General features: G+C 35.2%; 1 protein-coding gene, 1 long non-coding RNA gene and 1 pseudogene across 2 annotated transcripts; all 3 read right to left on the reverse strand.

Annotated features, from left to right (window-relative positions):
- Positions 1-26,464: 26,464 nt before the first annotated feature.
- LOC112926480 (glucose-6-phosphate isomerase pseudogene) lies at positions 26,465-77,743 on the reverse strand (annotated as a pseudogene).
- An 8,143-nt stretch (positions 77,744-85,886) lies between these two features.
- Positions 85,887-88,400, reverse strand: LOC140599222 (uncharacterized). Its single transcript, XR_012001908.1, has 3 exons — positions 88,210-88,400; positions 87,644-87,765; positions 85,887-86,275 (listed from the first exon to the last, which is right to left on the reverse strand). It is a non-coding gene; the product is annotated as an uncharacterized lncRNA (long non-coding RNA).
- Positions 88,401-126,647: 38,247 nt separating this feature from the next.
- LOC112926457 (small ribosomal subunit protein eS4, X isoform-like) lies at positions 126,648-127,443 on the reverse strand. The gene has a single exon (XM_026007473.2). The coding sequence runs from the start codon at positions 127,441-127,443 to the stop codon at positions 126,652-126,654; it is 792 nt and encodes a 263-aa protein (XP_025863258.1). The 3' UTR covers positions 126,648-126,651.
- Between the last annotated feature and the right edge of the window lie 16,736 nt (positions 127,444-144,179).

A 144,179-nucleotide genomic window follows, 5' to 3' on the forward strand; every position in this document is an offset into this window, starting at 1 on the left:
TTAAATGTCACAGTTGTCACATTGGGTTGTTTGTCTCATTATTTAGTTGAAATGTTCTTTATCAGGCATTTGTATTGTAGATATTTCCTCCTTGTGGTTGCCTTACATTTTCATTATTTTTTAAAAGATTTTATTTATTTATTCAACAGAGAGAGCACAAGCAGGGGGAGCAGCAGAGGGAGAGGGAGAAGCAGCAGGTTCCCTGCTGAGCAGGAAGCCCAATGTAGGGTTCTATTCAGGCCCAGAGGTCATGACGTGAGCCAAGTGCAGAAGCTTAACCAACTGAGCCACCCATGTGCCCCCATTTTCATTATTTTAATGTTGCATTTGAAGCATATTTTAAAAATCAATCCCAAATTATCATTTTTTTCCTTATGATTTGTGCTTCAGGTACTCTTTGAAATATTGTCCTACCATATATCAAAAAGAATTTCTTCTATGTTTCCCTCCATATATTTTATTTGTTACTTCTGAAATTTTCATTTGGTTCTTTTTCTGTTTCTATTTCTCTGCTGAGATTTTCCATTTCTTGACTAAATTTTCTTTCACTGAACACATGTTCTTTAATTTCACTAAGGATGTAGTTAGCCACTTCTAAATTCTTCTCTGCTAATACCTGGTTTCTCTTAGTTTAGGATTTAGTTGATTTTCTTCTGGAATATTGTGTTCCATTTTCTTGTTTCTTGGTATATCATGACCTTTTGGGTTGTATCTTAGACAAGAATATTATATTACATGGATTATTGATTCTGTTATTATCCTCTATGACTATTGTTTCCTTTCTTTTAGTAAATATTTTTCTTGGCTGTATTTAACTTTTACAGTTTGGTTCTTGGGGAACAAATCTGGTCTTGGTTCAGAAGTTAATTCTTCTTGAGTGTATTTTGCATGTGGATAGTTGAGAGATCAGTCACAGTCAAGGGTAGAAAGTTTGAAGACTCCCCTTTCTGTAAAGACTCTTTGTCGTTTATGATTCCACTACTATGTTTGTAATTCCTGGCTTCCTGGCCTGTTTTTTCAAGTTTCTTCAGGCCAGGAAACCTATGGTCTTTTCCAAGTGTACCTCCTGCTGCCCATATGTATGTCTTTCAGACCGTCCTTGAGGCTGCAGGTTGTGGAAACCGTAATCTATCTATATAGCTACTCATATTCCATCCTCCAAGAAAGCTTGCCCTTCCAAACAGGCCTTTTGTTTCTGTCCACACTGCAGAACAATAAAATAGTTTTGTTGTTTTGTTTTGTTTTGTTTTCATTATGTCTGTGTTAGATTCACCGAACTTTTGCAGGGTTAGACAGCCTGGTAGACAGAGAACTCACTCATGATGAGGTACTTTCACCCACTGAAACAGAAGTGATATCACTCTCTCTTTTCTCATTGAATTGTACTAGGTATCTATACATCAAAGTGAATAGAAATGGGAGATGTTATTTGTACTAACGAAGGAAAATTGTGTGAAGGATTTCTTTTTCTGCTATTTTGTCAGATTTCTGATTACACTGATTATCCTGTCCTCAACTGTACCATTTTTCTTCTGTGGATGTAAATTGTCATCATTTTTTTATGAGCCAATCATCATTTTATTTAGAAACTGATAGGATGTGCCTTTAATTTTCTTAAAGTTGTCTTGAAGTCTGAACAATCTTGTAATCATAAAATTATCTGGTGTTATTTGAATTTTTATTATTGTTGATTTTAATAGCAGTTACAATTCAATGTATTTATTCTTCTGAATTTGGTTTTTATAGTCAGAAGTAAGTGCATTTAAATTAACATTGGCAATTTTCACTTTTCTCGTTTTTCACAAAACATGTTTTTAATGATAACAGACATCTTTATTCTCCCTTTCTGTTCCTTTCATTTTCCAGCTGCCATTTTTTTTTCATTTTCCATGTTAAATTGTGTTAATAATTAAAGTTGGACTTTTAATTTTCTTTTCTGGGCATGATTCCATTGTTTTATTTCATGAATACTCATAGTGGTAAATATGGACTAAATATACCTAAAGTCTAAAAATTAAAGTCAGACAAATCCTATCGATCTTGTGCTCTAATTAAACATTGAACTTTGGCAATTTGCTTCCTCCTACTAGCAGCCTGCTATATGTCAGGTGTGTTACAAATTTTCTCTCTGCCTTTTCAACTTTGATGACTCTGTGTTTTGACAGATAACTAAACTGTGTATGTATGTTTTCAGCAAATTATGTACTCTTCATAGGAACCACTAAAAAATTGCCAGTGTTGGGTTATAAAATTATAATTTCTACCTAGAGTAGAAGCACAATTCAACTGTTTAAATAGAGTCAAACCATTTGATTTTATATAAACCTGTTCAAAGTGCTATGAATTATTCCAAATGTATTATCCAGTTTGAACTCACCAAAATGCTTTAAATACTACCATTTGAATATTATAATTGATGTTCTTTCTTTTTAGGTATTAATCACAGCTGAAGTAAGTTTAAATTTGGTTAAAAGTTCATAAAATTATGGGCTGTGATATCTATATTGAACATCAGTGCAGGCCTCCAATGGGGCAGTGAAATACCTAATACCACTGGATATACAGGGGAGATTAATAATCTGACCTAAATTTGAAATAGTTGTAAAGATACATTGTATCTTTGTAATATATGTAATGTAAAGACACATTGTAGTAAGCAGATGATTTCAGTGACAAATCACATATAAAATACAACTTTTAAAAATATTTAGTAAACATCATTTACTGTAGTCTTAATAGCAACATTCTTCCATTATATCCAATGAGCTGAAATATGATCACCAGCCTCAATTTTTTTCTTTCTAATAGACTTTATTTTGTAATAGGCTTTTTATTCATTCTTGATGTTGCATATTCTATGAGTTTCAACAAATGTATACTGACATGTTTCCATCGTAATAGCATACAGAATCTGCTCTAAAAATCCTCTGTGCTCTGCCTTGTTCACCCTTCTTTTTCTCCCCTGGTAACTGCTGATGTTTAACGGTATTCACAGTTTTGCCTCTTCCAGAATGTCATATGCTTGGAATCATGCAGTATGTAGCCTTTCAAGTTGGCTTTTTTCACTCAGTAATATGCATTTAATATTCTTCTATGTCTTTTCACAGCCTGAAAACTCCTTCTTTAGCACTGAATAATATCCATTGTCTGGATATAACACTAGTTATCCATTCACCTATTGAAGGACACCTAGTTTATCCAGGTTTTGGATGAAGGCTAAATAATATAGTTGCTATAAAAATCCTTGTGCGGGTTTTTATATGGACACAAATTTTCAGTGCCTTTGGGTAAATACCAAGGAGCATAATTGCTGGACTGCATGGAAAGACTATGTTGAGAAAACAAACAAACAAACAAAAAGACTATGTTGAGTTCCATGAGAACCAGCCAGTGTTTCAAAGTGGCTGTTCCTTCTTTGTGCTCCTGTCAGAAATGAAAGAGAGTTTCTGTTGTTCCACATCCACACCAGCATTTGCTATTGTCCATGTTCTGGATTTTGGCCATTCTAGTAAGTGTGTAGTGATATGTCATTGTTGTTTTAATTTGCATTTCCCTAATGGCATATGATGTGGAGAATCTTTTCATATGCTTATTTGCCATCTCTATATGTCCTTTGGCGAAGTGTCTGTTAAGGTCTTTGTCTCATTTTTTAATCAATTATTTTGTTTTCTTGTTGAGTTTTAAGAGTTCTTTGTATATTTTGGATAATAGTCTTTATTTAAATGTGTCTTTGAAAATACTTGCCCCTAGTGTGTAGCTTTTATTTTGATATTCTTGACAGCATCTTTCACAGATTAGAAAATTTTAATTTTATTGATAAACCTCAATCTTAAGTAAAAGCATAAGGAAGGTTCAAATGCAACAGTTCAATACAACTTAATAATTTTTTTTTTACCTTTTTTCTATGTGTTGTTTGAGAGTATTATTGCTAGGAGTGAATCCTCAATTCCTTGAACACTATTTTTAGTCTTATAAAATTAACTGGTTCTTTTTGTAATTTCTGGAAATAGGTAAAAAGCATGATATTGGTCAATATCACATATTTATCTTTTAAAAGGCAAATTATTGGGGCACCTAGGTGGCTCAGCGGTTAAGCATCTGCCTTCAGCTCAGGTAGTGTTCCTGGGATCCTATAATGGAGGATAAATAAATAGCAATCTATTGGTATAAATAAAAAGCAATCTATTGGTATACTTTGTATATAATGAAATATACCTATTTTAACTATATAGCTCAATAAATGTTGATATATATATATATTTATGATATACGATATATACATATATATGATTTAATCACCATATCAATATCTAGGTAATTTCCACCATCCCCCAAAATTTCAACTTGTCACTTTAAGTCTCTCTCTCTGACATCCTTTCCCCATTCCCGTCTGCAATAGATAACCATTTATCTAATTTTTGTCAGTAGTAGTCACATCGGCAAAATCATAATATTGTGACTTGTGTCTTGCTACTTTTGCTTAGTACATTTTGAAGACTAATCCATGTTTTTACTTACATGCACTAAATGTTTGTTCCTTTTAGCTATTGAGTAGTTTAAATACACAACAATTTGATTTTCCATGCTTCTTTTCTGTTTAATATAGCTTTTTTTCCTCTCAACTTCCCCATTCCTCCTTGATATCTTAAAGTGAGCATATTTTAAACTTGATTTCTAATATTTCAGAAATTTCAAAAACTCGTATCCAGTTTCTTATACCAAAATATTTGAATTTTTTCTTGACTTTTTTTTTAAAGACTCTATTTATTTGAGAGACAGGCAGAGACAGATCAGGAGCAGTGGGGAGGGGACAGAGGGAGAGGGAGAAGTGGAATCCTCACTGAGCAGAGAGCCCTACAAGATCCTAAGACTCTGCAATTATGACCTGAGCAGAAGGCAGACACTTAACAGACTGAGCCTCCCTGGCGCCCTATACTTGTCTTTTCTAGGTTTTTTACTCCTCCAATAAATGACCAAATGTGTAGACTCCTGAACATGTGTGCTATTTCTCCATACCCACTGATGCAGTTCTAATTTTAACTATCAGTATTTCTTACCTAGGATTTTGTAACTTTGTAAATTGATCTCCTCAAAGATAGTCTTGGGGCCTCCAATCAATTATTTCCCCATTTACTAGTATGTATTTTTAAACAGAAAACCCTTTCTGCTTAAAATCCTTAATTGCTTCTTTCAATTATAAAAGAAAATGAATATCATAAATAAGGCATACATGACTTTTACTTTACCTCAGTAGCCTAGTGGACTTTAATCCTTCTTCAGTAAACTTTAGCTCTAGTATTTTTATTCAGTTCCTTCCTGCCTCAGGGCCTTTGGACAAATTCTCTACCCTCTTCATATGCATAATTCCTACTCACATGTCAAATTTCACCTAAAAATTACTTCATCGGGGAGATCTTTCTTGAGTTTACTGGTTACATGAAAGTCTCTTATTAAAGTTCACATATCATCATGAATCCTACTTTTTCCTATACTGCTGGACCATTTTTCAATTATTCAATTATTAATGCATTTGCTTAAGCTCAAAGTCTTTATATGAGTGCTATTATCTGTAGTGGGAGATGCCACGTTTCTTTCACTGGTTGCTATAATCACAGCACTTAATGAAGTATTCCAGTATTTTAAGTTCTTAACATTTGTTGAATTAACTGAAATGGAAATGAGTCTTTGAAATTCAGTATATCAGTGATCTGGACTGAGAAGTCATGGGAAAAGAGAAAGAAGGCAAGATGTTTAAAGAAATACAGAGGATAAAACTTGTGTAGCTGGAGAAGAAAATGTTTCTTCTGCCTTAAAAAAATATATTTTTAAATTCATTTGTTAGTATGATCAGAGGAGGAGATACTCCAAAGCAGCTCTAACAAAGCACCCCAAAAGTTTTATCCTAATAAAAGTAAATACTCTTTATATGATATCTAAAGAACAACGATATCAATTTTAAATTAGAAAATGATGAGATAATAATTTGTGTCCTAAATACAACATAGACTTTATCCTAGTTTGAACAGTAAAATTAGAGGAGACCTGTACATGGGCTATTTTTGAACTGTAACCCTGATAAGCAGTGTTACCTTGAGAAGCATCTAATTTTTTACTGTGGTACTTATGAGCCAAGTGATGTAGGAAAGTTTTTTAAACCTCTCCCTGCCTCAGTTTCCTGATTTTCTTAAGATAACATTTATTTCATAGCATAGTTATAAGAATCAAATGAGGCAATACGTCATCATTAAGCCTATGCTGTAGGGATTTTTGCATACATGCTTGGGAACACAGAGCTATTAATATTGCTACTGTGTTATTGTAGATGTTCTTATTTCATCACCACTGCCATCATCACTAGAAGAACATTTGGCTAAGGGTAAGGAGATTGTGTCCTTCCTCAATAATAGAAAGGAGAATCCTAGGGCAGATGTATTAACTTCAGCTTCAGCGTATTATCTCAAAAAATGGTATATTCGCCTTGTCAACAGGAAAGGGTTATAGTGAAGCCCAAATGAATAAATGAAATGTGAAGGCTATTCAAACATTATAAATCACTATTGTTAAAATTAGACGATAACTTGGAAGCACTGATTTGAAGCACAGTTCTAATGAGGACAAGTTTATACATTTAATTCCTTTATGGAAAAGTTTAGTTCAGTGGCTCAGAAGGATGTTCCTTACTGGAGACTAGCCAGTGTTCGTATGTTCTTTCTAGATTACAGAGCAGTGGGGATCATTTAAAAATGCATTGTTTGATCAGCCAAGTGTACAACCATTTTGAGCACAGTGTTTTACTTAGAGATCTGAAAATATTGAGTCTTCTTGGCTTGAACGTGTTAATTTGATCACCTACATTATTTTATGTACATTTTCTTGAGTTATCCTATCTGCCCATTCTCAAGTGTTTGTCATTCCACTACTGCTTGGTCATCTTCCTGACTGATACCTTTGAAAATGTGTCAACAGCTACTGTATTTTACATGTTAACATAGTGTTCAACATAGTATAACATTAGATTCCCTGAACATAGAGTTTTTATCTTGTAGAAAAGAAGAAAAGAATTTGGGTTAGTTAAGAATTTAGTCAGTTTCATGCAAAATCTCTTTACTTATTCATGAGAGACAATGTAATATGGTGGAAAAACCTACATTTGAGTACTAGTTCTGTCACAATGATTTTGAAACTCCGAAGAAGTTATCTATTCTTTTAAAGCTTCTGATCTTTTTTACTGTAGTATGGGGATACTAATAGCCACCTGATACATGCTTATTGTGGAAATAAATGAGATATTATGAGGTACTCAAAGAGTGCTGCACAGGAATGAAGACTACTTAGAGAATAAGAGAATGAGTTTCCGTTTTATTTTGGCTCCAAGTTACATGTATACAGAAGAGAATGGTAGACCCAGTTTCAACTTCCCACCCTCATTTATTTACAGAGCAGTTAAATGCAAGCACAATTTGCGGCTTGGTTTTGAGGATAAGGGAGTGATATATCACTTTATTGGACACAGCTGAATCCACAGTGCAGGGAGAGACGAGAGGGTTAATGATCACACGCACAATTTATCTGAATGTAAGCCAGACAGTTGAACTGCTTGATATATGTAAATTAATTTTTGCATAGGGATTATTAGTAGGCATGTGGGGTCTTAGAGTTTGAGTTTACAATTTAAAAGTTATTGGCAGGGCAGCCCTGGTGGCTCAGCGGTTTAGCGCCACCTTCCGCCTAGGGCATGATCCTGGAGACCCAGGATCGAGTCCCACGTCGGGCTCCCTGCATGCAGCCTGCTTCTCCCTCTGCCTGTGCCTGTGCCCCCCCCCCCCCCCGTGTATCTCTAATAAATAAATATGATCTTTGAAAAAAAGTTTAAAAAATAAAAGTTATTGGCAACTTACTGCTTCTAAAAGGGAAGGCTCTAATCATTTTAGAGCAGTACCCCAATTGTGATAAGACCCATGTACTTATCATAGTTATGTACATCAAATTAGGAAATTTCTGCCACTCTATAGATTGACAAATGTCAGGACCAGTACTATAGCTTTTGGAGGATATATTTAAAACTTCATCTGAGGTGATAATTTTACCTCCTGTCCCAGAGGGCTTCTGGGTATCAATACCTACCTACACTGTTCATAAAGCACTTAGAATATACCAGGGACTGTGCTAGGTATGTATCATGAATTTATGCTTTTAAAAACTTATAAGAAATATTATATATTTTTACAGAGGTATAATCTGACACTTAGATAAATTCAGTAATATACCTAAAGTTCATATGGTAAAAAATGATGGAGCCAAAATTTGAGTTCAAGCAAACTTACATGAGATCTCTTTGTCTTGTGCATGGCTAGCAGGGATGGACTCAAAAAGTCTTGAAAGGAAATTCTCCATTAGAGAGAACAGAAAGGGACTGGGATCAACATCAGGACATGACTGTTTCAGGATACATAAATAACAATTTAAATAAATTATGGAACATTGACACATAGTAGAATAGCATACCTACTCTTATACATATGTGTTTGGATCAATACATAAACTACGATCTCAAGAAAAAAAACAAGTTTCGATTTTATGGTGAAATTTCTATAAAGCAATATTTATGTAGCATAGGGCAGCCCGGGTAGCTCAGCGGTCTAGCGCCACCTTCAGTGCAGGGTGTGATCCTGGAGACCTGGGATCGAGTCCCACGTCAGGCTCCCTGCGTGGAGCCTGCTTCTCCCTCTGCCTGTGTCTCTGCCTCTCTCTGTGTGTCTCTCATGAATAAATAAATAAAATCTTTTAAAAAAATATTTATGTAGAATAGAATATTTTTCAAAATCCCTACATGAAATTGATGTGGTTATCTGGATGGAGCAGGGCTGACTAGATAATAGTGATGGGGTAGGGGGCACCAGACAGTTCTCAGATTCTTTTTCATATTTAAAATAAGTAAGGAAAAAAAAAGTGTTCTTAAGATTGAGAGAGGGGATCCCTGGGTGGCGCAGCGGTTTGGCGCCTGCCTTTGGCCCAGGGCACCATCCTGGAGACCCGGGATCGAATCCCACGTCGGGCTCTGGTGCATGGAGCCTGCTTCTCCCTCTGCCTGTGTCTCTGCCTCTCTCTCTCTCTCTCTGTATGACTATCATAAAAATTAAAAAAAAAATAAAATAATATTAAAAAAAAAGATTGAGAGAGCCAAAGTGGTCTACATTTTTTCAAAAAACTTTGTGTTTTATGTCCCAAAGAAGATTAGTAATATAGGTAGGGACAGTATTGATTTATGCATACTGCTATCCCCTTAGTATTCTAGATAATCTCCTGGTTTATTCTATCTTTGTCAACAGAAAGTATGATTAGCATTTAGTTAAGGTATTATTTCTCATCTAGAAATTGAAAATGTGAGTTCTTTAAAAAGGGAAAGGACAGAATGTTCACCTATTTTACTCAAGCAATTTACACTTTCGAAGTGGTGAAGAGGCCAGATTGATAACACTGGACTGGTACATCAAAATAATTAAGCTTTAATCTCCTATTCAAAGACTTCAGCTTAGAGGTCACAAAGAATCAAGAAAACTTTTTTTTCTTTTTAATCAGTCTTGGATGATTAGTGACTTTGTGGAATGATCGTTTTCCAAGTACAGCAATGCAGTGTTAGAGTAAAATAGGGGGAAAAGATTAAGGAGTTTAATTTACTTGGCATGTTATAACTATGTTTATTAAAACACTAAGAATTACAGCAAAACTTTATCATTTGTTAATATTACTTTTGCCTCAATGGGGGTTATATTGAGAAAGCAATATTCTAGACATAAAGGCCACTGCCAAGCCGTATTTTTTAAAAATTTTATACTTTCTTATAAAATAACTCCCCCTGGGTACTTAAAATGAAATCTATTTCTTTGTCAGAATGTAATTCCTCCTCCTCCCTCGATCAGCTTTCCACCTCTGGTTATTATTGCAATGTTGTTCAAATAAAAAGACAGGTTCAGAATACTGATATATGGATCAGCATGCCTTATACCATAAGAAATAGGATAAAAGGGACTGTGTATTATTTCTCAATAAGTGTTTTGTTTGTTTAATGCCACACTTGGGATCCTCCTCCTTATCAGGAAATTAATTGAATTCAGAAAGTATATACAGGGACTGTCCTAAATGTAGAAAATCCATATCAAAAAACACAAACAAAACGAAACCTTCTCCAAAATAAAATTGGAACTTTCATGAAAGAAGTTAATAATTTCAGCTTAGTAGGTCTTATAATTTTTTGCCTGTTTTCTTTTTTTCTTTTATTCTTTTGTACTTTTGCCTGTTTTAGTAGTCAGAGCTGTCTTTTAAGAATCAATAGGTAATCCTTGGTTTCCAAACATAATAATTGACAGAAAGTTGGTTTTGAATAAGGTTGAAATGTGCAAAATAAATACTAAGGAAAATTTAGGAAGGTTTCTAAGCATTTGTCATGACAGTGGTATGTTATTTAGTAATACTTCATAATGGAAATATCTTTTCCATGAGAAAATGGTATCATATTTAGAAAGGATAAGAACTTACTTATCAGGGCCAGAATAATATTTGGTAGCATTTCCTGAGAGTTTAATGAAAAAGTTATACTTAAAAATTTGGACCAAGATGTATGCTATACTTTCAAATAGGAGCTTGTCTTACCAGCCTGCTCTTGAGATCTATGCCCTGTATACTGGAATTCATGTTTTTTCTTTATTGAGAATTTTATGTCATGTACAAAGTCTATGAGACACACATCTTTTAGTGGATTAATTACTTTATTAGAACTTTAGTGTTCCCCAAGTGCCCTTATGGATGACTTTGCAGACTGCAAAGAAGAATGCAGGATAAACTGACAAAAAAGTAAGATGAGGATGTGGGTGTATAAAGAATGTTGCTCAAATTGTCTGTTTGCTTTATGTACAAGACCCATAAATAATTGTGATTTGGGGCCTAACACATCCAGAAATCAACTTTGACGGCATCAGAAGGATTATATAAATATTACTAAACTCACATCATTAAATGAGATCAATTTAATGTATACCATCTGTCATCTTAATACAATTCCTATAAGCATGTTCAAAAATGTAAACACTACATAGTTCATTTTTATTAAAAGACACACACACACACACACGCACACTTTAAAAAATCAGTCATGACTGAGGCAAGTATAAAACTCACCCTATGATACTTTCTCAGGGTTAACCATTTCCCTTTTTAATTCTCTTCATTAATATCTCTAAATAACATAGTTATATTACTGTCTCTTCCCAAAATAAAATATAAACACCTATTGACTCATATTAGTATGCTATTACCACAGCAGTTTTCTTGCTCTCAATTCTATTATTGGCAATGTTTAAAAATTTAAGAAATGTATTTCAAAATATCCCTGTTAATTTTTAATTTTTACTTACACCTTAAATTTACATATAGTAAAATTCTCCTTTTGATATACAATTCTTATATGAGTTTGCCAGATGCATGGAGTTGTATGACTACCGCAATGAACAACTTGTGGGACAATTCCATTACTTGGAATATTCTCTGGTGGTTCCCTTTTGTAGTCACCATTTTTCCCATCCCTAAAACCTCACGTCTGTCATCTTTGCTTATTCTCTATGATTTTTCCTTTTCCAGGATGTCATACAAATGAAATCATGAAGAACAAAGCCTTTGTAGATGGGCTTCTTTGCCTTACTATAGTACACCTGAAATATATACATATTGTTGTCTGTATCAATAATTTATTCCTTTTATTGCTGAGTGATATTGCATTGTATGGATTCACCAGTGTTTTTATCCTTTTATTAGCTAAAGGGCATTTAGGTTGTTTTCATTTTGGGGAGCATATGAATAAACTACTGTAAGCATCCATTTACAGGATTTTTATGAACATGGGTTTTATTTCTTTTGGGTGAATACCTGGGTGGGGGATTATTGAGTCATATAGTACATATTTGTTCACTTTTATAAGAAAATGCTAAACTCTTGACTGTACCATTTTTGCATTGCTACCAGCAGTGTATGAAATTTATGGTTGCTTTGCAAATTTGACAGCACATGTTGCTTTATCAGGTCATTGTTTGCCAATCTGTATCTCTTTATGGTTTTAACTCATATTACACCTAATAACTAGTAATAGTGGACACTTTTTCATGTACTTATTTGCCACTCAAATATTTTCTTTGGTGAAATGTCTTTTCAAATATTTTCCTCATTTTTTTCATTGGGTTGTTTTCTTATTTTTGAATTTTAACAGTTCTTTATATTCTATGGATCCAAGGTCCTTGTGAGAACTCACCTGTGCCAATATATTTTCCTAGTCTGTAGTTTATCTTCAAATTCTTTTAAAGTGTCATTATAGGAAAAAGGGGTTTTAATTTTGAGTAAGTCTAATGTTCAGTACATTCTTTGGGGATCATGCTTTTAATGTGATAAGTAAGAACCCTTAGCCTATGCCAAGGGTCACCAAAATGATCTATATTTTCCTTTAGAAACTTCAGAGTTTTAGATTTTTAATTTAGGGTTATGATCTGTTTGAGTTCATTATTATATAAGATGAGAGATCTGGTCAAACCTTCATTATCTTTATTTGCATATGGATATGCAAATATCCCAGCCTCTTTTGTTAAAAGATTTTTTTCTCCATTGAGTTACCTTTACATATTTGACAAAAATCAGTTGATTATAGTTGTGTGTCTCTATTTGTGGATATTTTATTTTGACTCATTTATTTATTTGTCCTTTCACTGATGCTACACTGTTTTGATTGTTGTAGCTTTATATCAGATAGAATGAGTCTTCCAACTTTGCCCTTCTTTTCAAAACTGTTTGTTATTCTTATTCCTTTCTCATCCCATATGAAGTTTAGAATCATTTTGTCAGTCTTTACAATAATCTTATTGTAGTTTTAGTTTGGATTATATTAGACCTATAGAGCAATTTGAAAAAAAACAAAAATCTTAAGAATCATCTGATATGCGAACATGGTATTGCTCTCTCTTTAAAAAAAAATATTTAAATCCTATTAATTTACATATAATGCATTATTAGTTTCAGAGGTAGAGGTAGTGATTCATCAGTCTTGTATAATACCTAGTGCTCATTTGACATCACATGCCCTCCTTAGTGTCCATCACTCAGTTACCTCATCCCCTCACCCCGCCCCTCCAGCCACGCTCATTTGTTTCCTATGATTAAGGGTCTCTTATAGTTTGTCTCCCTCTCTGATTTTGTCTTAACATAATATCCTCTAGTTCCATCCACATCATTGCAAATAGCAATGATGCTATACATCATATTTCCTTTTTTTTTTAATGGATGAGTAGTATTCCATTATATATACACATACCACATCTTCTTTATCCATTCATCTGTCAGTGGACATCCGGGCTCTTTCCATAATTTGGCTATTGTGGACGTTGCTGCTATAAACATTGTCTCTCTTTTTTATTTAGTTCTCTTTTACTTTTTTATTGATGTCTGGTAGTGTTCAGCATATAATGCCTGTACATATTTTGTTAGATATAAAACTATTTTAGTATTTTCCAGTGCCATTATAAAAGTCACTATTATAATTTTTTTTAAATTTTTTTATTTATTTATGATAGTCACAGAGAGATAGAGAGAGAGGCAGAGACACAGGCAGAGGGAGAAGCAGGCTCCATGCACCGGGAGCCCGACGTGGGATTCGATCCCGGGTCTCCAGGATCGCGCCCTGGGCCAAAGGCAGGCGCCAAACCGCTGCGCCACCCAGGGATCCCCACTATTATAATTTTGACTACTACTTGTTTATTACTAGTATGTAGAAATACAGTTGATTTTTGTGTATTGACCTTGTACCAATGATACTGCTGCATCACTTGTTAGTACCAAGAACTTTCATTACATAGTCTAAAGGATTTACAGCATAAGCAATCATGTTATCTGAGAATAGAGACACTTGAAAAAATTCCTGAGAAAAGCATATTGACAAAGAAACTACAAGTTCACACTGAAAGCCAAGAGCACAGCTGTAAATCTCAAGGCTGCAAAATTGCACAGACAAGGCATAAGGGAGAACAGTAGGAGGTCATACCACTCAATATTTACTTTAGATATGGTCATACAGGATAAGGGAAAAGCAATACTATCTATATAGGATGAATTATGGGTTGTCATGGGGGAAGTTCTTAGGAAGCATAATGAGAGTCTGATCCAGATTTTCCCCACAGTCAGGATAGAAACAAAGCACAATGTCTACCCTAGAGAATTTTATTGAGTTCTGGTCTGTGCTTGCTGTTCTTCCCGTTCATGTTTTCTTTTGTGAATGATAATCTGAAGAGGAGGAACTTCTTAGCGTCACATTTGTTAGCATATATTCTCTTTCATCTTGAACACATAATTATACCCAGAAGACTTCTTGGTTGAAAACCAAAGGAACTGATTGTGGTTAGCTTAAGCTTGAACAGAAGTGTCGAGCAAATATAGCTCATGGAATTAATTTAATGACTAGGTAACTGATAGTCTGAAACACAGAGGAAGCAAAGTGAACCAGACCACTAAAAACACAGCCAGCATCACCAGAATGTGTTGGTTAGAGAGCTGTTACAGCCTTAATTGGATGTTGGTACTGGCCCTGTCACCACTGAACAATGTATATCACTGATGATACTGCCACCACTGGATAATGGGTACTGTATCCCCACCAGTGGCATGACCTGCGGAGTTTTGATTTGTTATTACATTTCTCTAAGGATAACGAAGTAACAAATTCCTGGAATGAAATAAGAGGTTCAGATGCTTGAAGAAGAAAAAGAATAAAAACGGATAAATGTACACTAACTGTTTTAATGTACCTTCTAATCATGGTTCCAATTTTGACTGCTTTCCTTATGAACTGCACTATTGTCATCCTGGAATTCCTTTTATTACTTTTATAGGTTATGCTTCTGTTTAACTGATAGCATATTATACACATTCTTTGGATAAATGTAATGTTTGGGACACATCTTCAAGTATTTTTCATATTATGCATGGCTAATACTGATTTTCTCTGGTTTTCTGTACATTGGTTTCCCCAGATTGTTTCTCCTCTGATGTGAGGGTGACTCAGCATTTCTTTTAATGACTTGAGAACAGCTAGCTTTCCAAAAAACAGCTTTCTATAACCAGGTTCCAGTTTCCTTTTCCTCATACCCATTGTTTTCCTTAAAATTTCTGTTCTTTTTAAAATTCTCTTTTAGAACACTACCACCAAAACAAAGAAAAAAACCCATCCGCTTTCAGCCTCACCTGTCTATTGCTGTATTTTGTTCTGATGTATAAATGCCTGATCAGCTAACCCTCTGAGGGAAGGTGACTAAATTCAGGCACTTATCAGGGGCAGTCTGGTTAGTAGTATATGAAATGCTAATTTGCATTTACAGAAAACATTCCTGATCTAGTGGTTTTTCTGAACCACATTAGAATCTGTGTCACGTGTACATGTTTTAGACTTTATGAATATGTTATTTGCAAATGTTTGAGCAATAAAATAATACAATTATAAAACACCTTCTGTCAGGATGCTCAAAGCACTATGTATATATAATAATTACAACAGTATAAAAATATAATAAGCAATCACCCACTAAGATAAATTTAGGAAGAAAAAGTTTGGAATAGTGTTACATAAATGTAAAGAGGATTAATTGTAAATTCAAAAAAGGACTGCAAACATGATTAAATGCAAAGACAAACACAAATCAAGCTGAACACATTTGTCTTTGGGAAAGGAATTATAAAAATGTTTGGCAGTAAAATGAAACTGCTTATAAGTCATTTCAAAATAATGATACACCCTGGATGATTTTATTGGTTTTATGACTTTAAAGCTGTGACCCAATGCCACGTATGTGCTTTCTTGTAAAGTTATAATCTAATTATGAAGTGACCAAATATTAAAGCGCTGCCGTGAATCTGCTGCTGCCTCCAAATGTTACCTCTGATGTTTAAAACTCTTCTAATGGAAATTGCATGCACTAACTATCAATAGAAAAAGATTAAATACTGTGGTGCAGTGAAGTGAAACAGAGATTGGTTTTTCTCCCTGTTGAGGTTGTGATTGGATTATTATGAACTCAATATTTATTCCAAAAGAAAATTATTTCTTTCTTTAAATATACATTACAATAATTGAATAGGCAGGGTTATTCCTGGAAGTTAAGGGGTGTTTTGAAACCATTAGAAGTACTTGTATATTATATCTTTCCTTCTATCTTAAATATCTTAAATACCTCAATCCCAATTCTGTTGTTATTTTACAAAAAGATAGTACAATGCTCCAGGAGAAAGAAACAGGTTTCTCAACTCCAGAAACTTCTCAGAATGGTTTCTTGTACTTCTGTTTCTATTAGGCTCTTTCGTGTGTGTGTGTGTGTGTGTGTGTGTGTGTGTGTGTGTGTTTGTGCTGCATGTATGTCTGTATGTGTTTGTGTCTGTGTACTGCTTGAGTAACTGATAAAGGAAGAGGGAAATCTAAGATCTGGCTAGCTTACCTAGCTCAATACAATAATTCACTGCCCTTAGGAAGCTGTTTATGCTTCTTCATGATCTCTGTTCCACTGACTCCTCTACTTTCTAGCATCCCTTTCCAGAATACCACACTTTAGTAGTCCACTCAGGTCTCTCTTTAGTTTTCCTCTGGGAAATACCTGTCCATGCTATAAAATGACATCATCTTTCTGTATTTTCCTCTGCATCTCTACAACTCTTATTCCTTAAGTGCACATATTAGTTTTTAAAAATTAAAATTCTGGCTAAACTAAATATGAATGTGAAGAATGACCATATTCTCAGCTTCATGAATAGTACTCTAATAAAAATCTGCTTACATATTCAAATAAATATATATTAGATGATAAAATTTTAGACAAAATGGGCATGGTAGGTGGATTATGGCTTCCAAGATGATTCCATACCTTAATCCCCTGATCCCTAGACTATGAATATGTTATTTACCATGTCAAAAGGAATTTTGTAGATGTAATTAAATTAACTAATTAGTTGAATTTTAAGCAGGGAGATTACCCTGAATTATCCAGGAGCAGGAGCCCAATATCATCACATGATCCCTTAAGAGCAAAAGACAAGGTAAAAAGGGAATTCAGAGAAATTCAAAGAATAAAAAAAATGCAATGGTCCTTTGATTGCTTGAATTTGAAGGAACTAATGTGTCAAGAAAACAGGGATCTCAGTTCCACAACCACAAGAGACTGAATTCTGTCAAAAATCAGTAATCTTAAGGGGCCCCAGATGAGAATTTTAGCCCTGGCAAATACCTTGATACCTTATAACAACTGCCTCATTCATCCCTTTAAAAGTAGTGTGCGTTAAAAATTAACCACTTAGGAAATAAATCAAATAAATCTCCTACCCTTAAAACTTTCTAGAGGAATGGAAGAGATAAAGTACACATTGAATTATATGGAATGGTTGAAAGAGAATATTTTTTTCATAAAGCAGGTATGGATAAATTGCTCTGAGACTTCAGAAAAGTGAACTGTTACTTAAAGTTGGAATATGTTGGAAGGTTTCTTGGAGTAATTGAGATCTAGGCTGAGTTGACTCAAATTTCACCACTTTATTTTGACAAGCAATTGAAAGTGTTAATTTCTACATCATTTGCTCATCCAAGATCAGCTCTAGACTTGACAACTATTCAGTGATTAGGTTTATTATTTTTATTTTTTGCATATATTAGGCTTCTTTTTATGTCCTAAAATGAGATTCTAATGCTATTATCCTTATTAATATGTACATATGTTTAAAATAATATAAAGAGTAGTAAATTTTTGGAGAAAGTAGTGAGGTACATATGGCTATCATTATTATTAACATTTAGTTGATAAAAGAAAATTTTTCAATATATTAGCATTCCAAAATATTTTAAACTAAAAAATACTAACGATAAAGAAAAAGTTACATCGTTAACTGAATAATAATATTAAAGTATAAAACTTTTATTTTATCTGAACTAAATAAGAAAGATCTTTCATATGTCCCTAAGATTTTTTATGGACTAATCTTTTCTCCAAGGGAAGTAGTGCAATACAAAGTATTATTTAGTAACTAGGATTCAGCTGGCTACAACAGTGCTGGGTTGAAAAGGCACACAGAGGAAGACACATTAACAAATTCATGATTTCTATCTCTCCTCCTTTTTTTTTTTTTTTTTTTTTTATAGAGCAGTTTTTCACAACACCTCATGTCCACAACAAGCACAGCCAGGTGAATCTCCTGGATTGTCCCCCTCTGTTTTTAACTCCTACTTTACCTTCTGAGCAAGATAAGTGTAGGTACCTTTGTTTATCTTTCTGAATTTGTCCCTCATGTTTTTATGGGCCTAATTTCATGTTTTAGTTTCCCAACATTTTTCTGGCTGATGTGTTCATTCATTTGTTATATATAGTGATACATCTAAATGGTGAACATTTATTTATGCCAGCTCATTATAGCTAATCTATTTATTTTACAGCATATTCATATACTTTTTCAGAACTTTGTTAGTTTTCTACTTACCTGGAGAGACTAATGAACAAAATCTGAAGACTGATGCTTATGGAACAGAGGGTGTATACTACCCACCTCCATGGCTGCATATTTTCAAATTTTATGGCTCATCTGCTAAAATCTTTCTCAACACAAACCCAGACTGTGCAGCTGTGTACATCATGTGTTCCTGTGATCAGGTGTGCCAAGGATGACTGTGGAGATACCTCTGTTAAGTAAACCTCCTGCTAGAAGAGAAACTGGTAATGTTGACTTGATGTTGACAGGCTGGCTGGCTGGCTTGGGAACCAGATAGTTGAAGATTGTTCCAAAATGTTGTCATTTAAAACATGATGGCTGACAATGTGTTATAAGCTTTAGGAACAGCAGGAGCACTCTCCTATGCTAATAAGTATTAGCAAGCATTGTCCTTTGCAGACTTCAGAAACCCTTAACATGTAGGTTAATCTACTCTGCTAAGATTTTTGTTTTCTTTCTGCTAATGCAGAAAAAAAATTTAATCCAAATCACAGTTTTCTAACCGACATCAGTTACTCCATGTAATAGGGATATATTTGTGTGTTTGCTTTTTTATTTATTCGTTTGTTTAATGTAGAGCTCCCTGGAAGCTATCAGTCATTAGAAAATTGTTGATTTTTGTTTTTTGTTTTTAGTTTAATTTTATGACATGATGTGAGAAATGGCTACCTTGGTTATGCTTGTGATGGCTACACTGAAGTGAAGGGACACTGCCTTACTGCCTTGAGTTGAGAAGAAAATCATTCTCTCTTAGTGTAAATGAGTGATTTATGCCAGTGTCCTCTTTCAATTAAGATCTAATATGAAAAGTAGTGTATATTTTAAATCATTGTCACAGATCAGTACATACTGTTCCATCACTTTGATGTTTAGACATATATTACATATTTGCCTTTCAAAAGAGTTGAGAAGTAATAATGTCTTTTGTTTTGTTTTCTGGGTGTTTCTAGCCTACGATATTAGCACCCTACCTCATATCTCTTGTGCGATGTTGTTTGCTCTGAAGTTCTTAGAAGTTAGAGAGAAATAATGCTTTTCATAAGCAACTAATCATTGTTCAAAGATAACAAACTGACATCAACAAATGGTGAAGTGCTCACCCAGTTGAATAAGGGAAGAAATTAAAAAACATTTTGTATTGGTAATACAAGCAAAGAAATAAATTAGAAAATTAAAATTGATTACTGCCTGGATTCTTAACTTACTCAGATAATCACTGAATTGTTGTGTGACTTTTTGCAACTTTTAAACAGGAGTAATATGTCCTACTTCCAGTCCATATCAGAGACCAATTGTTGTGTGCATTAATGCAATAATTTCTACCAAGACATTTGGTATATGTAAAATGGGCTGAGTGAATACAAGACACTGTTATTGTTTATCATGAAATTGTGACGTGTTTTTTTAAGTTTAATTGTATTCAATTTCTTTTAAATCCATCCTTTCTCATTTTTCTTAAGTTAGTTGCTTGTTGTCTCCTTGACTCAGTGATAGCCTAGTTTCTTCTGCCTGTCAACTCTATTTCTGCTTTTCTACCTAACATCTCTTGTTGAAACAGTCCTCACTCTATAGGAATCAGTGTTGCATCTGGAGGCTTAGAAAAATCTTTGCCTGCAGTTCTAATATTAATGAAGAGCACTTAAAATTTCAGTCATGGCCAACAACATACTCTATAGAAACTTACAATTAAATTTGTATTAATAGAAGCTAATGGTAATTTTTGAAGGTATAATCTCTCTTAAATTTTATTTTGAAAAGCAATTCTAGTGTAATAGCTAAGGCCTGTACTTTCTGCTACGTATTTATCAATTTATGTCTTCTTTGTCTCTTAATACTTTTGACCATAATTCATGTTGACAGGTAGGAAATTTTCCTATTTCAGTGTTTGTTCTTATTGTTTATATGCCTAAAACTGGATGTTACACACTACTTTCAGAGTGGTAACTAGGATTTTGTACGTTGTAATTAGTATAGACAAGTTGAACAATATATTGTTTTCTACATCCATGTATTTTTCCCCTCATTTTGAGAGTTGCCTAGGGGAGATCACAATTCATTATGTATGCTCTTTCAGTGAACAATTAAGAGGTGAATCTCATTTTTTCTTTTAAAAATATTTATTGGAAAAATAAATAAATAAAAATATTTATTGGGGTGCCTGGGCAGCTCAGTCTTTTATGCTTTGGACTCTTAATTTTGGCTCAGGTCATGATCTTAGGGTCATGGGATTGAGCCCCATGATGGGCTCTGTGCTCAGTGTGAAGCCTGCCTAAGATTCTTTCCCTCTTCTCTGCCCCTCCCCGTCCACTTGCATGCTTGCTCTCTTTCTACAAAAAATAAAATAAATAAAATATTTATTAAGTAGTATTTGTGTATCTTCTACATTTGAGGAAATTTTATGATATACAAATTAATATTTATGCTTCATATAAGGGTATGTAATACAGTAACCAGATATCTTGACTGTGGTCCATTTATTCAAAATTGCCTGTCAGTCAGAGTATTAAGGAATTTTATGGGTAATGTGGATTTCTCTTTAGCCTATCCCAGAAAAAAATTATTCACAGGTTTTATAAGCCAAATTTCTCCTGTCTTCTCCTAATTCAGTCTCTTCCCATCATTTGGAAGAGATAAAATCACTGTGGAGGTTCTGATGCTGGCAGTATTACTTTGGGCAGGGGCGGATGGGACAGGTTAATAGGAAATACTCAAATTGCACCTTTGTTCTTCCTCATGAGAGGTTCCTATGTATGTTTTTATTAATTAAAAAAGTTGGCAAGCATATGGCTTGCTAAACCACGTGATATATCAAAAGTCTTATTTTATATAAACATTAAGGGTGATATAATTGCATCATCTTTTTATTATCATTTGTACTCACATGAGCTCTAGCTTTTTAAGGCCTATATATGCTTGCTTAATATATGTGTAATTGGACAAGAATGAAAGAAGCAAAGAATTGAATTACTCAAAGTTATCCAATACTAAAGGGTCTATTCGGAAGCTGGAACAAAGCAGCCTGTTTGAGTTTTCTACCTAAATTTATACATACTAATTTTAACATGGACATAGAATATAATAAATGGCATGCTTCTTTATGATAATAAAGATGACAATGATTCCTTAACCTTGGTAGTTCTAGTATTTGGAAGGTACCTGAGAGTTCATCTATTAGAACCTCATGGCCACTGAAAACTGTGTCTTTACAACATCTTTGGTAGCTTTTTCTTGGCCACTTCTATAAATAGGAAGTTCACTACTAGGGTAATATTTGTCTATCTTATACATTTTCTGTTTGTATTAGACCCAAAATGTAGTGAACAGTGATCTTGCATGCTGCCACTTTTTCTCTTCAGTTCTCTATTGTATAAGTAATTATGGCATAGATCTATAAACTAAGAACCAAGGTAATCTTTTACTGTGTTATTCTCTATTTTGAAGTTGTCTATTTTTCTTGTTTGTTTTACTCTTTTCAGTGTAAAGTTCACTTGGAGAAGATGTAGGTAACTTTATCCTTTCTTCATTTTTCTGAGAAAAGCTAAGCTATGCCCTTTTTTTGTCCTGACTTTTCAAATACTTGTTGACTTCACTTATTTGTTAATATAGTCATTCCAACTTCTGATTTTGTGCTTTGGATGACATGATTTGACTTTGGAAGTTTTAGATTCTCCCTCAGATGGGCCTGTATATTTACTAGTTGTGTAGAGTTACTGTTATTTCTCTTCGCTGTCACATAGGCTTCTATTTGTCATTTTGACCCAGATTTCTACAGTAAACTTCAATCTAAAATGGATTAGTTTACAGTCTGGCAAGAGTGGTTACAGCCATTAAAATATTGTGTGTGAACCTTGTGCATACATCTCAATAGCCAAAGCAGAAGTTACATGAGAAGAGAGCAAAATTAGGAGACCTCATTCTCTGGCATTATTCTAAATATACCCTGTCACTATGTTGTCTTTCATCTACCAATGACAAATTCTTGGTCTCCATAGGCTGCCACACCTAAACCCTCTTAAGTTTTCTCTTCCTGCACAGGTACAGGGATGACAGTAGGTACCAAGTAGTTGAGCCTCAGCCCCATTCTTTCCTTATTATGGGTGACAATGTTTCCTTGTCTGTATTCTTTATTAGCAAGTGACTTCAAGTTAGCTATCACTCCCTAATTTTATTTATTAAAATAACCATAGTTGGGCTGTGGCCTACCCCTCTTCAATTTTTATTTTGAGCATGTAAAATTTTTTCAACCATGTCTGCTACAAAGACTCAAGATAAGAAAGGCCCTGAAAGGGCAGCCCCGGTGGCTCAGCGGTTCAGTGCCGCCTGCAGCCCAGGGCATGATCCTGGAAACTCGGGATCGAGTCCCACGTCGGGCTCCCTATGGAGCCTGCTTCTCTCTCTGCCTCTCTCTCTCTCTCTCCTCTCTATGTATCCTCATGAATAAATAAATAAAATCTTTAAAAAAAAGGCCCAAGATGAGTAAAAACTGCAGCTTTCTCTCTTTTTTCTCCTCAGATTCTGTTTAGCCTTTTGTACATAATTTCTTCTATCATTCTAGTATCTCTTTTTCTCTGTAATAAACCAGTGAATAGAACATTACCCCTTAAACCTGTTCACCTCCCTTATCAGAGGTATCAGCTTGTATTAATAGCACACATTGATGGTACCTACCTTAGGCAAGAAGGACCGATAGTAGTAAATAACTTGAAAGTCAATGGGGTAATAATAATCTCCCTGGTTCCCTACAGGTAACATCAAAACTGTGGTCTTTTATGGCTTTTTCTGGAGCTCCCAGGGAATATTTTTCCCTAAATCTTGTCATAACATCTTACTTGTTCACTTCAACTATTTCCTGGAGGCTCGTTGCCATGCTGTTTTTACTCTGCCCTGGCTATTTTTTCCCCTTCCTAGTAAACTCTGTTTACTTCATATGTCTTAGTGGTTTGTAGCCATTTTCTTAGCTAGTCATTATTAGTCAGAGGTCTTTAATACAGACAGAACACAAAGAGAATACAGACTGATAAATAACTCTTTCTTTGTGCCAAATGAACACTGGATTAAGTTTCTATGTTACCTGGTTGTACCATTTACTATTTCTTATTCTCAAGTAAAAAGAGTTAGTGAAATTGTACAATTTCTAGGTATATGGTATAACGGCAGTGCAAATGCTTTACATTTGCCTGGATAAAACTTGTTGGTTCCATTTATGGACTGTGTGATCAAAGGGCTTAAGTGAATTTTCTCTGTTTCAAAAATGAAAAGTAATATATACATCATAAATAATTTAATTAAGCAGAATAATACTTTTTAAAGATTTTACTTATTTATTTGAGAGAGAAAGAGAGAGCGTGAGCGAGGGGGAGGGGCAGGGGGAGAGGGGCAAGCAGACTCTGGTCTGAGCAGGGAGCCTGACGTGGGGGCTCAATCCCAGGACCCTGGGATCATGAACTGAGCCAAAGGCAGATGCTTAACTGACTGAGCCACCCAGTCACTTCAAGCAGAATAATATTTTTAAAGTATATAATGACTAGCTAAGAGTATACATTTCAGAAATAATAAATAGTATAATTATCCTTATTCTACCCTGTAGCTCAATTTCTGGTTTTCATTTATTCATGCATTTGAGAGTCAGCTATGCCAGCCAGTATGCCAAGTGTTATTCATACAAATCCCTTCCACAGGAGGTTATGTGTATATTTAAATAAAGTAATGGAATATATTGAGGTAGATGCTATTATAGAGGTTATATATTGAAACACATGGAAGTATATACATTTTCTATTTCATGCTATACTGATTAACCATTTCTTGGCTTCTAAAGAATGAATATGATTTATTAAAGCTAGTCTGAGATCAAACATCCTAATGTTGAATATCTACAGCTATCATATTTCATTTCTAGCCATTTATGGTAAAAACTCACACTCTCTTTTCTGTATATTTTGCTTAGCAATTATAAAGTAGTCATATCTAATTTATTCTAGAATATGAAGTAGATATATTTTGGTTTATATTCTGTGACAAATCACATTTTTTAAGTGATTTTTGATGTAGTCATCTGTATTTTGGTTAATGATTTTTTTTACCTTAGAGATTGTTTAAAACAGACCCAAGATTGGTAGGTAACCTTACATGAATTACGACTGATGCGTTGTCTTTGTTTTTGTTCTCCCTCCCTTTTGTAGTGTAATTCATTTTATAGTGGGACATTTATCTATTTTAAAATGTATTTAAAACTACTTTTACCTCCAACTGAATATGCTAAAAACTGTACAGGTATCTTACAAAAAATTCAGTTTCTCTTTTTTTTAAAGTATTAAGTTAAATTCTCCTGCTTTACCTTTTTAAAAATAGACTTTATTTTTTAGAGCAGTTTTATAACACGACACAGCTGAACAGAAAGTACAGTGTTCCATGTAATCTCTGCCTCAACCCCTACTATTACCATTCCTCACCAAAAAAGTACCTTTTTTTTTTTACAACTAATGAGCTACACTGACATATCAAAGTCCATGGTTTACATTGGGGTTCACTCTTGGGTTGTCCATTCTATAGGTATTGGCAAATGTATAATGAGATGTATCTACCATGATGGTGTCATGCAGAATAGTTTCTCTTCCCTAAAAATTCTATGTACTCTGCCTCTTTATCCCTCCTTCTTCTCTAACCTCTGAAAACCACTGGTACTTTTACTTTTTCCATAGTTTTGCCTTTTCCAAAAGGTCATATATTTGGAATCATAGAGTATGCAGCCTTTTCAGTTTGGTTTTTTTTTCATTTACTAATACGTGTTTCAGCCACCTCCACATCTTTTTATGGCTTGATAGCTCATTTGTTTTATTTACTGAATGTTATTCCATCATATGGGTGTACCATAGTTTATTTATCTGTTCACCTACTGAAAGACATTTTGGTTACTTCCAGGTGTTGGCAGTTAGGAATAAAGCTACTGGAAACATCTGTGTGCTTATTATTGTGTGGATATGTTTTCAGTTTATTTCAGTAAATACCAAAGATATTATGGTTCTTTGTGATTGCTGCTTTGTATCGTAAGAACATAATAGCTCTGTCAGAAACTGCAAAACTATCTTCTAAAATGACTCTACCATTTGGCACTCCCACCATCAGTGAATGAGAGTTCCTATTGCTCTACATCTTTTCCAGCATTTGGTGCTGTCAGTGTTTGCAATTTCATCATTCTAATAGGTGTGTAGTGGTATCTCATTGTTTAAATGTGCATTTCCCTGATGACATATGATGTTGAACATATTTTCATATGCTTATTTGTAATTTGTGTATGTTCTTTGGTAATATTCTGTTAAGTTTTTTTGTTTTTGTTGTTCACCCAAAACAGACATAATTTAATGCAATTTTTTATAATTATCCAGTGAATAGAAGTATGCAATTCCTTCAAAGTCACAGAGGTAAAGAGTGGACAAAGGAGAAGTGGTTTGCTTACAGAAGCCAAGTTGCTCTTGTGACTTTGATCATGCCCCACCCCCCTCTACTCTCTTCTCAAGGGACCATCCTCTATTCTGAACCTGCTCACCACTTACAGTCAAGCCTCAATCAAGGCACATCACTCCTACTGGGCACCTAACTCCTGTGTAGAGCACCACTTCTGGAGATAAGAAGACGCTGAGCCTACAACTCTTTTGTGGCATCTTTATTTTTCTATCTGGTACACGAACAAAGTGAACATGGTCAGAAAAATCATCTGCACTAAAACACTTCAGCCAATCATAAAGCAGAGGGCACATGGACATGGATGGCCAGGGGTGGCAATTCCAGACCAGCTTCCCCCAAAGGGCTTATGCTCCAAGCCCACAACCAGAGGGTGCTCTGGGAAAGACTGTGTAGCACATCTCTGGTGAGGAGAGACAAGAAGGACCGATTACAAGCACTGTAGCCAGGCATGTGTCTATTGGCTTCTGACCTCACACTCCTGCTTGATGAAGTTGATTAGCCCATTGGTGGAAGAGTCTTGAGAGGTGACTGGGCTACTGCCATCAAGCTCAGGCTCAGTTTTCCTGGCCAGCTGCTTTCCTAGCTCCATCCCCCACTGGTCAAAGCTGTTGATGTCCCTGATGACACCCTGACCGAAGATCTTGTGCTTGTACGTGGCAATCAAGGCTCCCAGAATGAAAGGTATGAGTTTGGTGAACACAATAGAATACACAATATAGTTGGTGTGGCGATTTCTTTCAAAGACCTGTGTGGCAACAGCTTCTCAAAGTCCTCTGGACTCTTTCCCACAGCCTGCAGCTCCTTCCAGGCCTCCTCTGTCGACTTCCCCTTCATCAGGGCCTCAGTTTGGGCCAAAAAGTTGGCCACGAGGATCTTGTGATACAGACCCTTCCTTATCAGGTGCTGGGTCTGGACTGGGATGAGGAAGTCACAAGGTATCATCATAGTGCCTTGGTGGATGAGCTCGTAGAAGGCATGCTGACCATTGGTCCCTGGCTCCCCCACACAAAGGGGCCCATCTGGTGGTCCACATGAGTGCTGAACTTGGTGATGTACTTCCCATTGGACTCCATGTCACCCTGCTGGAAATAGGCAGCAAAGCGGTACAGATACTGGTCATAGGGCAGCATGGCCTGCATCTCACACCCAAAGCAGTTGATATACCAGATACCCAGCAGAGCCAGCAGGACAGGGGCGTTCTTCTCCAGGGGCCTTGTATGGAAGTGCTGGTCCATCCAGTGAGTCCCTGATAGCATCTGCTGGAAGTTGTCAAATCCCATGTGCAGTGCAATGGAGAGTCCAATGGCTGACCAGAGTGAGTAGCATCCTCCTGCTCAGTTCCAGAACACAAACATGCTTTAAGCTTCAATCCCAAACTTCTTCACTTTGTCGTGTTGGTAGACAGGGCGACAAAGTGCTTCACAACTGCAGAAGGATCCTTGGCAGACAGGAGAAACCACTCCTTCGCTGTCTCCACATTTCTGGTGGTCTCCTGGGTGGTAAAAGGCTTGGAGGCAATGATGAACAGGGAGAACTCAGGGTTCAGGGCGGCCAGGGTTTTGGAAATGTGGGTCCCATTGATGTTGGAGACAAACCCAGACCCAGGGTCCTCCTGAAGAGTATGGCTTAAGGGCTTCAGTCACCCTGGAGGGGCCCCAGATCAGAGCTGCCAACGCCAATGTTAATGCCGTCCGTGATGGCCTTGCCCGAGCACCCCTTCCAGGCACCACTGGCAGAAAGACTTCACCTTCTCCGGGACCCTGTGGACCGTGGGCATCACATCCTTGCCACCCACCAGAATGGGTGTGTCTGACCGGGTCTGCAAGGTCACATGCAGCCCTGCCGGGTCCTCCGTGAAGTTGATCTCGCCCTTGAACACGCGCTCCCGGGCAGCCTCACACCTCTGGGCTCAGCATCACAGGGGTGTGCATCACAGGGTCAGTCCCAGAATATGCCCACTGTTGGTGTTCAGGAGCAAGCCGAAGCGGGTGCAACGTTCCTTGTCCCCCTCGAAAAGGCGGCGCGAGTTGAGGTCAGAGCCCTGCCTGCGATGCCTCTTCTGCAGCTTCTGGAACTGCGGGTTGGGGTGAGCGCAGCCACGGCCAGAGCACGGGGTGCAGGGGCTCCGACCCCCTCGGAAGGCGAAGAGTGGTGGGCAGCACGCGGCTAACCAATTCTGTTAGGATTTTCGACCCATTTTTAAAAATCGGGTTGTTTATTTTCTCATTGTTGAATTTTAAGTGTCCTTTGCATATTTTAGTTCTTTGTCAGATGTATTTTTTGCAAATATTTTTTTTTTCCCCAATGTATGGCTTGTCATCTCATTCTCTTCATTGTGTCTCTCACAGAGCAGAACTTTTTTATTTTATTTTATTTTAATTAAGTCCAATTTATTTCTTACATTACGAATGAGGTTTTAGATGTTGTATCTGAAATGTCATCTCTAAATAAAAGGTCATTTGTATTTTGTCCTACCGACTAGGAGTTTTATAGTTTTTACTTTACATTGAGATCTTTATTATGAAAGGTGTAAAGGTCTGTGTCTGGATTCCTTTTTTCTTTGCATGTGTATCTACTTGTTCCAACACTGCTGAAAAGACAACATTTTCTCCATTGTATTGCTTTTGTTTCTTTATTGAAGAAAAGTATTTTACTTTTAACAGTTTGTTTTTATTTGTTCACTATTTCCAAAATACTACTGTACCCTGCATATGTTTTCTTATAATTTAAATTTAATTTAAGCTTGCTACTACATTAGCAGTAACTAGCCAAATAGAAACAATCCTGCTCTTTAGCTTTCTCTCTCATTCTGGATTCACTCATCATTTAAGTTCAAGATAGCCTCTGCCTAATGGAAGGAGAAGTGCATGAAGAAGCCAACCATGCCTAAAAGGAAAAGATTATTTTTTTAAAGATTTTATTTATTTATTCACAAGAGACACAGAGAGAGGCAGAGACACAGGCCGAAGGAGAAGCAGGCTCTTCTCAGGGAGCCAGATGAGGGACTCGATCCCCAGAATGGGATCACACCCTGAGCCGAAGGCAGACACTCAACCACTGAGCCACCCAGGTGTCCCAAAATATTCTTATTTTTAATGAGGATTCAAATATGGGTTACCATCTTGAAGTAGCTCTTACTATTTCTGAATTGAAACTGTATGCTGTAACCTGAAATGACAATTGGAAGTCCGATAGGTAGGAATGAACTGAGAAATGATGAGCGTTGCTAAGTTTTCATACAATGGTGGTGTGGTGGTGGGGGATGCATTATAAAGTAGCAGTGGTAGGCCAAACATTTGCATTTTGAGATCATCCAATGTGAAATACTTGTTCAACATAGCAGTAGTAAAGTAAATGTAGTAATTTCAATCAAAGTTAATGAAATCAGATAAGATATCAGGAACAGAGAAAGTAACTGAGATAGAATCATTTTCAAGATTGTTAAAAGTAGTGAAATGTGATATGGAACAAAGATTGATCTAGGAATCAATAAACTTAGTAGGTTCTAGAACCAGTTCTCTCTCATGTATAGTTATGTCTCCTTTTATTTAATGTTTTATCATTTCAGCCACACAATGGGGAAAGGATAAGTAGGGTGTTTTTTGTTTTTTATTTTTTAAATCTTCTTCAACTCTAAAATTGTAAGCTGCTAGTACAAGAAAAGTCAGACACCATTTTGGGTTAATCTGGTTCAACTAGGAAGCTTTAGTGAATAAATTAAACACATGTTTACTTAACCTTAAATGCATTCTAATAAAAACATAAACCTTAAGTGGACTGTAAAAGCTGACTTTTCCTACTGTTTAATTTTTCTTTTAAAAATCAGCAGTAAACACACACATAACAGATTGCAATGATTTCAACAGTGTTCTTCTACAAATATATTTTATATTTTGCTTTTATTTTTTGAAATCTAACTCAAATAGTTACAATGAGTGGATTTGAGAATAAATATAGTCATTTTGATTCCATCCCCATCCTAACCTCAATATAGCAAAAAGTAAACTGAGGTCCAGAGAACTTAAATGATTTGTACAGGGTCACACAGCTAATTTATGGCAAAGTCAGAAGAACAAGCTAGATTTCCTGATCCTCAGCCCAGTGACCTCTCCACAATAAGCTTAAAGTCCTTAGCAATTAGCATTACTTCAATAATCCATTGATAAGACATTTAATGTTTTATTTGACAGAAATAAGTTTTGACATCCATTAATTCATTTTATCCTTTCAACATCCCGGCAAGGTTATTATCATTCTCATTTTATATACACACTAACACAGATTAAGTAATATGCCCAAGGTCATATAATTAATAAGGGTTGAAATGTGAATTTGAAACATTACTTTTGCCTGACTCCAGATCCCAACCTCTTTCAAGGTTTCAAGCATTAAAGTTTCCTTTGAGTGTTAGTATTATAATGATTCTGTAGGATAAGTTTGTTAAGTCTTTGGCATTAGTCTTTGTCAGGGTTTAGTAATAAAGACCTTTCAAATTTATGATTATTTTCTAATACTGCTTCATCGTAGGCTTTTGTAAAGTGAGGTTTACATTAGAATATGTGCAATAATATATGTTTTGGGTAAATACATGTTTTCAACTAACCTTGGTATAGTGGATGGCTTTAGAAGTGATTCACTCATTATTTCATCCTCTGAGAAGATTTTTATTATATTTGTATGTACACAACTGCATTTGAGAATTGTACTGATCATCGTTTTACCATATTGAGATGTTCTTAAATGCTGATCCAAGGCCCAATGTGTAACTTTCCCAGGAATCTTAGCATCAACTTTCAGAATAAAAAGTTGTCACTGGAGGTTTCTCAATGCCTATCTACTGCATTTCTGAATTAACAACAAATGCAGATTTGTCTTTGATGGCTCTTTTATAGCTGTATGCAGCTGGAGAAAAACCAACTGCCAAGGGAACTCAATTTTCTTTATCATCAATTTGACATTGGTTAACAGATGGTTTCTGGATACCATGGTAGTCTTCTTAATTTGTCTCTCTATATAGTGCTGCAAATACCCTTGGTTAATTGCTTGATTATTACATTTAATTCTTTGTCAACAATATACCTCATTGTTTTGGAACGTATCTGAAGTTATAAAAGGCAGATATTTGAGTGTTGAACTGCTACCATACCTTTGAAACATAAAACAAAACACCTAAAGGTAGACAAATATGTTAAAATATCCCATCCTAAAATCCAGTGGGCTTTTCCTGAAGTATGCAATTTCTCTGGAATACAGTGGATTCTCAGGAGCTAATTTATATAATAGAAGAAAAGAGATCTATCAAAACATGAAAAAGGAAACAAATACACTTTAAAGTAAAAACATCTTTCCAGTTGAACATTAACCTAAGGTTAACTGCAACAGAAGGCTTATTTGTTTCTATTTGTTTGGGGTTTTTTTTAGAATTTCAGTAAGTCGAATTTAAATATTATACTTTAGAGAGTGAAAAATTGTCTACTATTTCAAAAGATATGTAATAATAAGCTTGCAATTGATTGAATATTTTGACATTCATTTTCTTGACTGCTTTGGAGATCCAAAGAAACAAGCAAACTTTTAAAATACAGACTTTGAGAGAGCTGATTCAACCAGACAATATTGCATATAACATTACACACAACATACTTGTATGTATACAAAAAGGAGAGTTCAATGCATGATAAGAGAATTCATTGACCACTGTAAAATCATCTTACATTTGTCAACTCTGAAAGTGGTATATTAACGGCCCGACCATGTCAATTAAAACAGCTACTAATTTTGGCTTTTAATCTTAGTTATTTTTTTCATTTATTCATTATGAAATGGCAAGGCTGTCTCTAAAAATGATGCAAAATTGTACTTGTACATCTACTTTCACTTATATTTGTACTTTTAACAAAATAAATTACTCTCTAAGCATTTTAAATAGATTCAAAAGATGGACTCAGTGGAATCAGAAAATCCTCAAAATAGTACTTTGCCATTATGAGAAAAGAAAATCTGAACTAATATTGCTAGTAATGAATATTCTATTGAAGTTTATGCTGCCACCTATGGGAAATGAAAATTCTTAGTAATTAATCTAAAATGTAGAAATTACTGTTGCCAATTATAAGAGAAAATTGGAACTTCTAAGTGGATTTTATTACTATCTAACTGTCAAAGGAAAGTCCATTTGGAGAAAGCTGTAAATTCTTCACCTGTTCCCTAAAAAAACCCAGATTTGATTATGTGCCATGGAAATTAAGCTACATAATCCACAAAGCTTATTTCTAAAGAATGTCTTTTTAAATGTCAACGTTGTATATTTGGAATCAATAATTAAAAATAGTGTAAACTGAATTAATTCCATTGTGAAATTTTATGTAAGTGGATTTAATCATACTTCTGTTCATTTTCTTTACATCCATCCTCTTCTTTTCACTTCTGCCCATTTAACATCTACTACCTTATTCAAATTGAGAAGCAAGAAGACTGTTTTTAGCCTCTAGTCTTCTAATATGCTAATGTAGTAGAATGGAAATAGAGAAGCTCCGATTAAGGGAAGTTTTTTGTTTCAATTCACCGTCTAACACTTGATACTTGTATCACATAAGAAAAGGAACTCTTGAGTTCTCATTAGAAAATAGAACTTATGGCACCAGTATTTTATAGGAGTGCCAATAAGAAATATGCAGTATTTTACAATGCTTAACAGAGTGCCTAACACAGAATAGAGTCTCAACAAATACTTGCTTTCTTCCAAAACATACTCTGTCATGTCGACAAAATCTAGAAAAACTGAGACATAGCTCCTCCTGTGACTTTATTTTGATCATAAAGATAATGAGATGTCACTCAGATGACTGTGTTATGTAAGATTCCTTTGCTGGCTTTGAGGTAAACATCCAGATGGCAAGCAACTGAGGAAGGCTTTTAGAAGGTAGAGATAGCTTCCAGACAACAGGCAGCAAGAAGTCAGGGACCTCAGTGTACAATCACAAGGAAATGAATTATTCCATCCATCTGAGTGAGACTAGAAGTGGACTCAATTCTAGTCAGTCTGTCCCCGACATGAGAATCCAGCCCTGGCCATTGTACTAATTACTTTTTTACAGATGACCAGTTAAGATGTACCAGGATTCTTGAACCACAGAAATTGTCAGTTAATAGATGCATGTTTTTTAAGCTGCTAAATTTGTTACACAGCAATAGAAAAACTAACCTAATGACTTTTCTTGGATAAGTTATATTTTCTTTTTTTTCTGTATACCTTTAAAAATGTGAAAATATGATTTATAACACATGTACAATATAAATAATCATCCTTCCCACTTTACACCCCTACATCGCCTTCATCACACTTCCCAGAGGCAACCATAATATACTGTTTCATATTTTCATCTCTGATAAAATGATCTTCCAAGTTCATAAATATATATGGAAATTTAAGAATAATTTCTTTTAAGTTTTTCCTGATATTTATCATTTACAAAAGTAAAATGTTTTATTGGCCCATGGTTTTAAAGGTATTTTAAAGCTAATGCAAGAAACTGTACCATGCTGCATAACATTAAGTCTTAAATTTCATGGTCTATCTATGGGAAGTGAAGTAAAGGGAAGCAATAAGCAAAGCCGATAGAAGACTATTTTTAATAAACCTAGGTTCTTATGCAATATTGCTGCTAACTGGCCATATATCTTCATGGAAAGTACCTCTTCTTTATATAACCTTAATTTAAACATTCCAGAATTCAAATTACATGTTTATACGTACCTTAAGGTTTGTGTGTTTCGTCTTTCATAATGATACCCGGTGATTTGCAAACCTGACTGATCACAAAAATCATACTCCAAGAATTCCATCATCATCATCATCAATCACAACAACAGCAACTACTCACCATCCCTGGATATTCTGATTCTGTGAATTTGGGATACGATTATAAGAGTCTATATGTTACCATATTTTCACAGGCTATTCTAATCCACTTGATTGGAAAACAGTAATTTAGATATTTTATTTGCACACCTATAAACCTATAAGATAGTAGTCTGAAATTCACCGTAAGCTACGTAACAGAAAAAGCAATCATTCTAGTTATGAACTGTATGAAAAAAAACAATTGCAAATAAAACAGTTTTGAAAACATTTATTTAACTTTTATTTATTTATTTTTTTAAGATTCCATCTATTTATTCATAGAGATGGAATGGCAGAGACATAGGCAGAGGGAGAAACAGGCTCCCCGCCTCAGGGAGCCTGATGTGGAACTTGATCCCAGAACTCCAGTATGACACCCTGAGCCGGACACAGACACTCAACAGCTGAGCCACCCAGGCATCCTTTATTTAACTTTTAACCTTTTCTCATTTGTTATATATTTTATTCATTCTTTCTTTGGAGGTTACCTTTGTATCTTTAACAAAGCACAACTTATTGCTCATATCCCGAAATCCTCCTACTTCACTTAGAAGCCCTGTTGCTGGTAAACATGAAAGTTCTTTGGAACCGTCTAAAGTCACCAACCAAAGTTGGATCATGCAGGTAAGTATTTCCAGTCTTCCATTCCTATTTTTGGCTTCATTTTCTCGTTGTTGGATCAAACCTGGGAGGTGACTGCTTCATCTGGTGCCTTGATGTCATTAAATTATTCAGCAGTATCTCTTATTCTAAAGCTGCTTTTGACTTATACTTTGTTAACTTACATCAATTTTTTTCAACAACACATTCTTCAGGCATGTCAAAAAATGCCTTTACTTCGTAATTATTATGGAATTTGTTGACTGAAGCATGACCAGGAGATGAAAATAGTTATGGAGACTGAAGCAATGATACAAAGATCTAGCCTCAAATATAAGAAGATTGTAGCTGCCTCATTCTCATCTTCCCTAATTATTTTAAGTGGGTGGGTAGCTAACTAGCTAGCTACAATTACATAGCATAAAATTCACCCTTTTAAAGAGTATACTAAAGAACTCATGAATTCTTATTAATAGTGTTTTATAATTCTCACCAGTATCTAATTTCAGAATCTTTTTATCACCTAAAAGAAACCCTGTATTTATTAGCACACATTCTCTAATTCTCTCCCCAAGCCTCTGCCCATTAATCTATTTACTATCTCTATGGATTGCCTTGTCTATGGGATTGTGAAAATTTTATGCAAATTAAATCATTCAAATGTGGTGATTTGTGACTGGCTTATTTTCCTTAGGATGTTGTCAAGGTTCATCTATATTATAGTTTGTATCAGTGCCTTATTCCTTTGTTGGCTAAATATTACATTGAATGGATATATCACATTTTGTTTATCTATTTGTTGGTTGATGGACTTTGAGTTGTTTTCATTTTTTGGCCATTATGAATAATGCCACTGTAAGTGGTCATATGCGTGTTTTTTTCCCCTGTATGTTGGGTATATACCTAGCAATGGAATTGCTGGATTATATGGCACATGTATTTCTAACATTTTGAGGAAATGCAAAACAGTTTTCTGAAGTTGATGCACCATTTTTCATTTCCAACAATGTATGAAAATTGTCATTCCTCAGCATCCTTCTTAACACTTGTTTTTGTTCTGTCTAAGGGAAGATGAGTGAAGCGAGTTTTGATTCTGTTGATTTTCTGTATTTTTTCCTATTCCTTAATTTATTTCCTCTATAATTTCTTTTGTTTCCTTTCTTGACCTTGCTTTGGGATTACTTTGCTCATTTTACTAGTTTCTTAATGTGGAAGATTAAGCTGATTAGAAATCTTTCTTATTCATAGGTATCCATAAATGTATTCCTCTCTATGCACAGTTTTAACTGCATTCCTTAAATTTTAGTATATTGTATATTTGTCTTCATACAACTCAAACTATTTACTAATTTCCATTTTAATTTCTTCTTTAACCATTTGGAAGTTTAGGAGTCCTTTATTTAATTTCCAGATATTCGTGAAATTTTCTAATTTGTTTCTGCCTTTTCTAATCAGATTTTATTGTGGTAAAAGAACAGATTTTTCATCATTTCTACCACTTTAACTTTGTATAAGTTATATCATTTCTACCTTTACTGTGACTTGCTGTTTGACCTAATATATGGTCTGTGTTGGTGAATATTGTATGCACTTGAGACGAATGTGTTTTCCTCTGTTTTTAGGTAGAGTGTTTTTATAGATCTGCTTCGTTTACAGTATTCAAGTCTTCTTTTTCCTTGCTACTCTTATGCCTTGTTTTCTTCTATTCAAAGTGGGATATTGAAGTTTCCAGCTATTATTGTTATCTGTTTATCCCTTTATGTATGTCAGGTCTTGCTATATGCATTTTGGGGGCTCTTTTGCTATGTGCATATATGCTTATAATTTTTATGTTTCCCTGATGATTTCACCCTTTTTCATTGCAGAATGTTTTCCTTTTACTCGAGTAACAATTTTGTTCTTAAAATCTGTTAGATATGATATTAATATAGCCACTTCAGCTTTCTTTTAATTATCATTTGCATGGTTTCATGGTTTTACTTTTTTGTTCTTTTATTTTCAAACTCTTTGTGTATACGAATTACCTCTCTTACAGACAGAACAAAGTTGGATCATATTTTTTAATTTCATTCCGCCAATTTCTGCTTTTTAATTGGAGTACATTATTCAACAAGGTAAGATTTAGACCTACCATTTTGCTATTTGTTTTCTATATATCTTATATTTTCTTTAGTCTCTATTTCTTCATTACTGCCTAGATATTTTTCTTGTGTACTATATTAATTTATTTAATGTTTATTATACTATATTTTTGAGATGTATTTTAAAACTGTTGCCCTGAGGATTTTAAAGTAACACCTTAACTTAAAACAATCTAGCTTAGATTAATGTCAATTTAATTTCAATAATATACAAAAACTTTTGTCGAGGAAATGGGTATGAAATTCTTGGTCGACAGCCTATTTCAGCACTTTTAATATATCATCCCTTGTCTTCTGGCTTTCACTGTTCCTGATATTGAATGTGTTTGGGTATGGATAGATTTGAGTTTAACCTATTTGGAATTGACTGAACTTCTCAGATACATGAGTTAATATTCTTCATCAAATTTTGTAAGTTTTCAGTCATTATTTGTTCTAATGTTCCTTCTGCTCCTCTTTTCTCTCCTTCTCAATTACCATTATGCGTACTTTGGTACATTTGAAGGTATCCATTAGTTCTCTGAGATTTGGTTAATTTTGTGCATCCTTTTTTCTTTCTGTTCCTCAAAAATAATTGCAAAATGTCAATTGACCTATTTTCAAGTTGGTTGATTCTTCCTTCTGTGAGCTCAAATCTGCCTTTGGACATTTCCAGTGAATTTTCATTTAGTAATTTTACTTTTCAACTAAAAAATACTACTTGGTACTTTTTGAATTCTTTTTGTTTCAAATGATAATTTTCTATGTAGTGAGATATTATACTTTCCTTTAATTCTTCAGAGAAGGCTTCCTTTAGTTTCTTGGAAATATTTATAATAGCAGGCTTTTAAATTTTGTCTAGTAAGTCCAATACTTGGTTTTCCTGAAGAATGGTTTTATTGACTTCATTAGGTTTCTTCCTTTCTCTTTCTTTTCTTTCTTTCTTTCTTTCTTTCTTTCTTTCTTTCTTTCTTCCTTTCTTTCTTTCTCTTCTTTCTTTCGTTCTTTCTTTCTTTCTTTCTTTCTTTCTTTCTTTCTTCTTCTTTCTTTCCTTTTTGGATATGGGCCATACTTTTTGTTTCTTTGCATGTGTCTCTCTCTCTTGCTCTCTCTCTCTTTTCTTTTCTTTTTTTTTTATAGAAAACTGAACATTTGAAATAACATAATGTGAATGCTCTAGAAAACAGATTCCCATTTATCACCAGGATTTGTTGTTGCTGTCTATATATGCTTTTCCTGGACTAATTCTTCAAAGCCTGCATTCTCTGACATGTGTGGCCACTGAAGTTCCTGCTTCAGTTAACTTTGTGATCAGCTGATAACTGGACAGATATTTCATTAAATGGCTTGAACCTGCAAATCTCCCAAACTTTGTTAGAAGGGCTCTGTGTATGTGATGGGGCATGACTTCAACTCTTGACTTTATAATTATGCATTATTCATTTCCAGCTTGTTTAGATCCTGATGGTCACCTAGAAGTAATAGATAAGGGACTGTCCAGGATTCTGGGGTGTACACACAAACCCAGGAAAGTTTTGGAGTCTATCAAAGTCCCATCTGGGTATCTCATAACATATATTTTCCGTTTTAAATTTTTTTGGCTATCTTCTTATTTGGTACAACTGGTATCATTGTTTCTGGCAGTTTCAAGATTAAATAAATGATACTGGTTGCTTTCAATAAACACCCTGAGATAAAGCTTTTTGCGGGAGAATCTCTAAGTCAGGTCAGATGATAAAAAGCCTCGCAAGAAAGCTGCTGCAGAGCTCAAAAAGTGACAGTTCTCTGGAAATGGGGCTTTTATGGCAGCTCCAAATCTATTCTTTTCCCTTCAGTGACTGTTAGGTTACCGGTTTTTAAAACTACCACAGATTCGGCATTAGGAGAATATGACAGGGCAAGTTAAAGCACCACAAATTCACTCTTCTTACTGAGATTCAGCCATTTTTCTTGAATAAATGCTTCTTGGATTTTGAAAGCTTCTTGTCATTTCCAGAATTCTGAAAAAGTTGATTTTGACAAATTTTTCCTGTGTTGTGATTGCTTTTACAGAGGAACAGTTTTTCAGAGGTCATTAGTCTACCAATTCAGAAAGATGTGTCTTTGTTTAATAACCTAATTCTAAAGTAAAAAATAATACATCTTTCCCCACGTCAGAATTTGAGATCATCACTCAACTTATGTTGATAGGAAAGAACTTGGTAGGTGATTTGGGGTAAGCCTTATTCTCAGAGTTCGGCAGTGGAACAAACCTATTCAGTCACTAGGGTGGTTCAGAAACACTACCATTGCTCTGTGATTTTACAACTCCACAGATTAAAGAATGCCATAGAGGAACTTCATTGAATATTCAAAGTTTATAAATGATAGCTCCAACTGTTCTGGTAGGATTTTTAGGCTCACTATTTTAGAGCTTTAAAATATGGACTTGTGTTTATCTAAATGAATTACATATATCTGTATTTTATTCTCATTACTAATTAGTTTGATTAGTTCTCAGTGTCTATGAGCTCTTCCATTAGACTATAATTTCTTTGAGGGCTGAGCCTTCAGTGTATTCAATTTTTAATACCTCATGTCCTATAAAGTGCCTGGTACTTTTTGTTAATTAATCAATTCAGAAAATATATTAAGAATCTAGTACATACCAATCACTGTGAATTATACTAGGGGTTTAAGATGAAAGTCTACTCTTGAAGACCTCATGTCTCTTATAAATTTAATGAATATTCTTCATTTATCTTATTAACACATTATAATTCTGTAAGTGTTTAATTTTCCTGTATCATACTGAGTAGCATGGATGGCTAGAGAGACTGAGTGAGACCATAAGAGAATACTGAATGTGAGGTATCACAGTATGCTTAATTTGTACATTTACAAAAATGTTTTCATTGCTTAGAGATCCATAAAGAGGCTGGTTCCAAGCATTAAACATTGTTACTACATTCAGCAGAACTGTTCCAGTTAATTTATAAGTTCATCAATAATAATTATTGGACTCTTTTTAATATACGAAATATTATGGACATTTAAATATAAGCAAAGAAAATAATATGCTGAGGAAATGAAATATAAATGAAGAATTATTAAATATAAATTAAGAAAAAATATTTTGGTATCCTTCAAACAATTTGGTTATTAAAAATATCCTGGCCTTATATATAAATTATTGCATTCTGTACTTGAAAGATACAGAAAGCTTCAGGGCATTTTGTATTGACATTATATCTTTTTAACAAGAGTAAAGTAGAGAATATTATATCAGAATTTGCATTCCATGATAATGGGTGTATTCTATATCCCATTTCCACAGATATAAAAAGGAGGTATAGTTGAGTACATGAAACGGATGTCGTTTGAATAAAACACAATGACTAAAAATTGATAATTTTGTTTAAGGATCAAGACTGTCTTCGTCAGCTCAGGCTGCTATATGAAAATGCCATAGACTGGGGGCTTAACACTAGACATTTATTTCTCACAGTTCTAGAGTCTGAAAAGTCCAAGATTAAGCTGCTAACAGATTCAGTTCCTGGTGAGAGTGTTCTTCCTTCTTTAGAGATGACCGCCTTCTTCTTGTATCCTCACATGGCAGAGAGAAAGGGAGCTTTGATCTCATCCTCTTCTTATAAAGAAATTAATTGTGCAGTTCTCTGCCTTTATGAACTCATCTAAATATGATTACATCCCAAAGCCCCATCTCCCAATACCATCATGATGGTATGGGCTTCAACATATGAATTTGAAGGGATACAAACATTCAGTTCATAACAAGGCATAAGAAAAGTGAACATCTAGTTTTATAACTGAACTCAGAAGATAAATCCATGTCAATATTTTACAAGACATTGAGGGAAATAGAAGATACTCAGACAAGCAAATGAAAGACACTGCTTCAGTTATTGAATTTAGTTTCCAGTTTAGTGTCCAGGTGGAAAGATAGAACAATCACAAAACAGAGCATCATATACAGAACACAGTATCAATATTGTGATATTTATGACATTCATCTACTAGAACTCATTTTTGGAGTTTACCATTGATATGTGAAAGGAATCCTTCCTAATTGTTTTACACACACAGAGAGACACACACTCCCTCTCTCCATCTCTGTCTCTCTCTCTGTTAAAAATAAATTTCTCAGGGGATCCCTGGGTGGCTCAAGGGTTTGAGGCACGGTTTGGTCCCTGCTTTTGGCCCAGGGAGTAACCCTGGAATCCTGGGATCAAGTCCCACATCGGGCTCCCTGCATGAAGCCTGCTTTTCCCTCTGCCTGTGTCTCTGCCTCTCTCTCTCTCTGTGTCTCTCATGAATAAATAAATAAAATCTTAAAAAAGAAAAAGAAAAAGAAAGAAAAAAGAAATTTCTCAGCCTACAGGAGAACATATTATTCAAAATGAATTAGCAAATACTTTCCAAATAATTAATATCCTATCAAGGCTAAAGAGTGTTTGCAGTCTAGTTTTATGTAAGTTTTTAATAATTTTTGTTTTTAACTTTACAAAACTGCTTAATTTGACTTTTTATTGCTGTATCATCTTCATGTTCTCTGAATATCATAAGATACAAGACCATATTTGTGTATTGATAAAATATATTTTACCTTTGGTATTCAACATAGACTTTATCGTAGATCTTCCATGGTACCTCTCCATGTATTTATGAGCATGAAACTGGCATAAAGGGTGTTGTTATAAGAACACTTGAAATGTAGACTCACAACAAAATTCCTTCTTCACTAAGTCACTTTGGAGGTAATAGAAAACATAAGTAGAGCAGTTTAAAACCTCACATTTTGTTCATATTAGAATTTGCTTTGATGTAATACCTCTACATTTTTGTTTTTTTATGTAAATGAATACAATCCAGGGTTTGATGATATGCCTCTGGGTTTTCTTGATGCAAATTCATAGAGTATTTAAGATGTTTAAAACCACACTTGTTATGTAACTAATTATTGGGTCCATCTTTTGAAACCAAGTTGGCTGTGAAGTATACAAGTGTCTCCAAATTCTGTCTTTCAACACTGAGAAAATCTGAGGCATGCTGTGAGCACCTTCATGTAACATGATTTCTTTGCAATGAACACTCCAGGATTCTATTAAATAGGAATTGAGGAAAGAGCATTTTGGAGAATTATAGTGAGGGGAAGTTATGGAATTTGATAGTACTACTTGTTAACTGTTCTAGGTGATGAGTGTGAAACTTAATTTGTATTAATCAATGTGAGGTGAAGAGAGCACAAATTAATTTGACATGCAGATTTTGTGCTTTAGTAATGATGCTGAAAGTATTCCTGGCCCACAAAAAAACAGCATATTCACCTTGTAGGTCAGTGGATTATACCATGTCCTGCCTAAGAAGCATTGTGCACATCTTCTTTAAGGCTGAATTGGGTAAAATCGCTAATCTAGTTCTTCTGGTCTTGTTGATAATAAACTGATGAAGCAAACTGACCCCTTGTGCCACAGCCATTATGTTTAAGGACATCATACCACAGTGTGGGTAGGGAAAATAGCATATTTACTCCTGAAATAAACTTTACAAAAAGTACCTGCACCTTACCTAACAATAGTCTTCAAAATAGGTGAAACTACCTTCTGAGTTCTTAGTGAAAACAAAGATATCATTGACTTTTATGATTCTGTTGTCTGCCCGTGATAAAACTGTTGCTTTTCCACCACGAACAGACTGTTACATTAGTAATTATGTGTGTGTGTTTCTGTTAAGAAAACATTGCTGTGAACTGTCTTTCAGAGCTCAGTGTTTTGAAATCTGTACTCACAAAATATTGCAGCTATTTTATTAATGTCTCTGACTCAGTTTTTCTCTTTCAGAAAAATAAAGAGATCTAAAAATAAATTGTGGAAACAGACCTATCTAACATAATGCCTGCTCAGTTAACAGCTATTTACAGTACTAGCCCTTGAATATTTCTGTGCTTTTGACAAAGTCTCCTTTTGTTCTAGTATGATGACTTTTCAGTTTAGAGGCACACTAAATACACTATAAAAAAGTGATACTTTGACATTTTAATTTCGGGTAAAGACATACTCAATAATTTACTCAACAAAACAGTTCCTAGAAAAATTATAGAAAAAATTTGAATTGTGTCCCATGTTTGGATGAACCCAAAATGTTTTCTTTTGTATGCATGCCACTAAAAGGAATGAAGAGATAGCATCTCTTTTACTCTTGTATCTCTTGTGCAAGTGAGCAATTTCCATGTATTTCAAAGTGCTCTTAAGATTGATTAGCTTTAGCTTTTCTTTTTTTTTTTTAAATGTATTAAGTGGAGTTTGAACGCAAGACAGCCATGAGACAGAAAAAGGATGAAAAATTGGTAATGAAAATGGTGCAGTACAAGAATGCACAACCTAAAAAATGATTGTTTCTCATATCTTTTCCTATGATCGTCTTTTTCTTCTCAAGAATAAGAAATGTACAGTACACTACTTATATGTAAAAACTGTATACTTTGGGAAATTGTCTTTTCCTTATATAAACATACATTATTATCAATGGGTTTTTCTGTCAGTGAACATGTCTGTGTATATATGTACACAACTTCTTAAACTTTTTATTTAATGAACTGAGACTTTTAAGAAAGGAATGAGTGAATTTCCATAAGTCACAGAAGAGAATTTTTTATTTCTTTCTATCTAGAGCCATATTTTGATAATATGAAATAGCTTTTATAAAGAATTTGTGAATATACTTGCATCCATGCCTTTTCCACATGGAGTTATTTAGATATATCATTTCTGGTTGGCCAAACAGAAGGTGGAATACAAATTAAACATGTTTTAGATGATACTTTAAGCACCTTTGCTTTTAAAATCAGAATAGTTTAAAAGAGGCTAAAGAGGAAATTTAATTTGAAAATTTGCATCCAGCCATCAAAGTTTGAGCATCACACTTTGATGCTCATACTTTGCCCTCTCAAGCAGAACACTTGTCCTTTCAGTGAAGCAGTCTTTACAAAAGCAGTTAAGACACCCTCTCTGAATATAATAGTTACAAACATGTTGGAAAAGCCAGTAATGCTACACCATGTTCCAATGTGATAACATTAATCAGAGTTTGAATATAGAGAATTCAGGGCGCCCGGGTGGCTCAGTCTGTTAAGCATCTGCCTCGGCTCAAGTCATGATCTTAGGTCCTGGAATCAACCCGCGTCTGGCTTCTTGCTCAATGCGGAGTTTGCTTCCCCTCTCCCACTGCTCCTTCCCTCTGCTCGTGCTCTCTCTCTAAAATAAATAAAATAAAAAAATAAAAATAAAAATATAGATGCAGAATTACCTCTCTTCAGAAGTGTTCTGTGAACTTGTTAGTATGACTAAATATTGACACCCACAGTGTCAGTACCTTATTGGCTCTGTAGTACAAAATTCATCATTATATACAACACACAATTAGTTGGGCCCATTAATAACATAACCATGGTGATTTGCTTCTTGATGAAAATTCTAAGAGATATATTATTAATGCTTAGTAGGCGCAACTGTTTGACTTTTAGAGCTGGTAAGTTATTAAAATCCCTTAGGATCGTTAACGTCTTGGTAAATAACATAAATGCAAAACAGGGGGATATAGATTATACCACAGTGATTTGAGGAGCATTTCATTTTATTTTATTTTTTAAGGGAAGGGACCTGAGGGAGAGAGAGAATCTTAAGCAGGCTCCATGTCCAGTGTGGAGCCAAAGGCTGAGGTCATGACCCAAGCTGAAATCAAGAGTCAGACACTTAACCAGCTGAGTCATCCAAGCACCCCGAGGAGCATTTTAAACTACTAAAATACAATGGGCATTCCCCAGACACAAGGCAACTGTGTATTATTACCTAATTTTAGCTTCACCAATATGTCATAAAGGTGTTTTACCCTTTCTATGAATGAAAAAATGGGAGCTCACAATAATTAAGTTAATTGTACAATATCCCACTACTAATGCATTTGGAGCCAGCACCAAGTCCATTATTTAAAACTTATTCCAGAGGCCTACTTGTAAACTAATATACAGTAGTATATCTTTTAAGAAGGTGATACTGCATTCAACTCTGCCATTGGTGTTTCCCTTGGAATTCTCTCAGGTGAAGGCCTTTTACTTTCTTTTTAAAGATTTTATTTACTTATTTGAAAGAGAGCATGAGCAAGGGGTGGGGAGGACAAAAGGTGGGGGAGAAGCAGACTCAAACCCAGGGCCGTGAGATCATGACCTAAACTGAAGGCAGATGCTTAACCGCCTGAGGCACCCAGTCAACCCAAAGCCCTTTTTACTCTTATAAACCTTTTCATCCAATTAATTGCCCACATCAAGATTTATACTACCTATAAAATATTACTTGTAGCAGTTATTCAGAAATTCAGAAATAATTATTGAATACTCCCAGAGCGCCTGAATGGTGCATGTCAGACTCTTGGTTTTGGCCTAGATTGTGATCTCAGGGTTGTGACACTGAGCTCAGCTAGGAGTCTCCTTAAGACTCCCTCTCCCTCTAATCCATCCCCCCACCCTCCAACTCTAAATAAATAAATAAATAAATAAATAAATAAATAAATAAATAAATAACAAATAAATAAATAAATCTTTAAGGAAAAAAAATTGAGTACTCTTGGTGTGCCACAACCACTTTGGTGGGGATACGTCAGTAAGTGAGATGAACAAGATCCCAGTACTTACATCAGGATTTTTGTTGCCTGGATATTTTCATTTTCACCTGGTCTAATTTCACTTTCTTTCCTCGTAGTTTCTGAAATTCACTATGTCAGCTACTTTCCAACTAATTTTTTAATTTTCTCTATTATTTTTCTTTCTGCTTTGCCTCACTCATATTCAACCTGGGGCTAAGCCTATCAACAACTTTCTAGAGAAGAATTATATATACTGCACTGAGTGAACCTCTATAATCTTTAGTTAGCCTTCAGTGTTCCTCAGCCAACTGTGGGCTTCAGTTTGGCTCTGATCGGCTCCTTTCCTATTCCCATATAGCTACTGAGTAACATTATTGCTGCCCTCATAATCCTTACCCTTACTACTCAAACAACTGATTGTTTCCCTACTTTGCTTAAAAAAAGAGAGAGGTGTAACATAGACTTTCTCAATGGTGTGCTCTAACATCAATCACATTTTCTTTTTATTCCCTTTGTTCTGCAAATTTTAGATGAAGCATTATCTTTCCTTTGAAATACTAATAATGTAGCTCTGTGGCCTTTTTCTTTTCAGGCCCTTCCCCATCCATTAGGCAACCTTTTTTTTTCCTAAGCAAGTACATATACTTGTACCACTCTCCAAAAATAAAGAGTAATGATAATGAAATCCTCAAAATTTAGTCCCCCTTATTCTGGTCTTTTTCCTTCTTCATTTTTCCTTAAAATTAAATGTAACTGGGAGGGGTGTTTGTTGAGTGACCTTAATGCCTGAGGCCCTGGAGTGCTGTAAGCCAGATGCTTCTGTGGTCACTGTAGGGTGGAGTCTGTTAAACTGACCAGAGACTTGTGGCTGTTGGCTAGCACCCACCTCCCCTGGGCAGCACTGCAGGAAAACACAGCAACCCTTACTTTTTGGCTGAACCTTTTACAACCCCACCCCTTCTTCAGATAGCCTACACTTGCATAGTTTGAAACATCTGAAAACTAACTTGGGTATTCCTAAAAATCCAGGCTCATATATTTATAGATAACTACTTTATTTACATTTATGAATACCTATAATGCTGTGTAAAAATGATTACTGTTATGATGCTTTCAGCTGTAGGGTTTTTTTTTTTCATTTTTACAGCTTTACACTCTGAGATCACATGTATCTTCAAATATTGTTTTACTAAATTTCCTAATGATGGAATTTAGGATATCTCCTTTCTCCTTCTTCTCTCTCTCTTCTCTTTGTAATTAAAAAAAAAAAAAAAACCACTGAATTATAAAGGTTTTTATTCATGAACCTTCATAATAAATCCCTACTTTCACTGTACATTTTCATTTGCTTTTTGTTAGTCTGTCTTTTCCCTTCAACTACTTTCAAAATTTGCTGTTGTCTTTGGTTTCTATAGTTATATTATTATTTGTTTAAGTATCTATCTTGCTTGTGTGTTTCTTTCAGATCTAAAAATTCATGATTTTCTTCAATTATGAAAAATTCTTAGCTATTTTTTTCTAAAAATAATTCTTTTATATTAGCCATTTTCTCTCTGAGACCTCTCTTTAGGACTTCTCATTCTGTTTTCATGTTTATTAATTTTACTTTAATTTGGTTACTTTATAATTTTAGGTTGTAGAAAATTTTTTCAGATTTCTCTTTGACCTCATTATTTCAATTTTTTAGTTATCTCCAATCTGCTGTTTCTTTCGACTATTCAGTTTAGAATTTTTAAAGCATCATTTTTAATGTTTAGGTTTTTATTTTGTTTCTTTTGAAATTTCTAAAACTGAAGGGTGAGCTTTCGTAATTTATGAAAAATTATCTTTATTTTAAAAACTGTGATTACTTATTTTCTCCTTTATACTCTATTGGCATCACAGATGGCAGATAGATTTCTGAAACTACTTTCTGTGATTCTCTCTCTCCTTTTTTTGTTAACTACTTTGGAGTTTTCCATCTTGCTTTTCCAGAAACTTCCATTTAAATATTCTACATTACTAATCTTTTTCAGTACCTAAGTACTAATTTTTTTGTACCTCAGACACTTATATGCAAGTGATTTTATATTTTTAGTTTTAAAGTCTATATTTTTTTCATATCTAGAATATTATGGATTTATTGTTCTCTTTGGTCTGCTAGACAAATTATTTACAGTTTCTTTACATTTTTGTTATTATTCTAATGACTGTTTTCTCTGTTAGCTTTTCTGATTATTGAGTGTGGTGCTCCTCTAATAGTTTTTAAAACTTTATATACTCATCTTTGTTTTTGAGTTTTCTTCTAGTTATTTTCTGATGCTTTACTTGTTTTTCGAATATGTCTCAATGGGTCATAGGTAATGGTGATATGAGCTATAATACACCAAAATCTTGACTCCTTTTTTTTTTTTTTTTAAGATTTATTCATTTATTTGAGAGAGAGATGGGGGGTGCAAGAGGGAGAGAATCTTCAGCAGACACGCCACTGAGCATGGAGCCCAAAGCCCAAAAAATCACAACCTAAGTCAAAACCAAGAGTCAGAGGCTTAGCCAACTGAGCCATCCATGGTGGCCCCCAAATTTTGACTTCTAAGATCAGGCCTTATTGCTCTTCCAGAGTCTTGCCAGCGGCCTGTTCATTCAGAGCAAATTATCCTATCTGTTGTTACAGTGTCAAAACCAAGTGTTTCTGTTGCCAGTGCTAGGGACAATGTTCAGAAAGGGATTAACATACTCAGCTCATGGAGCTTTCAAAACTCTGTAGTCTTGTGATAGACTTTGTTTATTGGTATTTCAGGGTTATTACAGATTTTTTATTAAAAATATTGTGTATATTATTGACGCTAGAGATTTAAGACTGTGAGTTACACTTTTGCAATCATTTTGCCATTTAGTCTGTTCTCTTTTTGTGTGTTTTCATCACAGTATTGCTAAGGATAATTAAATAATCCTTTTTTTCTATAAGGTAATTTTCTTCTAATTTCCAAGGCTTATTTTGCTCTTATTTCCTTTCTTTGATCCATGTGACTTTTGAATTCTCCCTCCCCAATTCTTTTTTCGTTTTACTTTTACTTCTGACAATTATTTCTCTCTCTCTACCTCTCTCTTTCTTTCTGATTTCTAGTAATTTTTATTATTTAATTTAATTTTTGACATGTAAAAAGCTGAACATTTTTTTTTAATTTTTTTTTTTTTTATGATAGTCATACAGAGAGAGAGAGAGAGGCAGAGACACAGGCAGAGGGAGAAGCAGGCTCCATGCACCGGGAGCCTGACGTGGGATTCGATCCCAGGTCTCCAGGATCGCGCCCTGGGCCAAAGGCAGGCGCCAAACCGCTGCGCCACCCAGGGATCCCAAAGCTGAACATTTTTAATGTATATAATTCAATATGCTTGATGATAAGCACATACCCATGAAATCATCACCACAATCAAGTCCATAGACATATCCACTAACTCTCAAAGTTTTCTCTTGCCTCTATTATTAGTATTATTTTTTCCTTTGGAAAACACTTAACATAAAGTCTACTCTCTTAGAAAAATTTAAGGATATAAGATATTATTGTTAGCTATAGGCTCTATGTCATATAGATCTTCAGACTTATTTATTTGTGAACTGAAACTTTCCAAATCAAAAGAGGAGGCATAAAAGTGTCTCTTTTTGTACTTTACTTGGTCATATATAGAAAATCCTAAATACTCCACTAAAGAAATCACACTGATTAACAAATTCTCATAAAGTTACAGTATACATCATCATATGAAAATCAGATACATTTTTACATATTATCAATGAACTATCCAAAAAAGGTAAGAAAACAATCTCATTCACTATAGCATCAAAAATAAAATATATAGGAATAAATTTAACCAAGGAAATGAAAGATCTATACATTAAAAGCTATAAAAATGCAATGAAAGAAATTGAAGAAGACACAAATAATTAGTAAGATACCAACTGTGGATGGATTGGAAGAAATAATTTTGGTAAAATGTCCATACTACCTAAAGTAATTTACATATTTAATGTAATCCCTATCAAAATTCCAATGGCGTTTTTCTGGGAGATAGAAAAAGTTATCTTAAAATTCATGTCGTACCACAAAATACCCTGAATAGACAAAGCGATCTTGAACAAGAAAAACAGCTGGAGGCATCACACTTCCTGATTTCAAATTACATAGCAAAGTTATAGTAATGAAAACAGTATGGGTGGTTCAGTCTGTTAAGCATCTGCCTTTGGCTGAGGTCATGATCCCAGGTCATAATCCCAGGTTCCTGGGATGTAGCCCTGTGTCAGACTCCCTGCTCAGTGGGGATCTGCTTCTCTTCTCTCTGCTTCCCCCCCACCCCCCACCATACTCTCACTCTTTCACTTGTGCTCTCTCTCTCATAAATAAATAAAATCTTAAAAAAAGAAAACAGTATGGTATTGACATAAAAGCTGACACATAGATCAATGAAACAGAATAGAAAGCCCAGAAATAAACTGAAACATATATAGTCAACTAACCTCTGACAAGGGCTCCAAAAATACAAAAAAAAAAAAAAAAGGAAAGAATAATTTCTTCAATAGCTTAGTTTGGGAAAACTGTATATCTACTTGCTAAGAACAAAGTTTGACTCAGAACTTTTGCCATGCACAAAACCAATTCAACATGGATTAAAGACTTAAATGTAAGACCTGAAACATAAAACTTCTAGAAGAAAACTGGAAAAAAAGCTCCTTGACATTGATTTTAGCAATGATTTTTGGGTATGGCACTTAAAGTACAAGTAACAAAAGAAAAAAGAAAATGGGACTACATCAAACTTAAAAGCTTCTGCACAACAGAGGAAATACCAAAATAAATAAGCAAGCTTCAAAAGGGGGAAAATATTTGAAAACCATGAATCTGCCAAAGAGTTAATATCTAAAATATATAAGGAACTCCTATAACTCAAGAGCAGGAAAACAACCTGATAAAAATTGGGCTACAGACCTAAATAGACGTTTTGCAAAGAAGGTATGTAGGTGTGCGTATATGCTCAACATCAATAATCGAAATGTAAATCAAGACCAAATTAAGTTATCACTTCACACTTAAGATGGGTATTAAAAAGAAGAAGCAGGAGGATGAGGAAGGGCAGAGGTGGAGAAGGAGGAGAAGTAAAAGAAGTAAAGAAAGTTACAAGTGTGGAGATAATATGAAGCAAAGGGAATGTTGGTCAGTATTGCCATTATGAAAAATAGTATAGAGGTTTCTCCAAAAATTAACACCAATACGACGATCAGCAACCTCATTCCTGGGTATATATATCCAAAGAAAATGAAATTGGGATCCTAAAGAGGTATCTACATTCCCTTGTTCATAGCAACATTATTCACAATAGCCAAAATATGAAAATAATCTAAGTTTCCATCAATAGATAAATGGGTAAAGAAAATGTGGTATATACATATAAGGAAATATTATTCAGTTTATTCGTTTTAAAAGAAGAAAATCCTACCACTTACAACAATGTGAATGGACATTATGCTAAATGAAATAAACTAGAAACAGAGGGCAAACACTGTATGATTTTTTTTTTAAGATTTTATGTATTTATTCATGAGAGACCCAGAGAGAGCAGCAGAGACACAGGCAGAGGGAGAGGCAGGCTCCACACAGGGAGCCCAATGTGGGACTCAATCCTGGGACTCCAGGATGATCTTGCTTTTATGTGGAATCTAAAATGGTCAAATTCATAGAAACAGAGAATAGAATGGTGATTTCTACGGTTTGGGGGAAGGGAGAAATAGGGAGGTGATGGTCAAAGAATACAAAGTACTTAATTTTTTTCTCAGAAGTTTTTCTTACCATTATTTTTCCATGTTAATAAATTATAAAAATCCTCAGTCTTATTTCTTAATTGATCATCATTGTTTTTCACGCTCAGCAAGTACCATGTGATTTGTTCAGTGTATATGGATTACCACTTAAGCCCAGATGTTACTATTATATACCTCCAACTCAGTATATACTCTAGATTACTACCCATTAGCCCTGAGCATTTATTTTAAATATGTGATCACTTAAAACTTTTCCAATTTCTAAACTTTTCTCATTTTAGAATCTACAAATACTTACAACAGCAAAGTAACAGAAGCCAAACAATAAAAACATGTTGTTATTATACTTAATCTCCAAGGAGTTCATGAGATCTGAGTCTTGTCTGTGGATAGAAATGGACTTACTGCATAGGATAGAAAATCTCTGAGTAGTTCTGTTATTCAGTTTCTATAGTGGAAACTGTGCTTATAATAACTCAGGCATAAAACATTGGCATAAAGCCATGGTTATCAGTAACAGATATTACTCTAAATAGCAAAGGCCATGCCGTATTTTGTCCATATTTGTACTTTATCTGAAAGAAACAGTAACTTGGAGATACTGGTGTGAAGTAGGTGGTATTTGCCAGGCATGTTTGTATGTTGGAAATTATGCCTCCTAAATGGTACTGCTTTTTTATCTAAAATATTAATCGCCAATGGCCATATTTTCCTTGCATACAATTTCTGCAACTGGGGAGAATAGGTGGGGTTTTGGGTAGCAGAACATTTGCATTCTTTCTATGAGGGACAATCTCCTTTGATTTCTACATCTCTGTTTTTCTCTTTATTCTCTCATTATAAGCTGTTTTCAGTTTGGGGGGGCATTGAGCTATTCTGGTGCAATGTGTAGTTTGTTTTGTTCAGCAGTTTCTTATCATGCAAAAATGAAATGCCTTTTTTTATCACTCATTTAAATTATTGTTTTCCTCTGGTGATGGATTTTTGCAGCTTCTGTATTTACTTTATTACTTGTGACTGAGGCATGTTTTCATACCGGGAACTGAGCAGAGGTTCACGTTTAGTATTACTTCATCATCATTCAGCACTATGCTCTCAGCCATATCTCTACGCAAAGAAAGAAGCAAGGAGTCTATAGGTTAAATAGTTTCAGTGAAATAACTCCTGCCTTCCTCCTAGCCTCAGCCTGCATTGCAAATGATGTTACACTTTTACAACCTATATTAACATAGTCTATTTCCTGTGTCCTATATTTCACATGGTTATGTTTTTGCCTTGAGCAGAATAGTGAAAGTGATAAAATGACATGAACAATTTTCTTCCCATCCTTTCTTTCCAAACCCAAATATGGATGTAAAATTTTTATGGAATGTCAGACTTATCCCTGAAGATTTAAGTGAGTTGAATAAACTATAGTCAAATATCTCTAAATCTATTGAGGCTCTTACATCACTAAAACAAAACAAAACAAAACAAAAACACGAATATGTACAGATGTGTTCCTAGTAGCTTATTTCTTCTAAATTTTCTGCTTAGTTAATTCCAGTGGACCCAAAGTTACTCATTCATTCATAAAGTTAAATAATTGGAGAGTAGTTTTTTTAAAGCATTTTAAAATTTTTCATTTATTTATTCATGAGAGACACACACAGAGAGGTAGAAACACAGACAGGGAGAAGCAGGCTCCATGTAGGAAGCCTGACGTGGGACTCGATCCCGGGTCTCCAGGATCACACCCCAGGCTGAAGGTGGCACAAAATCACTGAGCCACCTGGGCTGCCCTGGAAAGTAGTTTTAATTGGTTTTAAATCCCAACCTCATTCTTCAGTAGAACCACTTGGAAACTGTTATAGAAAATAAAAATCTATCTTGTCTGTTAAGATTTTTAGAGCAAAGAAGTGCACTTACCTCCTTGTTAATGATCCTACATCGTTCACTGCTTACTGACACTGTTTTCCAAAGCCTAACTAAAATCCGGTTAATAATTTAAATCACTTCTTTTGCCCATTCAGAAGGAAATATAACAATTTAGCAAGTCACAGTGCTTGTCTCTGTAAAGCATGCATATTGAGTCAGACACTGATCTTGCTGTTTATAAAATGTTTTAGCCTTATAGGGGCACCTGGCTGGCTCAATCAATGGAGCATATGACTCTTCATCTCAGGGTTGTATGAGCCCCACTTTGGATGTAGAGATTACTTAAATATAAAATAGAATAAAAAAGTTTCAGCTTTCTAAAAGAGGTAATAAGCTAGGGGATTAAACAACTATGGAAAATACCTAATAACAAAAAAATATTCACATAGTGGTATTATTGTTCAGAGAAATGTTCGGTTTCTTTCATTTGGAGAGATATGGACTCCCTCTTGAGAAGAGCTTAGCTCAAGACATTTTAATATTTGAAGAAAAGTTGTATGAGATCCAGGGCCTTGGGACATATTATTTAAGATTTTAGATGCCAGAAGAAAGAGCTTAAAGTTTATTCTGGCAGGAGAATAGCAAAGGCTTGTTTGGGTGCAAGTTCTGTCTTACAGATTTGGGCTGGCTACAGAAACGTTTCTAAGCCTCAGTTTCTCATCTACAGGATCATGATAATAACATGTAGGTTTCGACATATCTGTGAGAATAAAGTGAGATAGAATGTATAAAGTGTTGACCATAGTTCTTGGCACACAGAAAGTGCTCAGCAAAAAAAAGAAAGCTGATATTGATAATGATGACAATTATAATGCTATTTTATTGGGACAATAGGAAGCCATCAGGAAATTCTGAGCAGTGGAGGGTGATTATAGTCATATTTAAAGAAAATTAATTTAAGTGATATGTAAATGTAAGTAAACAGTGGTGGTCTAGGAAGTAATGAGATTAGTTTTATGAAAAACTAGATATTCTAGTATTTTTTGAAAGGCTCAGTTAAAGGTAGGGGCAGCAATGAAGAATGACTGGGAGGAGACAGTATTAAGTCAAGGAGAAAACTTTTTCATTTTAGATAGAGTGAAGTTTTGTATATTTAATTAGCCTTTAATTCATTTTTTAAGAAATCCTGTTCCTTTTGCTTACTACTTATATTTTACAAAATATTTGGCACCCTAATAACTCTATCCATGTCTCTCTTATGTTCTGCATTAATGCAATTAAAACCTTCATCTCCATCAATTTCCATAAAGCTTTTCAAAAGTTGGCAGGTGGCAAGTAATAATCCTATCAATTGAATAATTGAATTTCACAAAATTTAATTTAGGACACATGTTAAACTATTATATAAATAGATCATTATAAATTATAATTTTACTTTCTTTCCATTTCTTCAAGAAATAGTCATGCTAGCACCTGAATGGCAGGGGAAATTTGTCTGGAAATTTTCTCCAAAAGAGATTAGTATAGACTTTATTGGATTTCAGTAAATTCATTTTATAGCAGTTGAGAATTTGTATTCAGGGATCGAAAGGACCTATGTTCATTTCAGAGACTGTTATTTACTGAATATGTGACCTTGGGCAAATTACCTTTTTATCTAAGTCAGCTTATTTATCTGTAAGTTAGAGGTAATAGAAGTACTCAACTCGTAAGGTTACTGTGAAGATTAAAGAAACTAAAATATATATGTATCATATTGCCTGGTAGATGAAATAATATTATAATGGCTATTATTACCATTAACATTAAGCTTTAAACAATGGTATATAATCTCCATTTGTTGTGCCTGAATTGTTCATGGTCCTTTTTTGCTCCATTTATTTCTATTCTTCACTACTAACCTATAAAGGAATGAGAAATAAACTAGTTTTATGTTATCAAGTTTGTTTCTAAAAGGCTCAACTTTGAGGGCATATGTTACCAGTTGTCAAGATTCAAGATCTGTTGAAGAATTGCTTAGATATCCAGAGTTCATTAATCAAATTTCTTCCATAGCAGCAAGGAAGGGATAGCCTCCAGATAATCTTGGATACTACAATAAAGAAATTTTTAAAACATGAACTCAGCTAATTTTGCATTCAGCTCTTATTCTGTGTCTTGAGGGCAAATATGAAATCATTATTATTGTTCTAAAATATGTTGCTTTTCTTCCTCCTCTGACTACTTAAGTCTTACTACTAGTTTGGTTTCTAGTTAATCTTCTCCCAGGAAATCTTATTTCCAATGTTGTATGCAAATAATCAGAGATATATAAGGCAGGAGGGACCCTCAAACAGATTTGTATCTAAACAGTATCTGACAGATGTCAGAAACTGCATAATTTCCTTTGGTGGTCTGCTGTTGTGCTTATCTTCCCTTATTTTCTGAAAGTTATGTCTATCCTTGATCTCTGGCTGCACTTTAAACTGATTTAATCTGTTCTTTCCACTTTCGAGATCAAGAACATCTGGTTACCATCTCCTCCTTACTTATCCTTTACACATTTGAAAACTATTAATAAATTACCACCAAATTTTCTCTCTTGCAGCTAAATTATTTCAATTTCTTCAATCTTATCGTTACTCAAAAGACCAATTGGCCAACTCTAAAATCATTTTTATGGCTTATGCATCACCTCTTTATTTCTCCAAACTCATTTAAAATTAGAAGCTTTTAAAAAGACGTAGTTTTATAAAAATGATAGTCATCACTGATGAGCAGGTGGAGGAATTATGCTTTCCAGAGTATATGCTCTGGAAAAATTTTAAACTATGACCCAAAATGCTATATATCAGGTCCAGGATAATTTTTTCCAACATGGGCTTTAAAAATACTCTCTACTTCTGTTGCTTTTCTGTCTCTAAATTCCATAAGCTTCAATCCATACATAGTCTACAGAATGAATTCCATACTTAGAGGAAAGACTGTTTTAGTTGGAAATCTAAGATGTTCATATCAATGTATAAGTTTTATAATACTCAATTACAAAGTATAAAGTAGAAAAGAAAAGGCATATACATGTATCAAGAGCAGAGGTATTTATTAGTAAACCTCTCTCTGTTCCCTGATCCCTGAAGTCTCACCTTTAAGATTGTTCATAGAAGCCTATGCTTTATATTTATGGAATTTATCACAGTTTGGAATGTTCTGTTTCTTTGTATGATTAACACCTAGTGTTCTACCACACTCTAAATTTTGTGAGAGCAGGGACCTTGTCTATTTCTCTTGAAATTGTATCTCAGGTGTTTGGCATGTAGTAGACATTCTAGAAATATTTGTGGTTTGCACAAATGAATGATGTGCTATTTGTTGGTTGTACCTGAAGAGATAAGCAGCTGCTACTTCCCTATTAAGTCTTAAATCCCACTTTATTTATTCCATTAAAATATATGATTAAAAGCAAACATTGTCTAGGAGGAGATAATATATCATGCCATTACTGAAAGTAAACATGTTAACTCAAATTTATTGACCCATTCTTAAGAAGAAAGAGAAGACCTATGAAAATGGGAGATAGCAGAGGTCAATTTTGATGAATGGGAGGTGGGTAAAGACTTGAAGAAGACATGATTTTGGGAAATCAGCAGTCCTTTGCTACTTTAGCTGGATTATATAGCAGGAAAACTTAGATAGCCAGATATGTCTTCTGTGAAATGTCTTCTCACTTTGAAGTAAATGGGTCTGGAGAGTTTTAGAGATGGGGAGACACAATAGGGCTGGTGAATACAGGCAAAGTTTGAGTAAAGTAAATACTATGAGAGTGCATAGCTTTTTAGCAAAGAGCCAACATCAGGGCTTTTAAAATAACCCTTCTATAATGATTTATTTGTTATTGCAACTTTACTATGATAAATATGCAAATAAAACATTCTTAATCTGTATCAGTACAGGATCATTCTCTTCACTTTCTAATCATTTACAGGGGGCCTATGCATCCTATCACATTTACTTCTTGTTTCTGTGGGCCAGCAATATTCTTGTAATACAATAGCAGAAGTACACTCTTACTATTTTTTAATATAAGAAATAGTAATAAAAATATTCTAAAAAATCTACTGGGCTCTAGATTCCTGGTCTTTATGCAACTCCAAAGAATTTGCAATATATACAAAATATAAATTCTTGTTAACATTTATAGATTTATATAAAAACATGTAATAAAATATGTCATGGGAATGATGTGTGAAAATGGCATAGTACTGGACTAAGAATTAGAAGCCTGTGCCTTATATTTATGGAATTTATCACAGTTTGGAATGTGTCACTGATGCTTTCTAACATGGAACTCCTCTCTGGCCTTCCCCACGTTTTAGTTCTCAAATCAGGAAACTTGTCTAACAAGTACTTTTTGAAATTTTTCACAGGCTGACAAATGCATAATATTTAATATTCCCTGTCCTTCAACACTGATGTAAAATGGTATCTTGTTCTGGAATGGAGATAGCGCCTCTATTCCCCATTTCTACTTTCAGTGTCCGAACACAGGCTCTCATTACATTTTCCTTGAGACTGCAGCATTGTTCTAGGTCATTCCCCTTCCTCCTTCCATGATTGTCTTTTTTTCCATATCACTGCTGCCAAACTCAGTTTAAATTGCCAAATTGCCTTGTTTAGGAACTTACCATAGTTCATTATTACCTATTACATCCCCATCTTTTCTTTCTTTGAAACTGGACCTATTTGAAGCAGATACTGCATGTTGCTTTTCAAATTCACATTTCTCCCTTCATCCTTCTTCTCCGATACATAAGTATTCCAAAGAAGCCAGCTAAAGATAAAACAGAACATGATTTCCCAGGTCCGTTGTACCTGAAGGTAACCATGTGACATGATTTTGTATAAAAAGAGGGGAGTTTGCTGGAGGCTTTGGGGAGCGGTAGGTTTCATTTTGGCTTCCGTCCGCCTGGAACACAGATAACCCTGCTCACAGTACAGGAATGCAGGGAAAACGATCCATTCTTTGGTTAACCTGCTATAGTCAAGTCTCTGGTATACAACTCAACAGTATAATAAACTAATCCATGCTCCACTGGTTCAGCCTTATTTTTCACTAGCTTCCCCAGCCCATATTTCAGTTTTGCCGTTGGAATTCCCTCCTATCCATTTCTATGTTTTGAGCTATGTACTTCCACCCCTTAGTACGCACTCGGAAAAAAGGTTCTTTCTATTGACATTACCCTTTCCAAACCTCAGACGTTCTTCAAGTCCACTCAAGTCACCTTCTACATGAAGTCTCCTCTCATAAACCAACCAGAGTCTGAATTTCTATAGCACATATGCTTTCCACCACACTGCATTACACTGTTATTCGTCCTATTATTTTGTTCCCTTGTGTTAACACTTTAAATAGAGTACATATTCTTTAAGGGCTGAACTGTTCATAAATCTATTAGAATATATGTCCCTGAAAGGCAGGGCCAAGTTTTACACCCAACTTTATTCATCATCCTCCTCTCCTCTTCATCCATCCACCACTGCTATGCAGCATGAGTACTCAAGAATATCCTTGGGTATGTGTGTGTATATATATATATATATATACATGCAGAGACTTAGGAGACTTTAAATGATTCAGTGATTAATGATTATATTTTATATTTATATTTTTAATCAAGAGCTACATCCTTTAGCAGTCTCCTTTATTAGAGATATTCTCACTCTGAAATGTTTAGCAGATAATTTAAAGCAAGACAAAACCTGTGTGATCAGTTTTCTCCTATCCAACTTATTGTCATTGTATAGGAATTTTGTAAGGCAACATTTATGAAGTTAACAAAAACTTAACCTTGTGTCTAGTTATTGCCAAAAGTCAGGGAAAACATAATGCAAAAGTAATAAATCACATGTTTGTTTATATTTCTATCCTCAATCAATTACATTCAATTACAATCAATTACATAAGGAGGTACTTAGAAAACAAACTTTTGCAGGGTAAAAAAAATTGCAACTTAAAGATTTCCTGACAATCTTAAATCTTTCTAATAAAGAATCTTGCGTATTATTTTAAAACTCTAATCACTCTCTCTCCTAGGTCTGGGTGAACAGATTGTGTTAGTATTATAATCACAGCAGTCATTCTAACATAAAAATCACCAAGGGAAAAATAAAGATATGAATGCAATAGGATTTTTTCACACTCTATAAAGTTTTCCTCTTGTTAAGCTTTAAAGATTTTCTAGTGTTTGCCCATATTAGCACTATTTCTAAAATATCTGACAGTTGTTAGACTGCCTACAATAAATGAAGTAGTACCAAAGATAAGGAATGTGCCTACACTAGCCATTTGAAATGAAGTACTTTGCAGAAAGTGGAATTGCTTTCATTCCAAGGAAGCATTTATAGTCTTTGTAGGCATTTACTGTTTTTATGTGCTTTGTATTATGCAAGTTTGGAATACGTTCTTTCCTTTCAGTCCTCTTAATTTTTTAAAGCACACTCCTGATCCTGTTGAAAGAACATGGTCTGCAGTTCATGGCAGTGCTAACATAAGCTTGCATCCATCACACTACATGAGCCTTACCTGATTTTCTGGTTAATTGCCTGTGAATGCAACTCAGGTGTCTCTTCCCTACATCCACTGTCTTCTTTACCTCACTTTTCATGTTTGTGATGGCTTAGGTCCAAACTACAAAATTTATATTGTTACATTGTTGGCTTGACATTTAAACTTGTATCTTTCACCCAGGGGAGGGGGAGGTCGGGGGTGGGGGAGGTCTGTCGGGTTCTGTAGTGCACCAGGGAAGTATGAGAACTTTTTCCTGGCATAATGTACCAACGCCAGGTAGAGACTATGATGAGAAATTGATCCTTCCCTCCCAGATTTGGCTATCGGTGGCACTTTTGTGGCTACATGGTTTCATGGTCTCTATCGAGACCAGGAGGCCAATCCATCTGGAAGAACCTCATCAGTTTGTATAGCAGCTCTGATTGGTTGAAACACCTTTGCTTTGGAAAACTGAGATGAATAATTCATCTCTATTCCTTCAGATTTTAAATTTTACCTCTTTATAAAGCAATCTACTCCTCCATATATTTAAAAGAGGGAGAGCTTAAATTGCTAGTTTAAGAGTATGAATTTAAGGTATAATCTTTAGGCTAAATTGTCTAAATTTAAAATACTCAAAAGTCCATAAGATTTTACTCCTTACTTTGGCCATTGGTGATGAGTAAGTAAGAGCTTATTAAGAATCTCATAGCAAGGGATACTAAGAGGTCCTTATTGAATTAAAAAGATTTGGGGAAAAAAAATAAAAAATAAAAAGATTTGGGCCATTAAGAAGTTCTAACTATAGAAACTGATTCAAATGCAAGACTACAATCCTTGTTCAGAGAGCAAATACTCCATCCCAGAAAGAGACCTAGTTATTTGATGGGTTACCAAGTCAGGTACTCAAGCATGAGAAGTTGAGATACCAAAAGGGGATTTTTTTTTCTCCATTATGTGCCCAGAGCATAAAGTCAAGGTTGGAAGAGCAGCAACAAGACTTCCATTTTGAAGGGCACCTGGGTGGCTTAGTTGGTTAAGCATCTGCCTTTGGCTCAGGTCATGATCCCAGAGTCCTGGGATGGAGCCCTGCTGAGTGGAGAGTCTGCTTCTTCCTCTCCCTCTGTGCTGCCCTGTTTATGCTCTCTTTCTCTCTGTCAAATAAATAAATAGAAATCTTTAAAAAAAAAAAGACTTCAATTTTGAAATGGAGCTAAATAAATTCATCCATGTATAAACATGACTGATTTGTGATTTTTTTACTTGGGATCAAAGTGATGAGAGATTCAGCAGCTAAAACTAGGTATGTATATATGTGTATTTATGTTCATGTGTGGGAATATTGCACATGTGTAGGCTTTTGAGTACTACTCTCAGTTAAATTTACAACAACATAACTTGCCTGTGACCTCTACTTGATAGAACTGTATCTGGAAGTAACCTTAATTTTTTGAAAATACAAACTATTTGTGTGAAACTCATAAATTTTTCTTGGATTTTTCAGTGTGTATAAATCATGGTTATTATCTCTAAGGTGGTTCTTAAGGTCAAGTTCTGTCAGCAGAACAGCAACAGAGAGAGTGCATGGTGAGTACAGCTGCAATCCTAAAGCCATACAGTCTTAAATGCTTTCTTTTTATACTCTTTGCTGATGACCAATGCTGAGGGAAGGTGTAGCTTTCTTTTATCAGCTTCTATTTGTGTGGCAAACTTTGCTTTCTTATCTTTCCTAATTTACCAGCTACAATGAGTTTAGCTTACTTGCTGATGACTGTACAATTTTCTTACCTCCTATAATGTTATCTGCGATAACAGGGACAATCATGAATATCTTAAAGTGCTTTCTGTAATTTGAAAACAAAAACAAATTCTGTTCATTGGGGGCTTTACCCCTCATCGAACTTTCTTCTACTTTGCTTCTTCTATATCTATGAAGTCTATACAGTGCCATCCATTCACGTTGGTTTAAATTTGTAAAATGTTATTTGTTTTACTTATGAGACTCAGCATTAAACTGAAAACATCTTGAGGGTAAAAAATTAATATACTTGATGTGAATGGGATAAATAAGATTTTATCCACACACCTCGGTGTTTTAACCTCGACCTAATCCCCTCAAAAGGAAGTAAATGGGGCACCTGAGTGACTCAGTGGTTGAGTCCCTCTGGCTCAGGGCATGATCCTGGGGTCCTAGGATAGAGTCCTGCATCAGATTCCCTGCAGGGAGCCTGCTGCTCCCTCTGTCTATGACTCTGCCTCTCTCTCTCTCTCTCATGAATAAATAAAATCTTTATAAAACAAAAAAGAAGAAAATGGTAAGTTCAATTAAAGATTCTAAGGTATGAAAGGTAAAATAAACTAGTGCTATTTTTGTGCCTGACTGTTATTTTATAATCATACTGTCTGTTGCTGAAATATTGGTCAAAAGTCATCTCCTTGGGACAAATCTAAATGCCTTATTTTTTATATCCATGCATAGAACACAGACCTGTGGACTGCAGTTCACAGACCTGCCTGTTGACTTAGACAATATAAATTATCTCTCTAAAAACTAACTAAAAAAATAATGAGTTGTCACTTTTGTTTTTTTAACAAATTAGCAAAATTAAAAAGTTTAATGACACATTTTTTTAAAAAGTAGAGAAAAATAGAAATAGGTACTTCAATATAGTTTTGATAGGGGTATATGCTGCAGTAGTATTTCAAAAAGCAACTCTTATCTATAAAAATTTCTCAGATGTTATGATCCAACAATCCAAAGAAGCTGTTCTACAAAAACAATAGCATGACAAAAATATAGAAAAAAAAATAACAGAATTTGTTGCATTCTTGCTTTTAATAAAAATTGGAACCTGCCTAAATTGACTTCAGTAGGAAAATGGTTGAATAAAGAATACTACACATGTGCAATGTCCTATATCAGTTAAAATGAATGAATCTTTGTTGACACAACAATCTAGAAAGATGTACCGAAAAGTTTTTAGCTTTTAAAAGCATTGAGGAATACAGTTTGGTTCCATTGTGTTAAAGAAAACTTTGGAACAGTGTGTGTGTGTGTGTGTGTGTGTGTGTGTGTGTGTCGATATGCATATATCTGACTTCATTTACAAATATATAAGAAATATAAATTTTGGAGGCCCAGAGAGAAATATTGAATAACATATCAAAAACTTAGAAATGTTTCCTTTGGTGGAGAAACACGAGAGCAAATTTCATTTCTTTCACTTAGGTAGATAATTTTTACTTTTGGAGGCATTTTAGTTGTGTGTATGGGGTGGTATACTTTTAAAGTAATAATAATGATAAATGCTACAGTTTTGTACTTCTTAAAAATGTAGATAAAGACATCTCTCTTTCAATATTTATATGAGTGAAAACATTTATATATGTAAAATGCATGGCATATATTTGGCTTTCAAATTCACAAACTACATTATTATGAGACTGTTGTTCTCAGTTATTGTTATGATGAGGACAATCTTATAATCAGTTTGATGTTTAAACAATTCGCAATCATTAAATACCTACAGAATAGAATTTTTTGGTAATTCTTAAGATGATTACTAGAATCTTCCTTCAATTTCCTTAGGATCTCGGGATTTTATAAAATCTATGATTCTGAGAGTGTGCTGAACCTATACTGGAGCATAATCATGTATCTGTTCTGACCTTTTGACCTCCTGATTCCCACTGGCAACCTTAATATACACTTCTAAGTATGTCTGTCTGTTAACTATTACAAAGACCTTATTGACCTTAGCTATATCCAATTGTAAGAAGTGCTTAGTAAGATTCCAAGGCTCTGTTTTTCTTAAACTTCATCTCTCATACAACCCAAATGCTCACCAAGTAATCACTACATTCATTCAATCAGTTATTCATACAATCATACATTTTGCAATTCATATCTTTATCCCTTCACCAAAGTATCCAGTTGCACCCCTACCCCCATTGATTGCTTTTATTGAATTTATCACAAGTTGTGATTTTTTTGTCTTTTAGAAAAAAATATGTTTACAATTTTTTATCCTCACTTAGAATGTTAGGCTCCATGACTGCTAAGATAACTTCCATTTCATTCACCACTGTTCTCTACGTTTAACCCAGTTCCCGATGTGTGTACAGGTATATATTTGAGTGTGTATGGCTACTTGGATAAATATTGGGCAAACATCTTAATATTTAATTAACTTTTTAATTTATTCATTGAACACATGTTTATTGAGAGATCTGTTTTTCCTGGCCTTATGTTTGATGCTGAAGATCCAAAATTTATATTAGATCCAACTCGGGTAGCCCTCCAAATATGAGTGAAAGGTGAAATCATTGATTTTTATGAAGTCAAAATTGAATATTTCACTGTCTGATCCAACTCATTACTTTTCCCCAGAAGTACTTGAAGTATTCTTTTTATTCTCAACCTGAGATTTAGTAGAGTACTCAAAATGTAGGTTACAATTTTCTTTTGTTTTTGTTTTCTATCACTTATGAATATTACTTAGGAAACAGGGATGCACTAAGTTAAATTTCCTGCTCCAAGTGAAAACATCTATAAAAGGTGTGTAAATAATAAGCACAATTTTTAAAGAGAATATAAGAATTTTTTATTTAAATCTCAAATCAGTTAATTACTTATCTCAAATGCTTATTTTAAGGCTTCAAAAATGAAAGAGGTAACTGTTGGAAGGTGACAAACAGGATTTTTCTTGCTTCTAAACCTTTTTTTCTATAAAATAATAGGCTTATAGAAATCTCTCTTTCTATAATTAGAGAAAAACTGGCTTCTCTCTAGATTAGAGTCACTAGAGCAGTTTAAAAAGAAACCCTCCAAGTCTCACAAATACTTTATGTGGGAGACACATCTTACATAGCCTGGAATTTTTTCTTTCCTTCCAAAGATCCTGAATTGAAAGGGAAATAGATACCTACTGACTAATGCAGGAAAAATACCTTAGGCATACATTTCATGTGATAATTGCTTTTCTTTTGCATTTAGGAACTACAGGCAAAAGTGAGAGAAATGTAGCTGGTTTTATTACCCAGAGGGAAAGCAATCACTATGCTTGTCAGGTCTATGAACATTTCTCCCATCCTGGGAAATCTTTGAAAAAATAAAATCATGTTGGTGGCTATCTTGCAGTGCACTCAATTAAAGCTAAGTTGTTAGATTTTTTCCTAAGAAATGTCAGCTACTACCATTACCGAGTATCTGACCAGGTCACATGGAAAATAAACGTGTTCATGCTATACTATCCGCATTTGTCAGGGACTGAGCTAAAAAGAAATACTGATTAGTATCTCATGGATATTCATTCTGGTTTTACTTGGGGCAAATTACATTCATCCTGCAAACTCTTTGACCACAAACGGTTATCTTTGCTGCTTGATTTGCCTCTAAAATATAACAATGCAGAATTTTATAATTTAAAAGTATAGATCAAATGCAACTGGTTTATGCATAAGCTGGATGAAAATTTGAAGAAATCTGCTTCATCAAGCATTAATAGAAAAAAGATACAATTAGAGACTGACTGTTCTGTTGAGACTATAACTAAACCTCTGATTTTAGTTACTGTGGAGGAGAGAGTGACAGAAAGAGAGAATGAGTGAATAAGATGGTAATTGGGTTTCTCAGATTGTTCTATTTGGAAAATGTCACATTTCAGAGATTCTGCTGCCTTTCTTTCCAGGATAGAAGGTGAGATTCAAGAAAGCTTTTGTGGATATAGAAAGGGCAAATTGCCTCATCAGTCATCCACTCCATCTTCAACTACTCTAATAACTCTCATTCCAGTGCTCAGCTGAGGCACAGACTCAAGGCCAAAGTCTACTTCTGAGATATAGGAAGAGTAGCAGGTATTTTTTAGCCTGGAGAACTTGGGAAAAATTAAAACAAAATCTACTGTTCTAGCCCAATATATATTCTCAGAATGAGTTTGTCCTGATACTTTCTTAATCCAAATCCTCTGCCAGTGCTTGCAAATTCTTTTGTGATTGAGTTATCTCTAATTTAGCCATTTTACCATATGGTATTGTTTCTAGTTATTTCAAAGAGCTATGAAAATTGCCAAAACCATTCAAGGAACATTTCTTATAGGCTACGTAACTTTATCTGCCCTGCCTCTAAATTTTTATCAAAAGGTGGTGACATCACCTGAAAAGGACTACAATTCTAATATTTTCTTTTATAGATTTTGCTAAAGATGTCTATTTGATTCTCAGAGAGATGCAACTATGAATATTCTTTCATAGTTTGTTATTACACTTTTACTTTACTAAGATTTCATCAGCATAGATGGAACTATTCTATCACTATTTTGTCCACTTATGTTTTCAAAGGACTCCCAGCCCAGGGAATTTCCACTATAATTAGTTTTAAATTTTTTCCAACTACATTTGGTTTTTACAGTAATTTTGTATTATCCTGGCTATATTTTCATTTTTTACAATATTTTTCTTAGGTTTCATTTATATGAGAGACACAAGGAGTTTGCACAAGTCATATCCTTGCCATATCTGATTATATTAAACTCACTGCACAGTGGAAGCAGTAGTGACCAACACAGAGCAAAGATGAAAAGAAGGAAAACTTCTTCGTTATTTTCTTCTCTCTCAAGTGAGTAAGTCAATTTGTATTATTTTTGATTTATTATTTGAGATTTTTTTTTACAGCTCCAAATATAAATGCATTTTACGTGGAGTACTTGTTTCATTATGACTGAAAAAGTAAGTTATCTCAGCAAAGTGGTACAGTATCCATGCCAAGAAAATATGAAAATACTGACTCTTCAGCAAGGAACTAACTTAGCAAAGTAGTCTCATAATAAAGGAACATATATAAATTATTAAAAAGGATAGAACTTGCTTATTAGCTCAGGAGTTTGCATTAGAAATATTAAATATAACAAATTCAGGTATCTGGGAAAAAAGGCTCAAGATGAGAAGTGGAACCATTGCTGAGTAAAGGCCAATTTCTTGACAGTGAGGACTGAAATAGTATGAAGTAAACAGCTAAAATGTCCAATTGTGCACCAAATCTTGTGGAACTTTGGATTCAACAGATTAACTACAGACTATGGTGATTTTTAAGGCTTTGCTTATTACTCTCTGCTTATAAATTTCTTTTCATTTTTGAAAAAAAAGAGAGAATTATAGAAATTCAATGTTAAAATTGTACTATGAGCTACCAAGTCTAATACATGTTCATTTTGGAGGTAAACATACCAATACTTCACCTGTGTTTACTTTAATTCTACAAATGTCAAAAAAAAATTCTACAAATGTCAAATATGATTTCAAATATTCTTCAAATATGTTTATTTGTCCATTAAATTATATAATTCTGTTTCAAATTTACAATGCACATACATTTCTAATAATGTAATATTTATTTGTTTTATACTAAAGGCAATCTCCCAGTGTTGCCATTGTCCTTGTTAAATAGGGACGTGACTTCATAAAGGGAAAAAAATGGACAGTATGCATAAGTAACTTGCTTTCTAAGCAGGGAATTGCTAATTTCCAGGTCACACACTGAACCTACATCATTTTTCAGGTAATATTTTATTGGGAAATCATACAAAATGTGTTTTATAGTAGAATTACAGAGATTAAGGCAGAAACCTGTTTAAGTAAACATCTATGCATGCTGCCAGCTTGAAGTAGGGCCATTTGGGGTGAATGACTATATGAAGCAGTAAGAGCTGTAAAGAGTATCTTACAGTTTCACACAGGACTTATTTTGTGGGTTGAGTAGTGCAAAAGAAGAGAAGTTGGTAAGCAAAAGCACCAAAAATGCTTTAGACTATTTTTGTTACTCTTCCGAGTATTCTTTCCAGACTACTATCTTGAAAGAGTTTAAATCTGTATTTCATACCTATATTGAATATACCAAATAAAAGCCTGTGCTATACAGTATAAAGTGAATATGGGTGAAAAAAAGAGATATGATTGAGAAGTCTCCATTTTACTGTAATACAATATCATGGAACTTTCCCTGAAGATTGATGTTTATAGTGAATATAGCTACTCCTTGTCAAGGACCATGGGAAACTGAAATTTTAATTCTGTGGATACCTGCCTACTTCTAAGACCCTCCTCAACTGCCTCAAAGATGTTAGTAATCAACATGGGTTTCTATCATCTGTGTTAAAAGAATCTTTTTTTTTTTTTTTTTGCAAAATTTCTGATTCTTCCCAGCTATACAGTTTCTGGTACTGTGAACTATTTCATTTAACCTGTTCCATTTTTTTAATATCATGTTTTACATAAATTTCTGGTTTATTACCTATGAAAATTATATTGGGGGCAGCCTGGTGGCTCAGCGGTTTAGTGCTGCCTTCAACCCAGGGCCTGATCCTGGAGACCCCGGATCGAGTCCCATGTCAGGCTTCCTGCATGGAGTCTGCTTCTCCCTCTGCCTGTGTCTCTGCCTGTCTCTCTGTTTCTCATGAGTAAATAAATAAAATCTTTAAAACATATATATATAGGTATATAAATAATCAACTGTATGAATTAAGAAGGAAAAGATCACCAGCTTACTCAGGACTTTTTTCTTTGATAGAAACACATGGTTCTGTCCCTGAGCACAGGTAATTGGGCAGATTTATTTTGGGTACTAGTGTTTAGTCCTAGAGTTTAATATGAAAACAAAAAAGAAAAGTGAATCACCATGGGTGATTGGAACAAGAACATAGAAATTGACTTAGTTTATAATGAATGGAAAAACAGAATATCAGTTTAACAACCTCTCATGCCAGTAGGCCAGGGAACATACTTAATTAGAAGAATATGAACTCTACTATCTCCAACATATTTTTAAAAATTTAAGCTGCTTTATTAAAAACATTACTTTCCTGTTTTTCTATGTTTCTGTATGTGGAAAACAAGTGACAATAGACCTACAGACATAACACAAGAATTTAGGGATTCTGGAATGCTACAGTATTTTTGTTTCTAATCTTTCCTACTGAAAAGAACTACTTCTTTTTCTTTTTAATACTGTCACGTGGTAAATTAGTATAAAGAAATGCAAATTAAAGACTTATGCCAACATCACACATTTAAATCCTTTTTAATCTATGTAAAAGCAGACTTTCTTCCCTTTACTTTTAACAAGATTAATTCATAGAAATCTCTATAGGACATTTCTCTTGATTGAGAAAGACTTGTAGCCCTTTAAATATTAGAGCTGTGCCAGAATGTCCATAAATAATTCCTACTCTCCCACAAACTAGAGTGCTAGTAAATGTGCAGACACTGCAGATTTTTACTGTTTCCTCTGCTTGCATTCATATTACAATAAATGAGAATAGATTTCTAATATCCATTTCTATTACATACATTAACTGAAGCTGTGGGGGTAAAATGAAAAATTTGCTAGGATTTGAGACACTGAGAAGGCCCATATGTTTATGTGTGGGCAGAAGAGTCAGTATTTCTGCCATGCGGTTTGGTATTTTTTTTCCTTTTTTTTTTTTTTTTTTTTTTTTTAGAGTAGCTTAAAATGTTCTAGGGTTTGCTAAAGGTTGAAGAGCATTCAAACACCATTCTGTTAGTTTAATTGTAGCCCTTTCTGTTAATAATTTTGGAAGGATGAACCAGTTTCAATTAAAAAGCCTGACTTGAGAGAAAAAATAAGCCAAATTGAAATGTACATGAACAAGTTTAGATTGTGCACTTCTTGGCATTATTTTCTTTCAATGGATAATTAGCATGAAAATGCACTGTAAAATTTAATTATAAAGAAGTTGTCTTTATATCCACAAGTGAAATTAAAATAAATCTGCTATTTAGGATGATATAATTTTTATGAGTGTTGATTTGTCTATGTCTCAATTGATTGATTTACTATGGAGGAGTTTAAAGATGTTTCCACATCATAAACTTTTTGGTGGAATATGTACCTGTATATCCCCATTATTTGGCAATGCACATCATAAATATTTGCCAAAAAAAGGATTAGAAAATCAGTGGCAGAGTTGGAATGTGATCTCTGAAGACTCAAATTAATGGAATTCTGCTAGAGACATAAAAGTTGTTTCCCTGCTGTTCACATCTGTTGCATTCTGGAAAAAAAGAAAATGTTATATGAAGAGCTGTGCTTGCATAGCTGACTCTTCTTGATTTGTGCTGATGATAGCTGAAGCTTCAATCTTGGCATCTTCCACTGCACATTGTCATCAGCAAGGTAGGAACACATCCTTGAATTAAATTAGAATTCAGTGTGAAATCTGATTTGTTTGACAGAAATTCACTTCTAGTCTAATCTGTAGAAATGCAACTGTTTTAAAAGTTACTACAACAATATTTGAAAATATTACCAAAGGTAATCTACCTGCAAAAAAAAAAAAAAGTAATTTTTGAAGTTTCCTCAAAGAGAAAGAAAGCAATCATAAATACCATTCAAAAGTTAAGGCCACAATGAAGGTGAGAAAAAATCCTGGTCACACTCACAAAAGCCTTATTGAAGGGACATAATTAAATGGTTTATGAACCTTGAGTTTATAACAAGTTCTAACTCACACTGTTTTTTCTTATCTCTTTTCCTTCTTCTTTTGCATTTTACAAAGATCTGTGCTGTCTTTTACCTCCCTAGGAATAAACAGAGTATTAGTGTCAGGGATTTCTTTAACAGGATAAGCAGCATAGAAGGAGAAGTTTGGGTAAACTGACAAATTAAGAACAATAATATTCTGTGGAATAGCCAAATTCTCACCTGGAGGTAATGAGAGATCCCTGGCTTTGATAAACAGAAAAGAATAAAATGTAGATGGCAGTTAAAAACTATAGAGATAAGGACACCTGTGTGGCACAGAGGTTGAGCATCTGCCTTTGGTGCAGGGCATGATCCTGGGGTCCTGGGATCAAGTCCCGCATAGGGCTCCCTGCAGGGAGCCTGCTTCTCCCTCAGCCTGTGTCTCTGCCTCTCTCTGCGTGTCTCTCATGAATAAATAAATAAAATCTTTTAAAAAAAGAAACTATAAAAAAAAGAAAAGAAACTATAGAGATAGGTGAGATAATCAATCAATCAATAAAATGTAAAGATAAAGAGATTAAGTGAAGAAGGAAAATATCCAACAAAGATACTAAGAATAAATAACTAAGTAGTAGGATCAGAATCAGTGTTCTAGAAATTATGAAGTGAGAATATAAAGTTAAAGGGAATGGTTACTAGGGTTACATGCCACAAAGAAGTTAGAGTAGAAAGTGGCTATATAATTTGAATATTACCAGCTTATTAGTTAATTATTGGAGAGCAAAGAGCCAGAAAGAGATTTTTAAGATAGAAGTAAACAAACATTAATTAAGCACTAAAAATAGTGAGAGTAACCTCTTAGCAAACTGAACATACAGAGATAAATGTGAGGATGATAGATTGAACCATGGTCCTCCTTAATGTGTCATGCATGGAGCATATTGGGAGGAAAATATGTGAAGGAGGGATTTAAAATCTTGAACCCCAGGGACGCCTGGGTGACTCAGCAGTTGAGCATCTGCCTTTGGCTCAGGGCGTGATCTTGAGGTCCCAGGATGGAGTCCTACATCAGGCTCCCTGCAGGGAGCCTGCTTTTCCCTCTGCATCTGTCTCTGCCTCTCTCTGTGTCTCTCATGAATAAATACATTAAAAAAAAAAAACCCTTGAACTCCAAAAAGGATGTGAAACAAGTTTCTTGTTTCAATGACTTGAAATATCATTGCTGTTTTTATTTTTTATTTTTTTTTAACATTTTATTTATTTATTTATTCATGAGAATACACAAAGAGGAGAGAGAATGGCAGAGACACAGGCAGAGGGAGAAGCAGGCTCCATGCAGGGAGCTTGACGCGGGTCTCTATCCAGGGTCTCCAGGATCACACCCTGGGCTGCAGGCGGCACTAAACTGCTGAGCCACCAGGGCTGCCCTCATTGCTGTTTTTATTCATTTAAGATTATAAATTAGTGGTCTTGGATGAAGACTTGTCTTTATACAAAACACATTTATTTTATTTTTTTAAAAATATTTTATTTATTTATTCATGAGAGACACAGAGAGAGAGAAGCAGAGACACAGGCAAAGGGAGAAGCAGGCTTCATGCAGGAAGCCCCATGTGGGACTAGATCCTGGGACTCCAGGATCCTGCCCTGAGCCTAAGGCAGACACTCAACCACTGAGCTACAGAGGTGTCCCAATACAAAACAAATTTAAAGGTAAGAAGTAGAGTTGTAAGACTGGATACAAAAATAATTCAAGATGGAATCCAGGAAGAATGCTATGCTAAAAAAGTTAATGATAATCCTCAGCAGCATGACAGATGGAAAGTTATGAGAAAAGATAGAAACAGAAGAGTCAAGGAGTAGTATAGATTCCTCACAAATTATACGAAGTTTTCAAATTTTAAAAAGATCTAGATTTTCAATTTCTAATGGAATTATAATGAGGGTTTGTAGTCATGAGAAGGCTGAATGAAACCATGTTGTTAACTTCAGGAAGAAAAGTGTTGGGTCTAAAAGGAAGATGGATGGAGACATTCTCCCGGAGCAGGGCAAGGTGGTGGGGGGCAAAGATTGGGAGCATGTGCCTGGCAAACAGGCCATCCTCAAATCCTTCTACTCTCTTGTAATTTGTTTATTGTTTTTTCCTTTTATTAGTTATACTTCATAGTATGAAGTATCAAATATTTCTACAGATTTATTTTGAAAAACAGCATCCTATTGCAATTCTTTCTCAGCAGCAATTCTATTTTAAATTCTATTTCTTTTAGCTGGTAATTTTGAATATCAACTCAATGTCTCTAGATAATGGCCTTCTATTATTAGTTCTTTTGTTTTTGTTTTTGTTTTAGAGCATTATGTTTTGACTTCCAACTATGGAAAATAAGGACTTAGCTTAGTTTTTATTTTCTTTCCTGTTTTCTCTGCTTTTAAATTTTTCTTCTAGAGTTAATTTTTTTCTTGTTTGGTTTTCATATGTGCATATCTCTAATTCAACCCAGACCTTTGTCAATTGCATATTACCTATGTCATCTTTCAAGACATTTTGATGCCTCAAGCAATCTGTTGCTTTAATCTTTATGAAAAAGTCTTATGTAGAATCATTTGACTTATTACAATCTGGATGGGCTGCCCGCTATCCCTGAGTACAGCTGTCATCCTGGAATCTCTCCTCTACATCATTCTCAGGACACTTTCATCACCCTCTTGTGTCTTGCCTTTCATTCACTTGTACATTAATCATTTATTCATATTTTTTGGCTGTGTGTGTAATTTGTTAGGTACTGTTTTAGGTGCTGGCTGTATACCAAAGTGGGGGGGAGAAATAAAATTCATTACTCTTATTGACTTTATATTACAGTGATACTCAAAAGAGAATTCACTTCAGTAATATTTTCCTCTTCTATATGGGTGCCTGATAAGAAGTATAAGAAAAAATACTCGTAGTGTTCTGTGGAAAAATAAGTGTTTCATTATAATTATAGCTTATCATGCACTATCTAAAAAGCAATCTGAGAAAGTCAACAGAACTTTCTGTAATTTTCCATCTGACTAGTCTTTTCTATAGTTTACTCCACTGTCTAAATAGTGTTTGGGAGGCACTCAAGATGAAATCTCTTTCAAAAACTTTGGGACTCACTTAGTAAGATTCTGCAAAATGTGTTCATGGACTTTTCTAATTTTTACCTCACAAGGAGTTATGTGAACTTTGAGGCCTATGGGGGAAGATATACTTTTTAAAGTTTTTATTAAAATTCCAGGTAGTATATATACAGTGTAATATTAGTTTCAGGTATATGATATAGTGATTCAGCACTTCCATTCAACACCTGGTACTTATCACACAAGTGAACTCCTTAATCTCCATCACCTATTTAACCCATTTCTTCCCACCTACCTCCCCTCTCGTAACCATCAGTTTGTTCTCTATAGTCAAGAATCTGTTTCTTGGTTTGTCTCTGTCTCTTTTCCTCCCTTTTCCCTTTGTTTTGTTTCTTACATTCCATATATGATGAAATCATATGGTATTTGTCTTTCTCTGACCTATTTCACTTAGCATAATACTCTCTAGCTCCATCCATGTCATTACAAAAGGTCTGATTTCATTTTTTTAATGGCTGAGTAATATTCCTTTATTTATACAAACATACACACACACACACACACACACACACACACACACACACCACTACTTCTTTGTTTATCAGTTGAGGGACACTTGAGAGAAACAGGGACACTGTTTCCATAATTCAACTACTGTAGATACTGCTGCTGTAAACATCAGGATGCATGTATCCCTTTGAATTAGTATTTTTGTATTCTTTGGGTAAATACCTACAAGTGCAGTTGTTTAATCTAAGATAGTTGTTTTTGACTTTTTGAGGAATCTCCATACTTTCTTCCAGAGTGTCTACACCAGTTTGCATTCCTATCAACAATGCAAGAGGGTTCTTCTTTCTCCATATCCTTGCCAGCACCTGTTGTTTCTTGTATTGTTGATTTTAGCCATTGTGACAGGTATGAAGTGATAGTTCTTAGTAGTTTTGATTTGAATTTCCCTGATGATGAGTGAATTTGAGCATCATTTCATGTGTTTGTTAGCCATCTGGATGTCTTCCTTGGAAAAATGTCTATTCATGTCTTCTTCCCATTTTTAATAGAGTTATTCATTTTGGGGGTTATTGAGTTTGTATCAGTTCTTTATATATTTTGGATCCTAACCCTTTATGAGATATGTCATTTGCAAATATCTTCTCCTATTCCACAGGTTACCTTTTAGTGTTGTTGTTAAGTATAGACTTCAGTGGCATTAGTTACATTGTGCAGCTTGCCACCATCCATCCCCATACCCTTCATCCTGTAGAACTGAAATGCTAATCCCATTCAACAGTAACTCCCCATTCTCCCCTCTCCCAGACCCTGGCAACCATCATTATACTTTCTAAAATTTTGATTACTCATAAAAGTAGAACCCTACAGTATTTGTCTTTTTCTGACTGGCTTATTTCATTCAGCATCATGTGTTCAAGCTTCTTCCATGTAATATACACCAGTTTTCTTTTTTTAAAGTTGAATACTACATTGTAAGAAAAAAAAGGGGGGGGTGTTGTTTGTTTGTTTCTTTTGCCATGTGATGTACTTCCAGTAGTTTATTTGGCATATGGTGCAAGAAAGTGGTCCAGTTTCATTCTTTTGCATGTTGCTGTCCAGTTTTCCATACACCATTTGTTGAAGAGGCTATCTTTTTCCCATTAGATATTCTTTTCTGTTTTGTCATAGATTAAATGACCATATAATTGTGGGTTCATTTCTGGCTTTTATATATTCTGTTGATCTATATATCTGTTTTTGTGCCAGTACCATATTATTTTGATCGCTACAGCTTGGTAATATGACTTGAAGTCTGGAAATGAGAGGCCTTCAGCTTTCTTTTCTTCTTCAAGGTTGTTTTGGCTATTTGGGGTCTTTTGTGGTTCCATACAAATTGTAGGATTGTTTGTCCTAGCTTTGTGAAAAATACTGTTGGTGTTTTATATTTTGATAGGGACTGCAATAAATGTGTAGATTGCTTTCGATAGTACAGACATTTTAACAATATTTGTTCTCCCAATCCATGAACATGAAATGTTTTTCCATATCTTTGTGTCATCTTCAGTTTCTTTCATCAGTGTTTTATAGTTTTTAGAGGACAGATATTTTACTTCTTTGATTAGGTTTATTCCTAGGTGTCTTATTATTTTTGGTACAATTATAAACATGGTTGATTCCTTAATTTTTCTTTCTGGTGCTTCTTTATTGATGTATAGAAATTAAACGGGTTTCTGTACATGGATTTTGTATCCTGCAACTTTACTGAAAACATTTATCAGTTCTGTTTTTCAGTGGTCTTTCAGGTTTTCTATATGGAGTATCATGTCATCTGCAAATAGTGAGAGTTTTCCTTCTTCCTTGCCAATTTGGATGCCTTTTATTTCATTTTGTTATCTAATACCAAAAGCAGATAATGACTCCACTAAAAAAACAAAAACAAAAACAAAAACTGCAGGCCAAAATTCCTGATGAACATGAATTCAAAAATTCTCAATAAAACACTTGCAAAAACCAAATCCAACAATACATTTAAAAAATCATTCAGTGGGATCCCTGGGTTGGCGCAGTGGTTTGGCGCTTGCCTTTGGCCCAGGGCGCGATCCTGGAGACCCGGGATCGAATCCCACATCAGGATCCCGGTGCATGGAGCCTGCTTCTCCCTCTGCCTATGTCTCTGCCTCTCTCTCTCTCTCTGTGACTATCATAAATAAATAAAAAATTTAAAAAAAATTAAAAAAAATAAAAAATCATTCAGCATGACCAACTGGGATTTATTATTCCTGGGTTACAAGAGTGGTTCAGTAATTTGCAAATCAATCAATGTGATATACCACATTAATAAAAGAAAGGCTAAGAACCTTATGATCACTTCAAAATTAAAAAAAAAAAAATTGACAAAGTACAACATCCCTTCATGGTAAAAACCCTCAATAAAGTAGGTTTAGAGGGAACATATCTTAGCATAATAAAGGCCATATATGAAAAACCCACAGCTACTATCTTCAATGGGAAAAACTGAGACTTCTTCCTTTATGGTCAGGAACAAGACAGAGTGACAGTCCACTCTTACCACTGTTATTTAACCTAGTCCTAGCCACAGCAACCTGGGAACATTAATTTCTTTAAATAGTTTTATTTAAACATTATTACTGAAGTGAGGAAAAAAAAAAAGAAGTCACAGATGAGATAAACAGGGAAGGCAAAACACAAAGAAGCAAAGGTACTATTAATACTGTCTTCTCTCTCAAGTATCCTTGAAATAAAAAACAAACCCCAAAAGCTAGATATAAATTTTGATTAAAGAGAATGGCGGGCAGCCCGGGTGGCTCAGTGGTTTAGCACCACCTTCAGCCCAAGGCGTGATCCTGAAGACCTGGGATCAAGCCCCACATCAGGCTCGCTGCATGGAGCCTGCTTCTCCCTCTGCCTGTGTCTCTGTTTCTCTCTCTCTCTCTCTCTCTGTGTCTCTCATGAATAAATAGATAAAATCTTTTAAAAAAAATAAAGAGAATGGCAATATATTTTACATATTTGGATTTTTTTCCTGAATAAATATATTGAAGTATAATATGTGCATTTGACTCTTTTGTTTCCATGTAGTTTTCAGACTCTTTCTGAGAAAGTGTATTTATAGGTGAATTTTTGGAACTTGATACATATACAGTATCTTTATTTTCCAGACACACAGAATTGATGTTTGGTCATTACAGAATTTTAGGTAGATAATACTTTCTTTCAGAAATCATCCTCACTAGTGTGGTGAGGAGTAATGCTATGTTGATTTCTCATCTTTCACATAAGACTTGTTTTCTCCTGTAGAATCTTTCAGAAGCTTCTCTTTAAAATCCTGTTTCCAGGGAGGCCTCAGTGGTTGAGCACCTGCCTTCGGCTCAGGCCTTGATCCCAGGGCCCTGGGATTGAGTCCCACATTGGGCTCCCTGCATGGAGCCTGCTTCTCCCTCTGCCTATGTCTCTGCCTCTCTCTCTGTGTCTCTCATGAATAAATAAAATATATTTTTAAAAATATCAGTTTTCAGAAATTCCGGAATGATGTTCTCTGGTGTAGCTCTGTCTTCCTTGAACAGAACACTTTGTGGGCACCTTCAGTCTAGACCTTATGTCCTAGAGTTTGGAATAATTATCATTAGGAATGTTAATCACTTATTCCTTCACCTCTTCTCTTTCTCTTCTCCAAAAGCCTAGTTATGTGGTTGTTATTTAGGCCTTTTGAAAAGTCGCCCTAATTTTTGCTCTTTTCTCTCCTACAATACATTTCTTTGTGTATCACAATATCTAGGAGGAATCTTCAGTATTTTTTTCCAGTACTTATTAATAAGTTTTTAGCACTGATACCTAATGTTAGGTTTTTTCCAAAATGAACAGTGGAGAAATAACAAGAAAACAGCACAGCCAGGCAGTAGGTTCGAGGGTGCTTTAATGGGGAGCACTCCCGGGCAAGGTCCCGTGACTCAGAGAGGTGGCCGAGTCAGGGAAGTCGCACCGGGGTCCGGGAGTGTGGGGGTTTTTAAGCCTTATGGGTTCCGGGTCTGGATGCAGGTGGGTCCCTTGCCTACACCTTGACCCTAGGTGATTGGCTGGGGGTGGGGATAGTACAGACGATGGGGGGTGGTCCCTGGCTGGAAAGTCCTGGCTGGAAAGTTTGTTTCCTGTCTAGGCTTTGATTTACTGGAGATGATGTGGTGGTCATGGCTGGTTTGGCGGAAAGATCAGCCATTTTGACGCAATTTGAGATGTCCGCCATTTGGGGAGTCCCTGTCTCTCAGCCAGCCCAACACCTAAATGTGAATTTCCCGAAGTTCCTTTTAAATTCACTGACTGTTTCTTTGCCAAGGAACCCCTTCCTCATTTCAGAACTCCTGTATCTTATCTTATCTTTCTGGTAGATTTTATTTTTATGTTTTCTTTCCTAGGCAATGATTTTTCTCAAAAAATTTTTTTACTTTGTTTTAGTCCACAGCTTTCATATTAGCATCTTTGCAGTCTTTTCAATTATCCTTTGTTGTTTGCTCAGATTTAAAACTGTAGCACTGTAAAGTTTGTGAAAGCACTGAGCATGTGTATGGAAAGTTCAAAAAGGAGCTTTATTTTATATGGAGACATCTAACTGGATATTTTAGTTGACAATGTGCTATCATGGGCTTTATTTTCTTTTCCTTTCTCTCCCTTCTTTCCTCTTACTTTTTCTTTCCCCTTTTCTTTCTCTCTCTCTCTGTCTATCTTATCTCACTGTGTGTGAATGTGTGTGTTTGTGTGTGTGTGTGTGTCTTCTCAGAAGCTACTAAGATTCCTGATAAAAGAGTCTGCAAAAATTTTTTTTCTTAGACAGCAAAGACCTGGCTCATGCTTTGGTAATTCAGGGACCCCAATGAAGAAAGGGTTCATTAGCAACATTTATATGCATGCATGTATTTTTCTTCAGTCTGAAGGATGGTGCCTACTTTGCCTATAATGAGACTCTATTATTACTAATTTACTAATTCTTTTTCACTTTTTCATTCACAAAAATCCAATTGTTTTGCAAAATAAAGAAGGAGAAATCGTCTTGTTGAACATAGCAGAGGAAGAGATTGGATGGAGTATTTCTTGAATAGGTTTTCAGCTAGTCCTTCTTAGTGTAGCTTTCTTGTATTTCACCCCAAACCCAGATCGCCTAGTGACTTTCAGGATTCTTGGGGAAAAAAAAAAAAGAAGTTGGTTCTGAATTGTCCTATTAAAGATTTATGATTCAGGTTTCTTACCAGCATCAGGCATTTCCACTCATTTGTATGCTTTCCTAATTCCACAATTGTGATACTATTGTCTTTTTTTTTCTTTCTTTTCATTTTTGTGGGTTAATGTCTTTAAAAATTCATTTATTTCATTAGACAAAATAGATATGTGTAGACATGTATATTTAATAAACTATCCCCACCTTCATTTCTACTCACCTTCAGCTTTTTTGAAATACATTGGAATGATTATACTAACCAACACTATTACAAAATCTGACGGTATTAATATTCAATATACATTTGCTCAATTAACTAATATATAAAAAATGAATGAATAAAGACTTGACTGTCTTTCTAGTGATATTGATGAGCAAATTAGTAAATGTAATAGTAAATAGAAGCATTTGGGAACATATGTGGACTATTTGCCACTTGCAATTGAAGGTTAAAATTTGAAAGAACATGTATTTATGAGCAGTGAACAGATGGCTGTGGTTATGAAGTTAAAAATAGGATTTTAAAATTCTAATTGTTGAAGACATTGGATCTTACAGTACTCAGAATAATGTAGATAGCAAAACGTTCCTATTTGATCAAAATAATTTAAAGTGAAATATCAGAGGGAATTCTCCAAAAAAACAAACAACAAAACAAAACACACAAAAACTAGATTTTATAAGAGAAGGAGGTATGCCATATTAATAATCATTGTAGAGAGAATGCATAGGAAGTACATATAAAGAAATTAAGCTATTGACATGTGGAACTTCAATAACTGTTCAACTAAAACTACAAATAAAGTGAGGACCTGATATTTTAGTTAGGGTAGGTAGATATGTCCTCATGATTATACCAGAAATTCGATGGAATAGGATTCATAACTGGAATATGGCCATTATTTTAAAGAAACAATTCTAGTCAAAGGAGTTGGACATAAGAAAGTATATAGATGCAAAGTAATCTACAAACCACATGGGGACAGTTGTTTTCACCAAATGATCCATTTATGTACCAATTCTTGCAATTCAAGAAAACCATGTACCCGGTTCTGGGTAATGGATAGTGGGTAGAAGTGATATGTAACATTTTTGAGACAGAATGATGAAAATATGCACCTGATTTTCTGGTTGACACCCAGTGAATTGTGACATTCCAGGTAGTAGAGATCCTGGCCAACCTGGATCCTTGGATGAGTATATAGAACAGAAGACTCTTCCGATTACCAAGCCTACCTGAACACATATCAATGACCAAGAAACAAACTTTCCATGTTGTTTTTAAGCAATTTATATGTTACAGTGCACTAGAACCACCTAATTAAGGTAAGTACATTAGTGATTGTAGTAATGACTATTAGAGAGATGGGAAAGCACAGTTTAGCAAAATTTTAGCAAAAAAGGGTAACATACATGTGAAATGAGAAAATCTTATCCACATTTTAACTGGAAATTTTTATTCAGTTAAAACAAGAAGAATTGATCCTTTTTTTATTTGCCTGGCTGAAAATTCAGTTTAAATATCTGTCTGTCATAGTGATGAACAATTAGTAAAGGGTGATTAGGTCATGAAACTACATTATTGGCACAAAGTGATAATGATTTAAAAATATGAATACAAATTAGCATATACAATTGAATATATAAGCTTAGGGAAATATGTTAAAAATTTTATGAAAATAGTAGACATCACACCATGGATTGAAATAAGAAACAGACTAAAGATTGGCAAATGTTTGTTTTGTTTTATTTTTTTAAAAAAAGAAAAAAATGGGATGCCTGGGTGTCTGGGTGGTTGAGCACCTGCCTTTGGCTCAGGGCCTGATCCCAGGATGCCGGGATTGAGTCCCACATCGGGCTCCCTGCATGGAGCCCGCTTCTCCCTCTGCCTGTGTCTCTGCTTCTCTCTCTCTCTGCACCTCTCATGAATAAATAAATAAAATCTTAAAAAAAAAGAAAATATTAAAATATCAGAAATACAAAAAGGAAAAACAGGCAGCTAAAAACATTACCATTATCCATGTAGATTGCTGTTCTATCAGCTCACATTTTAAAAGAATGAGCTAGAAATATACAAGCAAATTAAGAACACTGACAAATCTCTAAGGATATTGACAATGAGATTAGACTTATAGGTGAATCAAGGGTACCAGAAACAGAGATTTTTAAATTTTGTTTTGATCATAAAAAAGAGAGACATATAGAGTTACGTGTCCAACTCTTGATTTTAGCTCAGGTCATGATCTCAGGGTCCTGATATCAAGCCCTACATCAGACTCTCTGCTCAATGGAGAGTCTGCTTATCCCTCTCCCTCTGCCCCTTTCCCTGCTGGTGTGCATGCCCATTCTCTCTCAAATAAATAAATAAACCTTTAAAAAAAGAGAGAATGAAAGACCTACAACTGAGGCAGTGTTTGCAGAAAACAAAATTAAATAGAACTGTTTTATTTTGCTGCATCAAAGATGGTCTTAAAATTAATATAGTATATCTTGCTTTAATGAGAACAATACACGAGACAGGGGTATGTGAAAAGTCTACCCATGAAGTTTAATTTCATCACGAACATTTCAACATAAACAGCATAACTCTAAATTAATAGAATAGTCTAGGAAATATAGAAAAATCATGGAAAATGGGAATAAGATTAAAAAATAAAGAAAGACTAAGATTGCAGTTTTCAAAACAGTGGATTCTGGAATTATAAACTAAGTATAATGAGCATCTCCAGAAAAAAGAAGGTAAGAAAATGGACTATTAAACACAGGATATTGGAGTAGTCATAAAGGAATATTAGAGTTACTAGAACCAGCACAAATTCAATAATATGGCAAGGCTTGCTGAACTGATTTTACTTATTTATTTACAGTGTATTCAGAATTTTAGAAAAATTTTAATATATTCTCATGTATAGTGGAACAATTCAATACTGATGAATAGACAGGGTCACATGGATTCTGACCTCTTTGCCAAGTACTAGTAAGGGATAGATGTTTATTGTCTCATAAAATTCTACAATTGGCCTCTTCAAAATTGTTATCATGATTTTAATGAAACGTAAAAACCATGTTTATTGAATTTGATAATGACACAGCTCAGAAATCATGCTAATGATCTGAAATACTGGATCTTTATCTGAATAAATTTGGAATGACTGGGGTAAGGCTGAGCAAGAAAAATTCTAAGATTTCTCAGATGACCCAAATTCATATTTACAAATGGAAACATATTGGCCATAGGAATCGGGTTTTATTTCCACTCTCTGTGATCTGAGAAAGCTGTCATCCATCCAATAAATATTTGTAAACTGCCTACTGTGTGCCAGGAACTTAGTCCACTGAAGATCTGTCCAATAATAAACAAGGGCTCTTAAGCCTGGAGAGGGAAGAAAGATAAAAATTTAAAATATTTCAAAGTCTGTAGTTCAGAAAAGAGCTTATACTTTTCTGTTTAGTTCTAAGAGATAAGAACCAATGGCCAAAACCACAAGATATATTAGATATAAAGAAAACTTTCTTTTCATTGATACTTCATTAAAGAGTAGGATGCCTGGTGAGATTAAGGCCCTACCTCTTTTTGATCAAACATTCTTATCTGAGTGAGTGTTGATCTGATATGGAAGATGTTGCTTGAATTTCTCAAAAGATTGTGTCTACTATCCCTCCCAAGACTTGATAGTTACATTATTCTTAGCAGGCAGGTACTAGAATATATGGCATTGGTGCTTTCCATGCTTCAAAAATATTGGTTCATGTCTAGCAGAAAACTGTGGAGACAGAATAATGGTGGATATATGAATTTAAGTAACTTTGGGTTTCAATTACAAAAGCAATAGAGCTGTTGGGAGAAATAAAGCAAGCAGCACATAAGTAACTGAGCTAATGTGAGTTTGCTGCTTGATGAGTTACAGGTAGAGACTGTACCAGGTAGACCTGTCACAAAAGGACACTTTATTTGCAGCAAACAAGATGACAGGAATAACTTTTAAAGCCATGACTCCTCAACTGGGAATGAGTGGGTTTCTTTTATTTAGAGTTAGGATGAATATTCAGAAAGGGAAGCTTTGTCATCACATGTAAAGGTGGGCATAAGGTTGCACAGGCATACTTTGAAAACATGCCTATACTTGCATCCTATGTTATGGTAATGAAGCTTATGCTTTTCCTAGGGTAGAAACTAATATTATAGCGAGGCGCATAAAATGACTTTTCTTTCTGAGGACCCCTAACTCTTCCTGCTTACACAGGAGTATTACAATTAGCATACTTTTATACAACACTGAAGTGTTATTGTCACATTTTGTTATTACTGCAACATGTGCATTTAAAGACAGACACATAAATTAGGCTAAGCTGAAGGTGCAGGGTTTTCAATTTTAATACTGCCTTATGAAAATATGGCATCTGTAAATGAGAGTCTATTGGGACAGGAATAAGTTGCTTGTTTTAGTTAAGGGAGAAATTTGCCATAGGAAGGGAGTTGGATGTATGATTTTGATTCCCTGCTGGATGGAAAAGATGATATCATTAGTATTAAAAACCCATCAACACCCAGCATGTTATTGAGGCTGTGTTTGGAAATGCTAAGTGATACTGACACACAAATGTTTTCAGGGTCATTTGCAGAGAGTGTAGAATCAAAACTAGACACTTTTAGACTTGCTGAACAGAAAAAGGAATTTGAAAAACAAAATAGTTGAGTTTTCAGAGGAAAAGTCCTATTTCAAGGTTACTGTTAGTTAAATGATTGACACTAACTCAACACCTTTCCCCTGGTAAATGACAGGAATTCAGTTGAGTAAATTTTAAAGATCTAATTGGCTTTATGGGAGGATTCATGATTCAGGCATCATCCCCTATAGCAACTAGAAAAGAGCTCCAGAGGGCTATAACAAGGGAAAAGCTTTTAAAGGTGGGACAAGAAAGTCATAAACCACCAAACAAACAAAAGTGATCATTTTGGGCAAGTCCCTTTGGGGGACAAGAGAATCTTCTTAGATTACATTTCTGGGGAAGAGTGAAGCTACAGGTAGGTTAGGTTTTAAGCCCCTTTGGTAACGTGGGTCTAGCACAAGTGACACTGTTTTAGGCCTGTGGTTTTCTTTTTAACACACTCAAACAGCACAGGAGAAAGAAGTCTGTTAGCTGTTTACTCTTTTAAAAATTTAACCAATAGATTCCATGGAAATTCTGGTCTACAAGGTTAGAAAAACCTTACTACTCTAATTCTTATTTCCCGAGTGACCACTATAAGATTAAGGTGAAAAAGAGCAACATTGAGAAAGAAAGCATGGAATATCTGAGTATAAGAATTCTGCTTTAATTAGACAAGTTTATATTTGAAACAGAAAATCCAATGGGAGAATCAATTTACTTTACAACAGTTTATATTATTTTTAAGTTCATACATTTTAATTTTAACTCCTTTACAAAACATGCCAATAGTAATTTAATTAATTCAATCCTAGATCTTTTAAAGGAAAGATTCTTAGATCAATATTTCTGACGCTTTGATTCAATATGTTAAAATCTTACCCTATACTTCTCTTTGCAGTTTTCTAACCCCTAAGCTATAAAGGAGAACAGAATTTGCCATGCCAGATGTATCTCTTTAGCATAAGGATTATTTTGAACTGTTTTTTTTTTTTTTAATAGCAGACAAGAGAGAAGTCCTAAAACCAAGTCAACCTTTTGTAACAAACATTTATATTTATAAGAGAAATCTCCATTTGTAAGGGGTCTTCCTATCTGTTCCAGAAAGAGGAGGATAACTAATCTCTAGAAATTCTTATCAACAGAGAAGGCATGGACTAAAATCTGTAGAACAACCATACCCTTATTTACTGTACTTTGCCTGACAAACTTCCATAACTGACTCCCCTACCTCAAAAATCATTATATGTCTTTAGAGGGAGATGGTATTTAAGGTAATGGCTTGGGTCATTTTGGAAGTTACTCAGTTTTCTTGGGTCTCCCTCATGTAAACTTCTGTTTTGTTTTGTTTTCTCCTGTTAATTTGTATTTTATTATAGGGTGGTCTCATCCACAAACCTAGAAGAATAAAAAGAACATTATTTTTCCTCCCCTACAACTATCTTTAGCTCTCCTTGTTATGCCTCATTCATGAGAAGAATAGGAAGCCTAAATGGAGTACATTTTTGAAACTAACTGCCAGTGCCATTCAGTAGCATACATTACCCAAAAGTACAGAATCTTAACTTCCTTCCTTTTGTTCATTTCTTTGGAGATAACAATTGCAAGTATTTGCCAAGTAATTCAGTAAGTCTTTAAAGTCTGAAACCGGGGGCAGCCTGGGTAGCTCAGTGGTTTAGTGCCACCTTTAGCTCCAGGTCCTAGAGACCTGGAATCAAGTCCCACGTCGGGCTCCCTGCATGGAGCCTGCTTCTCCCTCTGCCTGTGTCTCTGCCTCTCTCTTTCTGTGTCTCTCATGAATAAGTAAAAAATCTTAAAAAAATAAAGTCTGAAACCAGGAATTTATCACTGTACTTAAGTTTCAAGGCATAAATAGTACTTTTTTGACAGCCACAAACTTTACAAATAAAAAGAAAAAAAAGCTCTAAATGCTTAGTAGTAAGTTCAGCAGCTTAGCCTCTCTCTCCTTTTCTTTCCAAGCTAAACCAGTAGAACCCTTGTTGCCATAACACAAGCAGAAGAAAATTAAGTTGCTTTGTTTTTGTTTTGTTTTCATTTGTCTTCCATTGTCTATTAAAGTGGTTTTTGTTGTTGTTTTCTCAATTGTTAATATGCATAGCAATCAACCTGAGATTCTATTATAATGTAGATTTTGAATCAGTAAATCTGGGCCTGAGGCCTGAGATTTTCATTTCTAATTAGCTCTCAGGTGATGGTGATGTTGATCAGCACAAATCACATTTTTGGTAACAAGTGTCTAGGATCTTAATTTCTTTCTTCTTTTGATATTATCCTAACATTATTGTTTGAGTTGTTCTCATTAGAATTTTCTTAGAATGGTCAGTATATCTTGGCATTTCTACATTAGATAGATTTATAATTTTGCAAAAATGACAAATTTCTTTTCTCTTTCTTTTTCTTTCTTTCTTTTTTTCTTTCTTTCTTTCTTTCTTTCTTTCTTTCTTTCTTTCTTTCTTTCTTTCTTTTTTCTTTCTTTTTTTCTTTCCCCTAATTGTGGTATTTATAGAGAGGTAGGGAATATGATGCAATATAATGCAAGATGATGGTTACTATGGATAAACCTGCAAGTGATGTAGTATGAGGGTTGGAGCAAGCTCTGTAATGGAACCAACCAACATGAGTTTACTCCTCGTTGAGTCAGAAATTGCATCATGTTGAGTTGTTGCACAAAGAAAATTATATTTGCAGCAAATGAGATCACAGGGAATGCCTTTGAAAGCTGTGACTCAGGCAGACCTGGTGGCGCAGCGGTTTAGTGCTGCCTTCAACCTGGGGTGTCATCCTGGGGACCCGGGATCGAGTCCCACGTCGGGCTCCCTGCATGGAGCCTGCTTCTCTCTCTGCCTGTGTCTCTGCCTCTCTTTCACTCTAAATAAATAAATAAATAAATAAATAAATCTTAAAAAAAAAAAAGTTGCATCTTAAAAAAAAAAAAAAAAAAAAGCTGTGACTCCCCAAACAAGAGTGAATGGATTCTTTTTATTTAGAGTTATGATGAATATTTAGATAGGGAAAACTTGTCATTATATGTACAGGTGGGTGGGCATAAGGTCACACATCTGTCTTAAGAAAACATGCCTATACACACATTGTACATTATGTAAATGTGGCTTGTGCTCTACATTGGGTAGAGATTTTAGTATTATAATGTAGTAAAGGTAATTGTCAGTCATTCTAGAGGTCACTCCATGGTCCATCTGTGCAGGTGGGAGTCAGGGGTTAAGCTCAAACTGCTCTGGGTGTTCTGGTCCAGTAGGAGGTTTTGCTATGGCTGGAAGGATGGTTTCACTTTGTATTTGCCTGAATTAAAAGATAAGCTGAAAAGAAGAGCATAAGGAAAAAATGTGGGACAAAGGTGGGTGAGTACAAGCAGGTGGGTAGTAAAGGTCAGGTCTTGGAGTTTAGCTGGTGACAGCTCCACAGCAGAGTACAGAAGGGAGACACACTGCTGAGTTTCATCTCTTTCCTTCTGTATTTCTTAATGTAAATAGCTCTGGCTTCCATTCATTGAACACTGTCTGTATTCCAGGTTCTAGTTTAACACTCTTGAAAATATTTGTTTTTAGATTTTTTTTTTAATTTACAAGTTTGTTATCCCTGCATTACAGATAAGGAAACATCATTCATCCCATTTGAAAGATGGGGGGTTAATTAGTCTGTTAAAAGTTAAACACTTCTCAACTCAGTTTCTGAGGCCAGCATTGACCCTAATTTCCAAACCAGTTAAAATAGTACCAAAAAAAATAAAAATAAAAAAAAGAAAGAAAATTACCGACTAATATCTCTCATAAACCTAGGTATAAAAATCATTTGTAAATATTAACAAATCAAATTCAACAATATGAAAAAAGCCCATAACAACCAACTAAAATGTAATCTAGGTATGTAAGACTGGTTCAGCATATGGAGATTGTGGAGGCCGAGAAAATTAAGGCCATTCCACTTTAAGTTCAGCGTTAGCACAAGTAGAGCCATCCCAGGCCCCTGTGAATAAGAGCTGAACTTTATCTTACTTCAGTTACAGGAATAAAACAGTTTACAGCTTAAGGTCCTAGAAAGCCCCATATTAGAATAAGAACAGAGCCCAAGCCAAGGGCAGGAAGCCCCTATTAGAATAAGAATAAGAGCTCAATGCCCTTGAAAGCCCCATATCAGAATGTAAACAGAATTTGAGAAATTCCTCCACCCCTTCTGGAGATCCCCTAGACCAGCCCTTAAAACTAAGCTGAAACCCACCTCAGGGTCCAAGTCCCTGCTCCACTGTGTCAGGTATACTTGGACCCAAGCTCGAGCTTGTAAATAAACCCTCGTGTGTTTGCATCGGGGTCGGCTCCTTGGTGGTTTCTCGGGTTCTCAATCTTGGGCACAAAAGAGATCAGTCAGTGTAATCTACCATATCAGTAGGATAAGGAAGAAAATCTCATAATCATATCAATTGATGCAGAAAAAGTATTTGACAAAAGCTAATACCATTAATGTTAAAAATGATCAAACTAGAAAGGGAGGAAAACTTCCTCAACTTGATAAATATATCTACAAACAAAATTCTACAGCTATCATACTGAAGAAACCCCCCCTGTAAGTAGGATCAGCCCTAATCCAGAGGCAGCCCATCCAGGTGCCTTCCTGAAGTTTTAGCAACAAAAAGCATTCTGTTTAAGAAAACCATTTCCCCCCACACCCTGATTGGAATGTCCCTGAATAGGTTCATGTTGACCTTCTGAGAAATCAACCTGGATGCTATGCGACTCCCGCGGTTCTTTTGTCTTTAAGCGTTTTTTTCTTTTACCTTTAAAAGATACCTGTAATTGGGGATCCCTGGGTGGCACAGCGGTTTGGCGCCTGTCTTTGGCCCAGGGCGCGATCCTGGAGACCCGGGATCAAATCCCACGTCGGGCTCCCGGTGCATGGAGCCTGCTTCTCCCTCTGCCTGTGTCTCTGCCTCTCTCTCTCTCTGTGACTATCATAAATAAATAAAAAAATTTAAAAAAAAAAAAAAAAAAAGATACCTGTAATTGCTAATCGGGGCTCTCTTCCTCTTCGGAGGCGGAGAGCCCGTTTGCGCAAACGTCCAATAAACCCTCTTGCTAATTGCATCTGCCTGTCTGGGGTCTGAGTCTCTGGGGCGTCCACGCTGGCACCCGTGAGCCAGGGTCCAAAAATACTTAATGGTGAAAGACTTACTATCCTTCTAAGATTGTGAAGATTTCAGTCTCACTGCTCTTATTCAACATGGTATTGCAAATTCTAGACTATATAATAAGGCAAAAAGGGGAGGGAAAGGTAATAAAATCACACAGATTGGAAAGGAAAAAATACAACTATCCCTATCTGCACATGATATGATTATCTAGATAGAAAATCTTGATTCTCCTAACAAAACTAGAATAAGTAGGTTCAACAAGATTGCTGAATATAATATCAATACACACACACACACACACACACACACAAATTGTATTTTTTAAAAAAAGTTTTAACTCACAACCCTGAGATCAAGATCTGAGCTGAGATCAAGAGTCACACTTAACAGACTGAGCCAACCCCCCAAAATTTTATTTCTGCATATTAGTAAGGAGCACATAAATCTATATCAAAACTGTACTAGCATTTACAGTTGCTCCAAAGAATATGAAATTCTTAGGTATAAATCCAACAAAACATATACAAGATCTATATGCTGCAGTTTACAAAAAATTGCATCTGTATGATGCAATTTACATCATTTCTTTGATGAAAGAAATAAAAGAAGACTTGAGTAAATGGAAAGATATATCATGCCCATGGATTGGAGGACTCAACATACTTGTTGGGGAGAAAGAATCTACTGTGCCTTTAAAGGCCCTTTTAGCTGGACTAAGAATCAAATTGACATGAGATAGGTTAACAGAAGAAAATAAAATTGAATAGTGTACTTACCAGGAATCTGCGCAACATGGAGTTTCAAAGAGAGTGAAGCAACATGAAGATTATAAGAGCTAAGGAGAGGAGTAGGGTCTAGGATACAAAGAAAGAAAGACCATTAGCAGAAAGGTGGAAGATATTTGGAAAACAAAGATTGCTGTATTATGCAGGTAAGTTTCTTAGGTACAGACAAATCTCTGTCAAAAACTCTCTTCCTGGTACAAGCAGGCAGTGAGGGAAAGATAAAGAGCTTCTCCTGAATCTGCTGGGATTTGATTGCTTTTAACTCAAGTAGTGTTCATGCCACAGTGGCCCAGCTGAGCCCAATTTCCTATGGGGGCAGCCATAGGAAATATAAATTTAATGCGATCCCTATTAAATTCTCAGAGATATCTTTGGCAACATAGATAAACATACTTTAAAATGTATACGTAAAAGAAAAGCTCCTGGAATACTCAAAGCAATTTGGAAAAAGAAAAATGAAGTGGAAGAAATAAGTCTTTCTAGAGTTAATAAGACTTACTCTATGGTTATGATGAGGGAGCAGGGCCAGCTGAGGACAAAGCAGAGCTGATATCCTTCAAACAACCACCACCCAGGGTGGGATATGTGTGACAATCTTCAGGAAGCTTCCAATTTTCTTAGTGTTAATGCCTTGCTAGAGGGAAAAGCTATCTCTAACTTGACAATGACAAGGGCTCCAGTATCTCCTAGGTCCTCCTTAGCATATGAAAATCCTTTTGAAATCTCCGTTTTTGCTTACCTCCCCCAACTCTGCAAGTATATAATCAGCCATGCTTCACAGGCCCAGGGCAGTCACTCTTCCTGCTTTCCTGTCCTGTTCCCATGCTTTAATAAAACCACCTTTTTGCACCAAAGATGTCTCGAGAATTCTTTCTTGGTCTTCGGCTCCAGACCTCACCTGTATTCTAAAACTTCATCAGTTATAGTAGTGATAGTATTATGGCATAGTGAAATAGACATTATAATACCATTATAGAGAAAGTTACACAGATCAATCGAACAGAGTAAAGTAACCAGAAATAGTTCCATATAAGTATATTCAATTGATATTTAACAAAGTTACAAAAGCAATTCAGTGGAGGAAAAACTGTGTTGGAGCAATTTCATATGTAAACGTATTAAAAAAGAGAGAGGAGAGAGAACCTCTACCTAAATCTCACACCTTAATAAAACAATAACTCAAAATAGATAACATTTAATTTAAAATATAAAAGTATAAGATTTTAGGGGAAAAAATAGAAAAATCTTCAAGACCCAGGACTAAGTGAAGATTGTCTAACTTGACACCATAAACACCAATAAAGAAATATTAATAAATTTGGCCTCCTCAAATATAGGATATTTACTGTGTTAATGATCTTGTTAAGAGGAAGAAAAGAAAAAACAGAAATTGGGATAAACTATTTGCAAATTGCATATCCAACAGAGGACTTCTTTTCTAGAATTTATAAAGAACTCTCAAAAGTCAATATTTAAAAAGCAAATAACCCAACTAAAAAAATAGGCAAAGACATAACTATTTCACTGAAGATCTACAGACATCAAATAATTACATGGAAATGTTTTTCAACATTGTTAGTTACTAGGAAAATGCGGTTAAAACCACAGTTTTAATATAAACACTAAAATTAAAAAATAATACTGATAACACCAAATGCAAGTAAGGATGTGGATAAACTGGACCATTCATACATTATTGATGGGAATGTAAAATGATACACGTAGCTACTTTGGAAAATCATTTGGTAGTTTCTTTTAAAACTAAAGATAGTTACTACATAGGACTCAACAGTTGCATTCTTGGGCATTTTTCCCAGAGAAATGAAAACTTATAGTCACAGAAACTTGTACACAAATGTTCATAGCATCTTCATTTGTAAAGGACTGAATTGGGAATTATTCAAATGTCCTTTACTGGGTGAGTGGTTAAACAATCTTTGATATACCCATACCATAGTACACTGATGAGCAGTTAAAAGGAACAAGCTATTGATACACACAACAACTTTGATGAACCACAAAGAAATTGTAAGTGGAAAAAATGTAACCTCAAATCCAGTCTTTATATGTATGTCCATATATATTATACATATAATATATAAAGATTATTGATTTTAAAAATCTAGCCTGCATATGATTCCATTTGTATAATATTCTTAAAGTAATAAAATAATAGAGATGGAGGAAAGATTATTAGTAGGCAGGGCTTATGGATGAAGTAATGGGGGTGGGTTTGGCTATAAAAAGTGATACAAGGGAGCTCTAATTTATGGTAGTGCCGAGATGCTTGGGTAGCTCAGCGGTTAAGTCTGCCTTCAGCTCAGGGCATGATCCTGGAGTCCCAGGATCGAGTTTCACATCGGGCTCCCTGCATGGAGCCTGCTTCTCCCTCTGCCTATGTCTCTGCATCTCTGTGTCTCTCATGAACAAATAAATAAAATCCTTAATAATAATAATTTATAGTAGTGCCTGGTCTGGATTGTGGCAGTGATTACATGAAAATACACATATCATGAAATTGCATAGAAATTCACACACACATATCCACACATAAATTAGTGCATGAATAACTGATAAATTAATTGTACCAATGATAACTGCCTGATTTTGATATTGTGCTTTGCTATCCAAGAGGTCAAAATTAGGGAAGGCTGGATACCTGGTGAACTGGACCTCTCTTTACCTTCCTCATTGACTTTCTGTGAGCCTATAATTATTTCAAAATAAACATCTAAAAAAAATATATCAGTTGTTCAGTTAAAATCCCAACTTAACTTAAAGAACATATTACTGACTTTCTAGCCTTTCCAGAGTAACAGTTCTTATCTCTTGCTCTGTACTATATTCTCCTAACTTCTAACAAGTGACATTCTGGGGGGGTGAAGATAGGAAGACAATACCAGGTTATAAAAGTTAATATCAGGTATAAGAATTCCATGACTCCAGATATATCCTGATCTATTTGGGAAACCCTACCTTATGTGAAGAGTTGGATTTATAACCTCAATAAAACACCTATTTCTCTTTTCTTTCCTATTCTCATTTTCTGTGCTCACTAAAGTCTAAATTGTGTTGAAATAGAATTCTAGGGGAAAACCTTCTACGTAGCTATTTACTATTGTCTTTCTTATGGGTTAGACTCTACCCTTCTGGAAGGCTTTTAAAATACAGCACTATTTTTCTGATTCTGATTTTAAACAATCATTATTGTAAAGACCTTTCTCTGGCTTAGTTTCAGCTATTTTCCATTCTAAAATGTTTAAAGTTAGTTCTTCCTCCCTAAGTGAATTCTTTCCAAATTGCTAGTTCTGTTTTTTTCTTTCCTCCTCTTCTCTCTGTTTTAAGCATATAGAATCACATCTGCTTAACTCAGGGATTGTTGAGATTTCATGGGGATTTGGAGAGTAGGAGGCATCTTGGCATGGAGATCATTATTACTTTTTGATCCGCCTCCAGTAAGCATTCTGACAATTCCTCCCACACCTTCTACTAAAAGTTTTCTCCTCAGGCTAATTGACTGTTAATGGAAGATAAGTAAGGCATTTATACATCCGTATCTCCTCAGTATACATGATTTATGTTGCCCTCTTAAAAAACAAGATTTAAGCAGCAGTCACCTATTTTTTTCTCTGCCACATCAGAAACTGGGTTTGTGTGGTGGATCAGGAGACAGATTTTATTTTCTACTTGAATTCTTTCAGGGCTGATAGTAAACTATTAACATTGAAGGCATAGGGATATAAAAAGGTCAGTTTTTTATGTAACTAATATATATTTTGAAATTTTTGAAAAATATGAAATTTTATTTGAATACAGTCTATGCAACATAAATCTTTTATTTCTTTTCTGTGATAATTTACTTGTGGATTAAAAGTTTGGTAGGTTAGAATTCTATAGGCATAGCATCTGATCTCTGAACTAGCTTTTGACCTCTTAAACACAACAATTTTAAAGTTACAAATTACACCCTTTATTTTTCCAGGCTAAATAAATACAGATAAACTCATTTAATTAGCCTTCTTTCAGACTTGTTATGCAAACAGCTAGTCATTATTGAAAAATGAAGGAGAATCTCTGGAATAGATTGTGTTCTGATTCTATCATTTTCACAATTCTCTCATCAATGGTGATTGAATGGCTCCCCAAGAGAAATACATTCTATGCACAGTTATCTGAGACAGCTGTTTGAAAACAACACTTTATGAAGTACAAATAATTCAGTTAATTCCAGGAAGTAAATCTGTTATCCTGTGAATTCTCTCAAAGCTGATCCTTCTTTTAAGTTATACTGTTATTGTTCAAACATCAATCATCTGTTATAATAATGTGCCCTTCCTACTTTCCCAAAATGCAGGTTGTAATCTTCATTGTCCCCAATTAACTTTCTCAAATGCAGATCCTACTATGCTGCCCTCTTTAAAAATATCTCATTATGTTTCAGCATTGTTGACTATGCCATGGATTGCATCTTCACTTTTGATGGCTCTAAGATTACTTGACAATGTGTGAACTGTATGTGAAATCGGAGTGTAAATAATTGCACTTATTCCTTGAATGAAAATTTTACTTAAAGGTTAGGCAAACTTTTTAAATACAGAATGCTGATTTATTATAGAATAGCATTAAATGCCGTATGAATTTTATAATAAAATATGAAACCTCAAAGAAATGCCATGCTTGTAAAATCAATCTTCTTTGAAATTTGTGTTCAAACTCCATAGTATATAGGTCTCTTAATGCTTAGACACCAACTAACACCATAGCCTGCAACTCCATTCTATTGACATTCTTTTTTTTTTTTTTAATCCTAATTTTATTTTTATTTTATTTTTTTTTAATAATTTTTTTAAACTTTTATTTATTTATGATAGTCACAGAGAGAGAGAGAGAGGCAGAGACATAGGCAGAGGGAGAAGCAGGCTCCATGCACCGGGAGCCTGATGTGGGATTCGATCCCGGGTCTCCAGGATCGCGCCCTGGGCCAAAGGCAGGCGCCAAACCGCTGCGCCACCCAGGGATCCCTCTATTGACATTCTTATGACATACCATTATTCCCAAAACAGCCTATGCTTTTCCTGCACCTCTTAATTTTTTCATGGTGTCCTCTCTGCCTAGAATACGATTTTCCAGTTTCTCTGAATTATTAATGCTATTCACCCTTAAAGTGTACAAACTTATTTGAACAATATAAATTTATTATTCCTTCCTCTACATCTAAAAAAATACTTCACATAAATCTATTCAAGTATACATCATACTGTATTATGCTTATTTATTTGTTACTATTACCAGTTATGAAAGTCTTGAAGTAAAAATATATCTTATTATTATTTTTGTTTCTACAATGTCTTATAATATGGCTATAAATCAAATACTTTGACACTCCTCCCTCCAAAAAGTAAGTTTAGATTCCCTTTCCTTGGGTGTGGATTGTACTTTTTGACTCTCTTCTAACAAATAGAATGTTGTAGAAATTACAGTATAACTTCCAAGGCTAGATCATTATCAATAAAAATACCAGTACCTAGAAGTGGTTCATCATGCTGCCATGACATAGATGTAAAATCTCTTTAGAACCAGACAATGGATAAAACTTGTAGGATATAGAAAAAAAAGTAATAAAGGTTTTTATAACCTTGAAGAAAGTCTACGTAAAAGAATGGTGACAGTTTAGGAAGCTGTGCATAAGGGCTGAAAATAGAGTTATCAATATCTTCGTAGAACCTGGAGGAAAAGGGGTCTTTGGCATAGTAGTAAAAATATAAGCAATAGTGATGCCTAAAAAAACATGGAAAATGGAGAATATACCTAAGGACCTGGGAGACCAAGCTATGCTGTTTTCTGAACTAAATGTTCTTGATATTCATAGTAAAATGTGAGAACAGAGAGATGAACTGACTTAAGTGTTGTTTAACATGAAAGAATGAGGATTTTATTTCTTTGAAAAGTCTCCACTGAGCACCTGGGTGGGTCAATGGTTGAGTGTCTGCCTTTGGTTCAGGTTGTGATCCCAGGGTCCTGGGATGGAGTACCACATCAGGCTCTCTTCAGGGAGCCTACTTCTCTCTCTGCCTATGTCTCTGCCTCTCTCTCCATCTCTCATGAGTGGATGGATAAAATTGTTTAAAAAGAAGAGAAAAGAAATTAAAAAAGAAAAAGAAAAAATTCTCAACCATTTCAGATAGCAAACACTGCTGGTAAAACATGCTATACAGTTTAAATCAAAGTTGGGACTGTAAAATCTTTGCTAAGACTTTATAAAACTCTAAGGTGATGCCTCAGGGTACCATTTAGTAGGGGGGAAGGAGAAGGTCCTCTAAAAATTTTAAGAATATGTCTCACAGATCCTTCAACTTAAATGATAGAGGTGCTAAGAAGCTTAAGGATAATGGCCATTAGCTTAAAAATAAAGTAAAAAAGATATATATTAAAGAGATTTGTCAGTTTGACTTTGGTACATTAAAATCAACAGAAGATCTAAGCAGTTTCAAAATAATTATATTGGTGGAAACAATGCCAGCTTGGAATGAAAGGGACAGTCAAACTAGTGGAGATTTCGCCTTTGGAATTTTGAGCCTCAAATGTTCTAACATGATTGGATAAACTACATACTATGTTGTAAAGCCATTCTAGCAACATGAAGTCCACATTTTGAGGAAGTGGGATCTCCTACTAAAAACCAGTAAGAAACTAATGTCTCTAGTCAATGGGTATATGATTGAGCCAAATTGATAGTGCATCATTTAGTCTTGTCAAATCTTAAACTGACAAGCTCCAGCTAATATCTTGACTCTAACCTCATGAGAGACCCAAAACCAGAACCACCCAGTAAATTACTCTTGTATTTATGAGTCTCAGAAACACTGATATAATAAATATTCGTTCTTGAATGCTATTAAATTTGTGTGAATTTGTTATACAGCAAGAGATAACTAATACAATTTTCTTTTTCATCTACTATAGTTTGGTGTATAGTTATTACTTATCTAATATTTACTGGGAGAGAAAGGCAGAGAAAAGATGAAAACATTGTAGGTGGAATACAAAATAGAAAAGGTGTATTAAGAAATTATGATATTGAAATGACTAAAATTCTGCAATGAAAATTTTGATCATGATATATGTTAAAAGTTGTTTGCCTTTAAATGTAAGGAATTTTTGAATTTACATTGATAAATCAAGACAAAGGTGGCGGGTACTGATATTTATTGACTTTTTCTGCACATCAGATAGGCAGTCTATTATGACCTTCATTAAAATTTGTCATTTAATCTTAGCAAAGATTCTGGAAGTTAGGTATTATCACCAATTTATATATGAGGGAGATGTCTGAAAGATGTGAAATAATGTGTCCATAATGATAAATCCAGTAAGTGCAGAGGCTGAATCTGATCTCACTTCTGTCTGATTCCAATTTTTCTGTTTTTGCTATATTATGAAATATATACTATTAAAAATGTTGAATTATAATAATTCAGACTACTGGTTCTAGAATAGCAGGGGATATTTATTTTTAATGTATCTTTTAAAATATTTTATTTATTTATTCATGAGAGACACACAGAGAAAGGCAGAGACATAAGCAGAGGGAGAAGCTGGCTTCCCATGGGGAGCCTGATGCAGGACTCGATCCTAAGACCCCAGGATCATGCCCTGAGCCAAAGGTAGATGCTCAATCACTGAGTCACCCAGGTGTCCCTTTTCCATGTTTTATTAATTCAAGTTATTTACTAAGAAGCTAAAATTATTTATTAAGGGAATATTTAGTGACATTCCAGACTCAACTATGTTTACTTATATATTATATCCCATTGAGGAGCCTTTTAAAACATATAAGTGAGGGCAGAATATAAGTAGGCCTAGGAATATGTTTTTTGATAATCTCTGCAGAAAACAGAACAGAAAAATTATTCTAGACATTAAATCTACACAATTCTAACTTTCTCTTCAATCTCATGTTAGCTTTTCAACTTTGTTCTCTCCTTTTTTCTTTCTCATGAAAACATTTATTGTCTCTTGAATGTTCAATATTTTAATAATAAATTATTCATATAACTAAGAAGTAGAAGAATTAGGTCATACACTGAATAGAATTCTAAGATCCTTTATTGAAAATAATACTGACTGTTGTCTACAGTGATACTGGAAATAAAGTGTTGAATTGGCTGTAATGCACATGTGAAACAAAGAGAATAATTCATATTAATGCAGGACACAGAAGACATCAGAATAAGTGGGCTCTCACTGTGGATAGTTTGTGAAGACTATAAAATATAAAATATATGCAGGTGCCTGGCCAGCTCAGTCAAGAAAGCATGCAACCATTAGAAATAAAAGTCAGCATGGGCCAATCAGGTGACTTGTTGACCAAAACAGGTCCATCCATATAGAAGAGGTAGGAGACAAAAGAGATGAGATAACCAAGAGCCTTTCAAGCCAGATTAATCTGGCCCAATCCTGTATAGTTTAAATAGATTATGGAATGACACCACTCCCAACAATCTTTGGGAAGCTAGAATTATGAATTGTTTTGACATAATATTAGCATTATTCAGAATAACTCCTATAATAATTATAAAAAATCTCTTAAGTAAAACTTACTTTTACAGACCTAAAGTATAATTTTCCTGGTCTGGTGTTTCTCCTGAACAGTTCTACCCTACATAGTGACTCAGGAATCCAGGTTTCTATGTCATGTGATTTCTTAAAATTTCAGGCCTTAGAGTCTTTTCCTTCCTGATGCATAGATGGATAAAAAGAAATAACATCTTGCGTTGTACGGAAAAGTCAATGGCCAGGCATCCTTATGGCATAAATCATTTCAACTTCTATTCCACCAGACAATCAGAATATCAGAAAGCAGGAAATTAATCAAAAGGTTCAAATAACATAACCACATACATGGGACCTGGGGAAGGTAAGTATGCTCAGGAAGAAGAGGAAACAAAATATTGGTAAACACGAGCAGCCTCAAAGATACCCAAAGGCAATGTTTTAAAGTAGGCAAAGGGGTAGAAGTCTGTAAATGGGAGTTCAGGTAAATGGCGACATTAACATTTCTTCTTTGCCTTAGATTATATTTGAAAATATTTGTATTTATGAGACTCTATAAACTAACAATTTATAGATCAATCTGAAGGTAGAAAATCACCTATTTAAGTTGTAACCACATATCTTTAATAAAAGACTGTTTTTGCTCAATTATTATGTCCTATCCATTTCTTATCTTGCCCTGATAATATTTCTTTTTAAATGTAAAGGTTCTTTGAAATTGACTGTTTTATCTTTCTTGATGAGAGTCTCTTCTACATTCAGTCCTGTAGTATATGGCTCAAAATTTATACCCAGTAAATTTATTTTTCTATATTTCTATATGCTTGCAAAAAAGCTCTAAACAAATGCTGAATTTACCTGTAACATTATGATTTAAGTATCAGTCTCAGAATATTGTTCACATTTGCTCATTCACCCGAAAGCAGGATCATTTTACTGTCTGGATCTTAATCAGTTGGTGAGGTTTTGTTTTGTGTATGTGTGTAAACTTTACAAATTTATTTTACAAGCTCAGAAAGTTCTTCTAGGTCACCTAAGTAATTGCTGATTATGTGATTCTGGCCAGTGGGATTGTGAAAGCATGTTGATAATATCAAAACAAGAAAGATAATCACTTCTATTCCTAGAGCCCTGAGAATGTTACTTTGTCCTCCTCCTGACATTCTCCATGACTAGTCTGACTCCATGGCTTGCACTTGAGCTGCTCTCACCGTGGAGAGAGCCTTGGATTCCCTTAAGTCTAATAAAGTCCAATTAAGGACTGCTAGTTTCTGAGCTGCATACCCTAAGGACACATGTTAATGATGAGTTTAAAATGGTGTCCTATTACAGGCTTATAGAGTGCCAGCCACCTTAGCACTTCATTTTTAAAATGAGTGATAATTGGTAAGACCTTAGCATTCCTATTTAAAAGATAAGGAAGTACAGATTCAGGGAACTTCAGGGACTTCATCAAGGTTACCCAGACAAGCTACACTTACAGCTTCTTAGATTCTGAGCAGATTAAATGATTGAATAACAGAACTAAAATCCATTTCATCATGGCCCACATTTTCCTGTATTTGTGTGAATGTGTGTGTATATACATACATTTGCCTTCATTTTTAAAGATCTGTGCAGAATTTTATGGAATAGAATTCACCAGAATACTAACAAATTTCTTTCTGTACTATGGAAGAGTGCATCCAAGTTTAGGGCCTACTGTTATGATTTGGAAGGAGTATATGTGTGATGATACTACAGTAATTAGGAGGGGCAGTCTTCAAAGAAATGAACCAAAGGATCGTCCAAAAACATCAGAAATTGAAAGCAGACATTACCTCTTTAACACACGTGTGTGTTTGCATGCACATATACAAACCACACACACACCCCGACTCCAAAATAAATCTGCATATAGCATACCTGCTTAAGTGTATAAAAAGTTCTCTAATTTGTATCTATGCCCAGGTTAGCCAAGAAGATGGAGTAGCGTTAGATAAACATAGTTCTTTTTTTTCTTTCTATAAATTTATCTTTTATTGATGTTCAATTTGCCAACATATAGAATAACACCCAGTGCTCATCCCATCAAGGGCCCCCCTCAGTGCCCATCACCCAGTCACTCCCACCTCCCGCTCACCTCCCCTTCCATCACCCCTAGTTCGTTTCCCAGAGTTAGGTGTCTCTCATATTCTGTCTCCCTTTCTGATATTTCACACTCATTTTTTCTCCTTTCCCCTTATTTCCCTTTCACTATTTTTTATATTCCCCAAATGAATGAGACCATATAATGTTTGTCCTTCTCCAATTGACTTATTTCACTCAGCATAATACCCTCCAGTTCCATCCACATAGAAGCAAATGGTGGGTATTTAACACTTCTAATGGCTGAGTAATATTCCATCGTATACATAGACCACATCTTCTTTATCCATCATCTTTCAATGGACACCGAGGCCCCTTCCACAGTTTGGCTATTGTGGACATTGCTGCTAGAAACATCAGGGTGCAGGTGTCCCGGCGTTTCACTGCATCTGTATCTTTGGGGTAAATCCCCAACAGTGCAATTGCTGGGTCGTAGGGTAGGTCTATTTTTAACTCTTTGAGGAACCTCCACACAGTTTTCCAGTGGCTTCACCAGTTCACATTCCCACCAACAGTGCAAGAGGGTTCCCCATTCTCCACATCCTCTCCAACATTTGTGGTTTCCTGTCTTGTTAATTTTCCCCATTCTCACTGGTGTGAGGTGGTATCTCATTGTGGTTTTGATTTGTATTTCCCTGATGGCCAGTGATGCGGAGCATTTTCTCACGTGCAAGTCGGCCATGTCTATGTCTTCCTCTGTGAGATTTCTGTTCATGTCTTTTGCCCATTTCATGATTGGATTATTTGTTTCTTTGCTGTTGAGTTTAATAAGTTCTTTATAGATATTGGACACTAGCCCTTTATCTGATACATCATTTGCAAGTATCTTCTCCCATTCTGTAGGTTGTCTATTAGTTTTGTTGACCGTACCCTTTGCTATGCAAAAGCTTCTTATCTTGATGAAGTCCCAATAATTCATTTTTGCTTTTGTTTCTCTTGCCTTCATGGATGTATCTTGCAAGAAGTTACTGTGGCTGAGTTCAAAAAGGGTGTTGCCTGTGTTCTCCTCTAGGATTTTGAAGGAATCTTGTCTCACATTTAGATCTTTCATCCATTTTGAGTTTATCTTTGTGTATGGTGCAGGAGAGTGGTCTAGTTTCATTCTTCTGCACTTGGATGTCCAATTTTCCCAGCACCATTTATTGACGAGACTGTCTTTTTTCCAGTGGATAGTCTTTCCTGCTTTGTCGAATATTAGTTGACCATAAAGTTGAGGGTCCACTTCTGGATTCTCTATTCTGTTCCATTGATCTATGTGTCTGTTTTTGTGCCAGTACCACACTGTCTTGATGACCACAACTTTGTAGTACAACCTGAAATCTGGCATTGTGATGCCCCCAGCTATGGCTTTCTTTTTTAAAATTCCCCTGGCTATTCGGGGTCTTTTCTGATTCCACACAAATCTTAAAATAATTTGTTCTAACTCTCTGAAGAAAGTCCATGGTATTTTGATAGGGATTGCATTAAATGTGTAAATTGCCCTGGGTAACATTGACATTTTCACAATATTAATTCTGCCAATCCATGAGCATGGGATATTTTTCCATCTCTTTGTGTCTTCCTCAATTTCTTTCAGAAGTGTTCTGTAGTTTTTAGGGTATAGATCCTTTACCTCTTTGGTTAGGTTTATTCCTAGGTATCTTAGGCTTTTGGGTGCAATTGTAAATGGGATTGACTCCTTAATTTCTCTTTCTTCAGTCTCATTGTTAGTGTATAGAAATGCCACTGACTTCTGGGCATTGATTTTGTATCCTGCCATACTGCCAAATTGCTGTATGAGTTCTAGCAATCTTGGGGTGGAGGCTTTTGGGTTTTCTATGTAAAGTATCATGTCATCTGCGAAGAGGGAGAGTATGACTTCTTTTTTGCCAATTTGAATGCCTTTTATTTCTTTTTGTTGTCTGATTGTTGAGGCTAGGACTTCTAGTACTATGTTGAATAGCAGTGGTGAGAGTGGACATCCCTGTCTTGTTCCTGATCTTAGGGGAAAGGCTCCCAGTGCTTCCCCATTAAGAATGATATTTGCTGTGGGCTTTTCATAGATGGCTTTTAAGATGTTGAGGAATGTTCCCTCTATCACTACACTGAAGAGTTTTGGTCAGAAATGGATGCTGTATTTTGTCAAATACTTTCTCTGCATCTATTGAAAGGATCATATGGTTCTTGTTTTTTTCTCTTGCTGATATGATGAATCACATTGATTGTTTTATGAGTGGTGAACCAGCCTTGCATCCCAGGGATAAATCCTACTTGGTCATGATGAATAATCTTCTCAATGTATTGTTACTAGCCTATTGGCTAGTATCTTGTTGAGAATTTTTGCATCCATGTTCATCAGGGATATTGGTCTATAATTCTCCTTTTTGGTGGGGTCTTTGTCTGGTTTTGGAATTAAGGTGATGCTGGCCTCACAGAAGAGTTTGGAAGTACTCCATCTCTTTCTATCTTTCCGAACAGCTTTAGTAGAATAGGTATGGTTTCTTCTTTAAACGTTTGATAGAATTCCTCAGGGAACCCATCTGGCCTTGGACTTTTGTGTCTTGGGAGGTATTTGATGACTGCTCCAATTTCGTCCCTGGTTATTGGCCTGTTCAGGTTTTCTATTTCTTCCAGTTCCAGTTTTGGTAGTTTGTGGTTTTCCAGAAATGCGTCCATTTCTTCTAGATTGACTAATTTATTGGCGAATAGTTGTTCATAATATATTTTAAAATCGTTTGTATTTCCTTGGTGTTGTTAGTGATCTCTCCTTTCTCATTCATGATTTTATTAATTTGTCTTCTCTCTCTTCTTTTTAATAAGGCTGGCTAATGGTTTATCTATCTTATTAATTCTTTCAAAGAACCACCTCCTGATTTTGTTGATCTGTTCCACAGTTCTTCTGGTCTCTATTTCATTGAGTTCTGCTTGGATCTTTATTAACTCTCTTCTTCTGCTGGGTGTAGGATATATTTGCTGTTTTATTCTCCAGCTCCTTTAGGCGTAAGGTGAGCTTTTGAATTTGAGTTCTTTCCAGTTTTTGAATGGCTGCTTGTATTGTGATGTATTTCCCCCTCAGGACTGCTTTTGCTGTATCCCAATGATTTTGAATGGTTGTATCTTCATTATCATTAGTTTCCATGAATCTTTTTAATTCTTCTTTACTTTCCTGGTTGACCCTTTCATCTTTTAGCAGGATGATCCTTAACCTCCATGTATTTGAAATCCTTCCAAACTTCTTCTTGTGATTTAGTTGTAATTTCAAAGCATTATGGTCTGAGAATACACAGGAGATGATCCCAATCTTTTTGTATCGGTGAAGACCTAATTTGTGACCCAGTATGTGGTCTCTTCTGGAGAAAGTTCCATGTTCACTTGAGAAGAATGTGTATTAAGTTGCAATGAATGTATATTCAGTTGCCTTGGGATGTAAAGTTCTGTAGATATCTGTGAAATCCATCTGGTCCAGTGTATTATTTAAAGCTCTTGTTTCTTTGGAGATGTTGTGCTTAGAAAACCTATTGATTGTAGAAAGTGCTACATTGAAGTTACCAAGTATAAGTGTATTATTATGTAAGTATGTCTTAACTTTGGTTATTAATTGATTGATATATTTGATTGATAATTGATTGATATATTTGGCAGCTCCCACATTCAGGGCATATATATTGAGCATTGTTAAGTCCTCTTCTTGGATAGATCCTTTAAGTATGCTATAGTGTCCTTCATCTCTCACCACAGTCTTCGGGATAAACTTTAGTTTTTCTGATATAAGGATGGTTACCCCTGCTTTCTTTTGGGGACTATTTGAATGGTACGTGGTTCTCCAACCTTTTCTTTTCAGGCTGTAGGTGTCCTTATGTCTAAAATGAGTCTCTTGTAGACAGCAAATAGATGGGTCCTGCTTTTTTATCCAGCCTGTATCCCTGTGCCTTTTGATGGGGTCATTAAGCCCATTCACATTCAGAGTTACTATTGAAAGGTATGAGTTTAGTGTCCTCATGATACCTATTCAGTCCCTGTTTTTGTGGATTGTTCCATTGGACTTCCTCTTTATTTTACAGATTCCCACTTACAATTTCTTGCAGAGCTGGTTTGGTGGTCACATATTCTTTCAGTTCCTGCCTATCTTGGAAGCTCTTTATCTCTCCTTCTATTCTGAATGAGAGCCTTGCTGGATAAAGTATTCTTGGCTGCATGTTCTTCTCATTTAGGACCCTGAATATATCCTGCCAGGCCTTTCTGGCCTGCCAGGTCTCTGTGGAGAGGTCTGCTGTTAATATAATATTTCTCCCCATAAAAGTTAGAGATTTCTTGTCTCTTGCTGCTTTAAGGATCTTCTCTTTATCTTTGGAATTTGCAAGCTTCACTATTAAATGTCGAGGTGTTAAGTGGTTTTTATTGATTTTAGGGGGGGATCTCTCTATTTCCTGTATCTGAATGCCTGTTTCCCTTCCCAGTTTAGGAAAGTTTTCAGCTATGATTTGTTCAAATACATATTCTGGACCTCTGTCCCTTTCGGCGCCCTCGGGAACCCCAATTAAACATAGATTTTTCTTTCTGAAGCTGTCATTTCATTCCCTTAATCTATCCTCATGATCTTTTAATTGTTTTTCTCTTATTCCCTCAGTTTCCCTCTTTGTCATCAACTTGTCTCCTATGTCACTCACTCGTTTTTCTACCTCGTTAACCCTGGTCGTTAGGACCTCCAGTTTGGATTGCATCTCATTTAATTGATTTTTAATTTCTGCCTGATTAGATCTAAATTCTGCAGTCATGAAGTCTCTTGATTCCTTTATGCTTTTTTCTAGAGCCAATAGTGCTCCTGAATTGGCTTTCTGACGTTGAATTGCAATACAAATTTTGTAATTCGGTGGGAGAGAGGACTGTTTCTGATTCTTTCTTTTGAGGTGAGGTTTTCCTTCTAGTCATTTTGCTCAGTGCAGAGTGGCCAAAAACAAGTTGTATTGGGAAAAGGAGAAAAAGAGAGAAGAGAAAGAAGAAAAGATAAAGAAAAAGAAAAAAGAAAAGAAAAAAAAAGAGAAGAGAAGAAAAAAAGGGTGGGGGAAGCAAACAGAAATCAAAAAACAAAAAACACGGGAGAGTATCCTCTGATTCTGTAAACTTTAAGTCCCTTGACTTCCCCTGGACCTGGTCCGTCTAGCTGGTCTTCTGGGGGAGGGGCCTGCTGTGCTGATTTTCAGGTGTTAGCACTTGGGGGAGCTGCTCTGCCCCTGCCAGGTGCAGGGCTCAGTGGGGGTTGTTTACCCCGTGAGGCCCCAGGAGGAACAACCACAGTGGGGGGCCAGATCTGCAGCCTTGGAGTCAGCCCCCGCAGTAGCTCCGGGGCTCTCCGTCTGCAGGGCCTGGGGGCTCCGGGGCGGGGCCGCTGATCTGCTCAGCTGGGGCAGGAGCCTCCTCGCTGTCCTGGGCCCTCCCGGACTCTGCCTGTCCCCGGGGGAGGCCGGATCCTGGGCTGTGTCCCGGCGCCCTGTGCTCCGGGGCCTGCGCTGTTGGATTCACGCTCCTGCCCCGCAGCCCCCTCCACGGAGCCGCCGCCCGAGCCCCTCCGAGCTGCTCCGGGTCCCGCCGTGCGTGCTGCAGCCCTTAGGGAGCTCGGCGCACTCTCCCGGGGCGCAGGTGCCTGTTAGTGTCCCCGGGAGCCCGAGGGCATCCCCGCCCTCCTGGGTCCTGCTCCAACTCCCTGCGGGCCCCTTTCCTCCCGGGAAGGTTGGTGCAGCTCCTGCTCCTCCGGGACGGGGCTCTCCTGTCCTGGGGACACTCGCCCCGGCCTCAGCCCGGCTCCTCGCGGGGCCCCTCCCCCTTGGAGGCCTTTTGTTTCTTTATTTCTTTTTCCCCGTCTTCCTACCTTGATAGAAGCGTGAACTCTTCTCACTGTAGCATTCCAGCTGGTCTCTCTTTAAATCTCAGGCCGAATTCGTAGATTTTCAGGATGATTTGAAGGTTATCTAGGTAATTTGGTGAGGACAGGTGACTCGGGGACCCTACTCTTCTGCTATCTTGCCCCGCCTCCAGATAAACATAGTTCTTAGTGGCATTAGCTTTCAGGGATGCATGAGGATTTTCAGTAAGTGTTCTTCCCCTTGGGTTCTTAGTTATAGGTCACAGATACATGCTTCCCAGAAATATGTCATAACAGTTTGGCTGATGAAGAAATAGTTTGGCAAAGTTTCTCTTTGGGCATAAAATATTTAGAATTATTCTGAAATCCATGTGAAAATTTGAATTTCATTCCATTTTCATATATGTTTATATCCATTATCTCCTCGATCGCAAAATTATTGCAAAGACAGAGTCAGAAGGAAATTACTTTGCAATCCAAGTCATTTGGTAAGTAATACAGCTTAATCAAGAAGCACCACTAGGATAAGTACCCATAAGTAGTCTCTTAAGTATATTATTCTTTCATGGAATTTCTGTTCGCTTTTTTCCCCCTAAAGGTAGTGACTATATCTTACCTACATCCTGTAAATCCCTTGGTGCCACATCTGAGACAGTGTTCAGTTGTTTGTTCAATAAGTAGACCAATAGTGAGGTTTATCAATTCCCTGATATAAGTTCCACCAACTGCTTTGAGATTACAGAGCAATAATGGTGAGATCTCAGAATCATACCTCTGGCTGACTTCCACATAGGGATAAATAATAGGTGATGAAATTTACAAAAAAATAATAAGGTAAATCTAAACAAATTTTAAATAGCTCTAGAACAATTACTATATAATTTTTGGGACAGCTGCTGGTGATTTTGAAATATTTAATTCTGTGATAATAATTCTTCCATTTGGTGTTTTCTAGATACAGTTGGAATAGATTTATAAAAGAAACTTAAAAAGGTAAGAAATTAAAGAAACTTGTGCTATATTTTTATCCACATTAAATTTCAATTATTCTTGGATTAAATACATATTTTTGTAGCCTTTTTCTTATTTCTGAGACCTTTTTTCGGGAATGTTCCCTAGAGCAATTATAATTTTAGAGATGCTTCTTTTGCTATTTTTGTGTTACTTTATAAGAGATAAGTATTTGATAAAAATAAGTAATTTGAATTATTCGGTTTAGGGTTTTACCCTGCAAAGTATTTAGTGTCATAATGATACTACAAACTATACTGTTCAGTATTTACAAGAATTAATATCCCCACATATTTATGATTTATTTATCTGATGCTGGTAAAGTATCTTCTGTTAGACAAAATGCATATAATTATTTATTCCAATTTAGAATCTCTATGAACTTCCACCATTTATTTACTAAAATGTTTTCATAATGATCAGTTTCCAGAAGACATCAATACCAAGATTTAGCTCTTCACATTAAAAATTCAGGAAAAAACCCCACAATATTACAATTAGAATGATGGTACTTTAAACCTGACATTCTAATGTAGCAGGAGTGCTGCCTGAGTCTTTAAAAAGCAAACAGTACTGAAAAAACTAGGTATGGTTAAGGGGTTAAATCAAATATTTAAATATAAGGATAAAGAGGAAAGAGATCTTTCTCCTGACTCTGTTGCTTCATGGATTTGGTTTCTGTTTTATGCCATGCAATTTTTATCATTGCAGTCAGTGAACCTGTTCATATATTCAAATGTTTCTACTGTTATCCAACAAAACTGTGAAGTACTTCAGGAGGTAGATGAGTATGATTTCTATTTTGGTGAATACTATTGTACTAACAAGATGTCTAGTTAGAGCAAGGTATGTTTACAAGACCTATCACAACGACCATTGAATTCATTCCAGAGAGGAGCAAATTTATTTATCCTGATATTTATTTGCTCATGTGAAAATGCTCTACATCTTTTTTAGTTTGGTCCCAGGTGGATATGTTAGTCTTTTTTTTTTTCTGCTACAGTGAAGTCAGTTTCAATAGTTGGCATGAGATAAAGGATTTTGAATATTTAGTAATTATGAGAATCCCCACAAGATTGGTCTCCACTTACTCCACCTCTTTGTCTTGGGCTTTGTTTGTTGCTCTATGCATGGTGTTTTTTTCCAAAAGACAATGTCAGAACAGGATTATTCCTCACTCTCGTATTCTCTTGAGTGTGAGTCACAATATAACAGAACTAATAATCTATTACCTTTTTCTAACAATTAGAAAAATATCGCTGGTAAGCCTCCATCCATCTCTGCTCCCTCTCCCTCCTTCCTCACCAAGGATATATTATAGCAATTGGAAAGAACAGTTTGTCTCCTTGAAAGCAGAGGACAAACAAGGATACTAGTTCCTATATTTCTATCTTTTAGCTTACAACTGGGTAGGAGTGATGAAATAAAAAAGATAAAACACAATATATGTGTGTTTACACCCTAATATGAAATGTATTTTACCAAATGATAAAGTTGCTTTTTTTTTTTCCTGTAAAGGTCACTTTGTTTCCATACCTATTGTCTTATTTATTGGAAACAGAGGCACTGACTGATAAGGAACAGACTCAAAAGTGTGCATATGACAGTGACAAAAGAGGGATTCTTAGACTTCCTGCTTGCTTGTCTTTACACTAAGCTATTTTGCCTCCTAATTTATATTTCTTCACAATCCAGGAAAACAAGTAATGTCTTCAGTGAGTTAGTAATTTAAGAAGTTAATAAAGGTCTAAAGAGGCTAACTGCAGTTGTGGCACAGAATAGAATATCTAACTTAACCTTTTGTTGGCATATTTCCAAAAACTAGAACAACTGCGCATACAAAGGAATGACTTTAATTCATCTCGCTGTAGATGGAAATATAATCCTCCAGTATTTCCATATCTGTATTTTCTCCCTAGTTATAAACTCAGCCCTAAAATTTTATTACAGGGATCCCTGGGTGGCACAGTGGTTTGGCGCCTGCCTTTCGCCCAGGGCGCGATCCTGGAGACCAGGGATCGAATCCCACGTCAGGCTCCCGGTGCATGGAGCCTGCTTCTCCCTCTGCCTATGTCTCTGACTCTCTCTCTCTCTCTCTCTCTGTGACTATCATAAATTTTAAAAAAATCTTATTACAGTGAAATAGTAAAATATACTGAGAGTAAATATGAGATGTATACATTTGACTATCAAATCTATGCACATGAAAATGACCATAATCTGAATGATGGAATTAATGTAAATAATTTCTTCAGAAAAAAAATGAGTATATATTTAGAGCCCTTTAAGTTTAAATTTCAAGAATGGAAGCAAACTCAGAGATCTAGTATAAACATTTCATTTTACAGAAGAGGAAAATAAGGTACAGAAAAATGCAGTGAGCTAGTTATTGAAGATTGTTATCACATCCATCCATCCATCCATCCATCCATCTGTTTCTGTCTATACTGTCTATCATAGAAGTAATTTATAATAGAAATGTTAGGTAATGCATCTGTATTTTTAAAAATATTTTATTTATTTATTAATGAGAGACACACAGAGAAGGCAGAAGGAGAAGCAGCCTCCATGCAGGGAGCCTGATGTGGGATTCAATCCCCGGTCCGCAGGATCACACCCTGAGTGAAGGCAGATCCTCAACCGCTGAGCCACCCAGGTGTCCCAAAGCATCTGTATTTTAAAGGCAAGGAGACCTGAGTTTCTGAGAAGACCTAATATATAGTGGCGTGAAAATCTCCCATTTGATACCATTTTGGAGGGGATTTCTTCTGGGAAATGTTTTTCTTTGTAAGTAGATGGAAAAACAAGACTCTTAATCTCCCTTCTTCTGTGCAATCATAAGTGCATATGTGTGTTTGTGTGGCTAGATAGACAGTATATATTGGAGTCTTAGAGGAAAACACATTCTAATTAACTATTGAGGAATAAATGGATGATTCCAGGTGGAATAATAAAGAGAAGAAATGTGAACATGAGGCACTGGTATGCACAAAGATACAAACATATAAAAACAGTAGTTTATTCAAGGTATTCAAAACAAAAGGTTATTGCTTGAAATGTCAGGTGTAAGAAAGAGCTAATGAGATCGAAGAAGTGGTTTAAAGGCAGATTATAAAGAGTCTTTTATGAGAAGTGATGGGTTTGAAATTTATAGCCCACAATGCCTTTAGGCAGGGGAGTTAGATTAGGTTTTTAACAAAGATTATTCCAGCAGCAGGAAGAGGAAAGACCAGAGAGAAGAAATATTGACAACAGGAAGTCCAAAAACAGTTTCTATAATGATTCAGAAAAGAAATGATAGACTCTGAACAATAGCAGCAGCAGTAGGGATAGACGGGGTTAAAGAGAAATGAGGTGTTTTAATGCTTGAATGTATAAGACTGCTGATATTATGTCCTCTGTGAAAAGCATAGAAGTATCAAAGATGACACCATCATGTCTAGATGGATATCTGAACACCAGAAACTGAGACAATAAATATAGGAGAAACAGATTGGATTTACTGAATATTACACTTGATTTGTTATGTTTTGACTGTCAGTGGTTTATTCAATTGGAGATGTTCATATAAGTGACTGGATTGGGAGCTCAGGAGAGAGGACAAAAGATATGAAGATCTGAAAGTCAACCATTGTGTTTTGGGGTAGAAGTAATCTTATGAAATTATCCCAGGTAGTGTATATAGACAAATACAAGAGGGCCAGTGACAAAATCTCAGAGAATACGAAAATATGGTAATGAATTTTGAAAGTAGAACCAGTAAATTAAATAGAAATAACATTTTCAAGTATATAGGAAGTAAACTAGGCAAACAGGATGTCTAGGATTCATAGAAGGAGAGAATTCCAAAAGTTCGAGTGGTAAGTAGGGACAATGGTGTTAACAAAAAGTCAAATAGATTAATGATTGAATATAGACCATGAATTGGACTTGGCAATTTGGGCATCATCAAAAATTTGGTAAAAGCATTTCCAGAGTGGTGGGAAAGAAAAAAAAAAAAAAAAGATTGTGATGAAGTATATAAGAATATAAAGATCTATGAACTAAAGCTAGAGTTTTAATAAATAGTAGTCAAAACATAAAAGTAAGAAATAGCAATTACATTTCTAAGCAATAAATCAAGAAAAATTAGTAATTAAGAGAGATATTCCCACAAATTATATTTATGTGCAAAATTGGATATTACAAATTAGAATTAGCTGACATTGTTGGTGGGTTGAAAAACTGATTATGTCAAAAATAGAAGATAATATCAAAGTTATGGGGAAAAAAAGCAAAGTTCTCCTCAGGAAGAAGGTGATAATTGTTGCTAATGGTCTGTAAATGAAGTGACATTTCTGTAGAAAGTACTTAAAAGCAATCTTCTCAATCCAGTCATTTTTGCCACATTTTGTATATCTTTGAGATCTATGTGTTTTTTGAGCATAGGAAAAAATAAATTTCTGGTTTTATGAGATGGAGTGATCGGGATGCTTTATACTTGGATCAACATTGGCACGAGAGGGCAGATTAGAAAGCAATCCAGATCGCAAGCTAATGCTCATAGTTGAGGTGGAATTCATTATCTTCGCCATAGGAATCTACTTAGCTTTCACAAAACTGGCAACTTACTAAAAATAAGATAAAAACATAGTTTATTCTTTCATAAACTAAGGAGATAAACCAGGCTTTTTCCTATTTCCTATTTAGGATATGGAATAAGTTATTCCATATCCCAGCAATGCTGATTTGTTGGAGGACTGCATCATATCATTGAGATTACACTAGGTAATGATTGAAGAATCTGGACGCTAGTCCCAAATCTGCTAAGAACTCTTAATGGAGAGGTGATTTTAACATTTTAAAGATTTAATTGTCCTTCATTGTATATTAAAAGTGTTGGATGCAGTACTATGCAATGATCCCTGTAACTGTAAAATTTTGTGAGTTAAGAAACCTAGGCCAGAGATAATTTCTTCCAGAAGCAATAGTATTAGAACAGATTAGTTTTTTTTATTTTGTTGTTGTTTGACAAAATTTACTGGATTATAATTTACCTAAAATAAAATGTACACATTATAAAAATCTGATTTTTAATTTTTTTTTTGATTTTTAAAGTTTTGTAAATGTATACACCCATGTAGCCAGCACCCAATCAAGGTTTGAAAATATTTTTATCATTCCAGAAAACTTCTTTTTCCTTTTTACAGTCAAATATTCCTACCCATATCCCATCCTACATCAGGCAATCATTTATCAGCTATATCACTACTGATCAATTTTGGGTATCCGTAACTTCATATAAATGGAAAAATATCATTCATACTCTTGTGTCTGGCTTCTTTCACACAGTATACTATTTTTCAGATTCATTCTTATTACTGCTTTTATCTGTAGTTTATTCCTTATTGTTGAGTAATATACCATCATGAGGTGTACCACAATTTGTTTTCCATTCTCCTGTTGACAAAAATTAGGATTGATTCTAGTTTAATGCTCTTTAATCTCTGAACTTATATTTTAATTACTCTTGTGTAAAATACTTAGGATTAAAACTACTAAAAAACAAAAAAAACAAAACAAAAAAAAACCTACTAAAATACTTCCCAGCATTGATGAGTCTTCCAGTTATACCACTTGGTATCCAGCACTTAATTTTAAGCTTCCATTAAATTATCAAACAGTTGCCATTTTAAAAAAAATATTTAAGAATTCTAGTGAGTGTGAAAAAGTGTTCTTATTATGAATTTAATTTACATTTCTTTGATGACTGAGGTTGAGCATATTTGCACATGCTTAATGCTGTTAATGAAAAGTATGCTCAAATATTTTACCCATTGTTTTATTTTATTATTTGTCTTCTGATTACTGAATTTTTAAATGTTCTTATGAATTCTTGGTACAGTCTTTTGTGTATGTGAGTTTGTGTGTTTGTATGGTGTATACATATATAATTGATCCTTGAATAAAGGGGGTTTGAACTGTGCAGGTCCACTTATATACAGATTTTTTTGGACAAATACAGTAGAGTACTGCAAATGTATTTTCTCCTCCTTGTGATTTTTTCAATAACATTTTCTTTTCTCTAGCTTACTTTATTATAAGGGTATGTAATACAGTATATAGTACATATACAAAATATGTGTTAATCAACTGTTTATATTGGTAAGATTTCTGGTCAACAAAAGGCTATTAGCAACTAAGTTTTGAGAGAGTCAGTAGTTATACATAGACTTTTGACTGTGCAAGAGGTAAGGGGTCTCAGCACCCATAACCCCATGGTCCTCTTGGTCAACTGTATTACGTGTACGTGTATTTATATATTTCTTCTTCCATTTTTGGCTTGTGTTTTTAATTTCATAATTGTTTCTTTAAAAGAGTGATAACTTTTAATTTGAATGAAACAATTTTACTCTCTAATGGATATTACTAAGTCGTATTGGTATTTATCTCTTGTCTATGCAATGTTTGCCTACCCCAAGTTTGTGATGATTTTTTCCTTTCTTATTGAACCATTTCAAAATTTCGACAATGGTTGAGTTAGAGGTTGAGGTTCTTCTCTTTTTTACCCCCAATAGAGATATTCAGTTGATCTAGAGCCACTTTATGAAAAGACTATTTTCACCTTGAGTTACTTTGTAGCCATTATAAAAAATCATTTGGCCATATATCATTAATTGACACTATTTCTAAACTCTTTAATTGACATGTAATTCTGATGGAACACAAAGTCCAGACTATCTTATTTTTTGTAACTTTACAATCAGTCTGAAAATCAAGTAATGTAAATTCTTCAATGTTTATCTTTCTTTTTCAAAATGCTTGCTATTCAATGTCCTTTGCATTTCCATATAAATTTTGGAATCACTTTGTCAATCTCTATAATATCTATTGATATTATAGGATTGTTATTTTGTAGAATCCATAGAAAAATTTGGTCACAATGAATATCATAAAAATAATAAATCTTCAATCCATTAATAATGGATATCTTTCAGTTTATTTAGATATTCTTTCATTTCTCTCAGCAATAATTTTCAGTGAAAAAATCTTTTATATATTTAGCTATTTTTTCCTGTAGCAGTTTATATATTTGATGCTACTGAGTTTTCAAAATTTTATTGTCCATTTTCTTTTTGCTAGACTTTAGAAATAAAATTGATTGTTATATTTGACCTTGAATCCTGTAGTCTTGCTAAATTCCAGCAATATTTTGGTATATTCCTGAAGATATTCTAGTTAGATAAATATACTCTATATGAATAGAGAGAATTTTCATTCATCCTTTCTAAGTTTTAAAAATATATGTCTTTCTTTCCTTATCACACTAGGTAATACTCCATCCAGTTCAATATGGAATGGTGGTGAGAGTGCACATTCTTTTAAAAAAAAAAAGATTTTATTTATTTATTCATGAGAAACAGAGAGAGAGAGAGAGAGAGAGAGAGGCAGAGAAAGGCAGAGGGAGAAGCAGGTTCCATGCAGGGAGCGCAATGTGGGACTCTGATCACACCCTGAGCTGGAGGCAGATGTTCAACTGCTGAGCCACACAGGCATCCCGAGAATGCACATTCTTATATGATCTCATGATGTTTCTCTTTTTTTCTGTTAAAATAAATTACAATAATTGATTTTCAAATATGGAATCAGTATTGTAATTCAGAGAACATAATTACTTGTTCATGATGGATCAATGTTTTCATCTCTTTTTATATTTGATTTGTTAATATTTTGTTGAAGATTTATATTTCTATTCTAATAAGGGATATTGGGACACCTGGGTGACTCAGTGGTTGAGCATCTGCCTTTGGTTCAGGGCGTGATCCCAGGCCCTGGGATCGAGTGCCCCATCAGGCTTCCTGCGAGGAGCCTGCTTCTCCCTCTGCCTATGTCTCTGCCTCTCTCTCTCTCTCTCTCTGTGTCTCTCATGAATAAATAAATAAAATCTTTAAAAAAAATAAGGGGTATTGATCAATCATTTGTTTTCTTTCATTCTCTTTGTCAGGTTTTGGTATCAAGATTACGCTGGTCTCATAAAATAAGGTGTGAAGCAATCAATTCTCTTCTATTTTCTGGCAAACTTTGTAAAAGCTTAGAATTAGATCATTTAAGAATTCAACAATATAATTACCTGAACTTGGAGTTTTATTTGTGAATGACCTTTGTTTTGAATTAAATTTATTTAATAATTTTATTAAGTTGACTTTTAAAATTTGTGTTATTTTTTCTATCAGATTCATTCACATAAAGTTATTTTTAATATTCTTTCTTATTCTTTTAATATATGTAGGATCTTTTGTGGTGGTATATCCTCTTGCATTCCTAATGTATTAATCCTCTTGCATTCCTATATTTGTTCCTTTTTCTTAACATTGTTAGGTGTTTATAAACTTTATTAATATTTTCAATGATTGGATTTTTATGTTAATTTTCTCTATTTGCTGCCTGATTTCTATTTTGTCAGTTTTATTTATAGAAATCTACATCATTTACCTTAGTTAACTTAGGCATTAAAATCTCTAAATTTTCCTCTAAGTTCCACTTTCATTTTCCCATATATTTTGATACATTTTGTTTATATTATCATTTTTCTTAAAATATTTTCTAGTTCACCCTAGGGTTTCTTCTTTGATTTGTAGATTATTTGGAAATGTTCTGTTTTATCTCCAAATATCTCTTTGTTATTGTTTGCTAATATAATTTTATTGTGGCAGGCAGAATACTTCATAAGATTTAACTTTTGAAATATATTTAGACTAATTCATTGGCCTAGCACTTGTTCTGGTGAATGTTCCATGTGTACTGAGATTGTGTGTGTTTGTTCTTCTGAGGGGTAGTGTCCTATAAATGTCATTTCCAATTAGTTGTTAATGTTGTTCAGACCTTCTCTATATCCCTGATTTGTGGCTGGAGTGGGGTGGGTGTTGCCAAAACGTTTCCTGTTGTTAGGCTATCATTGTCCCTGTCCTTTGGCTAAGGGTAAGAGGCTTTTGTCCTATTGACAGTTTATCCTAGTGACATTCCAGGTTAGAGCAACCCCCACCCCCACCCCCATTCAGGATGTATGGGAAGCAACAAGGAAACACAGAGAATGTGCCACCATGCTGTTCCTAAAATCCCAAATTCCTGGGAAGCCTGTCTTCTTCTTTCACCTTTGAAAGTATTCCTATGTTTATTTGGTCTGTTATGCCAGGGTTATTTAGTTGTCAGAAGGAGACCCTAAGAGAAATGAGATTATTCTATCTTGGTTAATCAGAAGTCCCATAACTCTTTTTAACAACCTAGACCTCCAGCTGCAACCTCCAAAAGGCCAGAACTTCCCCTCTGTAACAGAACTTAAGTGAGTCTACTCCTTGCTGAGTTACAGATAGACATTAGACCAAGTGCACTTGTCATACAAAGGAAACATTATTTGCAGCAAATAAGGAGATAACAGTAATAACTCCCAAAGCCATGCCCCCCAAACAAGAAGGAGTAGGTTCTTTTTATCTAAACTTTAGGATGAATATCTGGAAAGGAGAGCTTTGTCATAGCATGTAAAGGCAGGCATAAGATTGCACACGCACACTTAGAAAACATGCCTATAGGGGATCCTTGGGTGGCGCAGCGGTTTGGCGCCTGCCTTTGGCCCAGGGCACAATCCTGGAGACCCGGGATCGAATCCCATGTCGGGCTCCCGGTGCATGGAGCCTGCCTGTGTCTCTGCCTCTCTCTGTGACTATCATAAATAAATAATTAAAAAAAAAAAAAAAAAGAAAACATGCCTATATATATGCATCCTGTGTTACAGTAATGAAGCTTGTGCTCCTCCTAGGTTGGAGACTTTAACATTATAATCCATCAGAGGTAACTATCAGACAAAGGGAAGGGGCTATGGGAATGCTTTGAACTCTGGTATAAACCTGATAGCATACTGGGTTCCTTATCTCACATAAGGAATGCAGGGCTTTGCCTATTTTTGAAACAGCACTGGGAATTTTACCACTGATTTATTGTCTCTAATATGGTTAGTCTATATCCTGGCCTGGTAGAGATAGTTTTGGCACCCCCTTTGTTCCCTTAAAATCCTTAACTTTTGTGTTTCTTTGTAATTCTGACACCTCCTAGGAAGTTCTGCCAAAAGTATGTTTAGGCAAGTGGAGGCATAGATCACAGAAAATAGCTGGAAGGCTGAAATATTTCTCATGTGTCACAAAAACTATGTGTTGTCTTTTTTTTCCCTCTGGGAACCCCTAATTCTCAGCTTACACCTTCATACCCTACACAGTTTTGGTGGGTAAGCAGGGAGCTTCTTTTCCACCCCTTAACCAGAAGAAGCAGGCAGTGCTTCTGTTTTTCTCCCCCTGTAGTGTTCACAGAGCTGAACTGGAAGTTAATCTATTCTGCTGAGGAAGTAGGTTGTCCCAATTTCCTCAACAAGGTAATGGGTTCCAACAGTGATCTGAGCTTCCACCCTCACCTGGCAGCAATAAGACTAAAGAAGGCAGCCAGAAGCAGGGCTCCTTGGCACTCTGAGCCCCTACTCCTGCTGTCCATACCCAGTAGGAACTGAAAGGAGAGGAGAATTAATCTCATTTGCTAGGGGTTAGGGGCTTATTTTGGAAACAGGTCTAGTGTACAGGTGTCTTCAGGAATCCATGCATGGTAGGGTCGTATCAGGGGCAAATGTTGAGTGAACAATAGGTGTTATTCCATAAATTACTGAAGTTAGGGATGTTGATGCCAGCATCAGCAGAGGTTTGTTTGAAACTAATGTCCTGGAACACATTTGGGATCCAGCAATTCTTAGGTGATATCAAATGCTTGGGGCCTAGGACAAAGTTCAGAGAATGACCGACTTTCTTGCTTTCCCCTTGAAGTAGGAACATAGCTTCTTTGGCTAATTCAGAGGCAAAATATGGAACATGAGTAAATGGGGCCTAGCAGAAAAACAGCAGAGGTGGAACATGTCAAAAATGGCATCCTTTCAGCTTTCCTACTTCAATATCTCTGTTCTGTTCCCAACTCTGTAGCATTTGCTTTTTGGTAACCTTTTTGTATTCTTACCCTGTGTGTTCATTACCCAGGATCCTCAGGAGACCTTAACACATGGATTTCTGTGGCTTCAATATGTCTCCCCCTTCTAGAAATAAAGGTTGAGCTGTTGCAGTGTCCACTCCTGTGTCCCCTTCTCTCAGGACAGAGTGCAGTGCTGCCTGAAACCCATTGCCTAAAAAACAATTGGCTGATAATTCTCACACACACACCCCACCACCTCTTATGGTTATTTTTTGTAGGAGACTTAATCCAGTGGTAGTTAGCAATCATAGATGGGAGCAAAAAATTCCTGGTTAGTTCTGAACCCATTTTCTAGCACCAGTGAATGTTTTGATTCAGGGCACATCACCTGAGTCTCTGCTTCCTCACTTATAAAATAATACAAAATTCCCTTTAAAAATCAACTTCTATCATCATCTAAATGGGTTGCCTTTCCTACTAAATACTACCCTTCTAACTTTTGTCTGTGGATCAGCATTTTATAGAAGAATGAATAAACTATTTTTAGAATTTAATTGTGCAATTCTAAACTGGAGGTTAAGCTAGAGTATACATGAGTCATAACATCTATATTTTCAAAATGTGTCATGAACTTCCCTAATGCATGGATTAATTCTCCTAACAGCAATAATGTTTCACAAAGTTATATTGTCATTAAAAAAACTTAAAACATCACCACATATTATAGTGTTATAATTTAACAAAAAGAACTATGAAGTCCTCCATTATAATGACACAACTGACAGATTCTGCATTTTGATATGAATCATCCCACCAACACAAAAGTAGTTCTGTAAACAAAGATTACTCTCTTGTTCTTCAGTGAGAAATTAATACAAATTTGAAGGAAAATTATTAGTTTGCTCTGACAGTCTAAGTACATATTTCTCCAGGAAAAAAAATAGGACTTAACCAATGCTTTTCTCAAATCAAATTTCTTTCAAATACAATTATTCAACTAGAGTTATTTGGGATCATTAAATTCCTGCCTCAAAGTTACAATATCAAAAAGGGAAAAAAAAGTCTCAGAGACAAACAAATCCTAAGTTATAGATTATCAGGTTAAGACCCACATATATTGAATTTCACTGGAGTGAAAATGCTTCCTTCTTACTTGATTGATGTGTGTAGCTCTCCCTGATTTTCTAGGATCCAGTGAGTGTATTGGGCTAAGCACCATGGTAAATACATAGGTATAATTAGTACCTGCCCTTAGGTAGTTAGAATTTTATTAATGATAACAACAAAAAAGGATCAGCTTACTTAGAAATTTACATATCAAAGAGCAGATGGATGTCCTAAGAAAATAGCATGTTAATGTCAAGTATGTTGTAGAGGCAACACATGCTGTATCTTCAACATTTATACCTACAACTATTACCTTGACCTTTTATTTTCACAAACTGTTTAACCCTATGACCTTTATTCCTCATCAATTTTGTTTTTATAGAAGCAGACTCCAAGTGGCAACATACCAACATTTGGAACTGTTCAACCACAAAAAATTGGATTTTTGGGGGATCCCTGGGTGGCTCGGCAGTTGAGCGCCTGCCTTCAGCCCAGGGCGTCATTCTGGAGTCCCTGGATGGAGTCCTGCGTCAGGCTCCCTGTGTGGAGCCTGCTTCTCCCTCTGCCTGTGTCTCTGCCTCTCTCTCTTCTGTGTCTTTCATGAATAGATAAAATCTTTAAAAAAAAATTGAATTTGCAATGTCTATTCTGTTTTTGTAATCTAAACTTAACTCTTTCTCTGACTCATTGGCCTTTTTCTGGCTATGTGCATCTTTCTATTTACCTGGATCTTATGGTTAGTAAATAAGTCTAATCAAAAGTAAATTTTCTACCTACTGATGAGGGCCCAATAACAGACTACTTTCACTCTATAATGACTTAACTGTTATACCAACAAAAAAACAAAAAAACAAAAAACAAAAAATAAAAGAAATCACAAACTTTAGTTAAGCTACCAACTAGGCCCTCAGAACTTGGGCTGCCCAGAGAAGAGTCACTCGTCACTCAACACATTAAACAACAAATTAAAAGCCAGTAGCATTTAGCATTGGGATCTAAATGCAAATGCTTCATCATAGACATCCAGCTTCTTTGACTTTCTTTTGGATATCAATCACTATCTTAATCACACAGATTACAAATATTATAAAAAACTTTTGTCAAAACTGAAAAATAAATTGCTGCTGTTTGTTGAACTTGAACAATCAATTACAGATTTAAAAGGACTATATGCTTTGGAATCAGAATAGCAGAATTCAAACCTCAACCCTACTTAGTCAAATTAATCTGTCAGTATCTCTGAGTCTTCATCTCTATGTATTGATAATAATCTTATCTACCTCATAATATTGCACAAATAACACAGTTTTTTAAAGATTTTATTTATTCATGAGAGACAGAGAAAGAGAGAGAGAGAAAGAGAGAGACGCAGGGACATAGGCAGAGAGAGAAGCAAGCTCCATCCAGGGAGCCCGACGTGGGACTCGATGCCAGGTCCCCAGGATCAGGCCCTGGGCTGAAGGCGGCGCTAAACTGCTGAGCCACCCAGGCTGCCCCCCACACATGTTAAGTTATTAGGGTAGTACTGTTCTATATAAGGTACTTAATGTATTTTGGTTATAATTGTCTTTTTTTTAAAGATTTTTTTAAAGATTTTATTTTTTCATGAGAGACACAGAGATAGGCAGAGACATAGGCAGAGGGAGAAGCAGGCTCCATACAGGAAGCCTGATGTGGGACTGGATCCCAGGACTCCAGGATCACTCCCTGGGCTGAAGGCAGGCGCTAAACTGCTGAGCCACCCAAGCGTCCCTAATTGTCATTTTTAAAGAAAATATTACATTAATAATAATTTACTTGACATAGGGAGAAATAGATAGAGTTCTAAGTCAGATAAGCTTCTCAAAGAATATAGCACTAGAGTTGAGACCTGAAAGATGGGAGATTTTTAGATAGATGAATACAGAAAGGCCAAGTACAAGCCAGAAGAACAGTTAGGAGCTTAAAATATGTGTAGGGGAAAGGTGATGTGTACCTAAAATAAAGAGGAGATAAATTAGAGATATTTATGATGTCTACTGATATGTTGTAGGGTTGATAAGATGTTGGAATAAGTAAATGGGAGCAAAATCAAAGGCCCCTGTTCTGCCTTACATAAATTTTTCTTCACTGAAATTTGGTACATAGGTGAGGAAGAAACTGATAAAAAAAAAATGGAGGAAAAATAACTAATATAGGCTGGATTTTATAGGATTTATGTATCTGCAAGCAGTTTTTTTAAGCTATTTAATTGAATGTTTACTGGGAAAAGGCAAGTAACCTAAATGAGGGAGGTGGACTTGACCTAAGTATAACAAATTGGACAGCACATACTCTCTACAGGGAACTACAGATATGACTCAGCTCCAATGGATTGTTGCCATGCTCACATGTGAAGTTGATGTTGCTAGATCTTCCTTTTTTTTTTTCAAGAGGACTTTTATTTAGGTTAAAAATTATAAATACTGGCATGCAGTATATTCTTAATTATATGGTTCCCCAAGATGCATGTGGTTTATGTTCATTTCAAAGATTCTAGATTGTGACTTCTCCTTTAGATCCCGTCTATTTTTTCAAAGCATATTAATTGGATACTTCCTTAGTGTCAAGAGGTATTTTAGATGCTGGATATACCTGAATGAGTCCTCTAAGGATATGTCATAATTAGCATTGTGGAATTTTGCAATATTGTCCAAGAAAATTACATAATGCAAAGAAATAGATGGTTTGATTAGGTGCCTGCAGAAATACCAATGGAAATGTGATCTAAGGAATGCCTCAGAGAAAGAATAGGAAGAGAATCAGGAGGAATTTGCATGACAGAAAATGATAATTTCAAGATGCTGCAGTTAAGAGAGGCAAATGCTACAGGAAGACAAGTAAAATTGGGACAAAAGGGTATAGTTTGTTTAGTAAAAGTGTACCAATGGAACCCTTAGAGAAAACAGTTTCAGAAAAAAAAAAAAAAGAACAGAAACCATATTTTAGTCATTGAAGAATGAATGGAAAGTGGAGAAGTGGATGTGATAAGTATAGTTTATTGTTTCTAGAGACTGGATTAGGAAAGAAAGCACAGAAATAGTGCAGGAGGTAGTTGGACATACAGGGTTGAAGGAAGAACACATTTTTAAGATGTGAAAAACTTGAGTATATATTATATAAAGTCAGTGAAAAGAACGGGATTACAATACAATAAAGTAAGGAGGAAGGAGGAACATGAACCAGAATTCCGGAAGAGATGACTGGTTTCTATGGTTTCTAGCAACCAAGAAACTCCTTTCACCAAATTTTTTCTGTGATCAAATTTTAGCTTCCTGGGTGCCTCTTGCCACTCCTACTCTTGATTACTGCTTCCGGGACTACTCAATTTCACTCAAGAAAGTTGAAAAGAATATATATATATACAGTACCAAGAAATGACCACTTCTGAGTTGTTGTTTCAGCTGCCAGCTGGACTTTCTCAGTATGTCATCTGTCCATCTATCCATCCATCCATTTATTCACCCAACCATCCCCCAAATACCATATTTTTTTAAAAAGTTTTTTTTTCTTTTATTTGAGAGAGAGCACAGAGGGAGAGGGAGAAGCAGACTCCCCATTGAGCAGAGAACCTGATGTGGGGCTCAATCCCAGGACCCTGAGATCACCTGAGCTGAAAGCAGTTGCTTAACTGGCTGAGCCACCCAAGTGGACCCAAAAAGACACTTTTTTTAAAGGGCCTTCTCTGCCTGCCTCCAGGCTGGAAAATGACTAAATGAAGACATGATCAGGATCCATGTGCAACAAGCTGTTTTGACAGCAAATCCAAGAAAACCTCATTTCACCACTGGACTAGAAGATCCCTCGGGGCAATGACCAAATCTTGTTTATATTCTTGTATGCAGTTCTTGGCATAAAGTAGGCCTTAGGTACATTTCTTTTGGGGGTATGAACTGGCTTCCATCTTCTCTCAAGCTTCATTTCTCATCACTCGGCCTCTTAATCACTAGAATTTAGTACCATGGGTCTCTAATCTGCTCCTGGATCATGCCAAGACTTGCCTTAGTACCTCAGCAGTTGTTCTTCCTCTTGACTTTCATATCCTTCCTCAGAAATTCTATGAATTGGCTAATTTATATCCATTACTTCTTAGCTTCAATGTGAATCCTCAAAATGGCCTTTCCTGACCACATTACCTAAAAAGAGACATTAACTTTTTTCTTTTTTTTTTTTTTTTTTAAGATTTTATTTATTTATTCATAGAGACACAGCTAGAGAGAGAGAGGCAAAAACACAGGCAGAGGGAGAAGCAGGCTCCATGCAAGGAGCCCGACATGGGACTCGATCCCAGGTCTCCAAAATCACACCCTAGGCTGCAGGCAGTGCTAAACCACTGCGCCACCGGGGCTGCCCAAGACATTAACTTTCTAAGATACTGCCTTGTTTATCCTTTTGTAGAAATTGCAAACTCATCCTGTGGAGGTTCCCCTCTTCCAAGTATCAACTCATTTCCAGAATTTGCCTACCATTGTTTATTCTTCAGAGCCTTCAGGTAGATTTTGTTATGTTTTGTTTTCTGGGATTATAATCATTATCTGCAGAAAGGTTAATGCACTGGAAGATTAACATATTTTGATTTCTAAAAAATTCTGAAGAGACCTTATATTACTAGAAAAGTGCATGTTTCTTTAGGCATTTTCTCAAAAAGAAAATATTAAAACTACACATTCTAATAATAATAATCTTCAAAATAAAAAAATATTGAGATCGATTTCCTGTTCCTTAACACTCTGACTTTTGACTGTTCTTTTATTTTTCAGAAATTTCTATTTCTTGCTCAGGTCAATTAATAAAGCTCTTAAAGATGGCTAAGAAATTTACAGGGGAAGGCTTAAGCGTGAGGAGTATTTGACTCATTGACTAAAACACTGCAAAGATTCTGCAAGAGCAATGCAGGTTCCATATTTTCAGCAAATATTTAAGTTAAAAGTTCATAATTTTCTCAGTCAAGAATACGATCCTGTCTATAACCCATTTTTCTTTTTCTTAATTACATTTTTATATTCCAAACTTACAAAAATGATTAGTGTACATTATGAGCTAATTACTTTCCAACTTCATTTTAATTAATGATGCTATTTTTGGGGATACCAGAGCAGTGACACATATAATTCACATAGCTTTGATGTTTATATTTTTGTTACTCTCTTTTTTAACTCAAATGACTGTTTTATTCCCTTCAAATGTATAAAAATCAGGGCTCCCATGGGCTCCAACTTAGTATGCTAAGCTTTATTTTAGAGCAAATTTTTGTAGTGGAGAACATTAGCGGTTTATAATGGCTAAGTCAGCAGACCTTTAACTATAGTTATAATAAAGGGCATCTCAAGCGGAGAGATCACGCTCTCACAAAAACCTCCACAGTCATATCTCCAAGCTAAAGAGGAACAAGAGCCCCTGATTGGCACTTTGTTACTTGAATGGTCCCCCACTGATGAGGCAGAAAGGACATTAAGGATGATTTTAGCACAATCTAAAATCTCGCTGATGCCAAACTTAAAGTGGTGAAAGCCATAGTGCCATTTCTAAAATATGCTCCAGCATCTGAAAAGCTTTGCTTTCCAAGATACCTGGGCCTTAGTCTTCTTCCTACTTATTACTTCTAAAAGGCCCTCTTCATCATTCTGTCTCCTGTCTTCCACGGCTCAAGACAAACTAGGGAATAATCTTCATTTATATGCAGCACAATCTTTCTGCTGCTGGTGCCACAATATAAACGTGTTTTATTAAAAATTAAAAATATTGGTTTTACTTTCCATCAGAATGAAAAGTGAAGTCTCATTCGCATTTTCAGTTCTGTTTTCTCATGGCCATCCTTCTTGCATTGTACCTCAGGACACTACTATTAACAGATAGGCCACATTCCCAGAGACCTTAAATTATGTCAGCCTTTCCTGAACTCTCAGTCATGAGACAATAACAAAAGGCAGAGGACTTTTCAAAGGATAGGTAAGGAGATGCCATGCTCCACTGGGATTAAACCTCTTTCTTGATCTTGTGTCAGAATGATGCTGAGAAAAATATATGTGGTGTCTTATCATCTCACAGCACATGGCTCTTAAAAGTCGAAAAGGCTATTATACATTGAAGAAAGTTAAAGGCCCAGAGAATTACTCTACAGTATTCAACTCTCTTTAAAAAATAAAAATAACAAGGCACATGCTGGATGGTGTTCCCACGGATGTTTGTCTGCTACATTGCATGCTTGTTTCCCTTTTGTAATGTTAACTTTCAGGCTCCTGTTGGTATTTTTGGAAAGCAGAGAAGCATGTATTTTGTTAGTTGCCAAAATTGGCTCCACGGAGCAGCACGCTTTGCAATTTGAAGGTTAAATTCCTTTCAAAGAAACTTGTTGGAACTGCTCTTCTCACTCCTATTAACTAGTGGAACTGTCTGACCTTTATAAGTGCAAGTCAATATTCACACTGTCAGAGGAGTATCAGTGGGAGTAATCTTTTCAGTCCCAGAGAGAAACAGTTTGCCACAGGCAGATCATGAGTAGAGAAGGGGAGTTGGTGAGCAGTGACATAAAACACTTTTAAGTGAATTCAAACAATGTCTTTGACACAGCTTGGAATTTTATTCAGTTTTAGTTGTAACAGTGCCTACTGGTCCTTCTAAACTGCAAAGGTGTCATTTTGAAATAATAAAGACACAGAATGTGAAATGAAGGCTGTTAAATGGGCTCATCCCTTTTTATCCACACCTTTGAGAACACAGGTGGCTTTTGTCCCCCAAAATATAAATCTCTGAAAACCATTTGGAAGTGAACATTATTATTTTTAATGAGCACCAGTATTTCTTTTCTCTCTCCAAGCAAGACCTAATACCGGGGCGACATTTTAATAAACTTAGAAAGAGAATTATATATATATTTTTTGCCTTTTATACCCCAAATTGCTATCAGAGTTTAACTCAAAAAGCAATTTTTTTCAAGTAAGACGTCTTCCAATGTGACATTCACAAAATAAAAATAAGGGAAGGAGCACTGTAATGTCGATTTAAGTTTTGGTTGAGTTTCTCTTCATTACTATATCATTATAATTACATTTGTGATCAATTGTGCTATTACAGGGCTTATTTTAATAAAAATATTTTAATGAAAATATAACAGCATAGGTTAATTTTTGAAGACTGAATTATTTAGTTGCTGTTTCTACCAATAGATAGAATATATCTTAGGAACAAAAAGAAATCTTGAATATTACTTAAGTGTTTTGTCGTTAGTAACATCAGTGCAGTAAGTTGAAACTATTTCATTTATATGATAAAATAGAGCAAGTGATTTAAAATATTGGTATTATTGGGAATTAGATTCTTCACTGTGAAAAAAGGGAAATATGATAGGAAATGGAAGAAGGAAAAGAAAACTTTTAGGTTTTTATTTTAATTACAGACAGAATAAACTCAAAATTTTATATATATGCATAATACTTATATGTACATGTGCATATAAATAATTCTAAACATATAAGAATGTAATTTTATAATTATTTGATAAATTACTCAAATACTGGGAATGAATTAACAAAGGAAAGATGTTAAAAAGGACTCTCATTGACCAATTTTAGAAGATACTTAGCGTCAAAATAAACAATAATAGAAAAAATTATAATATTTTTTTCATGGTCTATGATCTTTAGTTAAGTATAAAGACTTCCAATCACATTGCCTAGGGACCATTTTACCCACTGCTCTGTTTGGCCGCCAGTCTCTTGTCTCTCTCCTCAGCAATGGTGAGGCGGATACCCTTTCCACGGGGGAGGGAAATCCATGGTTTGTTGCCTTTGCCAATAACAAAAATGTTGGAGAGTCTGGTGGCGAAGCTATTGCCATTGGCATCTTTCACGTGAACTACATCAAAAGAACCAGGGTGTCTCTCTCTGTTGGTGATCACACCAATTCTTCCCAGGTTAGCACCTCCCGTCACCATACACAGATTACCCGTATCAAACTTGATGAATTCAGTAATCTTTCCTGTCTCTAAATCAATCTGAATGGTATCATTCACCTTGATGAGGGGATCTGGATAGCGGATAGTGCGAGCATCATGAGTCACCAGATGAGGGATTCCTTTTGTTCCCACGAAGATCTTTCTCACTTTGCACAACTTATACTTGGCCTCCTCAGGTGTAATCCGATGAACAGCAAATCGACCCTTGGTGTCATAGATCAGACGGAAATTCTCCCCTGTCTTGTCAATGCTGATGACATCCATAAAACCAGCAGGGTAGGTTATATCAGTTCGGACCTTGCAATCAATCTTAATAAAACGCTGCATACAGATCTTCTTTACTTCATCTCCTGTTAGAGCATACTTAAGTCTGTTCCTTAGGAAAATGATGAGAGGGAGACATTCTCTCAGCTTATGGGGGCCAGTAGTTGGGCGTGGGGCAAACACACCAGTCAGTTTATCCAGCATCCAATGCTTTGGAGCTGCTACACGCTTCAGATGCTTCTTGGGACCACGAGCCATGGCTATGCTAGGCATGAAAAGAGCAAAAATATTGTAACATTTAATTAAAAATAAATCCATTAATTTAGACTGATAATTTTTTTAAAAATAAAAGGGGGGATATAGAAATAAATAGCTTATTTGCAAAAAAATAAAGCCAACTACACCATTAAATATGGAAGAAATTATAGAGACAGCACATAAACATTTCGCAACCACCACAGCAATTAATAGACTCAGAAAAAAGTCATTAATACAGGTAAAAACCCTGGGTAAGACATCTTTTAAAAACAGGATACTCATGCGGGGTCAATAATCATTTTTAAAAGTATTTATTAATTACAAAAGGAAAAAGTACCTTTTCAGTGGATAAATCTGGTGAAGATCATTTTAATCAAGTGGCTAAACTTAATACCACTAACCATACAAATTGACGTCATGTACTATACAATAGGATGTATTAATCAGTTAAGTAGTGCTCTCACCTATTTCTTAACGTGAATCATGAAGAAATAAATGAAGAAACAACTAGAAAACCCAAATTAAGAGACATTCTGTCTATCTAGAATAGACTAAAAATATCCATATTCTAAACTTTTTTAAAAAAGAAAGAGTCTGTAAGAAGTCTATAGCTTAAAGGGAGCTGGAGAATAAGACAACTACATGAAATTCACAATCATTTGCATTCTGGATCTTAAAAGTTTATAGAACACATTATTGGGATAATTGATAGTAGGTAGAATTTAATATAGACTATATTAGATAATAGTATTGTATCAATGTTAAACGTCCTTTCTATGACAATTTTATTATGGTTATGTAAGAGAATGTCCCTGTTCTTAAATGATTAATGATTCATGCTGAATTAATTAGAGATGAAGTGTCACAATATTTGCAACTAATCCTAAAATGGTTTATTAAAGAATATGAGTAGAAAGAGAGACAGAGAGATTGAGAGAAAGAGGACAGATGGGAGTGAGAGAGATAAAGGAAGGAAATGAGTAAAATACTAACAATTGACACATATAGGGTGAGGGCATATGTTTTTCAAACATGAAAAATTTCCTGCAATTTTTTGATAAATGTAAAGTCTTTTGGTATAAAATTTGTGAAAGCATTAAAAATCAGTGACTTTTATTCTCTCATATATTTCCCATAAAAGAATAAAAAAGACTATCAATTTTGGCATATATTACATTATATTTTGTATTACTTAGAGTAAAATGTCTAATAATTTCCTGATGAAATAGTTATGTATACAATTCAAATACTTATAGAAATTTAGACTTGCAAGGATTTTTGAGAGTCAGAGAAAATTATAGAATCATAAATTTCCACATATGTTAGCTTATTTATCATCTTTTTGCTTTCTTGTATCTTAAATTTCTCTCCATTTGTTTTTCTTTTTCTAATCAACATTGAACATGCTCTATTTGACTTAAGATAAAAGAAACCCCTTTTCTCAACCCAAAGCCTGCCTCTGGATACCACTTATCCTGCTCTCTTCCTTTACAGATAGACCTATTCACTCTTTTCACACAGCACTCAACACTACTGAAATGGCTTTTGTCAAGGACACCAATGACTTGAATGTTGCTTGATCAAATGGGTACTTTGCAGCCTTACTTTCTTGTTTACCCTCTAGAGATCATTTGACAAGGTTAACTTCCTCCTTCAGGAGGGGAAAACATGATGAAAAACTTGCCTCTGGCTTCCACATTTCCCTCATTATTTTGGATCTTCTATTGTCAATCTCCTTTGCAGATTCTATAGCTGCCCTGGTTCCTTAAAAGTTTGTGATTGACAGATGTCTGTCCTAATTCATCTGATCTTTTCAATAACCATCTATATACTGGTCTACAAAATCTAAGCAGAGCAAATGTCTTTCCTAATTCAAAACTTTTTTAAAGTGGTCTCCATCCGCAGCATGGAGCCTAATACAGGACTTGACCTCACCACTGTGAGATTGAGACCTGAGTTGACATCAAGAGTCAAATGTTTGACCAAATGAGTCACCCAGATGCCCTCTAGTTCAAAACTTTTATATCCAGTTTACTATAAATTATCTTCTTTTGAATACCTTGTAGGTATCTGAAATTGAACATTCCCTATTTTATAATTACACTAATCTACTGCATGCTAATGGAAATTTTTTTATTCAAAAATATTTATAACGTGCCTGCCACATACCAGTTTGTTCCCTAGGAGCTTGAAATACATTAGGCAACAAGAGAGATAGATTCTTGACCTGGTAGAGCTTACATTTAATTGTCCAGGCCAGAAATCTGAATGGCATCTTTAATGTATTCTTGTTTTCCACTGCCCCATCAAATCAGATATGGCTTGGATTTACTTTCAGTGTGTTAATTTAGCTCTGTGCTATTCTCTTTTGACTATAATATTACATAATCACTAAATCAGTTTTAAACTCATGCCAATAACTTTAAGCCCATGTTAATTGATCAATTACATGCTTCTGAAAACCAGCTTCTGAAAACCAGCCAATTAGTAGCAGCCAGTTACCAATGCCACAGTCCCCCCACCAACCTCCTGAAAGTCTGCCAAGTACTGTATATTTTATTTTATTTCATTTTGCTTCTCAAAGCCTTTATAAGATCAGCAGTTTGTTTTGTTCAGAGGTACTATGTCTTACATGTGCAGCTCTCCCTTGATTACCACGAAAAAAATTCAGTTTTCCCCTGATATTGAATGTTGACATCTTTTCTCATTTCACTGTCATTATCATTACTGTAAACCATATTTTAACCATATCCACCTGACTTATTGAAACAGCTCTTTCATTGGTCCACCTAGCACTCTCTTTTTCTCTTCAGTTCATTCTTCAAACCTCAATTCATTCTGTGAGGCCAGTATTACCTTGATGCCCAAACTAGGAAGACACATCACAAGAAAATAAAATTGCATATTAATATCCCTTATGAACATAGATAAGAAAATTCTAACAAAATATTAGCACACTGAATCCAACAACTAATAGAATAATGATTATACATCATGACGAAGTGGTATATATATTGGAATGGTGGACTGGTTTAGCGTATGAAAATCAGTGTAATCCATATTAATAGAATAAAGGACAAAAGAACATAGTCATATCAGTTGATGCAGAAAAAGTACTTGACAAAATTCCACATCCTTTCATGATAAAAACATTTGACAAGCTATAAATAGGGAACTACCTCAATTTTATAAAGGCATCCATGGAAAACCTACAGGCAACATTATGCTTAATGTCAAAGAGTAAATACTTTTCCTTTAAGGTCAGGAAGAAGAATATCCATTATTACTGCTACTTCTATTTAGTATTGGATTGGACGTTCTGGCCAGAGGAATTAGTCGAGAAGAAACAAACAGCATCAAGATTGGTATGAAGTAAAACTACACATAGTTTTACTTCATAAATGACATTTACATATGTAAAATCCAGAGTAATCCAGCATCAAGATTGGTATGAAGTAAAACTACACATAGTTTTACTTCATAAATGACATTTACATATGTAAAATCCAGGGTAATCCACAAAAAAATAGGCAACCTTTTAGAACTAATAAATGAATTCAGCAAGTTTCTAGGATATAAGATCAGTATAGAAAAATCGTATTTCTGCATACTACCAATGAACAATTTGGAAATGATACCAATAAAAACAATTCCATGTATAATAGCACCCAAAAGAATAAAAATCCTTAAGGATATAGTTAACAAAAGGAGTGCAAAACTTGTACACCCAAAACTATAAAACATCATTGAAAGAAAATATGGATTAAATGGGAAAAATATTTCATGTCCATAGACTAGAAGATTCAATATTATTGAGAGCATTATACTCCAGATCTACAGATTTATCACAATCCTTATAAAAATCCCAGTATCTTTTTCTTATTCAGAATTGACATGTTGATGATAATAGACAAAACCATCTTGATAAAACCATCCTGATTTTAAAACTTACCAAAAAGTTGCAGTAATCAAAACATATTGTGGTATTAGCATAAGGATAGACATAGAAAGCCGTGGAATAAAATTGAGATTCCCAAAGTAAACCCATACCATATTCCAAAACCTTTCAATGGGGAAAAATGGTCCCTTCAATAAATGGTTCTGGAACAAATGAATATCAACATGTCAAAGAATGTTGTTAGATCCTGATCTCACTCCATGTACAAAAATAAATTCAGTATGGATAAGCAACCTATATATAAGAGCTAAAATTATAAAATTCTTTGGATAAAAAAATATCTTTGTAACCTTGGATTGTGATTTCTATATATGACAAATAAGTGACAAAAGAAAATATAAATTGGAGTTCATCAAAATTAAAGTTTTATTCTTCAAAGGGCACCATTAGGAAAGTAAAAACACAGACTTGTATCCAGAATATATGTAGACTTCTTATCTCAACAATAAAAAGACAAATAATCCAATTTAAAAATGGGCAAAGACTTAAAATTTCTTAAAGAAAATATAGAAATGATCAACAAGCACATGAAAGATGCTAATGTCAGGGCACCTGGGTAGCTCAGTGGTTGATCTTCCGCCTTTGGCTCAGGTCGTGATCCCAGGATCCTGGGATGTAATCCTGCATCAGGCTCCCTGCAGGGAGTCTGCTTCTCCCTCTGCCTGTGTCTCTGCCTCTCTCTCTGTGTCCCTTATGAATAAATAAATCTTAAAGAAATAAAAATAAAACAATCACAACAATAAAAAAGGTGCTAATATCATTAGTCATCGGGGAAATGCCAGTCAAAACTGCAGTGAGATACCACTTCATATCCTTAAGATGGTTTAAAAAAAATTTAAAGACGTAACAGGGCTGGCAAGGCTGTGGGGAAAATTGTAACCCTCATAAATTGTTGGTGGGAATGTAAAAATGGTGCGACCACTTTGAAACAATTTCTCAGATTGTTAAATCTAGAGTTTCCATAGAAGCCAGCAAACCCACTCTTAGGTATATACCCAAGGAGAATGAAAACATGTCCATATAAAATCTTGTGCATGAATGTTCAAAACAGCATTGTTAGAATATCCAAGAAGTGAAAAAAACTCAAATGTTCATCAGTGGATGAACAGATAAACAAATGTGGTGTATTTCCAACCATACAATGGAATAGAAGAGTTCTGATACATGTTACAACAGAGATGACCCTTGAAAACATGATGCTAGGTAAAATTATCCAGTCACAGCAAACCACATATTTTATGATTCAATGTATATGAAATATATGTATAGTTAAATGCATAGAGACAGAAATATATCAGTGGTTGTTAGGGGCTGAATAGGAGGAGGAACACAGAGTGAGTGCTAATAGCCATGAAGTTTCTTTTTTTAGAATGATGAAAATATTCTGGAATTAGACAGTGATGACGATTGAACAACTCTGTGAATTTCTTTAAAAAAATGATGAACTGTACATTTTAAAGAGTGAATTTTATGGTGTATAATGCAATTCTCAATAATGCTATAATAAAAATAAAACCAACCCAAGCAAACTGTCTAAAATGAAAATCTAACCTTATCAAATCTGATTTTTTTTTTAATGCTTTCCAGTGACCTCCTCTTGTCTTTAGGATAAACTTCAAACTTAACATGAACTTTTTATACTCTTTAATGGTGATCTTAATGTAACTCTAGTTGCATCTCATGGCACTCCCCACTCCAACTATAGATACACCAAACATTGTACTTCTCTTTAGGATACTTTATACTAAACCTCTTTCAAGTCTATAGGTCTCGAATTTTTAGTTCTCTACACCCAGTTCTTCAGTCTCTTCATCTTTTGCTCTATTATGAAAACTTCCTTTGCCCACCATCCACTATTAATAGGTTAAGTATGCTTGATTAGTTATTCCACAAGATGTTAATAAGTACTAAACTTGATTGTAATTACTTGTTTACCTTTTTGCCTCTCTTACTAGACTGGAAACCTACAAGGGTAGAGAGATTAGATTGTCCCTTCTATTCTCTTCATTCCCCATGTTTAAGTAATAAAACACATATTTGTTGGATGAATGTATCAATAAATGAACTCACTCCAGGTTATTTTCTGAATACATTTTGTATGATGGTTTTAGTAACAGTTCTAATGAACTGGATATTTTTTTCTATAAAATGTAAAATTTTTCTTAAAAAATTATTTGCATTTGTTTACCATATTTATGATGTTACCAAACTGATGCCTTGATGGAGCACATCATAGTAGGGCCATCCTTATGGCTAGATATCTACCCTGATCATCTATGTCTTCACAGTCATTACTATCCTTCATTAAACAAAATGCTTAAGCATCTGAATAATTAGTTTATGCTTAAGAAAATTTGTATTAATAATATAAATTTGCACAGCATCATATTGCTTGAAGAACGAACAAGAATTTGAATTTTCTTTTAAAAATGACTATATTCTCCCCTTTGAACATATAAAACTTATTTTAGTCAAACAAGTCAGATTGCATTAGCCTGGGTCTGCTCAAAGTCAGCTATGCAAAGAACAAGATTCCATAGGCCTCTTGAAAGTTTTACAAATCAGCTCTGCCCAGTTTAATAAAAGCATTTGTGTTGACTTAAATTTTCAGATGAGCTATGTTATTAAAACAGACAGCCACAAAGATGGTAAGATGGTTATTTAAAAACTGGTTTTCTATCTAAATAATGTAGTTTATTTAATAATGCTTGATTAGTAATTAGTGATTTGTTAGATGATGCTTAGTTGGTGATTAGTTAATATGTTCAATTTAATGGGTGTACTAGACAAGGTTCTCCAGAGAAACAGCACCAATAAGATGTAGAACTGAGACAAAGAGAGAGTTATGATTTGTTATAAGTAATCGGTGTATGCAGTTGTGGAATATAAGTGCTCAGATCTATGATCAGTAAGCTGGAGACCTAGGAGAGCTAATGGTGTGGTTCCAGTCTAATGGCCAGTCGACTTGAGACTGAGAAGAGCTAACGTTACAGTTTGAGACCAAAGGCAGGAAAAAAACCCATGGCCCAGCTAGAAAGTCATCAGGCAGGAAGAATTCCCCCTTATTTGGGAGAGGGCCAGCCTTTTGTTTTATTCAGGCCTTCAACTGATTGGATGAGCCTACTCACATTAGGAAAGGCAATCTGCTTTACTCAAGGTATTGATTTAAATGTTAAATTCATCCAGAAACACTCTCACAGAAACATCTGTAGTAACGATTGACCAAATACCTGGGCAACCTATGGCTCAGTCAAGCTAACATATCAAATTAACCATCACAACAGGCATTTGCTACATGTGTCTAGTAGGTATTTTCCTTTTTGTCTGTTACTATTTTTTATTTCTATTTTTTAAGGAGAGCTGTTGGTAGTAGTAGGAATTCCTTGCACTCCAGTTTTTCAGATTGGTGTCTGTGGTAGGCAGAATTCTAAGATGAGCCTCAGTGAGTCATGCCTTCATAAAATCACCTCCCCTTGAGTGTGAATTGAACTTGTGACTTGCTTCTAGCCAATAGGATATGGCAAAGATAATTGGAAAGTCATTCCCTTGATAATGTTATAAATATAATATTCTATCTTAGCAGATTGGAGTGAGAGCTTCTCCTGCTGGCTTTGAAGAAGTAAGCTGCATTGTAATGACAGAGCTAAGTGGCAAGAGACTGCAAGGGCCACTAGCTGCTGAGAGTGGTACCTCGATGACAGTCAGCAAGAAAACAGCAACCTCAATCCTACAACCGCAAGACATTTAAACCTTCCAACAGCTATGTGAGCAGCCTGGCAAACAGCTAGATTGCAACCTGTGAGATCCTGAGCAGAGGACCCAGTTCAATCATACCTGAACTCCTTGACCCATGAAAAGTGTGAGATAAGTGTATGTTTGTTCTAAGCCTCTAAGTTTGTATTGACTTGCTAAGCAGCAATAGATAACTAACGCTGTATCACCGACACCAAACTCTTCTCTAACCTTAAAATGAAAAACTATTCTGGTTGTCATAGTTTGAAAAGTGGACAAGCGGACTGCATTTAATTACGAATTAGGACAAACATAGAGTGTCCAGAAATTGGAATGAGAGTTGAAACCTGTGCAGGAGCAGGGCAAAAAGAAATTCCTGGCTCATAAGCAGTAGAGATTTGACTCAGACATTTAACATGAGCAAAAGCATGTTGGTAACAAGTGTACAATGTATTCAAGTACAGTATAGAGTAGGCATATTTTGGCATCTATGTTGCCAGGTTTGTAAACTCTTAGCCGGGGATTGGCTTCCAGGCACAACATTTAAATATCTAAGAAGTGATACTGCACAAATTCAGGGCTCGATTTTAGTGAATAACAGCAGCCTTAACAAACAGGAATAGGATTTAGTCCATTAATAAGATAGCTTCTTACTTATGAGAACTTGGAGAGATTATATATATATATATATATATATATATATATATATATATATATGATGAAGTCTAAGCCTTCAGTGTCTGTGCTATAGCTACTTTTAGTTAAGTTTGGGTTCTAGATTTCTTCCTTATCTGTGACAAAGAACTATCACTGACATCTAAAAACTAAGCCAAAGATATTTGCGTTTAAGTACAGAGTAGTATACAAATATATACATATATAAATAAAATGACCTTTTTGTTCCTTAGAGCAACTCATAGGTCTTACAGAATGAGGACTTCCCTGAGAGGCTTTAGCTCCCTGATTATCACTGAGTATACCCATATTGTGTGTCAGAGTGGAGAGAAAAGGGTTGCAGTAAAAGACAGATTGGGGCCCAAGCCCACGTGTTTGATAATGTTCAGCAGACATCCATAGCAACAAGACAAACTACTCTCACAATGAAAAGTATCAGCAGTTGGCCACTTCTAACCCCATTCTAAACTGAATCAACCCACACCATGTTTGGCTCTGAATATTTTTAACTAATATTTTCCCTCATTTTTCTATCAAATCCACTTATCTCTCTTTACCTTTATTCAAATGAGCAACCCTAGAGTTTGACACTCTTAGATGCATATTTATGTGATTTAAGGCATTGTAAGAAATTATATAAGTTACTAAATGTTTGCTGAGGAATCTTTAACATAAACTCATTTTCAAGTCATCTCTTAATACCAAGGGAGTACATAATACAAGCATGCAGGCACATCTGGATGGGGGAAAAAAAACAAACCTTAAGAAAACCCTAAGATTATTTCTCCTATCAAGCTGGTCTTGGAGAAAAAATTGAACATTTCATGTGTTCACAGCTTAGAGTAAAAGCAATACAGACTATAGGTAATAATGAGGTGCCAGACAAGATTACTAATGCTTCAACTCTCTGTAATCCCAGCATTAACTAAAATTCTTATTTAGATTCAGATCAAATGCTAAAAACTTGAGCATCATATTCCAAACTTTCCATGATCTGGACAAATTATATATTTCTTTTTTTTTCAAATTATATATTTCTAATTTAAATATGACTTTTTTCATTTTACTCTAGCACACTCTATCTGTTTGACACATTTATATATGTTCTTTCTGTTCTTTTTGTCCAGAATGCCCTTTAACTGATGTTACTTGCTGGACTACTTCATTTTTTTTAAGTCTTACATCTTACATCCTGCCTAAAATATGGTCAAACTGTTTTTGTTCTAAAATAAATGCATCTTAAATACTGTTCTTGCTTTAAACTCTTTCACTCTTTCTTTATACCAAAAATCAGCTTATAGTATAGTATCATGCCAACAAGACAGTTGACTAAATATCCTAGAAAAAATTCCCCTCCCCCTGCAGACATCCTAAAAACGCTAAGTAAAAAATAGCCACAAACTTTGTGCTCTTAAGAAAGTAAGTGAAGGCTACAGGTGGTAAAAGTGATGAAGTAGAAAACATGTTTGTGATGAGGATGCTGAAACCACAGGTGCCTTGAGGCTGTTTGCAGATCTTATTAACTGAGAATCTAGGGAAAATAACATCTTTCCTGAGATTTCACATATGCAAGTCTTTCTTCTTTCACTGGGGATTGAAATTTGTTATTTATGTTACCTATATGGTCCAAGAAATCCTAAGTTGAAACATTAATTTAAAAATTGTTATTGCCTAGTGGTGCCTAGCAGAAAATAATATAAATATTCTCTGAAGGGATTCAGCCTCGATTGAGGACACATAGATTCCCACACGCAAAACCCTGCCAAAGCTGAGCTCACAATACAAAATTTCCAAAAGTAGAAATAAACAAGCTACCAGAATTAAGAATTAGTAGAAATAACAAGCAACAAAATAAAAAGCTCCAAAAACTCCACATACTGAAAATTTGGAACAGAATAGAAGCTAAGTGATCTTAAAAGATATAACTAAGTAAACAGTTGAGTAAAGAAAAAAAAGACACTTTGAAAATATACTTACAATTATTCAAAAAGAAAAAATGTTGCATCCATGCTTCTTTTGTAGCAGAAAAATATTCCAACTGGAACAAAGATTTCAATGTAAAGTAAGACACGATGAAAATACTAGGAGTAATCATGGAAGAGTATTTTATAAAGACTGAAAAATTCCTCTATAGAAAAGTAGAAAATTTCTAAATGGTAACATACAACAAAGTGAGAAGAAAAATAATAAAATGAGAGGAAATTAAAACTCATATCACCGGAGAAAAAGGATTAACCTGCTTCTCTCCCCATAATTAATAAAGAATGCCTACAAATTGAAAAGAAAATGACTAAAATTCAATATCATGTGGATGTATGAAATAAACATAGCTCTCAGGAATGAAAATGCAAATTCCTTTTAAATAAGAAAAGGCATTCTACTGAATCAATATAAAAGCAATGCAAATTCAAACTAGGAAATACCATATCTTATGTCAAAATAACAAAATTGCAAACATCTGGATACTACACCGTTACTATTTAGGCTGTAGGATGATAGACCTTTTCACACATTCCAAATGGGACTGCAAATGGCTGCAATCCTAAAAGAATGCAATTTGACAAGTACTAAAAAACCAGATTTATATAGCTTTGACCCAGCAAATCTATGTGAGCATTGATTTATACATTAAGCTATTTTTGGAAAGATTATACAAGTAATCTAAATGTCCATCGTTAGAGGGATGAATAGATTAAGGTATACCTATAAGATGTATTACACACATGTGTTAAAAAATTTTAGTGAGGAAGCTCCCTGTGTACTGATAGGATTACCTCCTTAGTACATTACTAACTAAAAACAAAAACAAAAAAACAACACCCAACCAGAAAGTTAAGGAACAGTGACTATGTCTGCTATTTGTGATTAAAAAAAGGATGAGAACACACATTTTAATTGCTTTAATAGGTACAAAAAAATCTCTGGTAGGTAGCACGAGCAAAAAGGTAATATTAACAGCAGGCAAGCATAGGGTTCTGGAGAGATAGTTTTCATAATCTATCTTTGTATTATTCAAGGTTATGTCAGGAAAGCAAATTCAAATGTACTCAAACTGAAGATATTTTTTTTAAATTTTTTTTTTATTTATGATAGTCACAGAGAGAGAGGCAGAGCCAGAGAGGCAGAGACACATAGGCAGAGGGAGAAACAGGCTCCATGCACCGGGAGCCTGATGTGGGATTCGATCCCGGGTCTCCAGGATCACGCCCTGGGCCAAAGGCAAGCGCCAAACCACTGCGCCACCCAGGGATCCCAAACTGAAGATATTTTTAAGCAAGAGGTTTACCTAAATATTAGGCAAGGCTGAAGAAATTAACAAGAGAGGTTGAGGCACATAGAAATTAGCGACAGTGGGAAGCCATTATCTGCTATTCATGGAAAACAGTAGGAAATAGGCTAGGCTAGGCTAGGCTAGGCTAGGCTAGGCTAGGCTAGGCTAGAGGCTCTCTCAGAGGACCATCTGATCACATCTGTAATTGTAGCGGGACAAAGCAAATGATAGAATCCATGTGCTGAAGCAGAAGAAAAGGGGAAGAAATATTCATCTCTCTCTTGCAGCCTTCTGATACTCTCCTATCCTTTTATTGGACAAACTCAACCAGAAGCCAGATAGCAAGGAGTCCTATAAGGGGGAAGACACCTCAGAAGCATAGAGCAGGAGATAGAAGAGGAAGCTTGTATCCTTATTACATGCAAATTGAGATCAGAATTAGATACCAAGTGGCATATAGATTGAGCAAGAATAAAAGCTTGACAAAAGTCTTGTTAGCAAGACTTGTCTCAAAAGCAATTCTTATATGTGACTAGTAGATATGTAAATTGATAGAACCTTTGGAAAGCAGTTCAGCAATATCTAGTTAAAGTTGGAGATGTGCATTCCTACAAACCAGTAATTCCACCTCAAAATAAATTACCCTAGGGAAAGTCACTCATTTGCACCTAGAAACATGCACAAGAATATTCACTACAGTTTTTCTGTAATAGTGTAAATATTGGCAAATCACTTGAATATTCCATTAATGAGACAGTGGAAATGTGTGCCTTATTCATACAACAAAAGGGTGGACTGCGGCGAAAGTGAATGAACTAGAGCTACAGCTATCAAACACAAATATCACACCAAAAAAGAAAAATTGCTGATGTTATTTATATAAAATTTAGCAGCATGCAAATTATATATTGTTTAAAGGTAATAATAAGGATAATACCATATTCAGGATAGAGGTTAACTCTGAGGCATGACAGATGGGTATGCAAAATATTTGGCTGTTTGAAAAATGTTTCTTTTTTCTTAAACCATGAAGTGGGTATACTAGTGCTCACTGTATTTTGAGAAGTTCTTAGGTATATCTGAAATATAAAAAAATTCAAAAATATGTTAAATAGAATCAAAGTAAAAAAAAAAATGTAATGAAAGGATACCCGAGTTATATACGGAAATATATCCCCCCAAAATTCATATGTTGAAGCCCTAATGCTCACTATGACTGTACTTGGAAGTAGGGCCTTTAATAAATGAGAACTTAAGAGCAGAGCTCTAATCTAAGAAGACTAGAATCCTTCTAAGAACAAAAAAGGTAACAGCAGTGAGAGTGCATGCAGAAAAGGCCATGTGAGGACACAGAAAGTGGCCATCTGAAAGCCATGGAGAGAAGCATCAGGAGAAAGAAACCACACATGCCAACATTTTGATCTTGGATTTCCAGCCTCTAGAATTGTGTTAAAAAAAAAATCTGGGAGGCCTGGGTGGTTCAGCAATTAAGCGCCTGCCTTCGGCCCAGGGCGTGATCCTGGAGTCCTGGGATCGAGTCCCACGTCCATCTCCCTGCATGGAGCCTGCTTCTCTCTCTACCTATGTCTCTGCCTCTCTCTGTGTGTCTCTCATGAATAAATAAATAAATAAAATCTCTAAAAAAATTGTTGTTTTAGCTACTTGGTCTCTTGTATTTTGTCATAGCAGCCCTAGCAAACTAATACAAATGTAGTTTATTTCTTATTACCCATAGTCATTACCCCTGAAATTCTGGTATTTCTCAGCCTTTTTTTAATATTTTATTTATTTATTCGTGACAGACACAGAGAGAGACAGGGAGAGAGAGAGACAGAGAGAGATGCAGAGGGAGAAGCAGGCTCCATGCTGGGAGCCCAACGTGGGACTCCATCCCGGATCTCCAGGATCAGCCCTGGCCCAAAGGCAGGCACTAAACCAATGAGCCACCCAGGGATCCCCATCTCTGCCTTTTCAGTGTATTTCCTTTCACCATGATCATTGGTGTAACTCCCTAATCGTAAAATTTAATGATCCTTTAAATTTGTTTCTATACTTCAGTGTGTATTTCTGAAGAAATTACTATTACCTCTTCTTTTATATTGTTGCTTTTAATTTTTTTGTCTTGTTTTGAATTGTCATGGTTCTCCTCTAAAAACCTATATTATTTGCCCTTTCCCTCCACATTTGTTCCCCATCCTAAGATAACTTCTCCCAAGTCTATGTCTTGTCTCTCTTATATCTCTCACTTTCCTCCATGGAACAGCATCCAAAGAACTCCCTCAACCATATCTGAGAGCCTTTTTTCTTACTTCCCAAGGACAGAAACTAACTTAGTTGCCTACTACTAGCAGGTCATTTTATGATGCTCTGACATATATTGTCCCCTACTATGTACATCTATTCCATGAATACTGTGATATTAGTCACTGCTGTTACAGTAGCAATGCCTGACACATTATGAACAATGCAGTTTTCTTTTTTTTAAGAAAGGAAGAATTATATCAATTAATGAGACGACAGAGAGGATCTTAGAGTTAACCACGCATGGAAATGTGTTTAAAACCTTATCCTTCTGAATGTATACTTTTGCTATTGATTCTCAATCCCTGTTTATAATTTCCAGCTCCATATTCCATTAACACCTCTAAAAACATACTTCTTAAGCTGATTTCATCATTTTATCCTCATAGCTGTTTTTCCATTTTCTTTACCATCTCTCATATTTCCACTGCCATCTTCTGAGTCACTCAAGCATGAAAACTTTGTATTGCTTCTAATTCTCTTTCCTCTTTCTTGCTGTCCAACTCTTTATATTCATTGCATCTTCTTCCTGTTGATATTATTTCTTGTAAGGCTATTGAAATTATATTTTAACTGGATCTTTTCTTTCTAGTCCCCCTCCTCTAGTAACTTAAATAGTAATCTTTGTACAGTCTTACCAAGGCCCTGATGTAAAATTTCTCTTTCAGATCTAACACATTTCCAGTGCCCCAGGCAAAATTTCTTTTAAGGCCCTACCACAGTTGTGTTGTTTTTGTTTTTGTTTTGGATTTTAATTCCAGTAGTTAACATATAGGGTTATGTTAGTTTCAGGTGTATAATATAGCGCTTCAATAGACTGTGTTGGGAAAACCAGACAACCTACCAGTTTCTTGACTGTCTCACCAATTCATGTGATCCTACACATTCACTTTCATACCAGTTCCTGCTTTGTCTCCCTATGACTTTTCCATTTGTGAGTGCCATTTATGTCCTGGTTAAAAAGATGTCCTTGATTTATGATTTATTATAAAACATAGCTTAATTTATTTCTTCAGGTCCTGCTTATTAACATATCTTTGGCTTATTCCCAACCACATATGTGTAGCATCTCTTCAATCATTGACGGCTTCTTCCAGCTTCTGTATCCACTTTATTCAAAAACTGATTTTGGATTTTCTTACATATGGCTGGCAATACCGGGTACTTCCCAGAACAAATATAATAAACTTTTAATATTTTCTCCCACTTTTCCCTCTTATGTACATGATCTCCTAACTTTTTATAACATGACACATGCATAAAATTGTCTTATATGAACTAATATCATAAATGAAGGTAGATGCTGCAGAGATAACAAGCTGAGGGCTCCTGCTGTTCAGGCAAATTAGATGCATATTGGGGCACATGAGTAGTTCATTCAAGACACACACATCAGTTTTATATCTCACTTATTGGGAAGATTCTCTTTATATAATATTTGGTAATTGAATACTATACATAATAATTTAAGAAAGAAGCCACAGAATATTCATATTTTGACATTTTAAATATTTGTGACACCTGTGCCAGAATTATCACTATTCACCAGCATTAGTTTGTCCTCAGCTCTTGAGTACAGGAATGATACCACTATATACCCACTCAATTCATTGTCAGGAGGATTGTTCCCACATACCATTTTGCCTCCATTTTAAGATGCCAATGATTAGGACATTCCATCTCTTTAATGATAGCACATTGAAGAAATATAAAGAAACATTAAGTGCATTTATTGATTGATACTTCTCAATACCAGAAATGTTTAAATGAGTGTGTCTATTTGACAATCAAGGAAATACGGTGTTTACTCATTTATCTAAAGGAGAAAATATTATATACTTCTTTATTTGCAGGTGACTTCTGGTGGGCAGAAGCTTTTAATTCTCTTCTTAAATGACAAACACGAAGGGGTCTATGTCTATTTAACTGTCTCTGTGTATTGGCTGCTGGAGCATTTGGTGTGTTTCATAATTCTTGGAGCTATGTGAAAACTAAAGCAGGTCTCCAAGTGGCTGTTAAGAACCATGTATGAACTACCGGAGGATACAGGACAGAGTAGATAAGATTCCCTCCCAGTCATACATGTCCCTCCTTCACATTTGTGATTTCCATTTAAGAATGGTAGGTACATATGTATGTGCATGTACCAGCACTGGTGCTCTGTTGTGAAAGCTAGGTTCATTATACATACATTATCAAATACAATTTTAACATTCTCAATACTATTAGCGGCAAAATATTGATTTTTAAGTTTCTCCCTTACCCAAGGGCTTGCTAGGGTTGCATCACTAAGAATTCCAGATGGAGAACTACTTTCTGGATCACACATGGAAGCCCGCCAAGGGGGGAGAGGCTGTGGTTTAAATTAATCTTCAGCTGGGGGTGGGGAAGACTTCACCACAGTCCCCTGGAGGATTTGGAAAGCATATTTACACCTCCTGCTTTGCCAACAGTGAGAGCAAAACAAATCATTGTTCTGTACAGATAGCATGATGGAAGCATATTTAACTGAGGGGAAGTTAAAAACAACAATTGCTCAGCTTGCCTCAGAGCAAGGCATTTCAAGAAGGTATTCCATTTTTTTCTGTCTCAAATTTTTCAAAGATAGAAGAATATTCTCCACTTTATTCTTTACCTCTCCCATTCTAAGTCAAGTGATATACTCAGCTCAGAAAGAGATCTTTCTGAATACCTTTTTCCTAGTCTTTCCAAATGAGTTAAAATCTAGAATCTGTAATTCCATCGCAAATATATCATTGACATATTGTAATTGTCAAAGGGGTGAATACTTGATAATGG

This window comes from Vulpes vulpes, chromosome 6 (genome assembly GCF_048418805.1).
Source record: "Vulpes vulpes isolate BD-2025 chromosome 6, VulVul3, whole genome shotgun sequence".
NCBI lineage: Eukaryota > Metazoa > Chordata > Mammalia > Carnivora > Canidae > Vulpes > Vulpes vulpes.

Coding starts and splice junctions, on each gene's coding strand:
- LOC112926457 (XM_026007473.2), bottom strand. CDS start 127,443: ATGGCTCGTGGTCCCAAGAAGCATCTGAAGCGTGTAGCAGCTCCAAAG.